This window comes from Trachypithecus francoisi, unplaced genomic scaffold, assembly GCF_009764315.1.
Source record: "Trachypithecus francoisi isolate TF-2019V2 unplaced genomic scaffold, Tfra_2.0 Lachesis_group12, whole genome shotgun sequence".
NCBI classification, from domain to species: domain Eukaryota; kingdom Metazoa; phylum Chordata; class Mammalia; order Primates; family Cercopithecidae; genus Trachypithecus; species Trachypithecus francoisi.
In genome coordinates, this window is record NW_022681457.1 from 6626545 (window position 1) to 6733676 (window position 107132).

Here is a 107132-nt window from a genome sequence, read left to right on the forward strand (position 1 = left end):
CAGGTGACCCTCTCGCCTCGGCCTCCCAAAGTGCTGGGATTACAGGGGGAGCCACCACGCCTGGCTCCACCTTCCCTTTGATCCCTGCTTCCCTGTGACTAACATGGGCCTTCTCTGAGGACACCAGCCTCCTTCCCCCAGGGGAGCTCTTGTGTTGGGGGACATCACACCTTCCTCTCCACAGAGCTCAGAAAAGGGCCTCTCCCAGGGAGGAGTGCGGGGAGGAAGGGTGCCTGGGTCCTGGTGGAGGTGGGTCCCTAATGAGCTGATCTCTAGGACCCCCAGCCTGGGCCCAAGCCCCACCTCTGCCTTTGAGCATTTCACACCCATGGAATCAGCTGACAGGAGCCAGGAGAGCCACAGGGTCTCCCTCCTCCCGCGGGTTGCTCCACATCGCTGCTCCCTCCCATTCCCCTCTCTTCACTTTTCTGAGTTCCTGTGGTTTCTGTGGCCTCCTCACCATGTCCCCTTCTCTAGCGAGGCCAGAGCTCCCGACGTCCCCACTTGCTCCCAGCACTTCCTGCCCAACCCTCCCTCCCTGCCTTGGTCAGACAAGACTGGAGAGGCTGCCCGGGGCCCCAGGACTGGTTTCTGGTCAGCCTCAAGTCTGTCTTCTGGCCTGAGAAGGACACAAAGATGCTGAAATGAATTCAAAGTTTTCCCTGAACTTCTTCCCTCCAAAACCAGCTCCCTCAATACCACCCCCGAACCCCCGCACCCGCCTCTCCTTCATTCAGCAGGGGCTATGCGCCTGCTCTTCGTCCATAATTCCACACGGAGGGGCTTAGGAAGCCCCACCCAGGTTCCAGACCCCGGAGCTGCACGAGGACACAGGTGGGCGCTGGGAGGAAGGGCGGGGACGGTGGCAGGTGGGGGAGGCAGAGGCGGGAGGGTCTGACCGGTCGGGGCAGGATCCCTCCCTGGGGGCGCAGGTGCGGCCTGAGGACCGCGTCCTGAGGACCGCGTCCTGAGGAGGGAGGGGTGAGGGCCAGGGTCCTGGCGAGGATGGAGAGCCCAAGAGTGGCTGCAGCTGAGACCCCCATGGAGCCCAGGAGGTTTTGTCGGAAGAAGGGGGATCTGGACCTTCCCTGACCAGCGTCTTTGTGTCCTTTGAACTCCGGACCTGGTCCTGGGTTCCTCCCACCTCGGGCTGTACTGCAGTTCAGGACACCGCCCCCAGGGGGCGCTCTGCACAGCGGAGCCCCAGGCCCCAGAGCCTGCGCTGTCCATGGTCCTGCAGAAGGGAGGCTCCCAGGGAAACGAGTCCCAGGCTCTGGACACGTTACCAGATAGTACTCTCTAAAAAGGCTACTTTTTCGCCGCACCTTAGAACCAGATCTCCTCCAGGGGAATCACATTAGAGCAAAAACGAAGTCACCATGGTCACTCCACTTCTCTCATCCCCAACCCACCCTCCCCAAAATATAAAGCCCTTCAAAATATTCACGCTCTTTACAGCGTTATTCTCAAATGATTTCCACCCAGGCACATCAAGCATGTGATGTCCACATAAGAAAATGCTTTCCTGGGGGCTTTTCAGGTCATGCATCTTTGTTTTGTTTGGGTTGGGGTCGTGTATATTTCAGGGGCTCTTAGTTGGGCCTCCGTCCTTTTCTTTTCAAGTCAGAATAACACGTTGCAAGGCAAGAAGAGTGAAATATCACTAGAGGAGAAAGTTGGATTCATCCTAATTTCTAGTGAAGGAAAAATTTTGCAAGCGCAACGCTTTGTTGTCAGATATAATGGTTACTTACTGATGTGTGAATGTGATACGACACTCACTTGAAGTATTAGTTTTCCAAAGTAAGATTCAACTCCTTATGTCAAACCCCAAAGCTGTCTGTGATCTGAAACCTGTTACATATGTGTATTTCAGATATTTTCCCCATCTGTTAACTTTTCTTTTACTCTCCTGTTATTTACAGAACAGCAGGACACTTGCTCTCCAAAACATGAGTTACCCATGAAATGATTGCCTACTGTGGATGGAAAAGAAGAGCCAAGAAAATAAAAACAGCCCCAGAGTAAAGAGAACACTGGGACTATCATAGGAGAGAGTGAAAGGTAAGGAGCCTTAAAAAGGCCAACCTCGGCTAGGTGTAGTGGCTCATGCCTGTAATCCCAGCACTTTGGGAGGCCAAGAAGGACAGATTACCTAAAGTTAGCAATTCGAGACCAGCCTTGTTGAAGGTTGGTGGTGAAACCCCATCTCTACTAAAAATACAAAAAAAAATTAGCTGGGTGTGGTGTTGGGCACCTGTAATCCCAGCTACTTGGGAGGCTGAGGCAGGAGAATCACTTGAACCCAGGAGGCGGAGGTTGCAGTGAGCTGAGACAGCACCAGTATACTCCAGGCTGGGTAACAGAGCAAGACTCCATCTCAAAAAAAAAAAAAAAAAAAAAAAAAAAAGTCAATCTAAATGCAAATGACTTTCAAGAAAAAAACACCAATGCCATTTAATGGAATATAACAAAATCAAGCAGCCAACCACATAAAAATCACAATGTGCAGTATTTAGAGAAAAGAAAATCAGAAAAAATTACATAAATATCACTTTTGATTGTCCATATTTGACCAGAACTATAAATTTACAGATCCGAGATACTCAATCTACTTGAAACAGGATATCACTCTCTCTCTTAATCTTCTCTACCTTTTTCTATCACACACACTCCTGCTCTCCACACAGAAAGGGACATAATAATCAAATAATTAAAATTCAGTGACAAACAGAAAATATTAAAATTAGTCAGTGAAAAATGCAAACTTCCAACCAAGAAGTAAAAATTAATATTAGGCTTGGCCCAGTAGCTCACACCTGTAATCCCAGCACCTTGGGAGGCTGAGGTGGGTGGCCTTGCTTGAGGCCAGGAATTTGAGATCACCATAGGCAACAAAGCAAGACCTTGTATCTACCAAAAAAATTTAAGGTCAGGCACGGTGGCTCATGCCTGTAGTCCCAGCACTTTGGGAGGCTGAGGTGGATGGATCACGAGGTCAGGAGTTCAAGACCACCCTGGCCAACATGGTGAAACCCTGTCTCTACTAAGAAAAAATACAAAAATTAGTCAGGTGTGGTGGTGCATGCCTGTAATCCCAGCTACATGGGAGGCTGAGGCAGGAGAATCGCTTGAACCTGGGAGGCAAAGGTTGCAGTGAGCTGAGACTGCGCCATTGCACTCCAGCCTGGGCAACAGAGCAAGACTCCGTCTCAAAAAAAAAAAAAGAAAAAAGAACTGTTCTTAATAAACGTGATATGGAGTTTATACCAACATATTATGGGGATGAATTAGTGGCCTATCAAAATCACATTAAAGTAAGCATGGAGAGGAGGATATTACATGGATTATAACTCAAATCAGTGATAACATATATCAGTCTATTTCCTCTCTTGCCCTCCCAACCATTCCAATAGAGCCATCAGGAAACGGTGTGGAAAACAGAGGTGAGAGGTGGAGAGAGGTTGTTCTGCACAGGAGGTGGGACCGAGGCACCCAGGAGCCCTTGCTCTAGCCACGTGCAGGGTGACAGTCTTAGGACACGTGGTCTGAAGGACCCTCGCCTCCACTGGGGCCCTGGAGCTCAGACCTCAGCTCTCCTGTGAGGAGGGAGCTCAGTCACCGCAAGCAGCTCTATCCCCTTGAGAGCCCCTGAGCCTGTGTGGGAAACCCAGTTGTGAGAGGAGAGACCAGTGCTGTGGAAGGTGTGCTCTAGGGAGGAGAGGATGGGTGAAGCCACTCAGGGATCTGAGGGCTCAAGTTATAGAACAACTTGAGAAGGGCTTCTCCCCTGTGCAGTAGATCCAGGTGACGTCACAGGTGAAAAGAAAGCCATCCCCATTACGGCTCCCCGAGCAGGCTGAGGGGCAGAAGCCAGGAGCTCCACTGCTCTCCAGAAATTTGGGAGCAGGAACAGGCGGTACAGGAGGGGGCTAGGAGAAGGAAAACAGAGGTGGCAGTGTCCTCAGCCCACTCTTCCCTTGCCTAAGGCGCCCCCAGCAAAAGCAAGTGTTCTGCTAACACTCACCCGACACAGCCAGGCTCAGGGAGATGGGTGGGAGCCCAGTGGGTGAATTCTCCTCTGTCCCCTAAAACCACCTGGGACAGCTCCATGACCTGGGGATGCAAGTGTTGGCAGGGGCCCAGGATCAAGCTGCCCTGGGACCAGCTCAGCTTGGCAGAAGGGCTGCTGTCAGCATCACAGACCAGGTGCAGGGAGTGCCCTCCTCCACCTGCAGAGAGGTGGCATTGCCCAAAATCTGTGGGACTAGGGAGACTGAGAGAGCTGGAGGGGCAGGGCTGAGAGGCCCTTCTCTCCCTGTGCCCTCCCCCAGACTCAGGAGAGGAAACAGCATTTCTAAAACAAGCATCACAAGCAAGGGCAAGTAGGAACAAAGACCCCCAGCATACAGGGGTGGGGAGACGCCTTAATGATCCCGGGACAGGGGCATGGAAACATGGGGAGGACTTGGCTGTATCAGGACCTGGAGAGAACATCCCAGGATGACTGGCCTTGATGTGCAAAACTGTGGAGGGTGCTAACGCTCGTGGTTCTGGCCCCTTGGAGGAACCAAGACAAGTGACACACTTGGGCTTTCTCCTGGGGCCACAGGAGCCAAGGGAGGAGCTAAGTAGGGATGAGACAGGGAAAGATTTGGTTAGAGAGAGGCTCCTCTTTGGGAACCGAATTGTGGTCGCTGGAGGGAGCAAGACCGGAGGCTTCTAGGCCAGGAGGGAGGCGGCTGCAGGGCCAGGCGTCACCTGGGTCCAGGTGAACAAAGTCAGAGGCCTGAGGTGGGACTGTGGCTGTGAGAATGGAGGAAGGGAGGGATTTGAGACATTTTCCGGAAGCCAAGTTTGCGAAGCTCTCGACTCATGGGAAGGCATCGGTGAAATTCAGAGATGTGTAAAGAGCTTTCCAGGACATTGACTGAGCTGACTCACATGGGTGAGGACGCCTTTCAAGGGGAAGTGAATTGTGCTCAGTACAAGCTGGACCAGACAGAAGTTTGTGGGCACCTTCCAGGCGGAGGCAGGGCTAGGATACGAACTTCCTGAACGGGTCATGCAGAGAGAGGCAGGAGGCCCTGGGCCCCGCTCTGAGCTAGTAGCCACAGCTGGGGTAAAATCATTCCAACAAGGATCATTGTTGCCTATTCCATTCATTAATTCCACATTTCCTGGACCCCATTTATTTCTTCTTTGTTCACCATGTACATAAATATTGACTAATGACAATGCCTAGACCTGATTAGATGAAGTGGTCGACAGGGTAATGGCCCCCAAAGATGTCCACTTGCTAATCCCTGTGAAAGAAGTTAGCCAGCTTGCTTTAGGCACAGAGTAAGGGAAGGGTCCCTGGAGAACCTCTGACCCACCTCATAAGCAGTTACACCAGATGTCTTGTGCAGATAAGGGAACTTGCACAGAGGGCTTCCCTAAACACCCCAGCAAGGGACTAACGGCCCACATATGCACTTGGGGAATGGGGTGGAGCCATCAGGAATTTGCACCTTATACAAACAGGGGACCCAGCCCCCATCAGCTTATATAAAAGCCCTTGTGGCCAGTTGCAGTGTCTCATGCCTGTAATGCCAGTATTTTGGGAGGCCGAGGTGGGTGGATCACTTGAGGTCAGGAGTTCAAGACCAGCCTGGCCAACATGGTGAATCCCCATCTCTACTAAAAATATGAAATTAGCCGGGCATGGCGGCTCACATCTGTAGTCCCAGCAACTCAGGAGGCTGAGACAGGAGGATCGCTTGAACCCAGGAGGCAGAGGTTGCAGTGAGCTGAGATCATACCACTGCAGTCCAGCCTGGGCAGCAAGAGCAAAACTCCTACCACACTCACCCACAAAAAAAAAAAACCCACAAAAAACCAAAACAACAACAACAACACCACATTTTATTCAGCTGTGAGGGGGTAACGGAGAACCTGCTTTCAGGAACCCTCTCTTTGCTGAGAGCTTTCCTTTCACTTAACAAATTCTACTCCACTCCCCTACATGACTAATTTTCCTGGTCATGAGACAAGAACCTGGACCTAGCTGAGCTAAGGAGTCAAAAATCCTGCATCATCTGGAAGCTGTGAATATGTTGCCACACAAGATAAAGGAACTTTTACCCTGCAGAGACAAGAGCCAAGAGTTGGAAAAAAAAAAAAAAAAAGACAAAGGGATCTTGCATATGTGATTAAGTTCAAGATCAAGATCTTGAGATGGGCAGAAGATCCTGGGTTATCCAGATGGGCCCAGTGTCACCACAGGGTCCTTATGAGAGGGAAAGGGGGAGAATCAGAGTCCGAGAGAGAAGACGTGAGGATGGAACAAAGGTCAAAGAGGAGAAAAGATGTCACGAAGTTGACTCTGACAACTGAGAAATGGGCCATGAGCCCAGAAATGCAGGTGGCCGCTGAATGGCAGAAAAGGTGAAAGAACAGAGTCTCCTCTGGAGCCTCCAGAAGGAACCAGCCTTGATTTTATAGCCCAGTGAGTTCTGTTCCATACTTCTGACCCCCAGAACTGTAAGAAAAGAAATTGTCTTGTTTCAAACCACGAACCACGAACACTGGGGTAATTTGTTAGAGCAGCAACAGGAAAATAGCACAGGTGAGGACTAATCACACTGCTTCCTCCCCAAATCCCACAATAAACTCAGAGCTATTCTTTCCATTTTATGTAAAAGGACATTAGGGCTGAGGAATTACAGATAATCTCTCTGAGTTGGCACACTTGGTGGTGATGGATTGAAGATCCAAATAAGGAGTCAAAAAATTATGGAATTCGATGGAGGGCCCCTGAGGCCTGGGCAGGGCAGGTGTGGCTGCAGAAGGAGTCCCAGGAAGATGCCCGCCTGGCCCTGATCCAGATTACTCTCCGGTGCAGGGAGCAGACAATAAACCATGAACATAATTATGCAGTTGTGAGTTATTGCTTGATGGACGGGAGCTGGTGCAGTGAGAGAAATAGGGTCCCAACATGAGGCAGGCTCTCGAGTGCAGGAGGCCCAGTGTTGTGGGCAAACGCAGTCTGGATACCACGGTAAAGGGATGTCCAGAGGAATAAGCAGGGAGGCCGATGCAGCCTGGTTCTCAGCTGTGTCCTCCTCATTGGATTCTCCGGGGGTTCTGTCCTGTGAACTTCTCTTCTCTACCTGCAATCAGCTCTTCCCCTTTCAAATGCCTTTTACTTTTGGTAAAAAGAAAATGCAGAACATAAACATCACCATTGTCATTATGTTTAGGTGCATGGTTCAGTTCTGTGAAGCATATTCACTTTGTTGTACAACCAATTTCCAGAACTCTTCCATATTGCAAAATTCACTCTGTACCCACTAAACAGCGACTTTCCGTTTTCCCTCTCCTGGGTGCCTGGCAAACACCACTGCACTCACTGTTTGTGTGAATATGACTCCCCTAGGAATCTCAGTAGGTGAAACTGTACATATTTGACTTTTCATGACTACTGTATTTCCCTTAGGATAATGTCCTCAAGGCCCAGCCTTGTGGTAGCAGGTGCCAGAGTTTCTTTTCTTTTTAAGGTTGACAGATTCGAATGTATGATTTTACCACCTTTTGCTTACCCATCTACCTCTCCAGAAAAGATTGGATTGTTTCCACCTCTTGGCTCTGGCAAATGATGCTGCCTTGAACACGGGAGTATAAATTTCTATTCAAGTTCCCACTTTCTTTCTTTCTTTCTTTCTTTCTTTATTTTTTTTGAGACAGAGTCTTGCTCTGTTGCCCAGGCTGGAGTGCAATGGCGTGATCTCAGCTCACTGCAACGTCCGCCTGTTGGATTGAAGTGATTCTCCTGCCTCAGCCTTCCAAGTGGCTGGGATTACAGGAGCCTGCCACCATGCCCAGCTTTTTTTTTTATTTTTAGTGGAGACGGGGTATCACCATGCTGGCCAAGCTGGTCTCGAACTCCTGACCTAAGGCAATCCGCCCGCCTCAGCCTCCCCAAGTGCTGGGATTACAGGTATGAGCCGCCATGCCGGGCCCTCAAGTTCCCACTTTCAATTCTTTTCAGGTAGACCAGAAGTGGAGTGGCTGGGTCCTATGTTAATTCTGATTTTATTTTATTTTATTTATTTATTTTTGAGATGGAGTCTTGCTCTGTCGCCCAGGCTGGAGTGCAGTGGCACGATCTCGGCTCACTGCAAGCTCCGCCTCCTGGGTTCACGCCATTCTCCTGCCTCAGCCTCCCAAGTAGCTGGGACTACAGGTGCCCGCCACCTCTCCTGGCTAATTTTTTTTTTTTTTTTTTTTTAATTTTTAGTAGAGACGGGTTTTCACCATGTTAGCCAGGATGGTCTCTATCTCCTGACCTCGTGATCCCCCTGCCTCGGCCTTCCAAAGTGCTGGGATTACAGGCATGAGCCACCACGCTCGACTCTATTTTTAATTGTTGGAGGAATTGTCATACTCTTATCAATCTCTTTCCCCTTGTTATCTCTTGTCATCACTTTACACTATAAAGATTTACTGTAGAGTAGTCCCCCCATCCACAGTGGATAGCTTCCAAGACTCTCAGTGGATGCCTGAAACCACAGACAGGGCAAACTCTACATATGCTATGTTTTTATACACACACACACACACGTATGTATATCTATGATAAATTATATATATATTTTTTGAGATAGTCTCGCTTTGTCACCAGGCTGGAGTGCAGTGGCGCAATCTCAGTTCACTGCAAGCTCTGCCTCCAGGGTTCAAGAGATTCTCAAGAGGTCTCAGCCTCCTGAGTAGCTGGGACTACAGGCACGCACCAACATGCCTGGCTAATTGTTTTTTGTATTTTTAGTAAAGACAGGGTTTCACCATGTTGGCCAGGATGGTCTCGATCTCTTGACGGCCTCCCAAAGTGTTGGGATTACAGGCGTGAGCCACCACACCCGGCTTAATAAATTTTACTTTATAAATGAGCACAGTAAAAGATGAACAACAATAACTAATAATAAAATAGAGCTATTATAACAATATACTGTAATAAATGTTATGTCAATGTGGGCTCTCTTTGTTATAATACCGTAGTAGTGTACTGTCCCACGGGTAAGTGAAACCACAGAAATGGAAAGATAAGAGAGAAAGGGGAGGATTGCATAAATATTATCAGCTGTTAGAATCATTATAACCTCAACACTTTCAGCCTGGACAGCTCTCCTGATCTCCAGACATTTGCACACAGCTGTCTCCCTCTTACCCGCATTCGGATGTCAGGGGGATTCTCAGAATTATCATTGCTCCTGAAAGCCTCCCTCTGCAGTCTTCCATGGACACGGCTCCTTCCTTCCAGGTGCCGAGGGGAACATGCGGGCCCCATCCTTGCTCTTCCTTTCCCATCGATGACACCATCCATTAGAAAACCCTGCGAGCCGCCGGGCGCGGTGGCTCACGCCTGTAATCCCAGCACTTTGGGAGGCCGAGGCGGGTGGATCACGAGGTCAGGAGATCGAGACCAGCCTGGCTAACACAGTGAAACCTTGTCTCTACTAAAAAAAAAAAAAAAAAAAAAAAAAAAATTAGCCAGGTGTGGTGGCTGGCACCTGTAGTCCCAGCTACTCGGGAGGCTGAGGCAGAAGAATGGCGTGAACCCAGGAGACAGAGCTTGCAGTGAGCTGAGATCATGCTGAGATCGCGCCACTGCACTCCAGCCTGGGCGACAGAGCAAGACTCTGTCTCAAAAAAAAAAAAAAAAAAGAAAACCCTGGGAGCTTGACCTTTCACACACATCCCAAAACACGTCCTCACTCTGCCCCCTCAGCCCCCATCCCCCCTCCTGGAAGACCCAGCACCACCTGCTCCATCTCTCTGTGGCTGCCGTGACCCATGCAGGTCTGCTCTGACCAGGGCAGCCGAGGGTCCTGTTAGAGTGAGAGTCCAGTCGAGCCTCTGCTCTCTCCAAAGGCTCTAGGTTCCTGTGTGGCCTCAGGGCCCCACACGGGCTGCCCCGTCCTCCCCGCTGCTCCCTCCTCTGACTCCCTCTGCTCTCAGGTTCTGGCTGTGTCCACAGCGCCCAGGCCTGCTGCTACCTCTGAGTAATACACTTGCTGCTCCCCTTCCCTCTTCCCAGGATGCTTTTCTCTTATTCAGACACAGAGCCTCCCTGCTCAGCACCTTCACGCCTTTGTTCAGACACCGCCTCCTCTCGCCGTCAGATGATAAACTGTTCCTCAATTTGTCATGAGCTCCCTTTTCTGCATGACTTTCCTCCAAACACAGATCACCATCCCACATGCTCTCATTTTATTTATTTATCTTTTCCTTCTAGTCTCGAGAATGACAGGACCTTGATGACAGAGATACTTGCTGTTTCCTTTTTTAATTTATTTTGGTAAAGTATATGTGTTACATGTGTTACAGTTTGGATCTGTGTACTCACTCAAATCTCCTGTGGAATTGTCATCCCCAGTGTTGGAGGTGGGGCCTGGTGGGAGGTGATTGGATCATGGTGGTGGTTGCTCATGAATGGTTTAACACCAACCCCTAGTGTTGTTCTTGTGATTGAGTTCTCAGGAGATCTGTTGTTCAAAAGTGTGATGTGTAGCTCTTTTCTTTTTTTTTTGAGACGGAGTCTCGCTCTATTGCCAGGCTGGAGTACAATAGCACGATCTCAGCTCACTGCAACCTCCGACTCCCTGGTTCAGACAATTCTCTTACCTCAGCCTCCCAAGTAGCTAGGAACTACAGGCACATGCCACCATGCCCAGCTAATCTGTGTATTTTTAGTAGAGATGGGGCTTCACCATGTTGGCCAGGATGGTCTCGATCTCCTGACCTCAGGTGATCCACCCGCCTTGGCCTCCCAAAGTGCTGGGATTAAAGGCGTGAGCCACCATGCCCGGCCTCCTCTTTCTCTAAAGACCCTGCTCTGGCCGTGTAAGACCTGCCTGCTTCCTCTTCACCTTTTGAAGACTTTTTAAGTTTTTAAGTTTCCTGAGGCCTTCCCAGAAGCAGAGCCTGCTGTGCTTCCTGTACAGCCTGCAGAGCCTTGAGCCAATTAAGCCTCTTTCCTTTCTGAATTACCCAGTTCCAGGTATTTCTTTATAGTAGTGGTAGACCTGACTATACATTATGTAACATATAATTTGCAATTTGTAACATTCTATAGGGTACAATTCCATGACATTAAGCACATTCACCATGTTGTGCAACCTCTATTTATCGAATTTCCTCATCATCCAAACAGAAACTCTGCACCAGTTGCACAATTACCCTCTTCCTTGCCCCGTTTCCCAGCCTCTGACATGCGACTCTACTTTCTGTTTCCATGAATTTGCCAATTCTAGGTAAGGTTACATGAGCAGAATTATATACCATTTGTCACTTTATGTGTGGCTTCTTTCATTTGGCATGTTGTTTCAAGGATCACCCATGTTATAGCATGTATCAGTTCCATTCAATTTTTAAGGCTAGAGAATATCCCATATTGTGGATATGGAACCTTTTTTCTATCCACTTATCAGTCAATGGACATGAGTTTCTCCCCCTCCCCCACCTTTTAGCTACTGTAAATAATGCTGCTGTGAACATTGGTGTATAGGTATCTGTTTAAGTCCATGCTTTTCAATTCCAGGAACATATCTAGCAATGGAATGGCTGGATTACAGTGTATTTCTAGGCTTAACTTTTGGAGAGAATTCCAAAGCGTTTTCCACAGGGTCAGACCATTTTACCTGCAGTGCAAAAGGGCTCCCACTTGTCCATATCCTTGCAAACAATTAGTAGTTTTTTCTTTTTTCTTTTTCTTTTGAGATGGACTCTCACTTTTTCACCTGGCTGGAGTGCAGTGGCACGATCTCGGCTCACTGCAATCTTTGCCTCCGGGGTTCAAGCAACTCTCCTGCCTCAGCCTCTCAAATAGCTGGGACGATACAGGTGTGCACCACCACTCCCAGCTAATTTTTGTATTTTTAGTAGAGACGGAGTTTCACCATGTTGGCCAGGATGGTCTCGATCTCTTGACCTCGTGATCTGCCCACTTCAGCCTCCCAAAGTGCTGGGATTACAGGTGTGAGCCACCGCACCCGGCCAGTATTTTTTTTTTTTTTTTCAAGAGAAGTGTATGTTTGGTTTTATTCAGACCTTTACAAAGAGTTATAAACCAATTCAAAAAATTAGGTTGCCCATGGTAGCTCTACCCAGGGTATTCAAAACACAATGCAAAACACTTGTGACTGTCTGTTCTTGCAGCTACTACTTTCGTGATGGTTCTGCATATGCTACCAAATACCTATTTAGTCCTTATCCAAAAGGCCTAAATACAAAGGAATTTATCAACAATACAGTAGGACTCTTCTCAACTCTCTGAGATCCAAACTATTCATTATAAGCAACCAACTATTTAGTTGTATCTATCAACATCATCATACCAAACACTGATTTATTTCTGTTTTTGTTTGTTTGTCCATTTTATTTGTTTATTTAATGTCTTCCTCATGAGTGTGAAGTAGCATCTCCTTTACAGTTTGGTTTTGCATTTGTGACATGAGTAACAATACTGAGCATCTTCTCATGGGCTGCCTGGCCATTTGCACACCAACTGGGAGCAAAGTCCAGCAGGGGACAGACCCTGCAAGGCCTTCAGTCCAGGCTGTGGTGTTTCCGCCTCATTCTCCAGCAGTGGAGAGGACGCACCACCTGTCAGGCGGTAGAGGCACTGAACAAGGAGGCGTCTGGAAGCAGAGTCTGGAGGCCTGTGTTGAGGAGAGATGGAGGCAAAAGGTGATGAGGGTTCAGTGACCAGGGAAGAGGTGAGGCCCAAGGCATGACTGGAGTCAGGATGGAGAAAAGGGCTCCAAGATGAGCCCTGCTAAGGAGAAAGAGGAACAAGAGTTAATGATTTATGAGCCCTGGAGGAGGGAGGGAGCTCAAGGTGGAGACTCACATTCTGGTTCTGAGTTTAGAAGCGTCAAATCCTAATAAGGTAAAGGAGTCAGGCTGGTGGGAGCAGAGGAAAGCAAAGAGAGAAAGCAGGTAAGCTACAAGCCTGCCTTTCTTCATGATTCAGGACAGGTGGCCCTCCTGCGCAAGTAACTCACAACTTTTCTGTGCCTAGCTATCATCAGAACCTCAGCTGATAGAACAAGGCGAGTTAGCTCACTGCAACCTTGACATTATCAGTACTCCATGCATCCCTCTCCAGCACAAGTACCACAGGCCCCTTGCCGGGGCAAGCCTTTGTCTCTTTGCAGTCAGCTCCCCTCTTGCCGGCCTCCCTGTTGCAACATATTTTCATACTTTCTCTAATAAATCTGCAGTTCTACACCTACAACTGTCCTGGTAAATTCTTTTTATGGCCCATGCCACTGGCCTCAGGTAGTCACTTACCTGTGACAAGAGGCGGGACCACTGTGTCATCAGTGGGATGGGGATCCCAGGAGGAGGAGAGGGTTTGGGGAGGGAGATGGGTGTACCATGCTGAGCAGAGCAATCATGGGGGCTATCAAGGGGGAGGTGCCCAGTGGGATGTTGGAGGGTGAGATGCCCTCAACACTCACCTGAGAGATTAACCTTTGACAACCTATGCCGCCTCCACACCTGTAGCTGCCTTTGCTGCCTTCCTCCTGTGGGACTTCACTCTGAGTGAAAAGACAAGGACTTGTGAGTGTGGCCAAATCAGGGTGCAGGGGGCAGCAGACTCACTTCCCTGTGCTCTGCTAAGGCGCTGGAGGGGACTGATGTGGAGAGAGCAGGTTCAGCCCCCAAGACCTCCACGATGAGAGAAGGAACCTCTCGCCCTGGACACACAGCAAAGCTGGGTACAGAAAACATTGTCTTGGGTGAAATTCTCACCACAGCGGAGCCTCTGTTGGTCCAGGTTCTCTTGACTGGTTCAGGACCCTCCAGCAATGGGACTCAAATTCAGCATTGTGTCCCCTGCCCTCCCCGCACCTCCCTTTGCTCCCTGGGGCAGTGCTCACTTGAGGACGATGAGACAGAGGAAGAGAAGCAGGATCTTTACAGCGGCCTCCCCGATGGCCACCAGAACCACCTCTGCCATGGGCCCTGATTTCCCTGCAAAAAGGTGCATGAGGTGGATTCGTCTGCTAGACCACAATTCCTTATTGTTTCGCTCCTGATAATTGGACATAGGTTCTACCAGTTCTACCTGCATCCCTGCATGTCAGAAAACAGCCCAGGGCTTACCTCATCCCCTACCAAGACTGAGCAGCAACAAACAGAAGGCTCTGGCCCTCAAGACATTGCTGGCCTCACAGCTGAGGCTGAGGCTGAGCTGAGCACAGTCCTATTCTCTTGGTGAGCCCGGTGGACTACTTGTTCAGAGACCTGGGAGTAAAGGTCATTGGGAGAGAGGATCTGGTGTGCAGCCCCTTGACACTCACTCTGCACAAAGAGCCTCAGGGAGACTTGCTGGGAACCCAGGGGGTTCCGAGCTCGGCAGGTGAATTCTCCTTCATTCCTGAGGTGCATTTGAGGCAGCTCCAGCATCCCGGAGTTGGGCTGTGAGGGGCTCAGGATCAGGTTCTCCTGGGCCCAGCTCAGCCCCGCAGGAGGATTGCTATCAACAGCACAGAGCAAGTGTAGGGACTGTCCTTCCAGGACCTGAAGAGATGATCCATTTCTCAGGGTTGTGGATGCTGAAGAAAAAGAGACCGAGGGTCAGAGGGACAAAGAGGTTGAGGGAAAGAAGAAGGACACCTAAGGAGACCAAACAGAGGAACAGATTCAGACTCACAAGCAAAGAATGATAGACACAGACTGTGAGATGGATCCAGAAAGCGGGGTGAGCCCGGGCTTAGAGCCTGGCTCAGGCCCCAATTTCTGTATATAGCAAGGTTTGGATTTATCTCTGCACTGATGCGCCCTTTTTGGCTGGATTTGTGCCCTAGAAATCACAGAGGGAGGGTCTCAGGCTTTACAGGGCAACCAAATAAGATGTCAGTTTAGGCCCATATTCCATGTCCTCGTCAATGCTCTTGCTGACACCTCAGCTTCCAGGTTCTCCCTGAACCTTCTTGTTCTTTATCTGAGTCCTCACCTGACACTGGTTTACTGACTTATCCCTGTGCCTCTGAGAGGCTGTCACTCCCAGAAATTCAGAGTCTGGTTGGTAGCAGGACTTAGGAACAGGTGCTCATGAGACCACATGACATAGGTTGGAGGTGACTCAGGCTCCAGTAACCTTGGAGATGTCAATGTATATAAGACCATGTAAATTACGTGATCCAGGAAGGCTTCCTGGAGGAGGCATACCTACTTCACACAGGAAGTAGTAGGGTATGGAGGACAAGCAGGGGTCGCTAGATAATGAGGGCTGGAAGGACATTCCATTAAGAAGGAACAGAAGGTGCAAAGATGACCAAAACCTGATCACATCCAGAAAATGCAAATAGACCTGCAGGGCTGGAGGGAGACAGGGTGTATAGGCTGGGGTGGAGGGTGGAGTTCAGACACAAGACACAGGAGGAAAAGTGGAGGGCTCTATCTCGGCTCACTGCAACCTCCACCTCCTGGGTCCAAGCAATTCTCCTGCCTCAGCCTCCCAAGTAGCTGGGATTATAGGCATGTGCCACCACACACAGCTAATTTTTGTATTTTTAGTAGATGGGGTTTCACCATGCTGGTTAGGCTGGTCTCGAGCTCCTGACTCAACAATCCATCCACTTTGACCTCCCAAACCGTTCTGGTTACAGGCGTGAGCCACTGCACCCCGGCCCAGATTTGTTTTAATAAATTCGGCATGGGGGTAATTGGCACCAATAAAAGAAATCAGGAAGTGTGAATACAGGAATAAATAGGTTCCTGTACATTGGGAAAATCGTGGACAGCTAAGTAAAAGCCACAGAGGGCTGGGCACGGTGGCTCATGCCCCTAATTCCAGCCCTTTGGGAGGCCGAGACGAGCGGATCACGAGGTCAGGAGATCGAGACCATCCTGGCTAACACGGTGAAACCCCGTCTCTACTAAAAATACAAAAAAAAAAAAAAAAAAAAAAAACTAGCCGGGCGAGGTGGCGGGCGCCTGTAGTCCCAGCTACTCCGGAGGCTGAGGCAGGAGAATGGCGTGAGCCCGGGAGGCGGAGCTTGCAGTGAGCTGAGATCTGGCCACTGCACTCCAGCCTGGGTGACAGAGCGAGACTCCGTCTCAAAAAAAAAAAAAAAAAAAAGTGCCAGGTGTGGTGGCTCGCACCTGTAATTCCAGCTACTTGGGAGGCTGAGGCAGAGGCATTGCTTGAACCCGGGAGGTGGGGTTGCAGTGAGCCAAGATCCTGCCACTGCATTACGGCCTGGAGGACAAAAGAAAGAAAGACAAAGCCACATGCCATATTGGGACACGTATTTGTAATGTATATTACTAATATTCAGCAACTTCTCAAACTAAAGAGAGACTCAAGAATAAATAATAAAGGTAAAATCACTCTGGAAAGCTGAGAAAAGACTATCAATGGGAGTTCACAGAACAAAAGAATAAAATGGCGCCTTAATGTACAAAGAAAATGCAGACCATTCACAGTCAGAGAAACATTCTAATGAATGTGCACAGGGAGATGCAGATTTTCACCCAATATTGGCAAAGGTCTAAGTATCTAACCCCACACTGGGTTGGTGAGGCTGGGGAAACTCACGCATCCACCCCTTCCTGTTGGCAAGGCGGGTTTGTCCTTTTTAGATGGAAAACAACATGGCCACATCGCTCAATATTCAAAAAACACAATGGCCCAGCTATTTTGCACTTAACATTCACATACACACTTGTGAAAAGAGATACAGGATAAATCACTATAGCATTCCTGTGCTCAGCTAAGTTAGCGTCATGATCATGAGTTCGGAGATTCCACAAAATCAGAGTCCATCTGTGCAGTGGAATCACATACAGCCCTAGAGGAGGGGGCGGACAGTCTCACTACTGACGCCAAACCACCTCTGAGATCCTCCAGGTGCACAAACCAAGGCTCAGAGCAGCCTAGACAGATACCGGTGAATTCCGGTGAGCGGGACGGGCTTCCAAGTACAGACTCTGCTGTGCATTTTGAACTTTTGCCCATGTGACAATATCGTCTATCCAGAAGTATTAGGTCAGAACTACCGGGGAAAATTAAAAGTTGAGGCTGAATGTGTATTCCGGGAGTGGATCATCAGGGGCCTTGGGGTTGGGTCTGCTGCGTGACTGTCACCCTGCCCTTGCAGTGGGGCCAAGGTGTGTGTGTGTGTGTGCAGGATTCTGAAGGGAGTGGGGGAGGGGAGGGGACAGTTGCTCAGGTGGCCACTGGGGTTGAGGATGCAGAGAGGCCCTGGGTTCACCCACGTGGGGGTCTCAGGTCGCCAGGGTGAGTCCAGGATGAGGAGGGACCTGGCCCTGCCCTGAGCTGGAGGCCCTGCTTCCCCCACCCCAGGGAGGGAGCACCATCCTACCTGTGCCATCTTCTTGGAAGACAGTCAAGGTCAAGTTCTGAGGAGGGTCTGGGACAGAAAGACACAGCGACCCGCATCACTGTGAGGGCTGGGGACACCGGCCCTCTCTCCCCAGAGATTGCATAAAGAGGGAAGGCAGAGCTAGTGTCCTCCTGACCCCCAACTCCAAGCCCAAATTCTGGGACTCAGCACCTGTGTCCAGCCCTGACCCCCATCTCCTGCTATCAGCGACCCCACCCCATCAGGGACCTGGGTGTCCTGGCCCAGCTCTCACAGGATACATTAAGTTGGATGGTCCTGGTCGTGGTTACACCGGCCCCGGGCAAGGTCACCTCACAGGTGAGTCTGCTGCCGTGGTCCCGGGGCTGTGGGATGAGGGTGGCCACCGAGGAGAGGGCTGTGATGGGGCTCAGCGGGGACACAGAGGTCCCAATCCAGGAGAAGATGGGGGGTGTCCCCTGCTCACAGGCCCAGGGCACAGAGCAGGTCAGGTTCCTGGGGCGGCCGGACTTCAGGGCCCCTGAGATGAGGATGTCCGGCCTGTGGGTCAGGGCTGGTGAGGAGATGGGGACGCAGGATCAGGAAGGGGTTCTGAGGTGCAGCCCAGGGGAAGCGCAGGCTCTGGTTCAGGTCTTCCCCTGTGCCTGACTCACTTTGCCCTTTACCCCTTCCCAGCCCAGCCCTGCCTTGCAGCCCCTACGACCTCTTCCTGTGGCTGCTCCTGGATCCTGTGCCTTACCTGTCACATGCACATTCAGCAGGGGAGTTTTGTAATTATATTTCATCCATCTGTCCTCCATATGAAAGAAGTACAAACCACTGTCCCTCCTCCTGGCGTCTCTGATGCTCAGGGAGCAGTTTTTCTCCCTGGGATTACCCAGGAGGCGGAATCGACCCCGCGTCTCCTCCCGGACTTCTCGAGCAGGGTCGTTTGTGGCCACTGGAGCATCCCATAAAGGATTGTCTCCTTCCCGGAACCAGTAGCCACGATCACGGTCATGCCTGCTGAAGGGGTACCTCGGATTGAAGAAAGTGCAGGGCACGAGGACGCACAGACCCTCCTGCACCGTCACCGACTCCGGCACCTCCAGATGGAATAAGCCCTCCAGAGTCAGGGCCCCTGTGGAGACACGAGGGTCAGGTCGGCTCATCCCCGGACAGCCCCTCTCCCTGGGGCCACTCACCTGCCCACAGCAGGGGCAGCAGCAGCAGCAGCATCTCTGAGGCGGAGGCTCCCTGCGCTCCCCCTGTGAGGACAGAAGGGGAACCGAGTGGAGGAGAAGAGCCGTGGGGCCCAACGGGAAGCGGAGGAGGAAAAGAGACTTCAGTCCTGCACAGAAGAGAAACCTCAGACCCACAAGTCAGAGCTCCTCTCCTCCACACTGATTGGACAGAAACCCCATGGCCCAGAGAACCCAGCGACCGGCCCAGAGAGGAAAGGAGATGGAGCAGAAACTGATTCTTACCAGAGCCTGGATCAGGACCTCTGGGGACATCCGAGCCATGGTATACTCGTGAAGATCTAAAAAAAGTAATTGTTGGGCTAAAGGCTACCTGTATGTTTAACTTTGGCAGGAATTGACAAACTGCTGTCCAAAATGGCATGGACTTCGACTACTCCTCCCAGCCGTGAGCCAGAATTCCAGTAGCTCCAGGTCCTCATCAATGCTTGGTATTGCCACGCTTTGTGTATATCTGTACACTTAAATTAAAAATGTTTTTTGAGGCAGGGTCTCACTCTGTCGCCCAGGCTGGAGTGCGGAGGCACCATCTCGGCTCATTGCAACCTCCACCTCCTTGGCTCAAGCAATCCTCCCACCTCAGCCTCCCGAGTAGTTGGGACCACAGGTGCCCACTGCCATGCCCGGCTAATTTTTGTATTTTTTGTAGAGATGAGGTCTCACCATGTTGCCCAGGCTGGTCTTGAACTCCTGACCTCAAGTGATTCTTCCTCTTTGGCCTCCCAAAGTGTTGGGATTATAGGCGTTAGCCACTGTGCCCAGTTTATGCTTTATATTGGAACAGTTCTAGTGACAGTGCAGTGGCATCTTATGTTTAAAAATTTTTAATTTATTTAAAGTTAGATATGATTGAATTCATTCTTTATCATATGCAATTTTATGTGGGTTGACAGATGTATATAGTTATATACACGGCCGCTGTGAAGACACCGAAAAGTGTCATTACCCGAACATTCCCTCCCTCTGCTGACCCTAGGAAGTCAATCCTCCCTCTACACTTAGTCCCTGAGAAAACACGGATCTATTCTCCATCCCTGTTGTTTGGCCTTTCCACAGAATGTCATATAAATGGAATCATACAAAATGTCTCCTCTGAAATCTGGCTTCATTTGTTTGGCGTAATGCCTTTGAGGCTCATCTATGGGGCTGAATATACATCCATCATTTTAGTGTAATTGTTGACTCGTTCTCCATTGTTATCATGGTCTCTCATTTTGCATATATTTACCATGTGAGGGGCACTGCAATTGTTTTCAGGTTCTGGTGACTCTAAAATAATGTTGCTATAAATATTCCATTCAAATTTCTGTGTGTGAACGTAAGTTTTTAATTCCCTTGAGTAAATACCTAGGAGTCAAGTGCTTGGCCAGACTTACACTTGGTCATGTGTAAGTTTAAATTTATATGAAATTGACAAACTATTCTCCAAAGTGTATATACCATTTTGTATTCCTACCAGCAGTAGACGAGCTCTGATCACTTCACATCCTTGCTAGCATTTTATATTATCCACATATTTTAAAATTTCTTTTTACCTTTGTTGTAGTTTTCAGTCATTTTTCTTAGGTATGTAATTCTACCTCATTCTTCTTCTATTCTGTAATTACCTAAAGACAAATTATATTGAGGATATTTTCATGGGCTTGTTTGCCATCTGCTTTTCCTTTTTGGTGAGGTGGCTGATGAAATCTTCATTTGCTTTTTTCTTCATTGTTGTAAAACATACAACAGAAAAAGTTTACCGTTTTAACTATTTTTCAGTGTTTAGAGAAGTGGCACCAAGTACACTCACATTGTTATGAATCACCATGATTGGTCTCCAGAAGTGTCATCTTCCCAGACTGAAACTGCATCAAAGAGGTGAAAATGCCCTATTCCTTCCTGATCACAGCCCCTGGCGAGCACGGTTCTACTTTCTATGTCTATGAATTTGCCTACTCTACACACCTCATATAAGTAGAATCATACAGCGTTTGTCCTGCTGTGACTGACTTAGCACAATGTGTATAAGGTTCATCCATGCTGCATCATGTGCTAGCTTCTCCTTTTTTAGTTGTTGTTGTTTGAGATGGAGTTTCACTCTTGTTACCCAGGCTGGAGTGCAATGGCGCGATCTCAACTCACTGCAACCTCCGCCTCCCAGGTTCAAGCCATTCTCCTGCCTCAGCCTCCTGAGTAGCTGGGATTACAGGCGCCTGCCACCAGGTCTGGCTAATTTTTTTTTTTTTTTTTTTTTTTGAGACAGAGTTTCTTTCTTTGTTGCCTAGGCTGGAGTCCAGTGGTGTGATCTCGGCTCACTGCAACCTCCACCTCCCAGGTTCAAGCAATCCTCCTGCCTCAGCCTCTGGAGTAGGTGGGATTACAGGCATGTGCCAGCACACCTGGCTAATTTTGTATTTTTAGTAGAGATAGGGTTTCACCATATTGGTCAGGCTGGTCTCGAACTCCTGACCTCAGGTGATCCACCCGCCTCAGCCTCCCAAAGTGCTGGGATTACAGGAGTGAGCCACCATGCCCGGCTTGTATTTTTTTCTTTCTTTCTTTTTTTTTTTTTTAAGTAGAGATGAGGTTTCACCATGTTGGCTAAACTGGTCTCGAACTCCTGACTTCAGGTGATCTGCCTGCCTTGGTCTCCCAAAGTGCTGGGATTACAGGCGTGAGCCACCACACCTGCCTCCTTGGTTTTTTGTTTGTTTGTTCTGGGTTTTTTTTTTTCCTTTTTTTTTTTTTTTTTTTTTTTGGAGACAGGGTCTTGCTCTGTCGCCCAGGCTGCAGTGCAGTGGCATGATCAGGCTCACTGCAACCTCTGCCTCTCAGGTTCAAGTGATTCTCCTGCCTCAGTCTCCCAAGTACCTGGGATTACAGGCACATGTCATTATGCCTGGCTAATTTTTGTATTTTCAGTGGAGACAGGGTTTCATCATGTTGGCCAGGCTGGTCTCAAACTCCTGACTTCAAGTGCCATGCCTGCCTTGGCCTTCCAAAGTGCTGGGATTACAGGCGTGAGCTACCATGCCACAGTCCAGCTTCTCCTTCTATTTTAAGGCTGAGTAATATTCAATTGTATGTATATAACACACTTTTCTTATTCATTCACTTTTTAGGAATACTGGGGTTGCTTTTCCCTTTTAGCTATTGTGAATATGCTTCTGTGAACATACATGCATAAAACTATGCTCAAGTTTTTGATCTTTCGGGCCATATACCCAGAAGTGGAACTGCTGGATCATCAGGTCATTCTATTTTTAATTTTTTTGAGGAACCCCACTACTACTCTCTAGAGCAACTTCACCATTTCACTTTCCCATCAGCAATGCACAAGAGTTCCACCGCATAAGAGATCACATGGACAGCTCAGCAAGCTGAATAACGATCACCCAAAGAAATCCAGTCTCAGCTCCTTGAACTTCTAAATAGTACCTTACATATAAAGTGTCTTTGTAGGCCGGGCGCGGTGGCTCAAGCCTGTAATCCCAGCACTTTGGGAGGCCGAGACGGGTGGATCACGAGGTCAGGGGATCGAGACCATCCTGGCTAATACGGTGAAACCCCGTCTCTACTAAAAAATACAAAAAACTAGCCGGGCGACGAGGCGGGCGCCTGTAGTCCCAGCTACTCGGGAGGCTGAGGCAGGAGAATGGCGTGAACCCGGGAGGCGGAGCTTGCAGTGAGCTGAGAGCCGGCCACTGCACTCCAGCCCGGCGGCAGAGCAAGACTCCGTCTCAAAAAAAAAAAAAAAAAAAAAAAGTGTCTTTGTAGATTTTTTTTTTTTTTGAGACAGTCTCACTCTGTTGCCCAGGCTGGAGTGCAGTGGTGCGATCTCAGCTCACTGTAACCTCTGCCTCCCGTGTTCAAGTGATTCTCCCGCCTCAGCCTCTTGAGTAGCTGGGATTACAGGCGCCCACCAGCACACCCAGCTAACTTTTGTGTTTTTAGTAGAGACAGGGTTTCACCATATTGGCCAGGCTGGTCTCGCACTCCTGCTCTCGAGTGATCTGCCAGCCTTAGCCTCCCAAAGTGCTGGGATTACAGGCATGAGCCACCATACTGGGCCACTGTACAGAGAATACTGTAGCCACATGGAATACATGTGGTTAGGGGATTGTCTTAGCCTGTCTGGGCTGCCATAGCAAAATACCATAAATTAAGCCTCCTATAAACAACGGAAATTTATTTCTTACAATTCTGGAGGTTAGAAGTCCAAGGTTAGAAGATTAAGTTGTCAGATGATTTGTTTTTTTTTTTTTTTTTTTTTTTTTTTTTGAGACGGAGTCTCGCTCTGTAGCCCGGGCTGGAGTGCAGTGGCCGGATCTCAGCTCACTGCAAGCTCTGCCTCCCGGGTTTACGCCATTCTCCTGCCTCAGCCTCCCGAGTAACTGGGACTACAGGCGCCCACCACCTCGCCCGGCTAGTATTTTTGTATTTTTTTAGTAGAGACGAGGTTTCACCGTGTTAGCCAGGATGGTCTCGATCCCCTGACCTCGTGATCCACCCGTCTCGGCCTCCCAAAGTGCTGGGATTACAGGCTTGAGCCACCGCGCCTGGCCTGATTTGTTTTCTTGTTAGGCTCTGTGTCCTGGCTTGTAGATGCCGCCTTCTCACTGTGTCCTCACATGGTTAAGAGACAGCAAGTTATGTGGAGTCTCTCCTTACAAGGACACTGTATTAGTCTGTTTTCACACTGCTGATGAAGACATACCCGAGACTGGGCAATTTACCAAAGGAAGAGGTTTTTTTTTTTTTTTTTGAGATGGAGTCTCGCTCTGTAGCCCAGGCTGGAGTGCAGTGGCCGGATCTCGGCTCACTGCAAGCTCCGCCTCCCGGGTTCACGCCATTCTCCTGCCTCAGCCTCCCGAGTAGCTGGGACTACAGGCGCCCGCCACCTCGCCCGGCTAGTTTTTTTTTTTTTTTTTTTTTTTTTTTGTATTTTTTAGTAGAGACGGGGTTTCACCGTGTTAGCCAGGATGGTCTGGATCTCCTGACCTCGTGATCCGCCCGTCTCGGCCTCCCAAAGTGCTGGGATTACAGGCTGGAGCCACCGTGCCCGGCCAGGAAGAGGTTTAATGGACTTACAGCTCCACGTGGCTGGGGAAGTCTCACAATCATGGCGGAAGGTGAAAGGCACGTTTCATATGGCAGCAGACAAGAGACGAGCTTGTGCAGGGAAACTCCCCTTTTTAAAACCGTCGGATCTTGTGAGAATTATTCACTATCGCAAGAACAGCACAGGAAAGACCTGTCCCCATGATTTTATTACCACCCACTAGATCCCTCCCACAACATGTGGGAATTCATGATGAGATTTGGGTGAGGACACAGCCAAACCATATCAGACACTAATCCCATAGTGGGTCCCCACCCTCATGACCCCATGTAACCTAATTACCTCCCAAAAGCCCCATCTCCAAATACATCACATTTGTGGTTAAGACTTCAACATATGAATTTTGGGGGAACATAAACATTCAGTTCGTAACAGGCATTTCACTGAAACCTTGTCATCTCCCACGCCATGAGTTTAGATCAACAAATAATCATGCAGAAAAAAATATATATATATATACAGAAATTTCTTAGAGCAAAGCCTCTGCTCATTTTTTCAATAATCTCATTTTTTTAATTGCAAGGAACAGAAATGAAAACCAATAGCTTAATCTGGAAAAGAAGGGTTTTATTAAAAAAACATGTTTGCGGCTGGGTGTGATGGCTCACGCCTGTAATCCCAGCACTTTGGGAGGCTGAGGCAGGCAATACGAGGTCAGGAGATCGAGACCATCCTGGCTAACACAGTGAAACCCTGTCTCTACTAAAAATACAAAAAAAAAAAAAATTAGCTGACATGGTGGTAGGCACCTGTAGTCCCAGCTACTTGGGAGGCTGAGGCAGGAGAATGGTGTGAACCTGGAAGGCGGAGCTTGCAGTCAGCCGAGATCGTGCCACTGCACTCCAGCCTGGGCGACAGAGCGAGATTCCATCTCAAAACAAAAACAAAAAACATGTTTGCTTAATTTTGGGCCCAGGAAGTGGGAAATCTGGGAACACCCCGTAACTCAAGGTCAAGATTAGCACATTACTGATGTACAGTGTAACCCTCAGGGTGCTGCTTTTTGCTACCTGTGTGGTGGGCTGCAGATGCCTGAGCCATCTTCATTCTCTGGCTAGCAATGTTCATGCAATGTGAGGTCTCCCCAGCTCATGGCTCATGCTGTTCCTGCAGCTGACAGAGAGCACCACCTCCAGCCTGTAAGCTCCAACAGCATCTTCCTGACAGCCACAAGGAGCCACATCCAGCTCTTTCCTCCACGTTTTTATGAGCGAATAGGTTGACTGGAGTTTGACCTTCTGGGTTCAAACCCTCAGAAGTTCAAGGTTCAAACCCCCATTGACCTATTCCCACACTTGATATCCACGATAAGAATGATTCTGAGGGTGCATTGGGCATATTGACAAAGAAAGGTATGATTTTTTTCTAAGAATTTCCATCTCTGACTTTTGTCCAACAATTAGATTCTATTCCTTGTTTCTAAATGAAAATATGAAGAAACACATCCTTTTGGAACTAAAATAAATAACACTTTGAAGTTGAAATAGAGAAAATATATGAGGCTGCACATGGAATTAGTGGAAAACTATGCTCTTATTTGAGGTTATTCTGATTTCTCCAAGGAAGATTTAAGCTCAAAAGGTAAGGTGGCCAGGGAATCACCCCACGGTGAGACACATAGGGATGTGCGGGCATAGAGTGCAAGCTAATCAAGCTTGATATGTACAAGGAATTTCTCTTAGTAATCAATGAGAATGTGAAGTGTATAGAAAATAACTTTTGATGAACAAGGAAGAGTACGTGAATTTACAAACAAGAAATCTTTCCTCACTGGGCAAAAAGCTCATTCAATCTCTTTCTTTTTTTCAAGACAGAGTCTCTCTCTGTCACCCAGGCAGGAGTGCAGTGGCATGATCTTGACTCACTGCAGCCTCAACCTCCTTGGTTCAAGAGATTCTTGTACCTCAGCCTCCCAACTAGCTGGGATTACAGTCATGTGTCACCACATCCCAATAGTTTTTTGAATTTTTGGTAGAGATGGAGTATTGCTGTGTTGGCCAGGCTGGTCTTGAACTCCTGGTCTCAAGTAATCCTCCCATCTTGGCCTCCCAAAGTGCTGGAATTACAGGTGTGAGCCATCGCACCCAGCTTCATTCAATTCCTTTAGGAGGATGAGCAGCATTGAGCGGATGAGAATGTGCCTTCTGTGGAGAAAGGTTGGCATGTAGAGATGCCACCATAATTTATCAGGACAGGTTTTCTCTCTTTTCCTATTTTTTAGAGATGGTGTTTCGCCATGTTGCCCAGGCTGGTCTCCAACTCCTGGGCTCAAATGATCCACCTGCCTTGACCTCCCAAAGTGCTGGGATTACGGATGTGAGCCACTGTGCATGGCTTTCTTTTTTCTTTCATTTTTCTTTTTTTTTTTTTTTTTTTTTGAGATGGAGTCTCACTCTGTCACCAGGCTGGAGTGCAGTGGCGCGATCTCAGCTCACTTCAACCTCTGCCTCCTTGCTTCAAGTGATTCTCCTGCCTCAGCCTCCCGAGTTGCTGGAACTACAGGCATGCACCACCATGCCCAGCTAATTTTTGTATTTTTAGTAGAGACAGGATTTCACCATGTTGGCCAGGATGGTCTTGATCTCTTGACCTCGTGATCCACCTGCCTTGGCCTCCCAAAGTGCTGGGATTATAAGCATGAGCCGCCGCACCCGGCCCCAGGACAGGTTTTCTGAGGCTCATGGCCCTTGGCCATTTGCTGTGTGATCTCCATTTCCATAGGGCTTTGTAGCAGGTCTCACTGCCTCTCCCACAATTCATACATCAGGCATGCCCAGGAATCACTAGAGTAGAATTAATGTTCACATTAAAAATCATAGTTGTTTCTATCCAATGGTATAGCAGGCTTTTTTCTTTTTTTTTTTTGGCTTTTAATGAAAAGAAGCATTGATTTCTGTTGTCTGGGAAATCTGAGGAGTAGACCTAGCTTTAACTGTGGCTGGATTTCAGGGTCCGATGATAGAACAGCTCATCTCTCTGTTTGCTTTTGGTTCTTGTTCTTGTTTGTTGCTGTTCCTGCGGTTGTTCGTTTATTCTGCCTGGTTTTTGTTCTCAGGCTCATAAATGCAGGAGCTCTGATGTCCACTTTGCAGATGAGGACGCTGAGGCACACAGAGATCAAGTAATTTCCCTTCTGAGGCATAGTATGTGGACTTCCCACAGCCTTGTGACGCCCCCTTACATCTGTGTACCCAACTCAACATTCCCTGGTCAGGGCGCCCCCTGCTGCTCACCCAGAGAGTTACCGGGATCCCCGTACCAATCTCCTCCACACTTTTTGACCCCCAAATGCTTCCTGACACCTGACCCCCACCCTGTCACTCAGAGATTAACCTATGTCAAGATTTACAATCTCACCAGGCGCGGTGGCTGACGCCTGTAATCCCAGCACTTTGGGAGCCCAAGGCGGGTGGATCACCTCAGGTCAGGAGTTCGAGACCAGCCTGGCCAACACAGGGAAATCCTCGTCTCTGCTAAAAATACAGAAATTAGCTGGGCATCGTGGCGGGCGCTTGTAATCCCAGCTACTTGGGAGGCTGAGGCGACAGAATCCCTTGAACCGGAAAGTCAGAGGTTGCAGTGAGCCAAGATTGCGCCATTGCACTTCAGCCTGGGTAACGAGAGTGAAACTCCGTCCTAAAAAAGAAGAAAAAAACAAAAACTAAACAAACAAACAAAAAACAAACCCCCAAAAACAAAGATTTACAATCTCACCAAACAGGAATGATAACTACAGGAAGTAGTTATTATCTGAGGTTATTCGTAATGTTATTTATAGTTAATGACACTTTTTTTCCCCACTTCCATTTTCTCTGGAAGCCGTTTGGGGCGTCCTGCCTCTCACCTTCTCTATCCACTTCTTACCCCTACCAGGAGGTTGTAGACAAAGATGAGGGTTGATGCATTGTGCAACTCTATGGCTCCCCCTAGTGGTGTGATGCATTTGGGGTGGTGGTGTTTGCCCAGACAGGGCCCCAAGGATGCGGGTAGGGAGCGGGTAGGGAACCCCACCTTGTGTAAAACTCTTCAAAAATCCCAGGTTAACATTCCATTTGGTCTCCAGGCCTGATAAATGGGGAGGAATGGCTGTTCATTAGTGCCCATTCTGGTTGCACCAGGCAGGACTTTGCCCTGGGAGGGACTGTGACGTTCTGCTCTCTTGATAAGAAGGTACAAAGCTGGGCTCCAGAAATGGATTGACAGCACCTTGGGTCTGCTCCCCAGGCTGCCTCCTGCCCCCAGGTGAGCCCTGGATACTGCTATTCCTGACTGAAGAGACAGGGTTTTGCACAAAGTGCTCCAGAAGGCCAGATTTCTCTCTGGGCAAGGTTCATATGTTTCCCACGCAAGTCTACTGCTGGGATTCATCACGGATCTATAAATGGGACTAGGCAAAAGCTGTTCATGCTGCTGTGTATACAAAATAGTGAACCCTGATATAAACGATGGACTTCGGGTGCTAATAACGTATCAATGGAGGTTCATCAAATATGACAAATGTGCCACTCTGGTGGGAGATGCTGATAATAGAGGAGGCTATGCACGTGTGGGGGCAGGTGGCATATGGACAATCTCTGTATCTTCTGCTCAATCTGTGAACCTAAACTGCTCTGAAAATTAGGTCTATTCCGTCATATGCTTCTGGGAAAAATTGTCTATATATTTTTTTAAAATGGAGAGAACTGACTGGGCATAGTGGCTCAAGCCTATATCTCAGCACTTAAGGAGGCCGAAGTGGGAGGATTGCTTGAGTCCATGAGTTTGAGATCAGCCTGGGCAACATAGGCAGACTCTGTCTCTACAAAAAAAAAAAAAAAATTAGCTAGGCATGGGAGTGCATGCTTGTGGTCCCAGCTACTTGGGAGGCTGAGGTCGGAGGACTGCCTGAGCCTAGAGGGTTGAGGCAGCAGCGAACAATGATCATGCCACTGCACTCCAGCCTGGGCAATAGAGCAAGACCCTGTTTCAAAACAAATTGAAAAAAGCTTAATGCTCCCAAATAGGGTATTGGTTGAATAAGTTAACACACATCAAATTCAGTGGAATACTATGCAGCCATGAATAATTAACAGTAATGGTGCACAGTTGTGCTTCTCCAGTGAGCATCCAGGACCCAAGGGCAGGGGGTGAAAAGTGCTTCAAAGGACCTAAAGACAGAAGGTCCACTTTGCACATCTTCTGGGGCTTCCATTTATACTCAAATACTGAGTCAGGTCAGTCAAATAACTTCAGTGACAATGAATGCATTTCTTTCCTATTGAAACTAACAGAAACGTGTTTTTCCATAAGCCACAAATATTCATATGGACTTTCAGAGTACAACAGAAGCCTTCAGAGACATTTCGTAAATATATCTAGATACAGAAGACTTTAGAGATATTTTGTAAATATATGCTAGACACCCATAGCTGTATATTCACCTTCCTCTGATTAAATCTGCCCTTAACGCTTCAGAATTCCTAATAAAGAAGGACATTTAAGAATATGATCCCACTTTGGTAAACTCTATGTATATGGGCATGAGTGTATATAACACTTCAAAACTGAAAAGAGAGGATGGCAGATTGCAGGCATTGTTAGCAGGCCTCTCCCACCTTGGAAAGATGAAACAGTGTATAAAGATTTATGTTGTGAGCTTTTTACCAGAGAGCAACACTGGAACTTAACAGGAAAACTGTAAGAAACCACAGACCTTTCTAAAGAAGCAGTGGGCAGCAGCCTACACCATGAGCCAGGCAGAAAACTGTGAGTCCTTATAGTGTGGGAAGGGGAGAGACTGACTCAGGGATGTGCACTCCCACTGGGGTGCCACATGGTCCAGGCCACAGGACGGGGGAGCCCTCACCCTGCCCAGCACTGGAGCTGATTTAGGGAGCGCTGGGGACTAGATAATGAGGAAAGAGAGAGACCCTCTCACATTGTTTTACATTGTTTTGTACTCAGTACCTGTTTTAAGAAAAAACAAGGAAGTAAAACCAAAGACAGGCAGCCCGGCGCCAGGCCCGGAACCAGGCCTGGGCCTGCCTGGCCTAAATCCACTAGTTAAAAATCAACTCATAACTTAGAAACCCATGTTATTCATAGATTCCAGACATTGTATAGAAGAACATTGTAGCCGGGCGCGGTGGCTCAAGCCTGTAATCCCAGCACTTTGGGAGGCCGAGATGGGCAGATCACGAGGTCAGGAGATCGAGACCATCCTGGCTAACACGGTGAAACCCCGTCTCTACTAAAAAAAAATACAAAAAAACTAGCTGGGAGAGGTGGCGGGTGCCTGTAGTCCCAGCTACTCGGGAGGCTGAGGCAGGAGAATGGCGTAAACCCGGGAGGCAGAGCTTGCAGTGAGCTGAGATCCGGCCACTGCACTCCAGCCTGGGGGACACAGTGAGACTCTGCCTCAAAAAAAAAAAAAAAAAAAAGAACATTGTAAAACTCCCTGCTCTGTTCTGTTTCTCTCTGACCACCAGTGCATACGGTCCCTGTCACTACCCCCTGCTTGCTCAAATCAATCACGACCCTTTCATGTAAAATCTTTAGTGTTGTGAGCCCTTAAAAGGGGCAGAAATTGTGCACTCGGGGAGCTCGGATTTTAAGGCAGTAGCTTGCCAATGCTCCCAGATGAATAAAGCCCTTCCTTCTGCAACTCTGTGTCTGAGGAGTTTCATCTGCAGCTTGTCCTGCTACAATAAGAAGCAGCCACACTGGGATGTGCTTGGCATGCACTCCCAGGCTCCAGCAGGGACAGAGGGAAGCCATTCCCGATGCTGCCTCACAGAGGACCTTGCAGAAGCCAGTCAGCTGACTCAGGAGGCGGTCACGGGTTGAGAGAAGCTCCGGACCGAGATTTGCAATATCATCTTGAGTGGGGAAAGGAGCCTTGCCCAAAATCTAAGATTCATAGGTGCTCCTGAGGGAGAAGAAAAATAGTTGAGAAAATTCATGATTGGAAAGATACAGAATCAACCTAAGTGCTCTTCAACCCGAAGGAAAGGCAACAAAAGAAGACACATCCCTGAGTCAGTCTCTCCCTTTCCCACACTGCGGGGACTCACAGTTTTCTGCCTGGCTCATGGGGTAGGCTGCTGCCCACTGCTTCTTTAGAAAGATCTGTGGTTTCTTCCAGTGTTCCTGCTAAGTTTCTGTGTTGCTCCCTGGTGCAGCTGCAGCGGAAGTAGAGTAGACAGGCGGTTCGCAGTTTCCCTTAAAGAGAAACAAATTTGCTAAATAGACGGAGAGAACAAACTGCCTGATATCGCACAAACCGCATTCCGGGGCTCGTGGTCAAAACACGCGGCAGGAAGGAGGTAGAAGCGAAGAAGGGAAATTCCCCAAATTCGTGCAAGTGCGGAAACCCATGCTGAGTTAGTGTCCTCGGGCTGATCTATGCTCGTTATAATAGTGAAAACACACCCCCGCGTGGAGACTTAAGGTGCTAATGAGACAGCGAGGTATGCACTAGCGTGTACAGCCATTGCGCATGTGGGCCTAAGAGACCACCCAGAACATGCTTAAGAGCAACACCGTCCCACCCCCGCATGAGTAGTCACGGAAGATTCCCCTAAGGGAGTTTCCCCAGCGTCAGTCAGCGCCGTCTCATGTTTGAGCAGCCGCTCTGACCTGCTGTCAGAGTGCACTTTCACTTTGCCATTAACTCTCTTGCTTACTTTTACCTTGGACTCACTCTCAAGTTCTTTTTTTGAGGCAAAGTCAAGAACCTGAACTCGCCCACCAGCCATAGCAGGGGAGACCGCGTGTGCCGCGGTGCAGGCAACACTCATGCCGGGAATGGTCAGGATGGCACCAGCTTGTTGGATTTTTTGTTGGCATTTGTGTTTGTTTCTCTATTCACCACCCAAGTGATAAAATAGGATCCTTGGTGCAGAACTTAAATTATCCCAGAAAGCCAACAGTTCCCCGCCTTGGGGACTTGTCTTTAAATTGCCTGGCTTGTACGTTTCTGGCCGGACGCATGAAGAAGCAATCTGTGACAAATCTGAGGGTCTTCCTTTCAGCCCCCCTCCCACGCTAAGAAAAGTCGGTGTTTCCCTCCCGGGAGCTGTTGTGAATTTCTCTTTATCTGGGAACTGGTTTGGTTTTGTTTTTAGTTGCTCTGTGCTCCCTCTGAGTCAAAGCTTCTAGCACTGCCCCTGAAAACCGCAAAGGGTCCTGCTTGAGGCGCCAACCCGGCCAAGAGAGCAAACCTGCAGGAGGTTTGGAAATGGACTCGGTCTCTGCAGAAGCGTGTGCACTATTAGTGGACGAACTGTATCACAGCCAGAGGCACGAAGCTCATGTTGTAGGTGATCCAGGAGACGTGAGTTCCCAGAGATCATTTGGCACATTCATGTGCACACTGTTGTCGGGGTTGGAATGTGTACTGAGCTTCAGTGTGAGGCTTGTGATATGCATTTCCTGTTTATCAATAAAAAAAATTATCGAAGTGGTTGAATCCTGGGAGTTGATAAATGTGTACTGATCCAGTGCACTTGACTCTTCAACCCCTTCTTTCAATATCATTTTCATATGAAATCAGGCTTCAATGTGAGGCTCGTAATATGCATGTCCTGTTTATCAGTTAAAAAAAAAAAATTATCAAAGTGGTTAAATCCTGTGACTTGGCAAGTGTGTGAGAATCCAGTACACTTGACTCTTCAACCTCTTCTTTTAATGTCACTTTTATAGGAAATAAAAGTAACCAGTATGACAATTCTCAAAAAAATAAAATAAAAATTAGGCGAGGTCCTGAGCACGAAAATCAAATGAGAAAGCAGAAACAGGGCACCTGGAAATCTAAGGCTTTGCTGTGCTTTTCCGTATTTCACAATTTTCCCAACAGTGAGCTTTGATTTTTGTGTTTTTGTTTTCTTGCTTGTTTTATAACAAGGTCAAAATAATGTAAGCAAATATAAAAATAAATAAATAAATAATAAACTAAAGGCAACATAAAGTTACAAAGATAAGGCTGGGCTCCCAAGAGCTGCCCTCCCCAGAGCCCACCCCTGCTGGTCAGAGTCCACCCTGGGGAGGAAAGACCATCCCGACAGCTTGGAGACGAGACCGGCAGCCTCTATGCCAGGAGACACAGGTCTGTGAGGGAGCAGAGGAGGCCGCTGTGTCTCTGGAGGGACCCCTCCTCCTGGAGGACCCCAGGCAGCTCATAGACCTTTCAGACCTAGACGGAGCCTGTGGAGGGGGCTCATGGGTAAGAGATGCTGGATGAGCTTCCCAGGGCTGAGGGAGAGGCAGCTGGGACCAAAGGAGGGGAGGAGGCTGGGACCATCCCCATCCAGAGGGCTCAGTCGGAAACTCCCAGAGCAGGGGTGGAGGAGAGGGCAGGGGTCAGGACCTTCAACAGGACTTTATGAGCTCACACACTGGCACACCTCGCCCACAGACACAGCTCTGCACAGACCCAGAGATGTGTTACACTCACTCAGACACACACACACACACAAACACACACACAGCAAGAGAGAACATGCATTTGTAACCATGTGCAGGAGCCAGGAACTTGGACCCCCACCCTCACCTCTGCACTCACCTCTTGCTGGGTGGGTTGTGTTCTTGCTGAGTGATGTGGGACAAGTAACTTCACTTCTCTGAACCCTAATTTCTTCATCTGCATCTGGGGTTAAAATATCTGTCTTGCTTGGCTGTTAGGACAGTGAAATATATTACTATCTAGTATAGGGCCTGCCATGTAATAGGTGTGAAATGAATGATTGTTATTTTCCCCATTATTATTGTCACTGGTAATGAGGGCAGCAGTGCCAAGTCCTTTCTCAGCTTCACCCGGCCTCTTTCCCCCCCACACAATGGCATCTGCCTCCAGTGCCCTCGGAAATCTTTAAAAGTGTGTTGATGTTGAGGACTCTTGGTGCAGAGGTGAAGCCCCCAGACCATCTCCTCCAACTCCTAGGGTCCCACGTTGGGAGGGATTGGGCTTGGACTTGATGAGAAGTTGGCCCCTTCACCTCTCTCTACCCAGGACTCTCCTGTGTTTCTTTTTCTTTTTTCTTTTCTTTTTTTTTTTTTTTTTGAGATGGAGTCTCTCTCTGTTGCCCAGGCTGGAGTGTAATGACGGATCTCGGCTCACTGCAACCTCTGCCTCCTGGGTTCAAGAGATTTTCCTGCCTCAGCCTCCTGAGTAGCTGGGGTTACAGACACATGCCACCACGCTCGGCTAATTTTAGTAGAGACGGGATTTCACCATGTTGGTCAGGCTAGTCTCGAATTCCTGAACTTGTGATCCGCCGGTCTTGGCCTCCCAAAGTGCTGGGATTACAGGCGTCTCCTGTGTTTCTTAGGGACCTGAGATGTGACTTCTTCGCTGATTTCTCCCCATAGGGCAAATCGGGCCCCATATGTGTCCGCCTCAGACCCGAGGACAAGACCAGCGGGACAAGCAGGTGAGAAGGGGGTGATGGAGAAGAGCTGGGGTTCCCCATAGGGCCAGCGAGGCTGGAAAGGACCCAGGGTCTCTCTGGAGGGGACCGGCAAGAGAGGGGCCCAGCCCAGTCACACCGCGGTCTGGAGATGGGGACTCCACGCGAGACCTGGGGATGACGTCATGGGCAGTGTGGCCATTGGGCGTTCCATATGCCAATCAGAGCTGGCCAATGGGGCGGGCCACAAGCAGAGCTAGACGCTCATTCCCAGCGTCGTCTCCCTCAGCTCCTGCACTTCCAGCTTCTCAGATTCCTACCGCCTCAGCGGTGGAGTCCCCAGAGATGCTGTAAAGACGCCCATCTCAGCAATGCCGGGGACAGGGAAAAGGACCAACCTGTAAGTTCCTGACAATGAGGAATTCCTTAAATGGGCACTGCACACATTGAGCTTGTCTTCATTGTTAGAAACCACGCTGGGAGGCCGGGCGCGGTGGCCCACGCCTGTAATCCCAGCACTTTGGGAGGCCGAGGCAGGCGGATCACGAGGTCGAGAGATCAAGACCAGCCTGACCAACAACGTGAAACCCCCGTCTCTACTAAAAATACAAAAATTAGCTGGGGGTGGTGGCACAAGCCTGTATTCCCAGCTACTCGGGAGACTGAGGCAGGAAAATCGCTTGAACCCGGGAGGCAGAGGTTGCAGTGAGCCGAGATGGTGCCACTGCACTCCAGCCTGGCGAGAGTGAGACTCCGTCTAAAAAAAAAGAAAAGAAAAGAAACCACGCTGGGGAAGGAGTTTCCTGATGCGGAAAATGCTGATAACGGGACCTTAGGTTAGAAACATGTAATGCAAAGCTGCATCTGACAGCAGCCAAGTGAGGAGTGTGGATTATTTGACAGGCAGATAGAAGATGTAAAGGATGCACATATGTTTTCCACAGTTTTATGTCTACACACACCCACAAAAATTGTGAAAACTTCAAATATTATCAGTGTTATCTGTTTTAATTTTACTTTTTATATTTTATTGAATGTTCCAAAGTATTTTTCTTACAATGTGCATTTTTTTTTTTTTTTTGAGATGGAGTCTTGCTCTGTTGCCCAGGCTGGAGTGCAATGGTGCGATCTTGGTTTACTGCAACCCTCCCAGGTTCAAGCAGTTCTCCTGCCTCATTCCTCCCCAGTAGCTGGGATTACAGGTGCACACCACCACTCCTGGCTAATTTTTGTATTTTTAGTAGAGGTGGGGTTTCACCATGTTCGCCAGGCTGGTCTCAAACTCCTGACCTCATGATCTGCCTGCATCGGCCTTCCAAAGTGTTGAGGTTACAGGCATGAGCCACTGTGCCAGGTCAATTTTTATAATCGGGAAAAAAGAACAAGAAGTTAGAACAGTATGAAGTTAGTTTGGCATTCATAATTGCCACTTCTGGAACTTCTTCTCTGAGCTGCCTTCATGAATGTGCCCCAAATATCTCACCAAATCTATCCCTCATAATGAAAGTAGATAAAATAAAGGAAAGGGGGAGAGAAGGAAGATAGGGAGGGAGGGAGGAAAAGGGTCTCCTCTCTGGCTGAAACCGAATCTGTGGAAGGGTGGACGGCCAGCCTAGCAGCTGCGGTGGTCACTGTCCCTAGGAACCACTCCATATGTGACACCCTCCCCCTAGGACTGCGGAAAAGGAAGCAGTGAGTAAAAGTTCACAAGCAGTCAAGCTGGTGCCTGGTGCAAGGTGGGCACTGGGTGAGAGGCACCTCCGTTCCCCTAATTAAGGCACCCTTTGTGTCTTGGGGCAGCTGCCTAGATTCGACCTGGATCCTCCACTTGCTGGCCTGCGTGGTGCTGAGCAGCTCACCAGGGCTCGTCTGTGGCCTGGGTAGAGCCGGCCCTCTCGAGAGGCACTCTGAGGCCTGCGGAGAGAGGACGGGCCCAAGTCCCAGTGCACAGTAGGTGCCAGCAGGTGTGTTGGCTTCTTAGGGCTTCCCTATCAAATTCCCACAAATTTGGTGACTTAAAGCCACAGAAATTTATTCTTTGACGTTATGAAGGCCAAATGTCCCAAATCATGGTGTCACTGGGCTCTCCCTCGGAAAGCACTGGGAAGACTGTTTCTGGCCTTTTCTAGCTTCTGCGGGCTGTGGCAACAAAACCCCAACCTCTGCCTCTGCTGTCACGTGGCCTTCCTCTCTGTGTGTGCCTTGTGTTCAGTTTCCCTCATTGCATTAGGACACCAGTCATGGCACTCAGGGCCCACCTCATGCAGTATGACCTCCTACTAGCTTGGCAACATCTGCAAAGACTATTTCCAAAGAAAGTCACAGACATAGATACTGGGGGTTAGGACTTGAGCATATCACTTTGCAGGACAAGATTCAACCCACGACAACCCCATTGTTAGGATGATGGGACCCTCTGATGTTTCCCGTGTCCATCTCCAGCCCCTCCCTCCTTCCCTTCTGAGCTGCTAGATGCCACAGGACATCCTGGATATCCTCGAATGGCCAGCATGGGAATCTGACCTCATTGTTCCCATCTCAGCCCTGCCCCAAATCCCAGAGAGAAATGGAAACACCTCAATACACTATCATACAAATATGTTCACAGCAGCTATATTGATAATCGCCACAACCAAAACAATATCAATGTATAGGAAAAAATAAGGGAATGAACCGTGATTTGCTCATACAATGCAATGGCATTCTACTCAGCAATAAAGAGAACAGATGCTGACACACACAACATGGATGAATCTCAAAACACGCAATGTGGCCAGGCGCGTGGCTCACGCCTGTAATCCCAGCAGTTTGGGAGGCCAAGGTGGGTGGATCATGAGGTCAGGAGATCGAGACCATCCTGGCCAACATGGTGAGAGACCCTGTCTCTACTAAAAATACACAAAATAGCTGGGTGTGATGGTGTGCGCCTATAATTCCAGCTACTCAGGAGGCTGAGGCAGGAGAATCACTTGAACTGGAAGGGGGAGGCTGCAGTGAGCCGAGATCATGCCACTGCACTCCAGCCTGGGTGACAGAGTGAGACTCTGTCTCAAACAACAACAACAACAACAACAACAACAACAAAAATGCAACGCTGAGTGAAAAAAGACACAAGAATACATACTGGGTGATGCCAATTATAGGAAGTTCAAGGACATGAAAATAACCTCTGGTGACAGGAATCAGAAAGTGGTGGCTCTCAGGGCTGGGGATTGACTGAGAAGGACACCAGGATCTTCCTGGAGTGAAGGAAAATTTCTTTATCCTTGATTGAGGAGCTTGTTACACAGGGGTGCATGTTTGGCAAAACTCATGGAACAGCACATGTAAGAGCTGCGTGATTCAACTGAAAAGCTAACACTATTTTTAAATTTCAAAGAACAATGTATTAACCTGTTTTCACACTGCTATTAAGAAATACCTGAGACTAAGTAATTTATAGATGAAAGAGATTTAATTGACTCACAATTCCACATGGCTGGGGAGGACTCAGGAAACTTACAATCATGGCAGAAGGGGAACCAGGCACATCTTACATGGTGGCAGGCAAGAGAGAAGAGCAGGGGAAACCACCACTTATAAAACCATCAGATCTCGTGAAAACTCACTCACTGTCAGGAGAACAGCATGGGGGAACCACCCCCATGATCCTATTACCTCTACACCAGGTCTTTCCCCGAACACATGGAGATTATAATTCTGATCACAATTCTAGATAAGATTTGGGTGGGGACACAGCCAAACCATATCAAACAAACAATCTGTAATTAAAAAAAAATTTAAAAAATTGGGGGTAAACAAAATAAGTACAGACCCACCATACAGGTTGGGCAGGGGGTTCCGGCCTTCATCTCCTCAGTGCATCTGTCTTGTTCCTGAGACTCTAGGCCATTGCTGCTCCCTCTTTTGTAAAAGTCAATGCCCTCAAGGAATTTATTTCCTGAAAACTTACTGCCAAGGTGTGCCTGGCCTGCCAATTGCTTGACTCAGTGCTAGAGGAGAGAAGAGACCTCAGAATTGGATGAGCTTTAAATTCCAGCCTGCCCTGAGTAGCCGAGTGGCCTTGAGACGGACCCAGTGAGGTTTCCACACCCAGATACACCATGGAACCATCAAGTCACAATGATTAGCACACCCATCTGCGCAAATATTTATCTATTTTTGTGAGACCATTTAAAATCTTCTTTTAGCTCCTTGCAAATATTCAATGCAAGCTGGGTATGGTGGCTCATAGCCTGCAATCCCAGCACTTTGGGAGGCCAGGACAGGCAGATCACTTGAGGTCAGGAGTTTGAGACTAGCCTGGCCCACATATAGTGAAACCCCGTCTCTACTAAAAAATAGAAAAATTAGCTGGGCATGGTGTCACACGCCTGTAGTCCCAGTTACTTGGGAAGCTGAGGCAGGAGAATTGTTCGAACCCAGGAGGTGGAGGTTGCAGTGAGCAGAGATCGAACCACTGCACTCCAGCCTGGGCAACAGAGCGAAACTCCATCTCTCAAAGAAAAAAAAATTCATTGCATGATTCTGTCATTTGAGAGAACATGGATGAACCTAGGGGATGTTTTGTATTAAATCAGCCAGGCACAGAGAGGCAAGTACCACACGACCTCATCTCTATGTGGAATCTAAAATAGTCAACCTTAGAGATGTAGAGAGGAGAATGGTGGGTAGCAGAAGCTAGGGGCAGGGATGGGTCCTGGGTAGCCGGAGAAAGGGGAGACGTTGGTCCAAGTTTGGTTAGACAGGAGGAGGGAGCCCTGGTGACCTACTGCATACTGCGGGGCTCTAGAGGGCTCTTGTTCTATGAGAATCTGCCTCTGACTTCTTTGCTGGAGGGGTTGTGATTCCTCAAACAGGCCCGAGTCTCTGCGGTTTCTCACTTGTGAATCTTGATCTCCGAGTACTCACTGTCAGTGGCCTCTTGTCCCTGCGGGTCCTGACGCTTCACTTTATGGAAGCTGAGGGTTGCATAATGGAGCTCTCCTTCCTCCCCTGATGAGTGGGCAACAGCTGGGGGAGGCTTCTTTGGAGGACTGCCCTCTGTCCAGGATTCAGTCAGGGGTCCCTGAGCAGAGAGAGAGAAGGGAGTCAGAGCAGAGCAGTGGGGTCAGGATGAGGCAGGGAGAGTCCAGGGAGGAGGCCCAGGAGATCTGTCCTCCATTCATCTCACCTGCATTTTTGTTGAAGTCTCTTTCACGCTTTCCTCCAATATTTAACATTTACTGAGCACCTATTTGGTGCTTACCAATTTCATTAACTTCCCACAACAACCCCATAGCAAGATATTATTATTATCTCCATTTTATAAATATGAAAACTGAGGTAGAAACAGTAAGCACTGCGCCCAAACTCCCTGTTGGACCAGAACCCAATCCAGTCTGTTCCTTCTGACCCCAAAGCTTGGAGTCCTGCTGAGTCCCCCATGTGTGAGACCCTGAGCCAGTGCTGGATAAACTGTGATGTACATGGTAGCTGTGGGCCCTGACCTCCTGCAGCTCACTGTTTTTTTGTTTGTTTGTTTTTGTTTTTTGTTTTTTTGAGACAGAGTCTGGCTCTGTTGCCAAGGCTGGAGTGCAGTGGTGCAATCCCAGCTCACTGCACCCTCCACCTCCTGGGCTCAAGTGATCATTCCATCTCAGCCCCCCAAGTAGCTGGGACTACAGGAACTCATCACCATGCCTGGTTAAGTTTTGCATTTTTTTGTAGAGATGGGACCTCATTATGTTGCCCAGGCTGATAGCAAACTCCTGGGCTCAAGCAATCCACCTGCCTTGGCCTCCCAAAGTGGCAGCTCAGTCTTTAATTGAGGGAGGTGGCAACAAATGACTGTTAAAAGAAATGAGTATCAGCTTGGGTTCGGTGGCTCACGCCCCTAATCCTAACACTTTGGGAGGCTGAGGAGGATGGATCACAAGGTCAGGAGTTCGAGACCAGCCTGACCAACATGGTGAAACCCCGTCTCTAATAAAAATACAAAAATTAGCCTGGCGTGCGTGGTGCGTGCCTGTAATCCCAGCTACTTGGGAGACTGAGGCAGGAGAATTGCTTGTACCCAGGAGGCAGAGGTTGCAGTGAGCCAAGGTGACAGAGCAAGATTCTACCTTGAGAAAAAAATAAAAATAAGAAATGAATATCTACATGTAAATTATGATACAATGGGCAAAAAGAGGGTAAATGAGATAGAATTACAGGGCCTTGATTGAGACATAATACCTGCCCTGGGGAAGCTCACAGGTTAGTGATGTAAGGAGAACAAGCCAGTCAAAGAAATCAGGTCCCCCCAATAATAATGAGAGGGGTCAGGATGGCTGGGGCTGCGAAGAAGAGATGCCAGCTATTCTTGGGGAGGAAAAATGGAGAAGAGATGGTGAATCGGGGCTATAGAGAAGAAAGGGAGGACAGAGAGGAGATAACTCCTACTCAGTGCTTGGCCTGGGGAAAATTGGGGGTAGGGACTGCCATGCTGTCAGCAAGATGGGGAGAAGCCGGCTTGTGGGAAGGAGGAGGAGAAGAGGAAGTGACTTTGGCCATACCAAAGAGCGCAACCCTGGGGGCCATCCTGTGGGAGGTGTCCAGGCTGGATGCTGGGTGTGGAGACGTCCACATCACTCACCTGAGAGGCCGAGCCCCTGACGGCCTTCGCACCTTCCATGCCCGTATCCCCCACGCCAGCTGCTGGCCTTGCCGATTTCTTCCTGCAGGACCTCACTCTGAGTGAAGAGACCAGAGGGCCTTTCAGTGTGGTCAGATCGGGGTGCAGTGGGCAGACCAGCCCTTGTCCTGTATTTCCTGTTGGGGGCTTGAGGGGTGACTGAGATGGGATGAGGGTGGTCCGGTTGCAGAGACCCCAACGGTGAAAACAGAGGCTTCTGCCTCCTGGATGGTGGGGCCCGAGGTTGCCACAGATGTGGAGCCCCACAAACAAGGGTGCTCATGAAGTGCTCACCGTGCACCCGTGAGCTCGTTCTTGCCCCAAGCTCTTGACCCATCCAGGTCCTTCCAGTTCTGGCTTTAGGGATTCTGTTTCTGGCCTGCCCTGCCCCAGGGTTCTCTCTCCGTCCCCAGGGTCAATGCTCACATGATGAAGATGATGCAGAAGGACAGGAAGGCCAGGGTTGTGGCTCCAGCTCCCCCGACTGCTGCCAGTGTCACTTCTGATACAGGTCTTGCAGTGCCTGCAGATGGACTGGAGTTGCTTTGGGGATTTCTATCACGGAAAACTGGGTCTCTTCCCCTCCCACTCTCTGTAGGGCCCTATACGTCCATTCCCCTCTCCTTCCCAGACACAGAACAGGAATGGGAGGGAGGAAGGGAGACTACTTCTGAGGCCAGTGAGGCATGAGCGTGCTGGATGCAGCTTGTCTTGCCTTTATTTAAAATTTTGATATTGCGTTCTTGTGGAATTATTTCGCAGTCATCAATTCCACAAAATCTTGATATTGTGTTCTTGTGGAATTATTTTTATTTTTATTTTTCAAAAGATCATGGCACTGCAATATTACTTGCTTTCTGAGTTAGATTTTTCTTTGGCTTCTTAAATTTGGTGCCAAGGCAAGTGCCTCACGTGTCTCATCCTAGTCTAAGCACTGCAAAGCAAGGCGCTTGTCCCCCCAGACACACCCGTCCAGGTCCCAGCTCCTCCCCTCCAAGACCCACTCCTCCCCTCTCCCCACCCGACCCCCCTTTTCCTTGCAGGGAGAGGACAGTGATGCTCTGGGTTGCAAGGAAGTTCCAGGCCTCACAGTTGAGCACAGACCAGAGCTGAGCTCCCCCTTGAAGCTCGGGGCAGTGGGTGGGTGGCCCATGAGGGTGGGGCAGGTGTGTTCTCCTCCTTCAGCCCCTCCCTTACCCACCTGTGACCTCGTTCTGCAGGGAGAGGCTCAGGGAAATGTGCTGGGAGCCCAGACGGTTCTGAGCTTGGCAAGTGAATTCCCCTTCATCCTTCACATGCACTCGCAGCAGCTCCAGCAGCCCAGGGTTCCAGGGCTGTGAGGGGCACAGGGTCAGGCTCCCTCGGGTCCAGCTCAGCCTGGCAGGGGGATTGCTGTCGACAGCACAGACCAGGCGCAGAGACTGCCCCTCCAGGACTGAAAGAGATGAGCCATTTCCCAGGGCTGTGGATGCTGCAGAGAAAGAGACAGAGCGTCAGAGAGACAAATGGATCCAGAGAAAGAGGAAGGACACAGAAGGAGACTGGTGAGAGGAACTGACACACAGACATAGACTGAAGCTGGAAAACGCACACTTTCACGGCTCAGTGTTGGGAATGTAAACTTGTCCACTTTTAATTGAGAACAACTTCACTGCATCTTTCAAAATTAGAAAGAACATACGACACTAGTATATTTTGCTTATAGGAATTTATCCCATACACTTAGATATTCCTGTGGAAGTAGATACAAGACAATCCACTGCACAGTGTCTGTGGAAGATCATTTTCCTTAAGGGATACCACAAAGTCAGAGTCCATCTGTGCAGCAAAATCACACACGGTCCTAGAGGAGAGGGCGGACAGTCTCACTACGATGTCAAACCACCTGAGATCCTCCAGGTGCACAAACCAAGCCTCAGGGCAGCCTGGACGGACACTGGTCAATTCCGTGGAGGGGGATGGGCATCGGAGGACAGACTGCTGTGCATTTTGAATTTCTGCCCATGTGACTGTATCATCTGTGCAGAAGTACTTAGATCGAAACTACCGGGAAAATACAAAGATCAGACAAAGGAAGTATTCAGGAGACACCTGACAAGAAACTTGAAAGTCTGGTCCCAAAATAAAAATGAACAAAAGCCAAAAAAAAAACAAAACAAAACAAAAAAACAAACAAGAGTCTGGTCCTGTGAATGTCACCATCTTTGCTGTAGGGCCGAGGAGGGGGTGTGTAGAGGAGTCTGAGGGGAGCAGGGACAGGATGAGGACGGGGCTCAGGTAGCCACACGGGCTGGAGATGTGGGCTCTTGTGCCCTGGGCTCACACACAGTGGCAGCTCTGTTTCCCAAAGTGAGTCCAGGATGAGGAGAGACCCAGCCCCATCCTGAACTGAAGGCCCTGCTCCCCGAGCCCCAGGGAGGGGGTTCTGTCCTACCTGTGTCATCTCCTCGGAAGACAGTCACGGTCAAGTTCCAAGGAGGGTCTGGGACAGAAAGACATGAAGACCCACATTGCTGTAAGGGCTGGAAACATTGGCCCTGTCTCCCCAGGAGCTGTATATACAGGGAAAACGGAGCCGACATTCTCCTGACCCCACTCCCAGCCCAGATTCTGGGACCCAGAACCCAGTGTCCAGGCTTGAACCCCATCCCCTGCCCTCAGGAACACCTCCCAACTCATGAAGGACCCGGGTATCTTGGTCCAGCACTCACAGGACACATCGAGTTGGACGGTCCTGGTCATGGTCACACCCGTCCCAGGCAAGGTCACCTGACAGGTGAGGCTGGTGCCATGGTCCTGGGGCTTTGGGATAAGGGTGAGCACTGAGAAGCGGGCAGTAGTGGGGCCCAGGGAGGACACGGAGGTCCCAATCCAGGAGATCATGGGGGGCATCCTCTGCTCACAGGCCCAGGGCACAGAGCAGGTCAGGTTCCTGGGGTGGCCAGACTCTAGGGTCCCTTGGATGAGGATGTCAGGCCTCTGGGTCAAGGCTGGTGAAGACGGAGACACAGGATCAGGAGGAGGTATTTCAGCTGCAGCCCTGGGGGAAGCTCAGGCTCTGGTCCAGCTCCTCCCCGGAGCCCGACTTGCTTCAATCCCAACCCCCTCCCAGGCCCCATCCCAGCCCTGCCTTTCAGTCCCCCATGACCTTCCCCTGTGGCCTGTCCAGGAGCCCGTGCCTTACCTGTCACAAACACAGACAGCTGCTTAGCCTTGTAATTCAACTGTGACTTGTAACTCCATTTCATGCGTCCTCTCTCTAGCCGAAAGAAATATGACCCCCTGTCCTTCTTCCTGGCGTCGTTGATGTTCAGGGAGCAGTCATTGCTCCATCGGTCCCCAAGGAGTTGGAATCGGCCCTGGGTCTCCGCCTGCACCTCTGTGTCCGGGTTGTTTGTGGCCACTGGAGCATCTTGGTATGGTCTGTCTCCTGCCCGGAACCAGTAGCCGTGAACTGGGTCAGAGTAAGTCCAGTCATCCTGGGGGTAGGAGAAGGAGCAGGGCACATGGACACACAGGCCCTCCTGCACCGTCACCAGTTCCTGCACTTGAAGCAAGTAACCATCCCCATATTTTCTGTCTCCCTCCACCCTCCCCCTCCCCCAGAGCAGGGGCGGTGGCGGCATCAGCAGCAGCAGCAGCAGCATGTCTGGGGTTGGAGGTGCCAGGGCCGCCAGGGAACGTCTGTTCCTCAGGGTTCTTCTCCCAGGAACTGAGGGCTTAAGACTTAGGGGAGGTCCTGCAGGAGGTTGGGGGTGAGGTCAGAACAGTGACCTCCCCAGAGGAGGAACTTCACACACAGACACTGTCAGGCCTGGGTCAGTCCTGGGAGATCCACCATCCACCACCCCGTGTCCACTCCTGGGGACCCTGAGACCAGAGAGGGTGAGAGACTCACCCAGATTCTCACCCCATGCAGGGTCCACCCTCCTTCTTGCTTCCCGGACTTGCCCTTCCATTTGGGTAACATTTTCTGCAAGGTGAAATTGGGTCCCATCTGGCCAGACCTCTGAATCACCCCTGTGGCTCTCACTGTTTGTGGAGGTCATACCAGCCAAAGGTGGGACTCAGGGCCATGCGAGACGGGGGTGCAGGTGGGGTGAGCAGGCAGCCTCTCCTCCCTCCTTCAGCAGCCACGAGGTGGGCACCCCCTCTCTGCACAGCGAGGTCAACACAGCAGAGCCAGACACTGTCCCCAAGGAGTCACTGTGCAGAGGGGAGACACTGAGGCTCATGACGTCTGAGGTCCCCAGGATGGGAGCTTCAGTGGGGGGCACCGGCAGGGTGGGGTCATTCTCCCCTAGGTCGGGGATTCAGTCTCAGGAGGACCGAGCAGACAGACACGGGGCTGTGGAGGGGAGGATTCTGCATGTTGATACATGCCAAGGACAGGGAGGGGAAGCCTGGCTCGCAGGAGGCCTGGGAAACTGAGGCTGTAACTGTCGTACTGTGGGGTTTGGAAGGGAGAAATGTCAGAAGGGAAAGGGTGGATGTGAAAAGGGCGCACACTTCTCCATTTGTTGCAGCTATTTGGGTATCAGAATGGGTTTCTTCACCACCCATATCTTACTCAGTCACACTTCCCCTGGTTACTCCACAGCAGGCGGGGTCTGCCGGCCCCGGGACTTTGCTCCTGCAGGCTGTGCTCCCAGGGGTCCAGGGGAACAGCAGTTATGGAACCAGGACACCAGCCCTGGGGTATGCACCTTCAGCGATGGGCAGGATTTCATGAGAGAAGAAATAGGTACTGAATTCAACAGATTATTACTATTATTTTGAGACGGAGTCTATCTCTGTCACTAGGCTGGAGTGCAGTGGCACGATCCCGGCTCACTGCAACCTCTGACTCCCTGGTTCAAGTGATTCTCCTGCCTCAGCTTCCCAAGTAGCTAGGATTACAGGCATATACCACCATGTCTAATTTTTGTATTTTTAGTAGAGCCAGGGTTTCACCATGTTGGCCAGGATGGTCTCGATCTCCTGACCTCGTGATCTGCCCACCTCGGCCTCCCAAAGTGCTGGGATTACAGGCATGAGCCACCGTGGGAAGGCATCCAGTTCTTTCTTTGCTGGGAGGTTTATTACTGATTCAATCTTGTTGCACGTCATAGCTATGCTCAGGTTTTCTGTTTCTTCCTGTTTCAATCTTAGCAGATTCTGTATGTCCAGGAATTTATCGGTTTCTTCTAGGTCTTCAAATACATTGGCATTAGTTCATACCTTCTTTCATGATCTTTTGTGTTTCTGTGGTATCCAGTGTGATATCTTTTTCATTTATGATTTCTGTCTTCCCTCTTTTTTTCCTAGTTATGGCTTGTTGCTTTTATCTTTTAAAAAATATATATATTTTTTTCTGAGACGGAGTTTCGCTTTTGTTGCCCAGGCTAAAGTGCAGTGGTGCAGTCTTGGCTCACCGCAACCTCTGCCTCCTGGGTTCAAGCAATTCTCCTGCCTCAGTCTCCCGAGTAGCTGGGATTACAGGCATGCGCCACCATGCCTGGCTAATTTTGTATTTTTAGTAAAGGTGGGGTTTCTCCAAGTTGGTCGGGCTGGTCTTGAACTCTGACCTCAGGTGATCGACCCACCTCAGCCTCCCAAAGTGCTGGGATTACAGGCGTGAGCCACTGCGCCCGGCCCTATTATTTTTTTCTACTAATTTTGGATTTGCTTTGTTCTTGCTTTTCTAGTTTCTTGAGATGCATTGTTGTTTATTTGAACTCTTTCTAGTTTTTCATGTAAACATTTATTGCTACAAACTTACCTCTTATACTTCATTTTCTCTGTCCTATAGCTTTTGGTGTGTTGTTTCTATTTTCATTTGTTCAATGAATTTTTAAATTTCATTTTTAGCTTTGTCCTTCACCCATTGGTTGTTCAGAAGCATGTTGTTTTTTTTTTTTTTTTTGAGACGGAGTCTTGCTCTGTCACCCAGACTGGAGTGCAGTGGCAGGATCTCAGCTCACTGCAAGCTCCGCCTCCTGGGTTTTACGCCATTCTCCTGCCTCAGCCTCCCGAGTAGCTGGGACTACAGGCGCCTGTCACCTCACCCGGCTAGTTTTTTTTGTATTTTTAGTAGAGCCAGGGTTTCACCATGTTGGCCAGGATGGTCTCGATCTCCTGACCTCGTGATCTGCCCACCTCGGCCTCCCAAAGTGCTGGGATTACAGGCATGAGCCACCGTGGGAAGGCATCCAGTTCTTTCTTTGCTGGGAGGTTTATTACTGATTCAATCTTGTTGCACGTCATAGCTATGCTCAGGTTTTCTGTTTCTTCCTGTTTCAATCTTAGCAGATTCTGTATGTCCAGGAATTTATCGGTTTCTTCTAGGTCTTCAAATACATTGGCATTAGTTCATACCTTCTTTCATGATCTTTTGTGTTTCTGTGGTATCCAGTGTGATATCTTTTTCATTTATGATTTCTGTCTTCCCTCTTTTTTTCCTAGTTATGGCTTGTTGCTTTTATCTTTTAAAAAAAATATATATATTTTTTTTCTGAGACGGAGTTTCGCTTTTGTTGCCCAGGCTAAAGTGCAGTGGTGCAGTCTTGGCTCACCGCAACCTCTGCCTCCTGGGTTCAAGCAATTCTCCTGCCTCAGTCTCCCGAGTAGCTGGATTACAGGCATGCGCCACCATGCCTGGCTAATTTTGTATTTTTAGTAAAGGTGGGGTTTCTCCAAGTTGGTCGGGCTGGTCTTGAACTCTGACCTCAGGTGATCGACCCACCTCAGCCTCCCAAAGTGCTGGGATTACAGGCGTGAGCCACTGCGCCCGGCCCTATTATTTTTTTCTACTAATTTTGGATTTGCTTTGTTCTTGCTTTTCTAGTTTCTTGAGATGCATTGTTGTTTATTTGAACTCTTTCTAGTTTTTCATGTAAACATTTATTGCTACAAACTTACCTCTTATACTTCATTTTCTCTGTCCTATAGCTTTTGGTGTGTTGTTTCTATTTTCATTTGTTCAATGAATTTTTAAATTTCATTTTTAGCTTTGTCCTTCACCCATTGGTTGTTCAGAAGCATGTTGTTTTTTTTTTTTTTTTTTTTTTGAGACGGAGTCTTGCTCTGTCACCCAGACTGGAGTGCAGTGGCAGGATCTCAGCTCACTGCAAGCTCCGCCTCCTGGGTTTTACGCCATTCTCCTGCCTCAGCCTCCCGAGTAGCTGGGACTACAGGCGCCTGTCACCTCACCCGGCTAGTTTTTTTTGTATTTTTTAGTAGAGACGGGGTTTCACCCTGTTAGCCACGATGGTCTCGATCTCCCGACCTTGTGATCCGCCCATCTCGGCCTCCCAAACTGCTGGGATTACAGACTTGAGCCACCGCGCCCGGCCCATGTTGTTTAATTTTAATATATTTTTATAGTTTCTAATGTTCCTCTTGTTACTGGTTTTGAGTTGTATTCAACTATAGTCAGGTAAGATACTTGACATTTTGGTAAATGATGCTGTTATTGGGTACATATACATTTAACATATTCACCACTTTAACAAAGTGGTAGAAGCCAGATACATAGAGTAAATATTGTGTGAGTCCATTTATATGAAGCTCCAGAATAGAAAAAAACTGATAGTGATGGGAATCATATAAGTGATTGCTGCAAGTGAAACACTGACTGGCACAGAAAAATAAGAAAACTTGGAGGGATGAAAAAAAGATTCCCTATCTTGATTGAGGACATAGTTACAGGGTGTCTACATTTGCCAAAACTAATTTAACTGTATGCTTACAATGGGTGCTTTTTATTATATGTAAGGTATGTCTCCATTAAGTTTATATTAACACTGTAGTAGATGTGAAAAATGCAATATAATAGTGATGAATAGTAATGACTTCGGGTTGATTTGGGCGCGCTCTCTTTCCATGAAAGCTGCTTTATTTTCTCACACTTTACCCACTGCACACTTTCGAAACACTTCTTGCTACTCAATATTTTTGTGGCCGCCCCACTAAGATACAGGCTCACTGCAGGCAGAGTTTTTGCTGTTTGCTTGTTTGTTTGTTTTAAATCACCGCTGTTTCTCCCGCGGCCTTTGACTGAGCCCTGCTCGCTGCTCTGGGATGAACTTGCCTTTCACGCAAGCCCTGCCCATCTCTCACCTCCCGGCTCACCTGTCCCACCTGCCCGAGGATCCTCACCCTCTCCGCTGGGCTCCCACAGCCCCTTCCTTCCCGCTGGCTCAGCCCGGACCCCGCCAGGCTGTGCCCGCCTCTGTCTCCCCTGACCGTGGCGGGTGCCGCTCCAGGCTCCGCCTCACCCAGCCCAGACGCCCAGGCGGCTCTGCCCCATAGATGGGAGGCAATTGTGCAGGGTACAGGGGCAGCGAGGGGCTGCGGCCGAGAGCCCTGCCCCGTCCTGGGGAGGGAGGGTGAGTGTGGGTGGAGGGGGCAGCCCTGCAGATGTCAGAGGCGGGGCGGGAGCAGCACAGGTTTCCTCTGGTGAGGAGCCCTCCCCTTCCCTTTTCTCCTTCCATCCTCTGAGCATGTTACAGACTGGCCCAGACCCCTGTGAGACTCTGCACCCACCGCGGGCCACACCAGGCTGTGCTCACAGAAACACATCGAATCCTCTCGACCACTCCATGCACTCGCTTGCCAGGTTTGCCTTGAGAAAGGAGCACAGACCGAGTGGCTTCAACAACGCCGTTGTTTTCCCACCCTCCTGGAGGTTGGAAGTCTGAGACCAAGCTGTGGTCGCGTTACTTCCTTCTGAGGCCTCTCCGCGGCTTGCGGGTGGCATCTTCTCCCGTGTTCTACGTGTTCTTTCTCCTGAGTGTTCCCCTCCCTCCCTTCCCCTCCCTTCCCCTCCCTCCCCTCCCTTCCCCTCCCTCCCCTCCCTCCCCTCCCTTCCCCTCCCTCCCCTCCCTCCCCTCCCTTCCTTCTCTTCCCCTCCCTCCCCTCCCCTCCCTTCCTCTCTTCCCCTCCCTCCCCTCCCTTCCTTCTCTTCCCCTCCCTCCCCTCCCTTCCCCTCCCTCCCCTCCCTCCCCTCCCTCCCTTCCCCTCCCTCCCCTCCCTCCCCTCCCCTCGCTTCTCTTCCCCTCCCTCCCCTCCCCTCCTTCCTTCTCTTCCCCTCCCTCCCCTCCCTTCCTTCTCTTCCCCTCCCTCCCCTCCCTTCCTTCTCTTCCCCTCCCTCCCCTCCCTTCCTTCTCTTCCCCTCCCTCCCCTCCCCTCCCTTCTCTTCCCTTGCTCTGTTGCCCAGGCTGGAGTGCAGTGGCACAATCTTGGCTCACGGAAGCCTCCGTCTCCTGGGTACAAGCAATTCTTCCACCTCAGCATCCGGAGGGGGATTACGGGCCCACGCCACCACATCTGGCTAATTTTTGTATTTTTAGTAGAGATGGGATTTTACCATGCTGGCCAAGCTGATCTCCAACTCCTCACCCCAAGTCTTCTGCCTGCCTCGGCCTCCCGAAGTGCTGGGATTACAGGCCTGAGCCACCACGCTCTGCCCCAATCACCCCTTCTAATAGACACAACTCATGTAGGATGAGAGGCTACCCTAACGAATTCATTTTAACTTAGTCACCTTTTTATAAGTCCCTGTCTCTAAATATGGTCGCATTCTGAGGTGCTGGGGGTTAGGACTTCAGCATAGGAATTTGTGGGGGACACAGTTCATCCCTGACACCCCCATACGTGTGGACACCCGACGATGCAGAATGGGTAAGCCCCTTCCCAAGACAACACCGTGGGTTTCACAGAGCCCAGCTCAAGCCAGCAGCCATCCAGCTACAGAGCCTGTGCTCCTGACCTCTCTCTGCGAGGCCTCACGTGAGGAAGCCCCAGAGCAATGTGGACCACCAGGAGCTCCTTGCTGGGGACAGGACTCCGAGTGACTCCTGAGGATGGTTAGGGCCCGACATGTGGAGGCTCAGGGCCTGCCCAGGGACACAGAGCACGCTGGCCACGCCTGAGTCTGCAGAGAACATCGCCTCCTGGAGCTGGGCTCTCCCTCAGGTTGAGGGGTGGGTGCTGTGATCCCTCCAGGGGACAGGTGGGGAGACTGAGAGTTGGAGGGAAAGGGCCCAGGACCCTCACACTCCAGAGCTAGGGCCTCTCCCAGAATCTTGGGCTCAGCCTTGTTCCCCATGCTGGGCTTGCAGGGCCTGGGCTGTGCAGTCACCACCAGGGATGCTGGGATGCTCGGCAGGGGGCACTGAGAAGGTTAGGAAGGTGGGGGACCACCTGTGGGGTCACATGCTCACAGCACCTCAGAGTCCTGGTCCCGTCCACTCTGCCGTGCATACCTGAGACCGCACCTTCTAGCTGCACAGGACCCTCGGGATTCCACAAGCCCTGCCTGTGTCTCCAGCATCATGCCCCTTACTAACAGGAGCTGGGGTGGCCCAGGGCTCCTTTGCCCCCTCGTTCATTAGGGAACTTCCCAAGGAAGGAGACAGAGTCTGTCATACTCTTCCCCTTTGCCTCCACCCCCCGAAAGGAGGAGATGCTCCCGGTGTGGTTGTTGTGCTCGTTCATTAAACATCACCTCGCCCGCCTCAGAGGACCCCTCCCCATCTCTCGTGCCTCTTGGTTCCTCTGCCAGCCCCTCCTGAGTCCCAGCCCTGGCAGGACTGACCCTCCCAATCGCCTAGAAGCTGTAATGGCCAGACAGTGCCTGCTTCCCTGGTGTGGACAGTGCTGCGGGAGGGAAAGGCTGTGGGCAGAGAGCCTGCAGCTGTGGGTCAGGGCCTCCCTGCTATGCGTGGCCCAACACTGAAGACCCATCTGGAAAGTAGAATTGGCCACTCTCCAAGAGCCCTGCCAGCTCTGGCAGCGTTGGGGCCAAGGTCCTCTTTTAGGTTTCAACATAGAAATTTGGGAGACACACAAACACACAAACATTGTGACCACAGCACTTACCATTCTGGACGCTGGTGTCCTCATCTTCAAATTGGGGACGTGGAGTTCCAGGGCCTCTCACGTCTTCTGGGTCATAAGCTGGTCTTAAGTACCCGTTTTACAGATTAGATTCTTTATAGCTTTCACCTGTCTCTCTTTTCCACGTTTCTCCTTTTCTTTGCCACTTAGGGACCATGGAAAACACCTGTGCCGTGGCTCAGCCCTTCTGACTATTGAGGGGCTGCAGCTGTCTCTACTGGGCGAGGATAGGAGGCGCAGGAGGGGGGAGTGGCTGCAGGATGAGACTAGCTGCAAGTACAAGCATTGGTGATGAGGATATGAGTCAGCTGTGCTCACCCAAGCCCTGCACCTTCCCTTCTCAATTATCACAGCCAAATGAGCTACTCCAGGTTATGAGTCACGAGAGGAAGAGAGGAGATGGGCAGATCCATGAAGCTGAGTGGAGGAAAGTAGAGTATGATTTTCTGTGTATACAAAGTCTTCAGAAAAACGTGCAAAAGCTTAGTAAATGCAGACTGCTCAGATAATAAAACTACATATAAAACCATTGAGGCAATTAGCACTAAAGTGAGGCTAGGGGATCCTTTGGGAGGGAGTGGAGTGTGTCCAATAGGAAGGAGAGACAAGGCCGGGCGCGATGACTCAAGCCTGTAATCCCAGCACTTTAGGAGGCCGAGACGGGCGGATCACGAGGTCAGGAGATCGAGACCATCCTGGCTAACACGGTGAAACTCTGTCTCTACTAAAAAATACAAAAAACTAGCTGGGCGAGGTGGCAGGCGCCTGTAGTCCCAGCTACACGGGAGGCTGAGGCAGGAGAATGGCGTAAACCTGGGAGGCGGAGCTTGCAGTGAGCTGAGATCCGGCCACAGCACTCCAGTATGGGTGACAGAGCAAGACTCCGTCTCAAAAAAAAAAAAAAAAAAAAGGAAGGAGAGACAAATGAGCAGTGCTGGGGACTTTTTCAATGTGCCATTTCTAGGAGGGTGCTCATTGCATGCAAATCACTGAAGTCTTCTTTGGGAGTTGTTTTTATCTATATTTCTTATATTTACCCCCCAAAAAATGTTTCAAGAAAATTGACCTGAGTCTAAGGAAGATCCATCTCCCAGGATCCCCCTCAACTTCTTCCCAGCCCCCAGCCACACAGTTTAAAATAATCTGTTGAGGCCGGGCACTGTGGCTTACGCCTGTAATCCCAGCACTTTGGGAGGCTGAGGCGGGTCGATCACCTGAGGTCAGAGTTCAAGACCAGCCTGACCAACTTGGAGAAACCCCACCTCTACTAAAAATACAAAATTAGCTGGGCATGGTGGCGCGTGCCTGCAATCCCAGCTACTCAGGAGACTGAGGCAGGAGGATTGCTTGAACCCAGGAGGCAGAGGTTGCGGTGAGCCAAGACTGCACCACTGCACTTTAGCCTGGGCAACAAAAGCGAAACTCCGTCTCGGAAAAAAAAAAGAAAGAAATAATATTTTTTTAAATAATATATTTTAAAATATATTTCCTGAGCAAAAAGAACAAAGCTGGAGGCATCACATGATCAAAATATACTGCAAAGCTGTAGCAAGCCAAACGCATGGTACTGGCATAAAAACCAATACATAGACAAATGGAACAGAATAGAGAACCATAAATTAATTCATGTTTTATAACAATCACTGCTAACTGATTGTTACAAAAATGCCAAGAACACTCGTTAGGAAAAGGATAGTTTGTTCAATATGGTGCTGGGAAAAGTACCCGTATGCAAAAGAATGAAACTACATCTCCACCTTTCGCCCTATATACAAATCAACTCATAATGGATCAAACAGCTAAATTAAAGAACCCAAACTCTAAAACTACTGTAAGAGAACACAGGGGAAATGCTTCAGGTCATCTGTCTAGGAAAATATTTTTATAAATAAGACCTCAAAAGCATAGATAACAAAAGCAAAAATAAACAAATGACATTCCATCAAACTAAAACACTTCTGCACAGCAAAGGAATCAATTAACAGAGTGAAAAGGCAACCTACGAAATGGGAGAAAATATTTGCAAACTATTCATCTGTCAGGGGATTAATATCCAGACTATACAAGGAACTCAAACACCTCAACTGCCAAAACCCCCCTACAAACAATCCAGTAACAGCTGCATGTTGAACGGTGCCCTCCTATCTGATCTATCTCCTAGGGAGACACTAGTTGTTGGGTTTTGTGGAACCTCTTGGACAGGAAGAGAGGATTTCCTTCAGTTGGAGGTGGGGAGGAGATAAGGGTAAGCATTTCCTCTTACTCCTCCTAGAAGCCAAAGGCACGCAGAAGGGACAGGGCTTGTGTCCTTCTTGTTCCCCTGCTCAGCCAGGCCTCCAGGACATCAAGTGTCCTCAGCTCCAGCTGTCCTGTCCCCAGTAGACCCTCAGGAACCCGGGCATCCTGACCCAGCACTCATAGAAGACATTGAGCTGGATGGTTCTCTCTGCAGTCACACCAGCTCTGGGAAACTTTACCTGACAAGTCAGGTTGGTGCCATGGTCCTGGAGCCTTGGGGTGATTGTGAACACCAAGGAATGGTTGGTCCTGGGGCTCAGAGAAGTGGGGGCAGCTGATATCCAGGAGATGATAAGTGGGTATCTCCTGCTTATAGGTCCGGCACACAGATCAGGTCAGGTTTCAGAGGTGGCTGGACTCTACGGTCTCCAGGATGATAATGTTGGCTATATGAGTCAGGGTTAGTGAGGAGATGGGGGGCATGTAGGATCAAAAGGGTAGGTCCAAGGTGAAGCCCTGGGGAAAGCTCAGGCTCTGTTCTAGCTCCTCCCCCAGACCTCCACATGCTTTAAGCCCAACTCCCTCCCAGGACAGGGGCCCCATCCCAGCCCTGCCCTGCCTTGCAGCCCACTTTGACTCTCCCCTATGGTCAATCCTGAAGCTGGTTTCTTACCGGTCACACACAAAGAGAACTTGGGAGACTTTAAGCTGTATTTGGTACTTCCTTTCTCCACCTGAAAGAAATAGGAACCATTGTTTACCTCCTTCTGGCATCTGTGATACTCTGGGAGCAGTTGTTCCTCTGAGGATTCCTGAAGAGGCAGAATAGGCCCAGGGTCTCCTCCTTCACTTTTCCATTTGTCTTGTTTGCGGCCTCTCAAGTGTCCCAGAATTCTTTGCCTCCTTCCCGGAACCAGTAGTCATGAACAGAGTTATTTGTATAGAGGGTGGAGATAGGAAAACGAGCAAGGCATGAGGGTGCATAGACACTCTTGCGGACTCCTGCACTTCTAGCTGGAAAACTGCATCCTGAGCCAGGACTCCAGTGGAGAAATGAGGGTCAGCTCAATTCAGCCCCAGAGTCCCTCTCTCCATGGCCCACTCACCTACCCACAGCAGGTGCAGCAGTATCTCCTAGGCAGAGGGTTCCTGGACTCCCTATGTAATGAGAGAAGGGGAAGGGAGTGGAGGGGAAGGTTTGAGGCCCACTGGAGGCTGAGGAGAAGCAGGAGGACTTGGCGGTTCACAGAAGAAAAACCTCAGACCTACACGTGGTCAGAGCTCATCCCCTCTGCACAGAGCAGAGGGAGACCCCAGAGACCTTCCCAGAGGGGAGCAAATAAGGAGCAGAGATCATATATTTCCTCTCATCTGAGAGCTTCCTTCCACCACCAGAGCCTGGACTAGGACCTCTGGGGACATCTGAGGCATGGGACACCCATGAGGGTTTAAGGTCCTCCCACCCTGAGGTGTTTTTTTGTGCACCACTGTTTATACCTGGGAACTGGTCACTCCTTGTCTGGTCCCAGAGAGTCACAGCCTCATCTAGAGTCATGAGGAAGTCAGTCCTGCAGGATGGAGGATTCTGTAGGGTCTGTGGTAGTGTCTGGGACAGTGAAAAGAAGAGTCCCGGGTGCAGTGTGGGTGGTAGCCATTCACTCATTCATGCATTCATTCATTCACCAAACACACAGTGAGCATCTGTGTGTCAGTGGGGCTGGAGAAAAGATGCCAGGGACCTGGTTCCTACCCTTGAGATGGTCCCCACCTATAGCCTCATGTCCTCACCACACACGCAAACACTGGATTTAGAGCTGTGGACATTGGTGAATTTGCCATATGTCATGGTAGAATTCTAGGTTTTTGTTTTTGACGTGGAGTTTTGCTCTGTCACCAAGGCTGAGGTGCAGTGGCGCAATCTTGGCTCACTGCAACCTCTGCCTCCTGGGTTCAAGCGATTCTTCTGCCTCAGCCTCCTGAGTAGCTGGGGTTACAGGCGTGCACCACTACACCTGACTACTTTTTGTATTTTTTTTTAGTAGAGACAGAGTTTCACCATGTTGGTCAGGCTGGTCTCGAACTCCTGACCTCATGATCCACCCGCCTCGGCCTCCCAAAGTGCTGTTACCACAAGCATGAGCCATCTTGCCTGGCCAATACTAGGTATTTTAAAAAAAACATGAGTACTGAACTGAATTTTTTTCCCTGACAGCTAGTACGCTGATTTACAAAATTTGAATGACATCTTCAGAATAAGAACCATGCAGGATCCTCTTGTAAACCAAAAGGAAGGGCACATATTCTATGAACTTCAGTGTAGAAGAAACTCCTTTTCCGTGGATGTTGCCATTCTGTATAGTGTGGACAGAAGCGATTTATTTAAGGTCCTCTCCGTAGAGATCAGCATTTCCTTTCACGTAAAAATATGCTGCTCACAGTTAAATGAGGCTCATAAGACATAATATTTTCAGACAACATGTGTAGAATATAGAGACAAAATTAAAATTTTAGGTTCCAGTTTTCATGTTTATAGCTATTTGTGTTTTTCTTTCCTTTTTTCTTTTTTTAAGATGAAGTTTCACTCTTGTTGCCTAGGCTGGAATGCAATGGCGCGACCTCAGCTCACCACAACCTCTGTATCCCAGGTTCAAGTGATTCTTCTGCCTCAGCCTCCAGAGTAGCTGGGATTATAGGCATGCACCACCACGCCTGGCTAATTTTGTATTTTTAGTGGAGATGTGGTTTCTTCATATTGGTCAGGCTGGTCTCGAACTCTTGACCTCAGGTGATCTGCCCGCCTCGGCCTCCCAAAGTGCTGGGATTACAGGTGTGAGCCAATATGCCCGGCCTGCATTTTTCTTTTGCGAGTTGCTTGTTTGGGCATTAACATGCATTTATAATTGTCTTGTTGGAATTTAGTTTTTCTGAAGTTTCCTAATCCTCTTCCTCCGTCTTGTCTATGAAGAGTCTCAATGTGGCCGTGCTGTTCCCTTATCTGAGGATTTGGAAATTTGCCTCGCTAAATCATCTGACACGTATCTGACTATACCCAGGTGTGACCTTCCTGACAGTCACACAATTAAATGTCCTGGCCAATTCCTTTGAGTTTCAAACTAAATAAATAAAAATTAAAATAAAGAACTGAATGGGTAAAAAACAATTTTAGGTTCAGCTACATGATTTTCCATCTCACTCTGTATAGTATGCATCCAACAAACTCTTGAAATCCAGGACGATACTATTTGGCACCACATATTAGTAAAATATTTATTACAGTATTATCTAGATAAATGCTCATTTGTCCTTATTAACATAGAGAGTTATTTGTATCCTCACTTAATATATGAATAATTGAGTTTTTAATAAGTAACATAATACCTTGTTGTAAGTTATTTTAAAATCAAGAATGTGGCCGGGTGTGGTGGCTCACGCTTGTAATCCCAGCACTTTGGGAGGCCGAGGCAGGCGGATCACCTGAGGTCAGGAGTTCGAGACCAGCCTGACTAATATGATGAAACCCCATCTCTATTCAAATTACAAAATTAGCCAGGCGTGGTGGTGTACACCTGTAATTCCAGTTACTCAGGAGGCTGAGGCAGGAGAATTGCCTGAACCCAGGAGGTGGAGGTTACAGTGAGCCGAGATCACGTCACTGCACTCCAGCCTGGGTGACAGAGTGAGAATTCATCTTAAAAAAAAAAAAAGAAAGAAAAAAGAAAAAAGAAAAAGAGTAAGAATGTGGCACATAATAGGAAACATAGTACACTTGGTTTTAACAGTAAAGCAAATTATATACTATATTCACGTAGTATGTATTTACGGACTGGGATGTTAAACGTGAAGATGTGAGTCTTATTGTATTTCTTTAATGAGCTTTATTAGCCTAATTTTGATGAAATAAAGTGCACACACCTGAACTGTTCATTTTATTGAGTTTTGATGTGTATACAGGCAGCCCTGTTGTGACTGCCACAGTTAAGATACACATTTCGATTACTCTAGGAGCTTTCCATGTCTCTGCTGCTCACCATTCCCATCTCTTGTGCTGGGCAATCACTGATATGCTCTCTGTCATGGTGAGTTAGTTTGTCTACTTGAGAATTTCCTAGAAATGTACTCATTTGTGTCTGTGTTCTGTCACCCGGCAATCATATTCTTTGAAACTGAGCCCAGTTGTTGTATGTGCCTGTAGTTCACAATGTGTTATTGCTAAGCAGTATTCCATTGTATGAGTACACTATAATCTTTTGTTGTTGTTGTTGTTTTTGAGACAGAGTTTTGCTCTTATTGCCCGGGCTTGAGTGCAATGGCGCAGTCTCAGGTCACGGCAACCTCCGCCTCCCAGGTTCAAGCCATTCTCCTGCCTCAGCCTCCTGAGTAGCTGGGATTACAGGCATGTGCCACTGTGCCCGGCTAACTTTGTATTTTTTGTAGAGATGGGGTTTCTCCATATTGGTTAGGCTGGTCTTGAACTCCTGACCTCAGGTGATCTGCCCACCTTGGCCTCCCAAAGTGTTGGGATTACAGGAGTCAGCCACTGCACCTGGCTGGGTATACTATAATCTTTTATTTACTCACCTATTAATAGACATTTGAGATTTTCCTGGTTTTTACTATAGGTATTCAAGTAGAATTCTTTTTATAGACATGTTTTTATACTAACAAGTATACACAAGATGTGGAATTATTAGTTCAAAAAATACCTGTATATTTCATTTTCGTAGGAATTGCCAAACTGTTATCCAAATGGTTTTGACTTCTCCCACTCCTCCCAGCTATGTGTCAGAATTCCAGTAGCTCCACACCCTCATTGACACGTGGTATTTTCAGTCTTTATATTCTAACAAGTCTCGTGAGAGTGTAGTAGCATCTTGTGATTTGAATTTAGGTACCATCAATTTCACTGTTTATAATAAGCAATTCCATGAGGTTTGACAGGTGTATACATACAGCTGTATACCTGCAACCACAGTAAAGACACTGCAAAATGCCATTACTTAAAACACTCCCCCTCCTGCTGTTCCTTGGTGGGCAACTTGCCCTCTGTGTTTGATTTCTATAAACAGGCTAATTTCTTCTTCATCCCTATTGGTGTGCCTTTTAAATAATATCATATAAATGGAATTATACAAAATGTAGCCTTTATTTATTTATTTTGAGACAGAGTCTTGCTCTGTCACCCAAGCTGGACTGCAGTGGCACAATCTCGGCTCACTGCAACCTCCGCCTCGCTGGTTCAAGCAGTTCCCTGCCTCAGCCTCCCAAGTAGCTGGGATTACAGTTACACGCCACCACGCCTGGCTAATTTTTTTGGATTTTTAGTAGGGACGGGGTTTCGCCATGTTGGCCAGACTGGTCTTGAACTCCTGATCTCAGGCAATCCACCCACCTCGGCCTCCCAAAGTGCTAGGGTTACAGGCGTGAGCCACTGCGTCTGGCCTAAAATGTAGCCTTTAACGTCTGGATTCAACCAGGCGCGGTGGCTCAAGCCTGTAATCCCAGCACTTTGGGAGGCCGAGACGGGTGGATCACGAGGTCAGGAGATTGAGACCATCCTGGCTAACACCGTGAAACCCCGTCTCTACTAAAAAATACAAAAAACTAGCCGGGCGAGGTGGCGGGCGCCTGTAGTCCCAGCTACCTGGGAGGCTGAGGCAGGAGAATGGTGTAAACCCGGGAAGCGGAGCTTGCAGTGAGCTGAGATCCGGCCACTGCACTCCAGCCTGGGCGATAGAGTGAGACACCGTCTCAAAAATAAATAAATAAATAAATAAATAAATAAATAAATAAATAAAGTCTGGATTCATTCACTCGGTGTAATGCATTTGAGGGTCAGCTATGTGATTTGCTATACATATGAATAATTTGTTTTTGTTTTTAAATTGCTGACTCATACTTCATTGTTTCCCACAGATCCTCCATTTTGTATATATTCACTGTTTGACAGATACTCAGAATGTTTCCAGGTTTTGGTGAATATAAAATAAAGCCAGTATAAATATTCCCATGCAGATTTCTGTGTGTGGACACTAGTTTTTATTTCTCTTGCATAAATACCTAGGAGTTGGGTGCTTAGTCACATGTGTTAGCTATAAGAAATTGCAGCTGGGCGCGGTGGCTCACGCTTGTAATCTCAGAACTTTGGGAGGATGAGGCAGGTGGGTCATTTGAGGTCAGGAGTTCAAGTCCAGGCTGGCCAACATGGCGAGACCCCATCTCTACTAAAAATACAAACATTAACCGGGTGTGGTGGGTGCCTGTTATCCCAGCTACTCAGGATACTGAGGGCAGGAGAACTGCTTGAAACTGGGGAGATGGAGGCTGCAGTGAGCCGAGATCATGCCACTGCACTTCAGCCTGGGTGACAGAGTGAGACTGTCAAAAAAAAAAAAAAAAAAGAAATTGCCAAACTGCTCTCCAAAGTGTGAGTGGCACTTTATATCCCCACCAGCAAAACATGTGAGTTCTGGTTGCTGTACCTTCTCACTAATATTTGGTATTATCAGGAATGAGTAAAATTTATTTTTCTTTTGGTTTTGTTTTGTAGCCATTCTAATAGGTATGTACTGCCACCTCATTCTGGTTCTAATCCACAATTTCATAATAGCAAATGGCGTTGGGAATGTTTCCATTCATGTGATTATTTGCCATGAGATTTTCTTCTTTGATGAGGAGGCTGATCAAATCTTTACTGCTTTTTAAAATTTGTCTTAAAATACACGTAACACAAACTTACCATTTTAACCATGTTTCAGTGCACAGGTAAGTGGCACTAAGTACATTCACACTCTTATGCAAGTATCAATCGTTGATCTCCAGAGATTTCTTCATCTTGCCGAATTTAAACTCTGTACCCCACTGAACTCCCTGTTCCACCCTCCTCGCAGCCCATGCAACCAACTTTCTACTCTCTGTCGATGAATTTGCCTATTCTAGATACCTCGTATAAGTGGAATCATACAGTATTGGTAACTTTTGTGACTGGCTAATTTCATGTGGCATAGTGTCTCCGAGGCTCATCTAAGTTGCAACACGTGTCAGAATCTCCTTCTTTTTAAGGTTTAATAGTATTTCATTGTATGTATATAATATAGAGGCTTTTGACCAGTGTAGATCATCCTGAATTATTGAGTTGATCCTTAAATCCAATCAGAAGTGTCTTGCTGGGAGAGTAACAAATGGAGATTTGATACACGCAGATGACGGCAGTGTCTGGGCAGACCCATCACCTCAAATGCATCACACCACCAGGGGGAGCCATAGAGTTGTGCGATGCATCCACCCCAATCTTTGTACAACCTCCTGGGGTAGGGGTAAGAAGTGGATAGACAGGGTGAGAGGCAGGAGCCTCCAGTCAGCTTCCAAAGATGGGAGTGAAATGGAAAATAGCAATAACATTACTAATAACATTAAATCATAACAGCTACTTCCTGTAGCAAAAACCAGAGTAGGGGGCTGTCAGAAACCCACCTTATGTACAGCACCTCAGAGATCCCAGATTAACATTTTTTGCGGTCTCCAAGATCGATAGACAGGAAGGAGTGGCTGTTCATTAGCATTCACACTGGCTGTGCCAGGCAGAACTTTGCCCTGGGAGGGACTATGACGTTCTGCTCTCTTAATAAAAAGGTACAAAGTTGGGCTCCACAAACACATTCAGGGGCTCCTTCGGTCTGCTCCCCAGGCTGCCTCCTGCCCGTAGGTGAGTAGTGGATGCTGGCACTCCTGACTGGAGAGACAGGGTTTCAGAAGAAATTCTCCAAGTTATGGGGGATCTCGGATGAGATGGACCAGGTCTAGCTCTGGGGTCTGCTTAAGGGAATGAGAGTGAGTCTTTGAAGCTCAAGGCACCCTCCAAACCTGCAGTCCTCTCCTGAGAGCAGGGTCCTCATGAGGGTCTTGTTGCACGAGACAGTCAGGGTCATGCCATGGGCTCTGAATGAAACCAGTTCTGCTCTCTTCATCCCGATTGTTCAGACTAGGCATTGCTGACCATGCACAGTCTAGATGGAGGGAGGGACATGTTTCTGCAGGGACTTGGCACAATGCTGTGTCTAAAAGGAACGCTCCATGTTGGTGCAGCCAAATTGAGCTGATCAGATGCTGTCTATGGCTGTGGTTGCTGGTCTCCTCTCAATATCCACCCCTTCTTTTTCTTTAGCGATAAGGACCTCAGACGTGAGAGCCCAGCTAAGACAGATTCTCCATTCTACCTTCTACACGTTCTTCTGAAGTTTTTCTGAACAGCCCTATGAAGAGGAAACATTTCATATCCTGATTAAAAACAATTTCTTTTTCTTTTTAATTTTTGTGGGTACATAGTTGGTGTAGACCCCAAGATTCTTTTCAATGTATTTAAACTTTTTATTTTTAACTTTTATTTTAGGTTCGGGGTACACGTGCAGGTTTGTTATGTAGGTAAACTTGTATCATGGAGGTTTGTTGTATAGATTATTTCATCACCCAGGTACTAAGCCTAGTACCCAATAGTTATTTTTTCTGCTCCTCTCTCTCCTCTTATTCTCCACCCTCAAGGAGGCCCCAGTGTCTGATGTTCCCTTCTATGTGTCCAAGTGTTCTCACCATTTAACTGCCACTTATAAGTGAGAACATGCCGTATTGGTTTTCTGTTTCTGTGTTAATTTTCTAAGGTAATGTCCCCATTTTACAGGTGTAGAAAGTGAAGCTTAAGGTAGGGAGGCAACTTAACTCAGATCATCACATGGCAAGTGAGTGGCAGCATTAGGTTCAAACCAGGCAGTGTAACCAGGAACCCCCCCTCTTAACCATGGTCTCTCCTCAAACAGCCTGTACAGCCTTTGACCCAGCAGTCCTCAGTAATTAGGGGGCAGTGCACAAGACCGTCCTCACTTCTAACTCCAGCTTCACACTCAGGGGTCCCCTGACCACCTTCAGTTTCGACAGTTCACTAGTAGGACTCGCAGAACTCACTGAAAGCTGTTATCCTCATGTGATGTCTCATTACAGTAAAAGGATACAGATTAAAGTCAGCCAAGGGAAGAGGAGCATGGGGCAGGGTCCAGGAAATTCCAAATGGGGAGTTTCCAGTTGTCCCCTCCTAGTACGATCACAGACAGCAGTAATTCCTCCCGACATGACGTGTGACAACATGCACAGCGCATCACCAACCAGGGACACTCACCTAAGCCTTGATGTCCAGGGTTTTTATTGTGGCTTTGCCACGTAGACATGGATGGCTGTTCACATGGCTGATCTTAGCTTCAGCTGCTCTAGAGTTAGAGCTGATAACAATGGCCCAAAGTCCCTACCGTTAGTCATATTATTAGACTATTTGGTGGTCATATGATTAGACTAATATAACTACTTAGTCTTATTATTATGAATATATTATTAGACAAGGCTCTAAGGTAAATAAAGATTTGTTCTTTAAATTATCTTCGTATTTAGATACTGAGCCTATTTATGATTATTATATGGTCCGTTCACCAAGGACCTACAACGTCGGTCACACAGTGAGAGAGCAGGCAATCGGCCCGTCTGTGCTTTACTTGCCATGTGTAAAATAGGACTAACATTGGTCCAAACCTCATAGGGATATCTCCTATGGGGATAACGTAAGCTCTTTTTTTTTTTTTTTTTTTTGAGACGGAGTCTCGCTCTGTCACCCAGGCTGGAGTGCAGTGGCGCGATCTCGGCTCACTGCAAGCTCCGCCCCCTGGGTTTCTGCCATTCTCCTGCCTCAGCCTCCCGAGTAGCTGGGACTACAGGCGCCCCCCACCTCGCCCGGCTAATTTTTTGTATTTTTAGTAGAGACGGGGTTTCACTGTGTTAGCCAGGATGGTCTCGACCTCCTGACCTCGTGATCCGCCCGCCCGCCTCGGCCTCCCAAAGTGCTGGGATTACAAGCGTGAGCCACCGCGCCCCGCCAGCGTAAGCTCTTACTAGTAAATACCTGGGAGCAAGGGTTGGTACACAGTAAGCACTTCATAAAATCTCAGATATTATTATTAATGCCATCATATTATCAATGTGCAATTCTAAACTGATTGTGATCAACTCAAGAAAGTTAAAGGGTATTTCAAAGAGTGTATCTGAATCACCTCACCTTCCACCCCCTGGCCTGGCAGAACCACCCGCACGCCACTGTTCCGTTCCTTTCGAAGGCGCCATGGTGTCTATGTTCTGAGGCCTCCTGTCTGAGATGAGAGCAGGGGTCTGGGAATCAGAGACGCCAGGTTGGGAATATTGGCCTCTGTTATGTTCTGACTGTGTGACCTGGGGCAAGTAACATCACCTCTCTGGACCCTCATTTCTTCATCCGCAAATGGGTTAAAGTATCTGTCTTGCTTGGCTGTTGGGAGGGTTAAAGGTAACCTTGTCATAAGCTATAGTGCCTGGCATATAATCGGTGTGAAGTAAATTACTATTATTACTTCCATCATTGTTGTGATCCCTTGTAATTAGGCCAGCAGTGCCAACTCCTTCCTCAGCTTCACCCGGCCTCTTTCCCCTACACAATGGCATCTTCCTCCAGTGCCCTCGGAAATCTTTAAAAGTATGGAGATGTTGAGGGTTCTTGGTGCAGAGGTGAAGCCCTCAGACCATCTCCTCCATAGGGTCCCATGTGAGGAGGAATTGGGCTTGGACTTGGTGGGAAGTTGGGCACCTTCACCTCTCTCCACCCAGGACTCTCCCATGTTTCTTAGGGACCTGAGATGTGACTTCTTCCTTGATTTCTTCCCATAGGGCAAATTGGGCTCCATGAGTATCCGCCTCAGACCTGAGGACAAGACTGGAAGGGCAAGCAGGTGAGGAGACGAGAGGGTGATGGAGAAGGGCTGGGAGTCCCCATAGGGCCAGCGAGTCTGGAAAGGGCCCAGGGTCTCTTTGGAGGGGACCGGCAAGAGAGGGACCCAGCCCAGTCACACAGAAGCCTGGAGATGGAGGCTCCAGCAGGAGGTCTGCAGACCCCACCCAGGACCTGAAGATGACGTCATGAGTAGCGTGGCCATTGGGCGCTTCATCTGCCAATCAGGGCTGACCAATGGAGTGCAGGCCGGGGCGGGCCATGCGGGCCATGCGCAAAGCTGGGCTTTAATTCCAAGCGCCCACTCCCTGAGCTCCTGTGCTTCCAGCTTCTCAGATTTCTTCACCCATGAAATCAACAGCGATGCTGCAAACTTACGGCCAAGGGGTGCCCAGCACTTGCTTCACTGAGTGCTGGATGAGAGAAGAGACCTCAGAATCAGGCAGGGATTAAATTCCATCCCTGCCCTGAGTACCTGAGCGACCTGAACGCAGTCCCAGTGAGGCTCCCTCACCCGGATGCACCATGGAACCATCAAGTCAGCATGATTAGCACATGCATCAGCTCAAATATTTAATTTTTTTTTGGTGACAACATTTAAACTCCTCTCTTTTAGCTGTTTTGTAATATTCAGTACATTATTCTGTTATTTGGAACAACACGGATGAACCTAGGGGACATCATGTTGAGTGAAGTAAGTCAGGCACAGAGAGACAAACACTCTACGATCTCACTATATTTGGAACCTAAAATAGTCGACCTCAGAGAACCAGAGAAGAGAATGAGGGGTACCAGAGGCCGGGGCAGGGAGTGTGGACTGAGTGGATGGAGAAGGGGAGAGTTTGGTCATCAGGCACGTATTTTCAGTTAGACAGGAGGAATAAGCTCTGATGTCCTGTTGCACAGCATGGAGGGCTGTTAATTCTACAGAAAATCAGCCTGGGGCTTCTTTGCTGGAGGGGTTGTAAACCCTCAAACAGGCCCGAGTCTCTGCAGTTTCTCAGTTGGGCATCTTGATCTCGGAGTACTCACAGCCGGTGGCCTCCTCTTCCTGTGGGTCCTGAGGCCTCACTTTGTGGAAGCTGAGGAATGCATACTGGATCTCTTCTTCCTCTGGGGGTGGGGCGGCCAGGGCGGGGGGAGCATGGTGTGGGGGGCTATCATCTGCCGGGGATTCAATCAGGAGTCCCTGAATGGAGAGAGAGAAGGGAGTCAGAGCAGAGCAGTGGGGCCAGCATGCACCAGAGAGCGTCCAGGAAGGAGGCCCAGGAGTTCCTTCCTCCATTCATCCCGTGTGCACTTTGTTGAAATCTCTTTAATACATTTCTCGGCCGGGCGCGGTGGCTCAAGCCTGTAATCCCAGCACTTTGGGAGGCCGAGACGGGCGGATCACGAGGTCAGGAGATCGAGACCATTCTGGCTAACACGGTGAAACCCCGTCTCTTCTAAAAATAAAAATAAAAAAAATCAGCCGGGCGAGGTGGCGGGCGCCTGTAGTCCCAGCTACTTGGGAGGCTGAGGCAGGAGAATGGCGTAAACCCAGGAGGCGGAGCTTGCAGTGAGCTGAGATCGGGCCACTGCACTCCAGCCTGGGTGACAGAGCGAGACTCCGTCTCAAAAAAAAAAAAAAAAAATACATTTCTCTAATATTTAATACTCAATTATCACCTTATTTGGTGTTTACTAATCTCATTAACTTCCGACAACAACTCCATGGTAAGATATTATTATTGTATCCATTTTATAAATTAGAAAACTGAGGTAGAAATGGTTAAGCACCCTGTGCAAACTCCCTCTTACACCAGGACCCAATCCAGTCAGTTCCTTCTGACCCCTAAAGCCTGAAGTCCTGCTGAGGCCTCCTGTGTGTGAGTTCCTGCGCCGGGTGCTGGATGGACCATGGTGGACGTGGTAGGCGTGGGCTCTGACCTCCTACATCTCACTCTTTAACTGAAGGATGTGGCAATAAATGCCTGCCAAACAAATGAATATCTATATGTGAATTAAGATGGGCTGGAAGAGGGCAAGTGAGAGAGAATTACAGGGCCTTGATTCAGACGTGGCACCTGCCCTTGAGAAGCTCACAGTTTAGTGGTATGGGGAAGACAAGTCAGTAAAATAAATTATATCCTTCTTATAGGAAGAATAATAGCCCCTCCAAAATGTCCATGCCCTAATCCCCTGGAACCTGTGGATCTGCTACCTTACGTGGCTAAAGGGGCTTTACAGATGGAATTAGGTTAAGGATATTGAGATGGAGAGATTATCCTGGATTACCTGGGTGGGCCCAACGGAATCACAGGGGTCCTTACAAGTAGTGAAAGGAGGAGGGCATAGATAGATTGGAAGATGCCAGACTGCTTGCCTTGCAGACAGAGGGAGGGTCCTGAGCCAAGGAATGCAGGTGCCTCCAGAAGCTGGAAAAGGTGAGAAAGTGCATCCTCCCTTGGATCCTCCAGAAGGAACTGGCCCTGCCTGCCAATGCCTTGATTTTAGCCCAGTGACACCCTTTTTGGCCTTGTGACCTTCAGAACTTTAAGTGAATCCATGTATGCTGTTTGAAGCCAGGAAATGTGTGGCAATTTGTCACAGAAGCCTTCTTGCTCCCTCTTGGTCATTCACATTATACACCCAACCTATTGGCAATTCCCATAAATCTAACTTCAGAATTTACCCAGAAGACAGCCACATCCACCACCGCTGCCATCCTGGTTCCAGCCAGCACCACTTCCTGCCTGAGATGTTCACCAGCCTCCTCCCTATCTTCTCTGCTCTGTCTTTCCTCTACCACACACAGTCTCTTCTGCACACAGCAGCCAGAGGGATGCCATGAAAATGAAAGGTGATCGTGGTCTTTTGCACAAAACTATCCAAATGTTCACGGTGCCCTGTGCAGCCAGACACGATTCACACACAGGCTCAACTTCTCCGAAGCCATTTCCTGTTCTCCACCCTGCATCACACAGACATCCTCGTGGATCCTCTCACCGGTCTCTCCTGTGCCTGAGCCTCACCCTGCTCTTCCCTCTGTCTGGAAGGCTCTTCAGTCTCACAGTCAGTGTCAGATCTGAGCCTCCTTCATTCCTGTGCTCAAACATCACTAACAGAAACACAAGTCACCCTACAGAATGGTAGAAAATATTTTCAAGCCATACATCGGAAAAAGGTTTAATATCCAGAATATATATATTTTAAAAAACTCTTAGAACTCAACAACAGAGAAACAAGTAACACAATTTTAAAAACAGGCTTAAACTCTGATAGACTTTCTCTAAAGGTGATATACAAATCAAAAGAAGCATATGAAAACATCACTACTTACTAGAAAATGTAAATCAAAGCCATAATGAGATATCACCTTGCACCTATTAGGATGGCTACTGTCAAAAACAAACAAAAACCAAAAAGTAACAAGCCTTGGTGAGGATGTGGAGAAATGGGAACCCTTGTGTGACATTTGTGGGAATGTAAAATAGTGTAACCACTGTGGAAAACAGTATGGCAGCTCCTTAAGATATTAAAAAATGGAATAATCATGGAGTCCAGAAACCCTACTTATGGATATACACCCAAAAGAATTAAAAGCAGGATATTGAAAAGATATTTGCATGCCCATGCTCACGGCAGCATTATTCACAATAACCAAGAGGTGGAAGCAACCGAAATGTGCATCAACAGATACATGGATAAACAAAATGCGGTAAATATACACACAATACAGTATTAATTACCCTTTAAAAAGAAGGAAATCTTGTCATACCTTACAATGTGAGTGAACCTTGAGGGTGTATGTTAAGTAAATCGTCCAGTCACAAGATGAGAGATACTGTATGATTTCACTTACGCGAGGTATCTAGAGTAGTCAAATTCATAGGAAAAGAAAGTAAAATTGGTGGTTTCCAGCAGCTGCAGGAGGATGAGGAGGATGAGCGGGAAAGGGCAGAGTTGCTGTTCAACGAATGTGGAGTTTCAGTTTTGCAAGATAAAAGAGTTCTAGAGATCTAGCACAACCATAAACTTAATAAAGTTTAAGGTGGTAAATTTTCTGTCACATGTTATTTTCCACCACAGATGGTTGGATGGATGGATGGATGGATGGACAGATGGATCATTGGGTGGATGGACGGATGGACAGATGGATGGATGGATGGGTAGATGGATGCGTGGATGGATGGATGGATGGATGGATGGATGGATGGATGGACAGACAGATGGACGGGTGGGTGGATGGATGGATGGATGGATGGATGAATAAACAAAAATAAACCCACAAGCCATCTCCTTGGCACTTCCTATTTCTTCTACCTTGCATTTTCCCTAAAGTATGTATCTATCTTTATATTTTATTCATCTGTTGTTTTATTAGTTTTGATTGGTTGATTGGTTTGGCCATATCCCTCTGTATAGAATTAAACTTCAATGAGCCCAAGACTTTTAAATGTTTTCCACAGGTGGGTCACTGGCACCTACAGCACTCTTCTCTTAGGAGATGCTCTCTAAGTTTTCCTGAATAAATGAAGGAATGAAGGGATGGATGTTACTCTGCTACTCGAAACTTTCCACAGGCTTCCAGTCACATTCGATACAATCAATAAATGATTAGTGTAATATTTATATCAGGGCATGAAGGATGAATAGGAATCAGGGAGTGGGGAGAAAAAAGCATCTGAGGAGGAGGAATAGCCCATGTGAAGACGCTGAGGCGCAAATAACCTTGTTGGTGATGACGCTGGAGTCCAGCATGGATGGAGCATGCAGCAGAGGCAGGAGTGGCTGGAGGCGGGGCTGGGATTGGGGCAAAGCCAGGGAGGCCCTTACCCAGAGCACAAAATTAAAAGGGAGCCCCAAATCTCAGCAATGAAGATGAACACAACAAAAATAATATTAAAAAATCCATGGAAAGGCCGGGTGCAGTGGCTCACGCCTGTAGTCCCAGCACTTTGGGAGGCTGAGGTGGGCTGATCATCTGAGGTCAGGAGTTAGAGACCAGCCTGACCAACATGGAGAAACTCCATCTCTACTAAAAATACAAAATTAGCCAGGCATGGTGGCACATGTCTGTAATCCCAGCTACTCAAGAGGCTGAGGCAGAATTACTTGAACCCGGGAGGCAGAGGTGGTGGTGAGCCGAGATTGCAGCATTGCATTTCAGCCTGGACAACAAGATCAAAACTCTGTCTCAAAAAATAAAAATAAAAATAAAAAATTCATGGAGAACAAAAATTTAAATAAACCCAGATTAGTGACAGTGCTCTGCTGAGCCAAGTGGAGCTTGAGGCAAAAGTTATTCAACATGCAGAGGAACCAGACAGTGATGGCTGTGGAATGCTCCCTCCAGGCAGGGAAGGGGAGGTGAGAGGCAGGGAGGTGAGGAGGTCCCAGACAGAGATCCAGAGGCTTCAGCAGTGAGAGGGGTCAGGATGGGATGGGGAGGGCCATGAAAGCTGTTCTTAGGAGGAAAAATGGACAGAACATGATTTTTCAGCTGTAGGGGAAGAAAGGAAGGACAGAGAGGAGGTAATCCCCTTCCATGCCTGGCCTGGGAGAAAGCCGGGGAGAAGGGCCGTTGTTCAATGCTCACTCACTTGAGAGGCCGAGCCCCTGACGGCGTTTGCATCCTCCATGCCTGTATCCCCTACACCCGCTGCTGGCCTTCCTGATTTCTTCCTGCAGGACCTCACTCTGAGTGAAGAGACCAGAGAGCCTTTCAGTGTGGTCAGATAGGGGTGCAGTGGGCAGACCAACCCCTGCCCTGTATTTCCTACTGGGGAGTTGGAGGGGTAACTGAGGTGGGAGGGGGTGGTCCCATTCCAGAGACCCCAATGTCAAAAACAGAGTCTCTTTTCTCCTAGGCAGTGGGGTCTGAGGTTTGCCACAGACGTGGAGCCCCACAAACAAGGGTGCTGGTGAAATTCTCACCGTGCACGCATGACCTCATTCTGGCTCTTGCTTCAAGCTCTTGACCCATCCAGGTCCTTCCAGCTCTGGTTTCAGGGATTCTGTTCCTAGCCTGCCCACCCCCAAGCTCTTCCTCCCTCCCCAGGGTCAGTACTCACACAACAAAGATGACGCAGAAGGACAGGAAGACCAGGACTGTGGCTCCAGCTCCCCCGACCACCTCCAGTGTCACTCCTGATACAGGCCTCATTTTGCCTGAGGATGGATTGGAGTTGTTTTGGCGTTTACCCTCCAAGAACTGGGCCTCTTCTCCTCCCACTGCCTGTGGGGCCCCAGACTTGGGTACCCCAGTCCCGCTTCCCGGATACAAAGAACAAGGACGGGGCGGGCGCGGTGGCTCAAGCCTGTAATCCCAGCACTTTGGGAGGCCGAGACGGGCGGATCACGAGGTCAGGAGATCGAGACCATCCTGGCTAACACAGTGAAACCCCGTCTCTACTAAAAAATACAAAAAACTAGCCGGGCGAGGTGGCAGGCGCCTGTAGTCCCAGCTACTCGGGAGGCTGAGGCAGGAGAATGGCGTAAACCCGGGAGGCGGAGCTTGCAGTGAGCTGAGATCCGGCCACTGCACTCCAGCCTGGGCGACAGAGCCAGACTCTGTCTCAAAAAAAAAATAAAAAATAAATAAATAAATAAATAAAATAAAATAAAATAAAAATAAATAAAAAATACAAAGAACAAGGACGGGAGGGGGTTTCTCCTGAGGTCACTGAGGCATGACAGTGCTGGGTGCAGTCTGCCTTTATTTAAAATTTTGATTAGTGTTCACCATGGAGCTGTTTTGTAATAATTTTTAATTTTCGAAAAGATAATCATATAGGATTATTATTTCTCTTGCTTCCTGAGTTGTTTTATTTTTGGTTCTTAAATTGTGTGCCCTAAATGAGTGCCTCACTGGCCTCACACTAGTCCAGGCACTGGAAAGCAAGGCCCTTGTCTCCCCAGACACATCCGTCCAGGCCCCAGCTCCTCTCCTCCAAGATCCCCTCCTCCCCTCTCCCCACCCTGCACTCATCGCTTGGCAGGAAGAAGACAGTGATGCTGTGGGTGGCAGGGAAATTCCAGGTCTCCTAGCTGGACCCTGAGGGTGGGGCAGGTGTGTCCTCCTCCTCCAGCCCCTCCCCTACCCACCTGTGTACTCGTTTTGCAGGGAGAGGCTCAGGGGAATGTGCTGGGAGCCCAGAGGGTTCTGAGCTCGGCAGGTGAATTCCCCTTCATCCCTCACATGCACTCGAGGCAGCTCTAGCACTCCAGGATTCAAGGGCTGTGAGGGGCACAGGGTCAGGCTCCCTCGGGTCCAGCTCAGCCTGGCAGGGGGATTGCTGTCGACAGCACAGACGAGGCGCAGGGACTGGCCCTCCAGGACTGAAAGGTCTGAGCCATTCCTCAAGGTTGTGGATGCTGTTGAGAAAGAGGCAGAGGGTCAGAGACACAAAGTGATCGAGACAGGGAGGAAGGATACAGAGACTAGTGAATGGAGCAGACACTGATACGGGCTGAACTGTAGGGATATATGCACGTTCACCGCTCACTGCTGGGGATGTAAACTTGTCCGCCTTTAATTAGAACAATTTCACTATATCTTTCAAAATCAGAAAGAACATATGACTCTGCTATATTTTGCTTTTAGGAATTTATCCCGTACACTTAGATATTCCTCGTGGGAGTAGATACAACATTATTCATTGCAGTGTTCGTGCTGTAGGATAAAATTAGTGCCATGATCTTCCATTAGAAGATGCCACAAAATCAGAGACTATTCAGACAGTGGAATCACACACAGCCCTAGAGGAGGGGGCGAACAGTCTCACTACTGACATCAGACCACCTCTGAGATCCTCCAGGTGCACAAACCAAGGCTCAGACCAGCCTGGACAGATCCTGGTCAATTCTGGGGACAGACTCTACTGTGCATTATAAATTTTTGTCCATGTGACTATAGCATGTGTCCAAAAGAATGTAGCTCAGAACTATTGGTGGAAATAAAAGGACAAGGTAGGATGCATACTCAGGAACTGGAAGATAAGGGACCTCAAAGCCTTGTGCTGCTGTGTGAATGTCCCTCTGCCCTTGCCACGAGACCAAAATAGGGGTGTGTGGAGTTCAAGGGGAGTGAGGGGGTGATGAGAAGGTACTCAGGTGGCCACGGGGCTGAGGATCGGGGATGGGGAGCCGGGGCTCACACACAAGGGGGTCTTAGGTCACCAGGGTGAGTTCAGGATGAGGAGGGACCTGGCTCTCCCCTGAGCTGAAGGCTCTGCACCTCCAGCCCCAGGGAGGGAGCTCTGTCCTACCTGTGCCATCTCCTTGGAAGACAGTCACGGTCAAGTTCTGAGGAGGGTCTGGAATAGAAAGACACAGAGACCCCATCACTTTGAGGGCTGGGGACACTGGCCCTGTCTCTCCAGGAACCCCATAAATGGGGAAGGTGGAGCCAGCATCCTCCTGACCCCCAATTCCCAGCCCAGATTCCAGGACCCAGATCCTTGTGTCTGGGTCCCACATTCAGCTGGCTTCAGGGAATCCCAGTCAGGGACCCTGGTGTCCTGGCCCAGAACTCACAGGATACGTTGAGTCGGACAGTCCTGGTTGTGGTCACGCCGGCCCCAGGCAAGGTCACATGACAGGTGAGGCTGGTGCCGTGGTCCTCAGGCTTTGGGATGAGGCTGAGCATCGAGGAGCGGGTGATAGTGGGGTCCAGGGAGAACACAGAGGCCCCCATCCAGGTGATCATGGGGGCCATCCCCTGCTCACAGGCCCAGGGCACAGAGCAGGTCAGGTTCCTGGGGTGGCCAGCCTCCAGGGTCCCCGGGATGGAGAAGGCGGGCATGTGAGTCAGGGCTGGTAATGAAAGGGAGACAGGAAAAATAAGGGTGTTGGGGTCTGAAGTGTGGCACTGAGGAGGCTCAGGCTGTGGTCTTACCTCTCCCCTGAGCCAGACGTGCTTCACCCCCAACTCCCTCCCGGGATAGGGATCCCATCTCAGCCCTACCCTGCGGCCCCTAGACCTTCCACTCTGGCTGGTCCTGGAGCCTGAGACTTTCGTGTCACACGGACAGATACATAGTTGTCATATATATAGTTCCATTTCCTGCTTCCTCTCTCCAGCCGGAAGTAGTAGTTCCCTGAATCCCCCTTCCTGTCATCTCTGATGCTCAGGGAGCAGTTGTTGGTCTGTGGGTCCCCAAGGAGGAGGTCCTGGGTCTCCTCCTGCACTTTTCCACTTGGGATGTTTGTGGCCACTGGAATATCACATAATATATGGGCCCTTTCCTTGAACCAGGATCCATAAATAGGGCTAGAGTCAGTCCAGTTGTAATGGGGGTAAAGGACACTGCAGGGCATAGAGACACACAGGCCCTCCTGCACCGTCCCCGACTCTGGCACCTCCAGCCTGTATCTTGACGGTAGGACCTGGGACGCTGTGGAGAAGGGAGGGTCAGCTCAGCCCAGTCCCCCCATCCCTCTCTTCATTTGCCCATAGCAGCGGCAGCAGCATCTCTGAGACAGAGGCTTCCTGGGCTCCCTGTATGAGCAGAGAAGGGGGAGGGAGAGGAGGGGCAGGGCTGTGAGACCCATCGGGAGCTGGAAAGGAGCGGGAGACCTCAGCCCTGCATGGAAGAGAAACTTCAGACCCACACGCTATAGGACCTGGTTCCTTCTGCACAGAGTGAAGGAAACCCTAAAGCTCAGAGACCCTAGAGACCCACCCAGGGAGGAGCCGAGACTGTGTCCCACCTCCTACCTCTGGGCTTCCCTGGAGCACCAGGGCCTGCACCAGACACATGGGTCCCACCCTCCCGGCCTCTGGACCATTGTGGAGGTCCCCTCCTGTCTTTTGAGCGTCTAAATGTGGATCTCCGAGGACCTCAGGGTATGAGAGATGGAGGGCCCATGAGCTAAGTCTCCCTGTCCAGGCTCAGGTGCCTCTGCTGCCCTTGGTTTGCACCAGGAAATTGTCCCTCCCTGGCCTGGCCTGAGAGAGTCACAGGGTTGTGTAGACCTAAGGTTCTCAGCTGGGGAGGACTTAATCCCCCAGGAGGTTTGACAATGTGTGGAGACAATTGCTATTGTCCCACTGCATGGGTGGGGCGGGTGCTTCTGGCATCTCGTGGGGAGAGGCCTGGGATGCTGCCCAGGCCTGCCATGCCCAGGATAGGCCCCGAAACTAGGAGTCATACGGCCCCACATGCCACAATGCCAGTGTCAGAGCAGGATGAGGATGTCAGGTCTGTGGGTCAGGGCTGGTGAGGGGAGGGCTTGCAGGATCAGGAGGGGCATCCGAGGTGCGGTCCTGGAGAAGCTCAGGCTCTGGTCCAGCCCCTCCCCTGAGTTTACCACCCCCAGCTCCCTCCCAGGACATGTGTCCCATCCCAGCCATGCCCTAAAGCCCCCGTCACATTTGTCTTTGGCCTCTCATGGAGCCCGTGCCTTACCTGTCACAAGCACAGACAGCGGGTAATGCATATAATTCCATTTTGTATTTCCTGTCTCCACACGAAAGAAGTATGTCCCTGCATCACTCCTTCTGGCATCTCTGATGCTCAGGGTGCAATCCTTGGTCTGTGGGTCCCCAAGGAGGTGGAATCGGTCCCAAGTCTCCTCCCGCACTGCTCGAGCTGGGTTGTTTGTGGCCACTAGAGTGTTCCGGCTTACATGGTCCCTTGCCCGGAACCAGTAACCATGAACTGGATTGGAGTCATTCCAGCCATTTTGGGGGTAGGAAAAGGAGCAAAGCACGGAGACACACAGGCCCTCCTGCACCGTCACGAACTTCTGCATCGTCAGCATGTAATCCTGTTCGTTAGCCCCCACTCTCCCACAGAGCAGGGGTGGCAGCAGTAGCAGTAGCAGTAGCATGTGTTGGGTTGGAGGTGCCAGGATTGCCGAGGTAAGTCTGTTCCTCAGGGTTCTTCTCTCAGGAACTGAGAGCTCAAGATTTAGAGGAGGCCCCACAGGAAGTTGGGAGTGAGGTCAGAACAGTGACCTCCTCAGAGGAGGAACTTCACACACAGACACTATCAGGGCCAGGTCAGCCCTGGGAGATCCACCGTCCACCACCCCGTCCACTTCTGGGGACGCTGAGGCCAGAGAGGGTGAAAGATTCACCCAAATTTCCACCCCATGCAGGACCCACGGCACCCACTGCCTGCCTCTCAATGCCCTTCCCTTTAGGTGATGTTTTTGACAAGGTGAAAATGAGTACGCTCTGACCAGATCTCTTAGTCAGTCTGTGGATGTCTGTGTAGGTCGGAGGTGAGACCTGTAGGTCGGAGGTGAGATGGAGGTACAGGTGGGATAAGCAGGCAGCCTCTCCTCACTCCCTCAACAGCCACAAGGTGGAGGGGGGCACCCCGTCTCTGTACAGTGAGTTCAACACAGCAGAGCTAGACGCTGTCCCCAAAGAGTTATTTTGTAGTGGGGGAGACACTGACGTTCCTGGTGTCTGAGCTGTCCATGGCAGAAGCTTCAGTGAGGGTACCAGGCAGGGTGTGGTCGCACTCTCCTAGTCAGGGAAACAGTCTCAGGAGGACTGAGCAGAGAGACACGGGGTTGTGGAGGTGAGGATTCCGTGTGTGGATACACGTCAAGGACACAAACAAGAGCCTACTTTGCAGGAGGCCTGGGAAACTGAGACTGTGACTGTGGTACAGTGGGGTCTGGAAGGGAGGAACGTCGGCAAGGAAGGGTCAGATTTCTAAAGGGGCAGACGTTCCTTTCTCCGTCATGATTCTCTGGGCAACAGATGGATTCCTTCACCACTGCTGTCTCACAAGTCCTCGTTACTCCAGAGCACGAGGGGTCTGCCGGCCCCCGGGGCTTTGTTCCTGCAGGCTCTGCTCCCAAGGGTTCATGTTTACAGGAGACGTGAGGGAGCACACCAGCCCTGGCGCGTCCACTTTTAGTGATGGGCAGGATTTCATGGGAGAAGAAATGGACCTGAATTCAACAGAATATTACTTGAAACTGTATGGTATGTGCTGGGAGGAAGGTGGTGAAAATCCTGCAAGGTGCTCCCTCCTTAGAACCATGTCAGCTTTTCTGAAACAACGTTTTTTGGGGGAAATGTAATACAAGTAAATAAAAATGCCACCTAAAAAATGACTCAGTGATTTTCATGAAATGAACACTGTTCAACAAACAGAACTTCACAAGGTAATTGTCATGTCTCTCCCATGAGATGAAGAAAGAAATTGAATTCATTTATTCAGCCCTGTGTTTCCCCTTCCTATGGGCCACACCCACTCCCTCCTGAAGGAGCCGCAGACTCACTTTGATGCTAATGGTCTCCTTGCTTTTCTATGTATTTTATCATCTGAGTGCACTGCCTTGAATACTATGGCTTTGCATAGGTTTTTCTAAAGACTTTTTTTTTCACAGAAAATCACAATCTGTTTTATTTTACTTAGCTTCATGGATCTTCTCAACCCCATGTTGTCCCCTAACTGCCCATAACCTAGAGTAGATTTAGTCTACTGTGATAATTGAAAAGGAAATGTGCAGGACTGGGGCATGCATAGCTGCTCCTCTCCCTAACACCACTAATTCCTGCATTCACAGCTAGTATCTCATCCTGCAGACCAATCTGCTCCCAGGCCCCCATCCTCGCCCCTGTCACTTTCTTCCTATAAGGGCAGTTGCAACATCTCAGTGACAGGAAGGGCTGGATCATGACTCATCTCTTTCCCACGGTCCCCAGTTGGCAAAAAAAAAAAGCAGAAAATGGGAAAGAAGGATATGAGGAAGCCACAGAGAATCTGTGCAAAGGAAGAACATATGAACCACCCAGGACTCAGAGGAGTTGATGGGTCCTCTAGTCCCATTTCCACAATTTGGAGAGGAAGATATGAAGGTTGAGAGTGACAAGTTCTACGGCTGTATGTGTCTCCTCAAAATTTGTTTGTTGACGTTGGAACCTCTATGTGATGATATTAGAAGGCATGGTGTTTGGGTAGGTGATTAGGATTCGTCTAATAGGATTAGAGCCTGATACGGTTTGGATCTGTGGCCCCACCAAATCTCATGTGGAATTGTAGCCCTTGATATTGAAGGTGGGGCATGGTGGGAGGTGGTTGGATCATGGGGGTGGATTTATCATGAATGGCTTAGCACCATCTTCTTGTTACAGTTCTTGTCATAGTGGGTGAGTTCTCACAAGATCTGGTTGTTGACCGTGTGCATCATCTCCCCATTTGTTCTGTCCTGCCTGTCTGGTCATGTGACAAGCTGGCTCCCCCTTTGTTTATTGCCATGACTGTAAGTTTCTTGAGGACTCCCCAGAAGCCAAGCAGATGCCAATATCATGCTTGCTGTATGGCCTGTAGAACCATGAACCAATTAATCCTCTTTTCTTTATAAGTTACCCAGTCACAGGTATTTCTTTATAGCAATGGGAGAATGAACTAGTACAGAAAATTGGTACAGAGGAGTGGGGTTTTGTTTTAAAGACTTCTGAAAATTTGAAAGTAACTTTGGAACTGGGTGACAGGCAAAAGTCGGAAGAGTGTGGAGGGCTCAGAAAAAGACAGGAAGATGAAGGAAAGTTAGAAACTTCCTAGAGACTGGTTGAATGGTTATGAGTGAAATGTTGGTAGTGATACAGACAGTGAAGGCCAAGCTGAAGAGGTCTCAGATGGCAATGAGGAACTTATTGGAACCAGAGTAATCGTCCCTTTTGCTATGCCTTAGCAAAGAAAGGCTGCATTGTGCTCCTCCCCTAGGAATCTGTGGAGCTTTGAGCATAAGAGTGATGATTTGGAGTATCTTGTGGAAGAAATGTCTAAGGAGCAAAGCATTGAAGTCATGGCCTGGCTGCTTCTAACAGCATATGCTCATGTGTGAGCAAAGAAAGAAATCACCAAAAGCTGGCCCTTATATTGAAAAGGGAATAGAATGTAACAGTTTGGAAATTTTGCAGCCTGGACATGTGGCATTAAAGAAAAGCCCATTTTCAGAGGAGGAATTCAAACAGCCTGCAGAAATTTGCATAAGTAAAAAGGAGCCAAGTGTTAATAGCTAAGACAATGGGGGAAAAGTCCTTGAAGCCATTTCAGAGACCTTCATGGTAATCCTTCCCATCACAGGTCTGGAGGCCTAGGAGGACAGAATGGTTTTGTGGATCAGGTCCATGGCTCTGCTGCCATGTACAGCCCCAGGAAACTGCTCCCTGCATCCAACTGTGGCTCAAAGAAGCCCAGCTACAGCTTGGGCTGCTGCTTCAGGGGGTGCCAGACATAAGCCTTGGTGGCTTCTTGGTGATGTTAAGCCTGTGGGTGCACAGAATGCAACAATTGAGGCTTGGGAACCTCTACCTAGATTACAGAGGATGTACGGAAAAACCTCGATATCAAGGCAGAAGCCTGCTGCAGTAAGGGACCCCTCATGGAAAACCTCTGCTAGGGCAATGAAGAGGGGAAATGTGGGATTCGAGCTTCCACAGAATTCTGACTGGGATACTGCCTAGTGGGGCTGTGAGGAGAGGGCTACCATCCTCTAGACTTCAGAATGATAAATCCACCATCAGCTTGCACCTGGAACCTGAAAAGCTATGGGCACTCAGTGCCTGCTCTTGAGAGCAGCTGTAGGGGCTGAACACCACAGGGGTGGAGCTGCCCAAGTCCTTGGAATCCCATTCTTTACATCAGTGTGTTCAGGTGTGGGTCATGAAGTCAAAGAAGATTGTTTTGGATCTTTAAGATGTAATGACTGTCCTGCTGGATTTCAGACTTGCATGGAGCCTGTCACCCCTTCCTTTTGTTCAACTTCTCCCTTTTGGAATAGGAGTATTTACCTAATGCCTATACCGCCATTGTAACTTGGAAGTAACTAACTTGTGTTTGATTTCTACAGGCTGATAGGTGGAAGAGATGAACCTTTTCTGGGGTAAAAGTTTGGACTTTGGACTTTTGAATTAATGCTGGAATGAGTTAAGACATTGGGAGACTGTTGAGAAGGGATGATTGTATTTTGCAGTGTGAGAAGGACATGAGATTTAGAAGTCGGGGGAGAGGGAATGATATAGTTTGAATCTGAATACCCATAAAATATCATGTTATAATGTGTGGTACAAATATACAAATGTATTATGTAATAAAGGTTAAGATGGTAAATTTTATGTAATGTGTTCTTTTCCACCATAGATTGTTGGATGGATAGATGGATAGATGAACAAACAAAAATAAACCCCGAACCATCTTCTCAACATTTCCTATCTCTTCTACCTTGCATTTTCTCAAAAGTATGTGTCTATCTTTTATATTGTATTCGTTTGTTGTTTGATTAGTTTTTTGATTGCTTGATTTGTGTGGCTATATCCCTTTGCATAGAATTAAACTTCATTGAGCCCAGCACCTTTTTTGTTTGTTTTGTTCTGAGATGAAGTTTTGCTTTTGTTGCCCAGGGTGGAGTGCAATGGCACAATCTTGGCTCACTGTAACCTCTGCTTCCCAGGTTCAAGTGATTCTCCTGCCTCAGCCTCCCAAGTAGCTGGGATTACAGGCACATGCCACCATGCCTAGCTAATTTTGTATTTTTAGTAGAGATGGGGTTTCACCATGTTGGTCAGGTTGACCTTGAACTCCCGACATCAAGTGATCCACCATTCTCAGCCTCTCAAAATGCTGGGATTACAGGCATCAGCCACCACATCTGGACTGAGCCCAAGACTTTTAAATGTTTTCCATAGATGGGTCCCTCATTCTTGGGAGGTATTCCAACTCCCAAGTATTCCAACTTTTCCTGAACGAATTAATGAATGAAAAGACCGATGTTACTCTGCTGTTCAAAACCTTCCTCAGGCTGCCAGTCTAATTCAATACAGTCAATAAATGATGAATGTGATATATCAGGGCATGAAGGATGAACAGGAATGAGGAATTGGGGAGGGAAAAGCATTTGGGGAAGAGGAACAGCCCATGCAAAGATTCAGAGGCACAAATAACCTTGTTGGTGATGACAGTGGAGTCCAGCATGGATGAAGCATGGAGCAGAGGCAGAAGTGGCTGAAGGCAGGGTTGAGACTGGGGTGAAGCCAGGGGGGCGTCACCCAGAGCACAAAATTAAAAGGGTGCCAAAAATCTCAGTAATGAAGATGAATAAGATTTTAACACAATATTAAAAAGATCAAAATTCATAGAAAAATCCATGGAGAACAAAAATTTAAATAAACCCAAATTAGTGACAGTGCTCTGCTGAGCCAAAGGGAGCTTCAGGAAAAAGCTATACAACATGAAGAGGAACCAGACAGTGATGGCTGTGGCATAGTCCCTCCAGGCAGGGAAGGGGAGGCGAGAGGCAGGGAGGTGAGCAGGTCTCAGACAGCGATCCAGAGGCTTCAGCAGTGAGAGGGGTCAGGATGGGATGGAGAGGGCAATGAACGCTGTTCTTAGGACGAAAAATGGACAGGACATGATTTTTCAGCTGTAGGGGAAGAAAGGAAGGACAGAGGAGGTAATCCCCCTCCAAGCCTGACCTGGGAGAAAGCAGGGGGAGAAGGGCTGTGCTCCAGTGCTCACTCAGTTGAGAGGTTGAGCCCCTGACAGAGTTTGCATCCTCCATCCCCGTAACCCCCACACCCGCTGCTGGCCTTGCCAATTTCTTCCTGAAGGACCTCAATCTAAGTGAGGAGACCAGAGAGCCTTTCAGTGTGGTCAGATCGGGGTGCAGTGGGCAAACCAACCCCTGCCCTGTATTTCCTATTGGGGGAATGGAGGGGTAACTAAGGTGGGAGGGGGATGGACCAGTCCCAGAGACCCCAACATTGAAAATAGAGGCTCTTTTTTTCCTGGACAGTAGGGCCCAAGGTTTGTCACACACGTGGGGCCTCACAATTCTCACCCTGCTTTCTCCCAGGTCAGAATGTGCTCATTCTTTTCCTTGCTTCACACTCTTGACCCATCCAGGTCCCTCCAGCGCTGGCTTCAGGGATTCTGCTCCCAGCCCACCCTCCCCCAGGGCTCTCCCTCCCTCCGCAGGGTCAATGCTTACATGATGAAGATGACACAAAAGGACAGGAAGACCAGGGCTGGGGCTTTAGCTCCCCTGACCGCCTGCAGCATCACTCCTGGAGGGTTCTGAGCTCAGCACGTGAATTCCCCTTCATCTTTCAGTTGCACTCAAGGCAGCTCCAGCAGCCCAGGATTTAAGGGCTGTGAGAGGCTCAGGGTCAGACTTCCTCAGGTCCAGCTCAACCTGGCAATGGGATCGCTGTCAACAGCACAGACCAGATGCAGGGACTGGCCCTCCAGGACTGAAAGGACTGAGCCATTCCCCAAGGTTATAGATGCTGTAGAGAAAGAGACAGAGGGTCAGAGAGACAGTGATTGAGACAAGGAGGAACGATACAGAAAGAGACTGGTGAATGCAACAGACGCTGATACAGGTTGAAGTGCAGGGACATACGCAACTTCTCCACTCACTGTTGAAACTGTAAACTTGCTCAGTTATAACTGAGAAAAACTTCACTGTATCTATTAACATTAGAAAGAACATATGACACTGCTATATTTTGCTTTTTGGAACTTATCCCATACTCTTAGATATTCCTTGTGGAAGTAGATTCATGATCATTCATTGCAGTGTTTCTGCCATCAGATAAAATTAGTGCCATGATCTCCCATTGGGAGATGCTACAAAACCAGAGTCCATCCATGGAGTGGAATCACACACAGCCCTAGAGGAAGGTGTGGACGGTTTCACTACTGACACTGAACCACCTCTGAGATCCTCCAGGTGAGCAAACCAAGGCTCAGGGCAGCCTAGATGGACACTGGGTGATTCTGGGGACAGACTTTGCTGTGCACTTTGAATTTTTGCCTATGTGACCATAGCATTTATCCAAAAGAATGTAGTTGAACACTGTTGGAGAAAAGGAAAGATGAGGTAGGAGGCCCATTCAGGAGATGGAAGATAAGAGGCCTCAAAGCCGTTCTAAATTACTTTAGTCTCAGGTATTCCTTCACAGCAATGCAAAGTGGACTAACACAATACTTAAAGTCATCCTGCTTTGTGACTGTCCCCCTGCCTTTGCTGTGGGGCTGAGGTGTGTGTGTGTGGAGGAGTCTTAGGGGAGTGGTAGGGAAGTGTAAAGTCATTAGCAGCTTGCAACCTCAGCATGGAAAAGCTACAGGCACTCAACTCCAACCCATGAGAGCAGCCACACGAGCTACATCTGTCAAAGCCACAGGCAGAACTGCCCATGGCCTTGGAAGCTCATCCCTTGCACCAGTGTGCCCAGGATGTGGGACACAAAGTCAAAGATTATTATTCAGATCTAAGGTTTAATATCTGCCTGCAGGAATTTGGACTTGCATGGAGCCTGTTGCCACTTTCTTTGGGGCAATTTCTCCTTTTTGGAATGGGAATATTTTCTCCACTGCCTGAACCACCAATGTATCTTGGAATTAAATAACTTGTTTCCTATTTCACAGGCTCATAGGTGGGTAGAACTTGCCTGGAGTCTCAGATGAGACTTTCATTTGATGCTGGAAGGAGTTAAGATGTTGGGGGACTATTGGGAAGAGATTATTGCATTTTACAATGTGAGAAAGAGATGACATTTGAGGAGCCAAGGCAGACTGATATAGTCTTGGTGTTTGTCCCATCCAAATGTCCCTTATGTTGGACGTGGGGCCTGGTAAGAGGTGTTCGGGTCATGGTGCCCTCCCATGACAATGAATTCTCACTCCATTAGTTCACAGGAGAGCAGGTTGTTTAAAAGAGCCTGGCATCTCTTCTTGCTCCGTCTCATACCATGTGACATGCCTGCTCCCCATTCACCTTCTGCTAAGATTAGAAGCTTTCTGAGGCCTCACGAAAAGCTGAACAGATGCTGGTTCCTTGCTTGTACATCCTGCAGAACTGTGAACCAAATAAACCTCTATTCGTTCTAAATTACTTTAGTCTCAGGTATTCCTTCGCAGCAATGCAAAGTGGACTAACACAATACTTAAAGTCATCTCCAGATTATTGATAATACTTAATACGATGTCAATGCTATGCAACTAGTTGTTATAATGTATTTTAATTATATTATTTTTCATTGTTGTGTTGTTGTTCTTTTTTTGTTTTTTGAATATCTTTGATCCCCAGTTGGCTGAATCCAAGGATATGGAATGAGTGGATATGGAGGGTGCACTGTATTCATTTGAAATGAGATCTCTTGGATGGGCCCTAATTCAGCATAATTCTGTCCCTCTAGGAGAGAATATTAGGACACAGAGACACACAGACCATGTGAAGACACAGAGAGAAGTCAGCAACTACAAGCCAAGCAGAGAGTTCTCAGAAGGAACCAACTCTGCTGACTCATCCAGCACAAGAAGAGTGAGAAAAAAAATTGTTATTTCAGCCATTCGCCCAGTGGCACGTTGTTATGGAGCTTGAGTGACTAACAAAGTGGATGAGAGAATAAGTACAAGGTGGGGACAGGAACAGCTAGGGGTCACCTCCTCCAGGAGGCCTCTCCTGACTTTCCTCCATTATGAAGAGCTGACCACTCCCTTCCCAGGTCCTGTCCTGAATATCTGTCTAGCCTCTGGGTCACTTAGGAGATCCCCAGTGCTTTTCTATTTTTAAGAGTCTTCATTTACCAACTTGGGGGCCCTGGAGCTCAGAGGCCATGTAAGATTCACCTCCATCTACCCCCTTTAACTCAGCATCTGGTTGGTACTTGCAGTGCATGGAGGTTGAGGGATCAGCTCCTTGTCTCTCTGTGACCAAAACAGAGTCATTTCAGGAAGTACCAAGTGAGGGGACAATATCTTGCAGAGCTTACTCCATTCACCCCACATACTTCATGCCCTTCATGTTGCCTGAAACTCCCACCATCAGTGTTACCTTTGAGTACAAGCGTTCAGATCTCAAAATGTGTTGCAAGCATTGCCCGATTGAATGACAGTGAAGGAAGGGAGACTCGGAAGCGGACTAACACCTAGTGGGGGTGGGAGGGTGCTTCTGGGCGACCAAAGGTCAGTGAGCTCACCAGGAAGCATGAAGGGGTCTGGCTGACACCAGCCTAAGATGGCCAGATTTATCAAAACAAAAACAAAAACAATGCAACGTATGTGGTTGAATTTGAATTTCATATAAAAACTTTTTTTTTTTTTAAGTATAAGCATACCCCATTCAATATTTGGAACATACTTATGCTAAAAATATATATTATTTATTCTCTATCTGAAAGTCCATTTCAACCAGGCATCCTGCATTTTATCTGAGAAGACCAGCCCCCTCCAGCAGCTGTCCCTTCCCTGCATCCATCACCACTCCTGCTGATAGCCCAGATAAGGGGAGCTTCCTGTGGCCTTTCACTCTGTTCCCTGAAAGACATCTACTTTGTGGACCAGAGGGAGAGCCCCCAAACCCCTCTGCATGCATAGCCATGGCCCCAGGACAGACATAGTTCTCCCTATTCTCTTCCCTAGAGGGGGCTCTGGAAGGACCACCTCAACAAACCTAAGGCCAGACAGCCCCCAGGAGACCCAGAGGACAAGTGGGCAAGGTGGGCTGGGGAGTGAGGAGGAAGGGAAAGGAGTCCTTCCATCTTTGGTGGTGTCCACGTTCCCTACTCCTTCTGCTACTCCCAAGACGGCTGGACTGACTCTGACCACTTCACGGCTACTGGTTCAGGGAAGTGGCCCTTCCAGTCTCAGATGCTCCAGTGGCCACAAACAACCCAGATAGAAAAGTGCAGGAGGAGACCCAGGGCTGCTTGCAACTCCCCAGGGATCCACAGACCAATGACTGCTCCCTGAGGGGTCATACTTCTTTCGTGTGGAGAGAGGAAATATGAAATGGAGTTACAAAATGAACCAGCTGTCTGTGCATGTGATGCATAAGGCATGGGCTCCAGGAGAGGCCATAAGCAAAGGTGCTGGGGGCAGCAGGGCAGGGCTGGGACTGGATCTCTATCCTGCGATGACATTGGGTTGATGGGCTCAGGGGAGGAACTGGACCAGAGCCTGAGCTTCCCCCTGGGTGACACCTTGGATCCCTATCCAAATCCTGCTTTCCCCCCTCTCCTCACCAGCCCTGACCCACAGGCCCAACCCACAGGCCCAATATCTTCATCCCAACAACCCTAGAGTCCATCTGCCCCAGCAATCTAACCTGCTCTGTGCCCTGGGCCTGTGAGCAGGGGCCCCGACGATCAACTGGATGGGGGCCTCCATGTCCCCACTGGGCCCCACCTCGGTGTTCTCCTCAGTGCTCACCCTCATCCCACAGCCCAGGACCACGGCGCCAGCCTCACCTGTCAGGTGACTTTACCTGGGGCTGGTGTGACCACAAACAGGACCATCCAACCCAGTATGTTCTGTGAGTGTTGGGCCAAGATGCCCAGGCCCCCGACTGGGATTCCCTGAGGACAGCAGGATGTGGATCAGGGTTGGACACAGGGATCTGGGTCCTGGAATCTGGGTTGGGAGTTGGGGGTCTGGAGGATGCTGGCTCCACCTTTTCCATTTGTATGGCTCCTGGGGAGAGAGGGCCAGTGGCCCTCAGTCCTCACAGTCACGCACCACCACGCCCAGCTAATTTTTATATTTTTAGTAGAGATGGGGTTTTGCCATTTGGCCAGGCTGGTCTCAAACTCCTGAGCTCAAGGGATCCTCCAGCCTCAGCCTCCCAAAATGCTGGGATTGCAGGCATGAGCCACTGCACCCAGCCTCAACATGAGATTTGAAGGGGGCAACCATTCAAACTGTATCAAGTATAGAAGAGGATGTGCTTATGTTATATTCAAATATTCTTTCATTTTCTATCAGAGACTTGAACATCATGGGTTTTGATATCCAAAGCGGGGTTCGATTTCCCCACTAATACCAAGGGACAAACGTATCTCTTTAAAGATGTGTCTCCAAATGCAGTTACATTCTTAGGTACTGGACATTGGACTTCAACAGATAAATTTGGGTGCAGGGAGGGACACAAATCAGACCCTAATATTTACCTTCCCCTTTTCTCTGATCTCTGGTTCCCCACGGGCCAATCTGGGCATTCTCCAAAAAAAAAGAAAAAAAAAAAAAAAAGCTCATTTTGGCAAACATCACACCCTCCCCTCCCTCCACAGAGCTCAGAAAAAGGGCCTCTCACAGGAAGGTGTAAACAGAGGAGGATGTGGGTGTGGCTCCCTCAGACCTCAGAGCTGATCCCTGAGCATTAGCTTTGGGTTTTTCACAAATGCCTCTTATCACGTTGAGGAAGGTCTTTTCCATTCCTGTGTGCTAATCATTTTAACATGGAAGGGTACTGGATTTTGCCAAATATTTTTCCTGCATCAATTGAAAATGATTCTATGTTTTTTTCTTCATTCAATTAATGTACCGTGTTACATGAATAGGTTTTCACATGTACACCACCCTTGCATTCCTGGGATAAATCCCACTCAGTATACTGTATAGTCTTTAATACACTGCTGGATTCAGTTTGCTGGCATTTTCTTTCTTTCTTTTTTTTTTTTTTTGAGATGGAGTCTCGCTCTGTCGCCCAGTCTGGAGTGCAGTGGCCGGATCTCAGCTCACTGCAAGCTCCGCCTCCCGGGTTTACGCCGTTCTCCTGCCTCAGCCTCTGGAGTAGCTGGGACTACAGGCGCCCGCCACCACGCCCGGCTAGTTTTTTTTTTTTGTATTTTTTAGTAGAGACGGGGTTTCACCGTGTTAGCCAGGATGGTCTCAATCTCCTGACCTCGTGATCCGCCCGTCTCGGCCTCCCAAAGTGCTGGGATTACAGGCTTGAGCCACCGCGCCCGGCCCACTGGCATTTTCTTTAGGACTTTTTGCATCTATATTCTTAAGTGATATTGGGCTGTAGTTGCATTTTCTTGTGAAGTCTTTCGTATTATCAGGTAATACTGTGTTCATAGAATGGGTTAGGGCATATTCTCTCCTTTTCTATTTTTAAGAAAAGTTTGAGAAGGGTTAGAGTTAATCATAAAAAAGTGTAATCCCAGCACTCTGGGAGGTCAAGGTGGGCGGATCACTTGAGGTCAGGAGTTTGAGACCAGCCTGGCCAACATGATGAAACCTCATGTCTGCTAAAAATACACAAATTAGCCAGGTGTGGTGACACACACACCTGTAATCCTAGCTACTCAGGAGGCTGAGGCAGGAGAATCACTTGAACCAAGGAGGCAGAGGTTGCAGTGAGCCAAGATTGTGCCACTGCCCTCCAACTTGGGGGACAGAGTAAGACTCCACCTCTAATAAAAAAAAATTACAAGCAGTCAGAGGAAACCACAAACTATAAACAAGGCATAATGATAAAAATTACAGCAGAATTCCCATCAGAAATTACACAAGCCAAAACAATTTAAGTTACTGGAGAGAAAAATGTTAACCTGGAATTTCATAAAAATTTCAATGAAAATATTTTTTAAATGAATGTATATGAAATGCTTCCAGACAAACCACCGCTAAGGGAATTAATCACCATCTTTACACTTTAAGAAATATAGGAGTTCTTCAGGCAAAAGGAAAATGATACCATAGAGAAACTCGGTCGTATACAAAGTAATGCAGAATAATTGAAGTGGTAAATATGTGGATAAACATAAAATAGTTTATTAATAAAAAATCTACTTAAAAATTAACTGTTTAAAATAAACATATTATGGGATTTGTAAAACTATGTTATGGGAATGAATTTGGGGCTTATGAAGCCCACATTAAAGTAAGCACACAGAAACAAAGCGTTACAGGAAGAATAATTGAAATTGTAGTCAAGCATATCAGTCTATTTCCTCACCTGTCCTGACAACCACTCCTGTAGGGCCATAAGGAAGAGTCATGGGGAACACAAGTGAGGGGTGGAGAGAAGTTATTTTACATGGGAGGCATGGCCGGAGCACCTAGGAGCTCTTTGCTCCAGCCCTGTGCAGGGTGAGTCTCAGGACACATGGTCTGAAGGTCCCTCACCTCTGTCGGGCTCTGGAGCCCAGACCTCAGCCCTGCTGTGAGGAGTGAGGTCCCGTCACCCAGAGCAGCACTGCCCCTTGGAAGCCCCTGAGCCAGGGGGGTAAACACAGTTCTGAGAGGAGAGACCAGTGCTGTGGAAGGTTCCTCTGGGGAGAAGAAGATGGGTGAGATCAGCCAAAATGGGGGGGTTCAAATTCCAGGACACCTTGAGAACAGCTTCTCCCCTGGTGCAGTAGATCCAGGTGAGGCTACAGGTTAAAAGGAAGCCATCCCCGCCCCAACTTCGGACCTTCTTTAGCAGGGCGAGGGTCAGAGGTCAGGAGCCTCACTGCTCTTCAGAGATTTGGGGTCAGTATTAGGTGGTACCAGGCATAGGAGGTGGGAGTTTCCTGAGTCCACACTTCCCCTGCCTGTGGCCCCCCAGAAGCAGGTGTTCTGCTAACACTTGCCCTGCACAGCCAGGCTCAGGGAGATGGGGTGGGAGCCCAGCAAGAGCTGAGCCCAGGAGGTCAATGCTCCTCCATCCCCTGAAACCCCCTGGGGCAGTTCCAGGACCTGGGGATGCAAGAGCTGGTGGGGGCTCATGGTCAGGCTGTGTTGGGACTAGCTCAGCCTGGCAGGGGGGCTGCTGTCAGCATCCACAGACCAGTCTTAGGGACTGCCCTCCTGTACCCACCAGGAGTGGGCATTGCCCAGGACCTGTGGGATGAGGGAGACTGAGAGAGCCAGAGGGGCAGGGTTGAGAGGCCTTTCTCTCCCTGTGTCCTCCCCCAGACTCAGGAGAGGAAACAGTGTTTCTGTGACAAGCATTGCAAGCAAGGGCAAGTAGGAACAAAGACCCCCAGCATACAGGGGTGGGGAGACGCCTTAATGATCCCGGGACAGGGGCATGGAAATATGGGGTGGACTTGGCTGTATCAGGACATGGAAAGAGTGTCCCGGGACGACCAGCCTTGATGTGCAAAACTGTGGAGGGTGCTAACCCTCGTGGTTCTGGCCACTTGGAAGAACCAAAACAGGTGACACACTTGGGCTTTCTCCTGGGGCCACAGGAGCCAAGGGAGGAACTGAGTAGAGAAGGGACAGGGAAAGATCTGGTCAGAGAGAGACCCCTCTTTGGGGTCTGAATTGCGGTGGGCTGGAGGGAGCAAGACCAGAGGCTGATAGGCCAGGAGGGAGGCTGCTACAGGTCCAGGCATCACCCGAGTCCAGGTGAGCGAGGCCAGAGGTGGGGATGGAGGAAAGGAGTGAGGTGAGACATTTTCCAGAAGTCAAGTTTGCAAAATTCACCAACTGCTGGAAAGTACTGGGGAAATACAGGGCTATGCAAAGAGACTTCGAGGACATTGACTCCAGCTACTCAGATGGGAGGGGCCTCCCAAGGGGGAGTGGGAAGTGTTCGGCACCAGCTGATCCGGCAGAGATTTACGGGAGTCTTCAGGGCAGAGGTAGGACTGGGACCACCAGGGTGGAGGAGCTTCCTGGAAGAGTCATGCAGAGAGTGGCTGGAGGCTGGGGCCCCACTGTGGGAACTGCTGGATTTAAGATTCCTGTGGGAGGCGGGGATGGCACAGCCAGAGAAGTGGCAGAGAACTGGGAGGAGGCTGTCATGGGAGATCGAGGGGAGAGGGAAGGATGGGGGAGAGGAAGCACTGGCTGTTATGGGCCCCACAACCCTGTATTGGACTGAACAAAGGAGGACAAATGTGGGAATAAAGACAAAAGACAAAATAATATGTTTGGAAGCAGGGGTCAGGGGGCACCTTGCCTCTAGTGGACAAGGGCCCTGATCTTCCACAGCCCATTGTATTTTTTGGTAAAGGAGATAGCAAGAAAGTGGAGGTGATTGCCATCTGTTGCTTGATCCAGAGTAGGTTTGCAAGACTGCGTTCCTCAAACAAAAGGCTCTAGATGTCACAGTAGATAACCTCAAGGAGCCCAGCACCAGGAAGTGATTGTCCTCAGCAAACCTTCTGGCAGCAGGCGCAGTGTGAGTTTGCCCACATCCTGCATTCATGATAAACAGTTTGCTGTTTGATCATATAGCCTCCAGTGGAATGTTGAGTTGGTCACAATCCCTTTGACATTTTTGGCTCCCAACAACCAGCAGTGATGGTGGGTTGTCAGCTGGGAAGTCATAGTGACCCTAGAGAGCCCCTGCCTGGAGAGGAGGCAGAAGTGAGACTGGACGGGTTGAGAGTGAGGGGTTGTGTTGGTCACACTCAATGACCTTCCACTATTGGACCCCTAAGACTTCCATTCTCCCCAGGGCTGGCAGAGACCCACCCCATTCAGAAAGCTGAGGGCCTCTCCCACCTGTGCTGCTCACCCCAAGACATGGATGCTCAGGTTCTGTGGAGCATCTGGAGTAGAAATCACTAACTGACCACCTGCCGAGTGACGGGTGGTCCTGAGCAAGGGGGTGGGGTCTGAGTGTTCCCTCCACCTTGACCCCAGCCAGGCCCCTAAGAACAGTCCCCCAAGAAGAATTCCCCAGAATCACAGGCCCTGCTTCACTTCCCTGACATCCCCTGCCCTCAGGGACACCAGCATATTGACCTAGCACTGTCAGGGCACGTTGTGTTGGGTGGTTCTCCACAGTCACACCAGCTCTGGGGAAGGGCTCTCCGCAGGTGGGGTTGGTGCTGTGGTCTTGCAGCCCCGGGTTGAGTGTGAGCACCAAGGTGTGGGGAGTCTTGGGGCTCAGAGAGGTGGAGGCCACCCCAGATCCAGGAGAAGGTGGGGGTACTCCCTCTTACAGGCCTATGGGACTATGGGGTTATGCTCCTGGAGTGTCCAGATTCTAGGGTTTCCTAATGTGCATGTAGTGTCTGAGTCAGAGCTGGGGAGGAGAGAGACAGAGACCCAGGATCTGCAGGTGGGGACCCCAAGTGTGGCCCTAAGACCATCCTCTGCCTAAGGCAACTGTCTTCCCCCAGCCAGACCCAGCGCCCAGTCCCCTCAGGTCCCTCCCAGGATGAGATGCAGGGGGCCCAGCCTGGCCATGCTCTGGGGGCCCTCAGGATCCCTCTATGTGTCATTGTGTGATGCCATTTCTCACCCATCATATGCACAGAGCGCTGAGTTCTGCAAATACAGTTCATGTGAGACCTGTTTTCCACCCTAAGGACGTGTGTGCCCAGCCAGGCACGGTGGCTCACAAGTACTCCCAGCACGTTGGGAGGCCAAAGCAGGCGGATCATGAGGTCAGGAGTTCAAGACCAGCCTGGCCAATGTGGTGAAACCCCATCTCTGCTAAAAATACAAAAATTAGCTGGGCACGGTGGCCCATGCCTGTAGTCCCAGCTACTGGGGAGGCTGAGTTAGGAGAATCACTTGAACCCAGGAGGTGGAGGTTTCAGTGAGCTGAGATCATGCCACTGCACTCCAGCTTGGGCAACAGAGTAAGACATCACCTCACCTAAAACAAACAAACAAACAAACAAAAAACGTGTGTGCCCATGTCTCCTCTCTGTGCTTCTCTAATGTTCAGGGAACAGGTGTTGGCCCAGGGGTCTTCGATGAGGTTAAATCAGCTCTGGGTCTCCCTCTGCACGTAATGATCCGGGTTGCTTGTGGACACTGGAGTGTCGTGGTGTATATGGGCCCCACCCTGGAACCAGTAGCCATAGTTGGGGTAGCATCATTGCAGCAGTTTTTTGGGTAGAAGATGGAGCAGTGCACGAAAATGCACAGATTCTCTGGCACCCAGTTGGACACCTCCAGCCAGAATCTGGCATCCTGAGCCAGGGCCCCTGTGTAGACACAAGGATCAGCTTGGTCCAGCCCCACAGCTCCTCTGCCCAGGGCCACTCACCTGCCCACAGCAGGGGCAGCAGCAGCAGCCAAAACATCTCTGAGGCAGAGGCTCCCTGAGCTCCCTGTGTGAGCAGAGAAGGGGAAGGGAGTGGACAGGAAGGGCTGCAGGACCCATGGGGAGCTGGGGAGGAGCTGGGACCTCAGCCCTGCACAGAAGAGGAACCTCCGCAGTCAGAGCTCATCCCTCCGCAGAGAGTAACAGCAACACCCAGGCCTGGAGACCACAGGGACCTTGATTCCTTTTCTCCTGCTCATCTGCCTCTTTTCCATTTATTTCCTAGGCTTAATTACCAAACCCTCAGAGGGTGCAGAGAAAGTCTTCCTTCCTCTACCATGCAGTGTAGATTTCTTTTTTTTTTTTTTTTTTTTTTGAGACGGAGTCTCGTTCTATCGCCCAGGCTGGAGTGCAGTGGCCGGATCTCAGCTCACTGCAAGCTCTGCCTCCCGAGTTTACAACATTCTCCTGTCTCAGCCTCCCGAGTAGCTGGGACTACAGGCGCCCGCCACACCGCCCGGCTAGTTTTTTGTATTTTTTAGTAGAGACGGGGTTTCACGGTGTTAGCCAGGATGGTCTCGATCTCCTGACCTCGTGATCCACCTGTCTCGGCCTCCCAAAGTGCTGGGATTACAGGCTTGAGCCACCGCGCCCGGCCGCAGTGTAGATTTCTTAATATCAAGCAGCACAATGGGAGTTTACATATATGAATACGAAGGGTTTTTTAACATCTAGTTTCTGGATATAAGAAATTTCAATAACGTCTTCAAAATAGTTGCCATGAGGCATGTTACTTACGGAAAGCCAAAGGAGAACACAGACGTTCTATGAGCCGGTGGAGAAGGAGTTTCTCTTCCCCAAATACTGCCATTCAGTACAAGGTGGTCAGGAGAGATGCCCTCAGTTTGTGCCATTCTGATATGGGCGGGGTGGTGTCTCCTTCTGGTTTCATTTTTGGTTCCCCAGTGAGAAGTGAGGCTGGGCCTAATTCCATGTGCTAATGACCGTTGTTTCTCCTCTTTGTGAAGAGTATAATCAATTCTTTAGCTTACTCTCTTTCAATTGGATTTTGTTGGCTTATTGTTTTCTTGCGAGAGTCCTCTATAAAACGTTTTCCATATATAAGCCTTTAGTTAAATAGGTGCATTTCAGATATTTTCTCCCAGTCTCACTTTTCTTTTCACTTTCTAAACTTTTATTTACAGAATCTTAAGAACCTTGTTCCCAAAAAGATGAGTTACCCATTAATTGATCCCCTATTGTGGATCAATTGCAGCCAGGGTGCCAGAAGGGGGCTCTCTGGGGGCTGCAGGAAGTCCCCTGGGCAGGGGCTTAGGGAGCCCCTCTGGAAGAGAGCACAAAGATGGACCTGAGAAGAATCCTCCTGCACCTGCTCTCCGCAGCCCACTGCTGCTGCACTGACCCAGGAATGGAGGGACAACCGCCCACAGCCCACTGCTACTGCAGTGACCCCGGAGCAGAGGGAAAGCCGCCCACAGCCCGCAGCTGCCGCAGTGACCCAGGAATGGAGGGACAGCCGCCCACCGCCTGCAACTGCTACACTGACCCGGGAACGGAGGGACAGCCGCCCACAGCCTGCAACTGCTACACTGACCCAGGAACGGAGGGACAGCCGCCCACAGCCTGCAACTGCTACACTGACCTGGGAACAGAGGGACAGCCGCCCACAGCCCACTGCTGCTGCACTGAGCCAGGAACGGAGGGACAGCCACCCAGAGCCCGCAGTTGCCACAGTGACCCAGGAATGGAGGGACAGCCGCCCACAGCCCACAGCTGCCGCAGTGACCCAGGAATGGAGGGACAGCCGCCCACAGCCTGCAGCTGCTACACTGACCCAGGAATGGAGGGACGGCTGCCCACAGCCCACTGCTGCTGCACTGATCCAGGAATGGAGGGACAACCGCCCATAGCCCATAGCTGCCGCAGGGACCTGGGAATGGAGGGACAGTTACCCACAGCCCACTGCCGCTGCAGTGATCCAGGAACGGAGGAGGGACAGCCGCCCACAGCCCACTGCTACTGCAGTGACACGGGAACGGAGGGACAACTGCCCACAGCCCACAGCTGCTGCAGTGACCAGGGAACGGAGAGATAGCCACCCACAGCCCACTGCTGCTGCACGGATCCAGGAATGGAGGGACGGCTGCCCACAGCCCACTGCTGCCGCAGTGACCCGGGAACAGAGGGATGGCTTCCTGCTCCTAACAGCATCCCATGGCTGGGACTCTTCCCACGTCACCCTGAGAGTCCAGGTCACGTTCAATTGACTGCCTCGTCTAGGAGCCTCCCAGCCAGCCCAGAAACACCCAGCCCATCCCTCAGCCTGGGCTCCACCTGGGGCTGGTCTGTCTCAGTCTTGAAGCTGCATTCAGCACGTGTGGGGAGACCCTGGCTCGTGGACAGGACCCTGCTGATGAGCCCTGATGGAGGAGAGGGAAGGATCCCACCAGCTAAGAGCTGCATGAGGGGACCGGGAATAGGATCATTGTCAACTGATCCATTCATTAATTCCATATTTCCTGGGCTCCACTTATTTCTTTGTTTGTCATTTCTATAAATATTTATTAATAATAACGCCTAGTTCTGATTGGATGATGTGGTCAGCAGAATAATGGCTCCCAAAGATGTCCACCTGCTAATCCCTGGAAGCTGTGAATATGCTGCCATGCAAGACAAAGAGGCTTTGCAGGTGTGATGAAGTTTAAGATCTTGAGATGGGCAGGCCGGGCGCAGTGGCTCAAGCCTGTAATCCCAGCACTTTGGGAGGCCGAGACGGGCGGATCACGAGGTCAGCAGATCGAGACCATCCTGGCTAACATGGTGAAACCCCGTCTCTACTAAAAAATACAAAAAGCTAGCCGGGCGAGGTGGCGGGCGCCTGTAGTCCCAGCTACTCAGGAGGCTGAGGCAGGAGAATGGCGTGAACCCGGGAGGCGGAGCTTGCAGTGAGCTGAGATCCGGCCACTGCACTCCAGCCTGGGCGACAGAGCGAGACTCTGTCTCAAAAAAAAAAAAAAAAAGATCTTGAGATGGGCTATTCAGATGGGCCCAGTGTCATCCCTTGTAAAAGGGGAAGGGGAAGGATTAGAGTCAGAGAGAGATGTGAAAATGAACAGAGGTCAGAGAGGAGAGAAGATGCCACAAAACTGGCCTTGACATTGAGGAAGGGATGATGAACCAAGAAATGCAGGTGGCTGCTGAACTCTGGAAAAAGTAAGGAAACAGGTTCTCCCCTGGAGCCTCCGGAAGGAACCAGTGTTGATTTTATAGCCCAGGGAGTCCCATTCCATCCTTCTGAACTCCAGGACTGTAGAAGGGAAGTGTTGCTGTTTTAAACCACAGACACTGGGGTGACTTGTTACAGCAGCGGCAGGAAAACAGCACAGGCAAGGACTAATCACATTGCTTCCTCCTAAATTCCTGCAATATAAGCTCAGGGCTATCTTTTCCATTCCACATAAAAGGAAATTGAGGCAGAGGGACCACAGATAAGCCGCCTGAGTTGGCTCACGTGGTGGTGATGGATCAAATATTCAAACGAGGAGTCAAAAAATTACAGGTTCCGAGGGAGGGTCCCTGAGGCCAGGGCAGGGCAGGTATGGCTGCAGAAGGAGCCCCAGAAAGACACCCTCCTGGCCCTGATCCAGGTTACTCTCCAGTGCAGGGAGCAGACAATAAACGATGAACATCATTATCCCGCTGTGAGTTATTGCCTGATGGATGGGAGCTGGTGCAGCGAGACAGAGTAACAAGGTCCCAATGCCATGCAGCCTCTGGGGTCCAGGAGGCCCAGTGTTCTGGGGGTGTGGGGAAATGGGGTCTGGATCCCACGGTAAAGGGTTGTCCATAGGAATAAGAGGGGAGGCTGAGGCAGCCGGGTTCTCAGGTGCATCTTCCTCATTGGATTCTCCTGGGTCTCTGTCCTGTGAACTTCTCTTCTCTACCTACAATCACCTCTTCCCCACCTACAATCACCTCTTCCCCTTTCAAGAAACTTTTAAGTTCAGTATATATATATGTGTATATATATATATATACACACACACACACATACACATACACACATCTGTGTTGGGAGAGACACAGGTGAGGAGGGTTTGGTTATCAGGGAAAAGGTGAGGTCCTAGGAATAACCAGGGCCAGGATGGAGAAAAGGGCTCCAAGATGAACCCTTCTTAGTGGCAGGCCTCTGAGCCCAAGTTAAGTCATCATATCCCCAGTGACCTGCACGTAGACATCCAGATGGCCTGAAGCAATTGAAGATCCACAGAAGTGAAAATAGCCTTAACTGATGACATTCTACTATTGTGATTTATTTCTGCCCCACCCTAACTGATCAATGTACTTTGTAACCTCCCCTACCCTTAAGAAGGTTCCTTGTAATTCTCCCCACCCTTGGTAATGTACTTTGTGAGATCCACCCCCTGCCCCCAAAACGTTGCTCCTACCTCCACCGCCTATCCCCAAACCTCTAAGAACTAATGATAATTCACCACCCTCTGCTGACTCCTTTTTCGGGCTCAGCCCGCTTGCACCCAGGTGAAATAAACAGCCTTGTTGCTCACACAAAGCCTGTTTGGTGATCTCTTCACATGGACACCTGAAAAACTTAGGAGAAGGAGGAACAAGAGCTAGCAATTTATGGGATCTGGAGAAGGGAAGGAGGTCAAGGTGGAGACCCACATCCTGGTTCTGGTTTTAGAGATGCAGCCTGTGTGTCATTAGTGGGATCCCAGGAGGAGAAGTGGGTTTGGAGAGGAAGATGGGTGGCTCAGGTTTGGCCATGCTGAGCAGAGCAGCCCTGGAGGCCGCTTTTGGGGGTGTGTCCAGTGGGATGTTAGAGGGTGAGACTCTGAGGACACTCACCAGCAAGATGAACTTTGGACAGTGTCTGCAGCCTCCATGCCTGCTGCTGTTGCCGCCTTCCTCCTGTGGGACCTGACACTGAGTCAAGAGACCACGGCCCATCAGTGTGGCTGGATCCCAGTGCAGAGGGCAGCAGACTCACCTCCCTGTGCCCTGCTAAGGGACTGAGATGGAGAGAGCAGGCTTAGCCCACCTCCACAATGATAGCAGGAACCTCTCACCCTGGACTCTTGACCAGCATCAGGCATGGATAACCATTGGCACCTGTGGAATTTTCACCACAACTCAGCCTCTGCTGACCCCAGGCCCTCTTGACTCATTCAGGTCCCCCCAGCACAGGGATCCAGAATTCAGTGTCATGGCCCCTGCTCTTCCCACACCTCCCCTTGGTCCCTGGGGCAGCTGTCACCTGAGGAGGATGAGGCAGAGGCAGAGAATAAAAATCTTCCCAGCTGCCTCACCGACGGCCACCGGAACCACCACCGCCACGAGCCCTGATTTCCCAGCAGAAAAGTGGGATGAGACGGATTCACCTGCTAAACCAAGCTGCCTTGTCTTCCCATGGCAGAAGGAATTGGACATTGGTTCTGCAGATCCTTCCTGTATCACTGGATGGGGGGCCCAGGGCTCATCACACCACCTTCTAAGACTGTCCAACCATAAGCAGAGGCTCTTGGCCCCAGGACATTTCTGCCTTACTGCTGAGCTGAGGACACTCCTAATCCTTCCGTTGATCCCAGGGGGCAACTTGCTCTGCAACCTGAGAGTGAAGGTCATTGGGAGGGAGCGGTTCTGGTGTGCAGCCCCTTGACATTCACCTGTGCAGGGAGAGCCTGAGGGAGATGTGTTGGGAGCCCAGAGAGTTCTGAGCTCAGCAGGTGAATTCCCCTTTGTCCCTGAAGTGCAGTGGAGGCAGCTTGAGCACCCCAGGGTTCAAGGGCTGGGAGGAGCTCAGGGTCAGGCTCTCCTGGGATTACAGGTGTGAGCCACTATGCCTGGCCATTTGTCTTTTGATTTATAGAAAATCTCTTATTTTTTAGATTTTTTGTGCCTTTTCACATATATAATTATGTCACCTGCAAATCTAGTTTTTGTTCCAAAATATACACTTGTATTTATTTATTTATTTATTTTTTTATGAGACAGAGTCTCACTTTGTCACCCAGACTGGAGTGCAGTGGCACGATCTCGGCTCACTGCAACCTACACCACCTGGGTTCAAATGATTCTCCTGCCTGCGCCTCCTGAGTAGCTGGGATAACAGGCATGTACCACCAAGCCCAGTTAATTTTTTTTTTTTTTTTGTATTTTTAGTAGAGACAGGGTTTCACCATGTTGGTCAGGCTGGTCTCGAACTCTTGACCTTGTGATCCACCCACCTCTGCCTCCCAATGTGCTAGGATTACAGGCATGAGCCACTGTGCCCGGCCTTGTGTTTTTATTTCTTAATTTTAATGGCTAGGACCTATACTACAATGTCGAAGAGAAATAGTAGAGCAGATATTTCTTCCTTTCTCCCAATCTTAGGGGAAGAAGTGTTCAGTAGTTCTTTATCACATGTGATGCTAATTGCAGTATTTTATTTTATGTTTGTTTATTTATTTATTTACTTTATTTATTTATTTTTGAGTTGGAGTCTCACTCTGTCACCCAGGCTGGAGTGCAGTGGCGTGATCTCAGCTCACTGCAAGTTCACGCCATTCACCCAGGTTCACGCCATTCTCCTGCCTCAGCCTCCCAAGTAGCTGAGACTACAGGCGCCCGCCACTGCACCCGGCTAATTGTTTTGTATTTTTAGTAGAGACAGGGTTTCACTGTGTTAGCCAGGATGGTCTGGATCTCCTGACCTCGTGATCCGCCTGCCTTGGCCTCCCAAAGTGCTGGGATTACAGGCGTGAGCCACTGCGCCCAGCCAATTGCAGGTATTTTAGATGCTCTTAATCAGATCGAAGTTTTTTCTCTTCTAGTCCTAATTTGTTGAGATTTTTTTAAAGTATAAATGTTATTTCTGAGTAATCAAGATACACATGTGATGTTTCTCTTTTATGCTGTTAGCGTGGTGAATTATATGTATTTTTGGATGTGAAACCCCACTTGGTCATCATGTATTATGTCAATTTTATTTGTTGGATTGGATTTACTGATATTCAAATGAAGACTTTTCTATGTCCATGAGGTGCAGTGATCTGCAATTTTCTTTTCTTGTCCTCGTGAAGCTTTGGTATCACGTTTGAATTTTGCCTCATGAAATGAGTGTTTTCTCCTTCTCTATTTACTGAGGGAGTCTGAGAAAGTTTGGTATTATTTCTCCTTTAAATGTTTCATAGAATTCCACACACAGCGCCATCATGATTCATTAATCACCTATGGCTGAGTGCCTACAAAGCAAATGCCTTGAAGGATCGAATGGCGACTGCTACTCACTGCTGTGTGAGCACTAATGACCACAAATACTGTGTGGTAAACTCTCTGCTCCTAACTCTGCTGGAAAACGTGCAAAGGGCAAGTGCCAAGCTCAAGTCTTACCTTTTAGGTCAAGTTATGGTTGTAAACTACAGAAATGCCTTTAAACAATTTCATGTCATTTGACTATGGGGACTATCTTGCAAAAAAAAAAAAAAAAAAATCAGGCCCCACATTTAATTGTATTTGTTGAAGAATTATGACATAATTTGAATTTAAAGATTTGCCTGCGCTTCTTTTTTTTTTTTTTTTTTTTTTGAGACAGAGTCTCGCTCTGTCGCCCAGGCTGGAGTGCAGTGGCCGGATCTCAGCTCACTGCAAGCTCCGCCTCCCGGGTTTACGCCATTCTCCTGCCTGAGCCTCCCGAGTAGCTGGGACTACAGACACCCGCCACCTCGCCCGGCTAATTTTTTTTTTTGTCTTTTTTAGTAGAGACGGGGTTTCACCGTGTTAGCCAGGATGGTCTCGATCTCCTGACCTCGTGATCCGCCCGTCTCGGCCTCCCACAGTGCTGGGATTACAGGCTTGAGCCACCGCGCCCGGCCGCCTGCGCTTCTTAAAGGAAATTTAGGGCAGTTACTGGAAAGGACTCAGGGGCTTGGACTTGGAAAGAGGTCTTGTGTAAAGATCCAGTACCCAAGAACATGTGGATGGCCCCTATGCATGGTCTTTGGATGAAGTTGAAAATCTTCACCCCACCTGGCCCCAAGACTTTTTGAAACCCTCTTGCCACCAGAATATAGCCTGATTTCCTTGGTCTGGAGAGATTAGTCTTTGCTTGCTGGAAGACTCTAATCATTCTGCTTGGAGAGCTTGCCCAAGCACAGGAAGGTGCTGAGTCTCTTCAAAACCCATCCCAATCACTATGCATTCCAGACCAAGAATAAAATGCAAGTCTCTTCTATGGGGTAAATGCAATGCCTGACCCTTGAGAAGATCTTACATTCTAAAGGAATGACTGGATTCTCTGATTTATATGAGCAGACACCTGAAAATATATGTTAAAGTAGACACTAGGAATCTTAGACCAAGAAAGATGAAATATTACATTGGCTTAGCCAAACGTATTGATACAAGTGTACTAACAAAAGATTCCAGATAAAATGTTTTGGCTCAAGAAGCTATCAGGTGGATGAATGAATTTGCTTTATGCTTGATTGAAGCAATATTATCGCTATATTCCAATGGAAACGGACTCAACAATGACCCAAATTTAACGAGGATGATGCCAGAACTTTCTTGGCATCATGGAGAAAAAATAACCCAAAAGTTCAGAGAGTTAAAAATATTGGAAAGTAAAAAATGACAAAAATTCAACCTGTACCCTCATCTCCCCTGCTCTTACCCCTCAAGTAGTATACTGGTAAAGACAGCACAAGTGTCCATGACAAGCTCTGTGAAGACTGACCTGGTTCAGCCTATTTTTTTTTTCACCTTATATATTCTGAAGCCATTCTTTGCCTATTTTTGCCTTATGTATTCTGAAGCTATTTTATCATGTGCAGGCAAATTTCAAATGTATCTTCCTAGTATATTGAATATTTAATCCTTATTAAATTGTCCATTTTATCTCCATTAATACTTTTTTTGGTAAAAGATATATTTTCTGATATTGACATTACTCATGGTGGTCAGTTTTATGTGCCAATGTGTCTAGGTCATAGTCCCCAGAACGTTCAATGAAACATTAATCTGGGTGTTGCTGTGAAGGTGCTTTGTACACATGATTAGGATTTACGATCAGTTTATTGGGGATGACAGAAAGACATACTGCAATGGATATAACCACACTGCTTTCAATCAGGATGACGGAATTGTCAAAGGCAAAGTGTCAGCACTTAATTCCTAGAGATAAGCTGAGAACACTGGCTGCAAAGAGGATCAGAGATGAAGTGGGAGGTCATCCTACCACTATCAAAGAAGCTCAATTCTCGATAGACACCATTGGATTTTGGAGGGAACGTACAACTATGATTGGATGTTCTAACCCACTTTGTATGTAAATCTTAAGACTTCCAGTCTGGAGTTGTTCTCTGTTCAAGGAAAGGCTCTGCAGCAGGGCCAGGCTGTAGTATAAGAAGCTTTACAACTTGGGGTTTATAACTCAAGATGAAATTGTACTTGAAGCGTGTGGAACAATTAAGAACATTGGTGCCCCCCAGAGTGAAGACCCCTACGATTTTTGTTGCAAAGCCGTGCTCTATTTTTCAGAACATGGCGGATCTCTTGAGAAAGAGCTTCCAACTTATTACCAGGCCTTGGTAGGCGCTGATACCCTGACTATGGGATATGAAATGAATACACGATACAAACTGCTCATATGAAGTAGGTGCTCTGTGACCCACCAAGCTAAAAAGTTGGACACGTGAAGCAGTAATCCATTACAAAGTGAATTTGGATATAACAGACTTCAAGATGGGCTTCAAGAGGTCGAGAAATCACAACCAAGTGATATGAGCAGGTGGCCCAGATTCCTACAACTCCTCCTAGTATAGTGCCTTATTTTTTCATGAAATCACACCTATGGCCTCATGGGCAGTTCTTTATGGCCACTGCTTGGGGAGGAAAACATTTCATCTTGGTTTTCAAGTGATTCTGCTCAATCAGCGGACACAGCAAGGAGTGGACTTTCGCATCATGACAAACTCAGCTACGGTGAACCTGAAAGCGGGGCTGAAGGAACTCCCCCTAGTGGCAGAATTTCATAAATACATTTGGCTTTTCATTTCTTTGAGACTGAGAGGTCAGAAGGACAGGAAGAAACTGAACCACGCCTTTTCATCTTGGCGCGGATTGGAGCTATTTACATTTTGCAAATCTGTTCTTCCAGTCAGTGATTTGTCACTAACTTTTATAATGTTTTTCACCATGCAGAACATTTTAAACTCGCCTGGTTGCTGAGTTCCATGTCATTCTTCTGTCTTTCTTCATTTTATGATTGTAAAAATGTCTACTATGTGCTTTGACAAACTAAAAAAAAAAAAAAGAAACTGAACCATGCCTGTCGGATTGGGTAATACATTTTTTCCTAGAAATTTGTCCATTTTATATAAATATTCAAAGCTTTTCATACAGCTTACTACTTTCTGCTTAATTTGTATTAGATTAATGTTTTCTCCCTTATATTCCTGCATACTAGTTATTTTTGCCTTCTATATTTCTGGATTAATTGCAACTGAGGTTTGCCCATTTTACTATTTGTATCAAAGAACTAGCAGTTCGTGATGTTGTCCCTTTCTACTGAACATGTTTTCTATGCTATGTGCTCTTATCATTTGATATTTCCTTCCCTCCAATTCCTTTTGGTTTTGTTGTTCTTTTTCTAAATTCTTGAAATTAAAACTTAGTTTATTAAATTTTAGCTTTTCCCATCTCTAGCCTATAAGGTTATATATATTTCCTCTAATAAATGCTTTATTTTTACTCTAAAAGTTTCATAGTATTTTCAGTATCCAGTTTTAAATAATTTCTTATTTGTGTTATGATGATAATGATGATTTTTTTTTAAAGATGGAGTCTCACTCTGTTGCCCAGGCTCGAGTGCAGTGGCTTCCAGATTTAAGCAATTCTCCTGCTTCAGCCTGCTGAAGTTCCTGGGATTACAAGCAAGCACCACCACACCCAGCTTATTTTTGTATTTTAGTAGAGATGGGGTTTCACCATGTTGGCCAGACTGGTCTCGAACTCCTGACCTCTAGTGATCCACCCCCCTCAGCCTCCCAAAGTGCTGGGATTACAGGTGTGAGCCACCGCTAACTGTGGTCTTCTAAGTGTAATCTGTCTTTTTATTTTTCGTGGCTACTCTTAAGAATTTTCCTTAATAGTTGGTCTTCATTCGTTTTCTTCAATTTCACTGAAAGAGTGGAGACTGGGATTTGTGAGAGGAAGTTGCTGAAATGGACATGGGGTATTGGTGACTGGTGAGGAATTGAGTTGGGGAAATCTGGGTGGAGAAGGTCATGTAGACAGCCTTGAGCAGAAAGATGATGGATGGAAACTTTATTTTGGGGAGTCATGAAGACTTCTGAACAGGGAGTGACACAGATACCTGTTGCTGTGGCCGCTGGGCCTGCTCCTTTTTAGCCTTAGGAGAAATTGCCAGCAGAAACCGTTTATTAAAACCGCTAACCAGGCCAGGCATGGTGGTTCACGCCTGTAATCCCAGCACTTTGGGAGGCCAAGGTGGGCGGATCATGAGACCATCCTGGCTAACACGGTGAAACCCTGTCTCTACTAAAAATTCAAAAAATTAGCCGGGCGTGGCGGCGGGCGCCTGTAGTCCCAGCTACTTGGGAGGCTGAGGCAGGAGAATGGCGTGAACCCAGGGGGCGAAGCTTGCAGTGAGCTGAGATGGCACCACTGCACTCCAGCCTGGGTGACACAGCAAGACTCCGTCTCAAAAAAACAAACAAACAACAACAACAGCAACAAAAACACAGCTAACCAAAGCCAGATACAAGGCATTTATTTACAATAATATACAGACTTTATGAAAAACTGTGTCAGGGCCTTTGTTAGCTGTTTTATAGCTGACAAAGCTATATGTTAGCTGTATGCTTTCTTTGACCTTTCACAATAATCTGGTTAGATGGAAATTATTTCCCTGCCTTACAGAGCAGGGAGATAAAGTGACTTGCTCGGTAACTGGCATAGATAGAGTTGAACTCAGTTCTCTTGGACAGAAGTCCTGTGATCTGCCATATATACTAAGGAATTTATATAGTCCATTGACAACAAAAGTATTAATATTAAAAAAAATTGGACACAGTGCTATGGGCTAAGTTGTTCCCTTCTAAAATTCTTATGTTGGAAGTCTTAAATCTCAATATCTCAGAAGGTTACTGTATTTGGAGGGTCTTTAAATAGTTAATTTATTTAAATTAGGTCATAGAGAAGCCCTAATCCAATATGACTAGTGTCTTTATAAGAAGAGAAGATTAGGACATAAACACACTCAGAGGTAAGACCATGTGAAGACACAAGAGAGGCCTTAGAAGGAACCAACCCTGATAACACCTTGTTCTCAGACCTCTAACATGTAAAACTATAAGAAAATAAAGTTCTGGGTTTACATCACTCAGTCTGTGGTATGTTGCTGTGGCAGCCCTAGTAACCAATACACTGAGAGGTACCATGTTGTCTCCAATCAAGGTTATGGCTTTGGACAATTCCTCACTTGCGTATCTTGATTTCTGAGTATTCGGTGTTGGTGACCTCTGGTTTCTGAAGCTGTACCTTGTGGAAACGTAGGAAAGCATAGTGGAGCTCCGGCTCATCTCCTGAGATGGGGTCAGCCTCAGCAGGGTGGTCTGAAACTATGCCTCTCTGGAACTGGTGCTGATGACTCTGAATGGAAGAAAAGAAAAGATTCAGGGCTGGACAACAGGTTCTCAAAGACAGCAGCCAACGATCGGAAAAGGAGTAGAACTGATGGAACTTTATTATTTATCCATTCATTTATTATTTTATTTTATTTTTGAGATGGAGTCTCGCTCTGTTGTCCAGGTTGGAGTGCAGTGGCATGATCACGGCTCAGGCAGCCTCGAACACCTGGGTTCGAATGATCCTCCTGCTTCAGCCTCCCGTGTAGCTGGGACTACAGGCATGCACCACACCTGGCTAATCTTTGTAGAGATGGAGTTTCACCATGTTGCCCAGGCTGGTCTTGAACCCCTGGGCTCAAGGAATTCACCCACCTTGGCTTCCCAAAGTGCTGGGATTACAAGCATGAGCCACCATGTCCACCGCATTCATTTATTTTTAAATATTTAATAATTAAGATTGGCCAGCCCTTAGTGAGTGTTTACATTAATCAGTCATATTCTATTCTCCAAAAAATGCTTTGGAGTGGATTCCATGATGACATTCATCTTATAAACAGGAACACGGAGGCTGAGAGAGGCTCCACATATTGCTTAAAGAACACACATCTATACACATGCAACACTGAGCAGGACTCAGAACCAGCTTATTGTGTGGGTCATGTGACATGTGCTATACGTTAAGCCATGAAGAAAGCAAATTATGGCACAATTAAGGAAACATGAACCCACATAAATGAGAAAGAACCAGTGCAAGAACTCTGGCAAATCTAAAACCCAGAGTATCTTCTTACCTCATAATGACCACACTAGTTCCCCAGCAAAAGTTCTTAACCAGGATGAAATGGCTAAAATAACAGACAAAAAATTCAGAATCTGGATGACAATCAAGATTATTGAGATTCAGGAGAAAGTAGAAACCCATTCCAGGGAATCAAAGGAATCCAGTTAAACAACTGAAGAGATAAAAGATGAAATAGCCATCTTAAGAAAGAACCAAACTGAGCTGATAGAGCTGAATAACTCACTATAAAAATTTCATAACACAATCAGAAGTATTAACAGCAGAATAAACCAAGCTGAAGAAAGAACACCAGAGCCCAAAGACGGTTCTTCAAATTAACTCAGGCAGACAAAAATAAAGAACAAAGAATTTTAAAAATGAACAAAACCTCCAAAAAATGTGGGATTATGTAAAGAGACCAAATCTACAACTCACTGGCATCCCTGAAAGAGAAGGAGAGAGAGCAAGCAACTTGAACAACATATTGGAGGATATTGTCCACAAAAATTTCCCCAGCCTCTCTAGAGAGGTCAGCATGCACATTCAGGAAATTCAGAGAACCTCGTTAAGATGATATATAAGACAATCATCCCCAAGACACACAGTCATCAGGTTCTCCAAGATCAATGCCAAAGAAAAAATATTACAGGCAGCTAGAGAGGAGAGACGAGTCATGTGCAAAGATTATCCCATCAGGCTAATAAAGGACCTTTTAGCAGAAAGATTGCAAGCCAGAAGAGATTGGTGGCCTATATTCAGGATCCTTAAATAAAAGAAATTCCTATCAAGAATTTCATACCCAACCAAATTAAGTTTCATAAGAGAAGGGAAATAAAATCCTTTTCATCCCAAGCAAATGCAAAGGGAATTAATTACCGCCATATGTGCTTTACAAGAGGTCCTTAAGATAGTGCCAAACGTGAACACAAAAACATTTACCTGCCACCACAAAAACACACTTAAATACGTAGACCATTGACACTAGACAGCAAATATAAAAATCAAGTCTGCATAACCACAACCTAACAACATGATCTCAGGATCTAATCCTCACATATCAATAGTAACCTTGAACATAAGTGAACTAAAAACCCAAATTAAAAGGCATAGAGTGGCAAGTTGGACAAAGAAGCAAGACCCAACTGTATTTTATCTTCAGCAGACCCATCTCACATGCAATTACACCTATAGGTTCAAAGCAGAGAGATGGAAACAGACCTATCAAGCAAATGGAAAGCAGGGGTTGCTATTCTTATTTCATACAAAACTTATTTTAAAGCAACAATGATCAAAAAGGACAAAGAAGGGCATTACATAAT

At 48.6% G+C, this 107132-nt stretch overlaps 2 protein-coding genes across 20 annotated transcripts in view; both read right to left on the reverse strand.

Moving 5' to 3' along the window:
* Positions 1 to 12403: 12403 nt before the first annotated feature.
* On the reverse strand, positions 12404 to 75639 carry LOC117091682 (sialic acid-binding Ig-like lectin 13). 15 transcript variants are annotated; one of them, XM_033224309.1, is made up of 9 exons: positions 44677 to 44810; positions 43951 to 44245; positions 43478 to 43756; positions 43201 to 43248; positions 41968 to 42237; positions 41193 to 41289; positions 40728 to 40824; positions 39023 to 39179; positions 35388 to 36025 (listed from the first exon to the last, which is right to left on the reverse strand). In XM_033224309.1, the coding sequence occupies exons 1-9, from the start codon at positions 44761 to 44763 to the stop codon at positions 35967 to 35969; spliced, it is 1389 nt and encodes a 462-aa protein (XP_033080200.1). In that variant the 5' UTR covers positions 44764 to 44810; the 3' UTR covers positions 35388 to 35966. The 15 variants fall into 15 exon arrangements, with proteins under 15 accessions (XP_033080202.1, XP_033080204.1, XP_033080201.1 ...); XM_033224308.1 differs by having other exon boundaries at positions 44665 to 44798; XM_033224311.1 differs by lacking the exons at positions 35388 to 36025; positions 39023 to 39179; positions 40728 to 40824; ... (4 more) ...; positions 43951 to 44245; positions 44677 to 44810 and adding exons at positions 12404 to 12701; positions 13506 to 13586; positions 13929 to 14022; ... (3 more) ...; positions 18121 to 18501; positions 18566 to 18695.
* A 28509-nt stretch (positions 75640 to 104148) lies between these two features.
* Positions 104149 to 107132, reverse strand: part of SIGLEC6 (sialic acid binding Ig like lectin 6) — a 12290-nt gene continuing 9306 nt past the window's right edge. For all 5 annotated transcript variants that reach the window (XM_033224322.1, XM_033224321.1, XM_033224319.1 and 2 more), the window contains one exon: positions 104149 to 105054. In XM_033224322.1, coding sequence (XP_033080213.1) covers positions 105005 to 105054 — 50 coding nt within the window. In that variant the 3' untranslated portion in view covers positions 104149 to 105004. The remainder of the gene's footprint in view (positions 105055 to 107132) is intronic.

Bases quoted from the DNA above. Each gene is read 5' to 3' on its own strand.
- LOC117091682 (XM_033224317.1), bottom strand. From the start codon at position 75,492: ATGCTACTGCTACTGCTACTGCTGCCACCCCTGCTCTGTGGGAGAGTG. The intron at 74,055-75,068 runs GTAAGGCACGGG...CCTTCTCCACAG, and splicing joins GCTGTCTGTGCTTGTGACAG to CGTCCCAGGTCCTACCGTCA. The intron at 72,975-73,194 runs GTGAGTTCTGGG...TTTCTATTCCAG, and splicing joins TGTCCGACTCAACGTATCCT to ACCCTCCTCAGAACTTGACC.